The sequence below is a fragment of the Rattus norvegicus genome, chromosome 1 (genome assembly GCF_036323735.1).
Source record: "Rattus norvegicus strain BN/NHsdMcwi chromosome 1, GRCr8, whole genome shotgun sequence".
In the NCBI taxonomy this organism is placed as follows: domain Eukaryota; kingdom Metazoa; phylum Chordata; class Mammalia; order Rodentia; family Muridae; genus Rattus; species Rattus norvegicus.
Window position 1 is genome coordinate 101,951,951 of NC_086019.1, and position 144,179 is coordinate 102,096,129.

The following is a 144,179-nucleotide window of genomic DNA, read 5'->3' on the forward strand; positions in this document are numbered from 1 at the left end:
ATGAAGTGGCCATATTCTGTAGCCAAACACGACTCCCAGTGGAGGGATAAGGACACCAATTCACCCACAAATTGACCCAAGTTTGTCTTGCCTACAAAAAGTGCAGGGACACAGATGTATGAGAAGACACTGAGAGAAAGGTTTAACAATGACTGGCTCAACATGAGCTTCATCCCATGGGTAGGACCACTCATGGATACGAGTAATGATACTCCATTGTGCTTACAGACAGGAGTCTAGCATAACTGTCTTCTGAGAGACTCCACCCAGCAGCTGACTGAACAGATGGAGAGACACGCAGCCCAACATTAGTTGGCGCTTAGGAAGTGTTGTGGAAGAGTTAGAGGAAGAACTGAGGAACCTACGGGAGATAGGGATTCCACAAAAAGAACAAAAGAGTCAATCTGGACCCTTGGTTTCCCAGAGACTGAACCACCAACAAAAGAACATACAATATTTGGACCCACCCTGCTCCCAACCCACACATATGCAGCAGACATGTAGTTTGGTCGTAATGTGCGTTTTCCAACAACTAGACTGGGGGCTTACCTTCACACTGTTGCCTGCCTATGGATCCTGTCCTCCAAACTGGGCTGCTCTGGCTGGCCTCAGTTGGAAAGGATGTACTTAGTCCTGCAGTGACTTGAAGTGCCAGAGTGGTTTGATACCAGGAGGGACCCTCACCATTCTCAAAGATGTAGAAGAGGAAAGGCTGGGGGGAATGGCCGTGTGGGGGGATACTTTGAGGAAGGGGGATGCAATCAGTATATAAAGTGAATAAACAAAAAATGATAAAGAAAGAATTCAAGAGATGGAAGAGGCAAAAAGGAGAGATTCCAGAAAAATCTAATTATTACATAAGAATTGCATACAAGCCGGAGTTTAGAACTAAATCATAAGGGCTCTAATCCACTTTGCTTATTTTTTTACTACATAACTCACCTTTCCTAATTTATTTGCATCAGTATAAAATGTAGGGACTCCAAAATTAGTGTCCTTTCACTACATGGGGGAGAATTCAATGAGTTCTTTTTGCAAATTTAAGTCTCTTGCTTTGGGGATATTTGTTGTTCATCTCTCCGCACAAATTACTGCAAGTTCTTTGATAATGTTCATTTCTGCCCATGATGAGGCAATGTCAGTATTAGCAAAAGTGACCACAATTCCTTCTGGGTCTATTCCTGCTAACTGACAAAGTCTCATTTTTTTTCTTTCAGAATCAATTCTGAAACTTTTCTATGTACATCTGTAATTTTTTACTCTGATTGTGTGCTAAAATATCCACTCTTAGATATTATCTTATTTCTGTGAATTCCTCTGTGAGAATGAGTACAGGGGAATTAGCCAAAATACAATCCAGCTTCAGATCCAAATAGTTCATATGTGCATCCTGTAATTTCTTTTCTACCAGAGCAATTCTCTCTCAACCTTAGCTAATAATGTTCTTGGAGTAAATAAGTTATCACCACCTTGTAATGTTTGAAATAAATTACTTAGGCCTTAAATAGTTAACCCAATTGTGGGCATAACCAACTAATATCTTCCAGCAAGTTTTAAAAATCTTTAAATATTTGTAATAAATCTCTCCTAATTTGTACTTTCTGTGGTCCAATTTTCTCTAAACATATCTTACATCACAGACAACTGGTAGAATCTCTTCATCCTACTCGTTGAGGAACAATCGGTAATCCCCAGAAGCAGCAAACTCTCTTGACTTTATCAAACACTGTCCTAGAGTATCTTCATCTGAATGAGACAGTAAGATGTCATCTATATAATGATAGATTTTAGATTGAGGAAACTGCTTACAAATTATTTCTAATAGCTGCTTTACAAAATATTGACACAGTGTGGAACTATTTAGGATTCCTGGTGGAAGAACTTTCCAGGGATATATTTTTAACAGGCTGTGCATTATTAAAAGTAGTCAAGACGAAAGCAAATTTTTCTTTATCCCTTACTTGTAAAAGCATAGTAAAAAGCAGTCTTTTAAACCAATCACTCTAATATACCATCCCTTAGGTAATAAGGAAGGCAAGGGAATTCTGTAAGAAGTCTATTGGATGACTCACCTTATTGATGGCTCTTAAATCTGCTAACAATTCCCATTTTCCAAATTTATTTTTAATGAAAAATAAAGGAAAATTCCAAAAACTGGTTAGTGCTTTAATATGTTGAGCATTTAGCTGATTCTGTACCAGCTATCCTACTACCTGTAATTCTTCTGATGTCAAAGACCATTGTTCCTCCCACACAGGTTTGTCAGTTAACTATTTTAAAAAAAGGGTGGTTGGTAACTTTGAAAAAACCAACAGCTGTTGTGTACTACAAATATACAACCTGAATGGTCTGTGACTGCTCCTGATAATACCTTTTAATCCTTTTCTCAGAAGCATTCTTTATTTTCTAGTTTGTTTCGAAGATTGGCAGAATGTTGATAAGTGTTTTCTGTTACTGAAACAAAGCATTCCCTTATATATTCATGGCTATAGTAGCCATATATGACTTTCTCTGATGATGATAGGGAATGATTTAATCAAATTTTATATTGGGGCCTGTGGGAGAAACACACAGAGCATTTCACAAGGACAAAGGATCTGTCCTTTGTTGATCTGTGTTCCTTCATTCAATGCCAGCCTTTGCCACACCTGCTGCATAATTCAGGAGTCTGGGACATTCTTCTTGGATTGTTTCTAAAATAAAACAGCTTCTAGAAATGACTTGCCTATAATTCCATTTCAAACAACATTGCTTACCAAAATTAAAACATTTGACATTTTTAGTTTCTTAGAACTTTAAAAATTACTTTTCCTATTGGAGTAGCATCATCATAAGTGTAAGATCCTATATCAGATATATTCCTAATCAATTCATCTACTGGTGCTGACCTTGCCTTTAGAGGTCTAATCATAAAAGAAAATTTCCATAACCTATAAAATATGTCAATAAACTTACAAGTAGCATTCAGAACACCAAATAGAGTAGACCAAAGAAAGAAAGAGAGAAAGAAAGAAAGAAAGAAGAAAGAAAGAAAGAAAGAAAGAAAGAAAGAAAGGAAGGAAGGAAGGAAGGAAGGAAGAAAGGAAGGAAGGAAGGAAGAAAGGAAATCCTGTCACCACATAATAGTCAAAACACTACATGTGGAGAACAATGAGAGAATATTAAAAGCCACAATGGATAAAGGCCAAGTAACATAAAGGCAAATCTATTAGTATTAGTATTATGCCAGATTACTCAACAGAGACTTTAAAAGCCAGAAGGGCATGGCGGATATTTTACACTCTCTAAGAGATCACAAATGACAGCTCAGATTACTTACCAAGCAAAACTTTTAGTCACCTTAAATTGAGAAAACAAGATATTCTGTAAGAAAAGCAAATGTAAACAATATTTTAACACTATTCCAGCCCTAAAGAGGATATTAGAAGGAAACTGGGACCCCAGGAGGGTAACTACATCCAAGATAAGACAAGAAATAGATAATGCCACACCAGCAAAACCGAAAGAGAAATGTACACACACACACACACACACACACACACACACACACACACACACACACACAGTGAGAGAGACAGAGAGATGAGGGGTACTGTCACCACCAACAAAATAATGGGAACTAACACTCAGTGGTCATTAATAACACTAAACACCAGTCATCTCACTTCCCCAATAAAAAGACACAGGCTAACAGAGTGGATGCATAAACAGGATTAATCATATCGTTGTGTGTAAGAAACACACCTCAGCAATAAAGATAGACATTACCTCAGAATAAAGGGCTAGAAGAAGATATTACAGGAAAATGGGATCGATAAAACAAGTTGGAGTAGCATTCTATATCTAATAAAGTAGATTTTGAACCAAAACTAATCAAAAGAGATGCAGAAGGAGATTCCATACTCATCAAATAAAACATCCACCACAATGACTTCTTAATTCTCAACATATATGTGTCACTATGCTCTGGGCTCTGAACTGTTGAGTCTTAAGAGGCAAACAAATGTGGGAAAGACTAAGAGAGGATTGGATACTGAGAAAGCAGTTACTGTAGTGAAAGAATTAGGCCGCTAGATGAAAGACAGACCCATGGGAACTGGGAGAGGTAAAATCCAATGTATATAGATGAGGGGCTAGAAAAGTAAAAAATAAAAGAAGTCAAAACTGTCAAGGGCCATCCAGAGCCTGCCCCACCTAGAGATCCAGCCCATATATATACAGCCACCAAGGCCAAACAATATTGCTGATGCCAAGAAGTGCATGCAGACAGGAGCCTGATATAGCTGTTTCCTGAGAGGCTATGCCAGAACATGACAAATACAGAGGCAGATGCTAGAAGTCAATCATTGAACTGAGAATGGGGTCCCCAGTGGAGGAGTTAGAGAAAGGACTGAAAGAGCTGAAAGGGTTTACAACCCCATAAGAACAAAAATACCAACCAACCAGAGCTCCCAGGGACTAAACCACCATCCACAGAGTACACATGGACAGACCCATGGCTCCAGCTGCATATGTAGCAGAGAATGGCCTTGTTGGGCACCAATGGGAGAAACCCTTGGTCATGCCAAGGCTCGATGCCCCAGTGTAGGGGAATGTCAGGGCAGGGAGGCAGGAAGGGGTGTGTGGATGGGTGGGGAACCCCCTCATAGAAGAAGGGGGAGGGCATGGGATAGGGAGTTTATGGACAGGAAACAAGGAAAGGGGATAACATTTGAAATGCAAATAAATGACTGTAAAAAATTCAATATAAACAACAACAAAAAAAACTGTCAAGATGATCCTACAGGAATGCACAGGTAGCTTGAGACTGAAACTTGAAGAGAACCACCAATTTCCAATTTAACGGCTCAGGGCATTGTCATTTCCCAAGCCCTGTTTAAGCAATTTCACTCTTGAGATTAGTCTTGATGCAAGTTTCCTGTCATATATACAGGACACCATCCAAATGTGGTCCCTGGCTCCTGGGATCTACCTGCCCTTCTTGGGGAGAGCTCCCTGATTCTTCTATGCATTGGTTGTGGATATTATCAGCTGGAGCAACAACCGCCACAGCCAATGGTTCTCTGTACAGCACTAACTGACACAGGCTGAAGAATCCGTACAAGGCTTCTCCTCTTCAGGAGTTACTGACAATTAACAGAAAAAGAGGAAGAATCTGTCTGATTCAGTGATCAAAGGTCTAAGAGGTTTGCAAACCAAATTTTGCATTTACAAGCCACATGCAAGCACCATGAAAATTTCTAGCAGATAGTATTTATAAAATCACATACATATAGTATTTAAGAGTTATACTAAAATGATTAAGAGACTATGGAATACAGAAGGAGTGAGAGGGGCCTAGGAGGAATCTGAAGGGGAGAGAAGTAATTTGGTAAATAGAGTATTCATATACAAAAATCCCACATGCATAATTATTTAAAAGAAGCATGTAATATAGACAAACCTTTGTGGTGCTAGGACTTTGTATGATACAAGTATTCCAGAGGCAGAGGCAGAGGCAGGCTGAGCTTTCTGATTTCAAGGCCAGCCTGATCTAGTAGAGACCATGAGTCTTTACATAGAGTAAGATCTGCACAAGACTGGGCAAAGTCTTAGGCATGAGAAGCTATCTAAGGCTCTCCTACCTGTAAACATTGCTCCTGTAGAACACATTATAAAAGCAAAACAAAGCAGGAAGAAGAAGAGCTGTGCCCAGATTGGAGCAACAGTTGAATCACATCAACTAGGAATTCAACGCCAACAGTAAAAGAACAGACAGCTCATCAAACGAATGTCATACTATTTTGTACCAAGAATCATTCTGAAACCTTACAATTGGGATATGAGAGAGAGAGGGAGAGAGGGAGAAAGGGAGAGGCGGAGAGAGGGAGAGAGGGAGAGAGCGAGAGAAAGACAGACAGACAGAGACAGACAGACACAGAGAGAGAGAGAATGAATATCAGTATTAAAAAAAACTAGCCAGTACAAACTGGAGATAACACTGATCCTCACAGGAACCTAGAAAGCATCAACGTCACCATTTTCCTACTGTCCTCTTCCACCCTATAGAGAACTTCCAAAGCACGCCTTTCTTTGGAATAGAAAGTGTATGCAGCTCTCCAGGCCTGTGTTGAGAAACTCCATGCACACAGCAAGAAGGGTGTGAAACTTCACCAGGGTCTCCATCCCAGTTGAGAGGTCATCATGGCTCCTGCCATCAGTCACAAGTTCTCCTCTCCTGATGCTCACTGAGTGCCCACCTTATTCCACATGCTAGAACAGCCATGCAGCCAACAATGCTGACTGACTAGGGATAGAACTCCATCTCAGCACTCTCCTATCCAGGTACTCTCAAGTGGGATCTCACAAGCAGCACAGACAGGAGAAAACACACTTCTGGAATTCAATGTAACTATCATTAACAAGGACTCTGAATTTCCCTCCCTGCCTGTGACATCCCTGTGTAATGAAATATTAGATTATTCTACCATAGCCCCTTTCTATGAAACACTGTCATCCAGTTTCACACCACCACGGGTGCCAAATCAAGGGCACTTACCAAGAGGGTACCAGATTTATTACTATGCGCACAACAGCCTGGGCCCTCTAATACCTGGAGAACTCAGATAGTGCCAGTGCCTGCAGGTCTTTAGCTCTGTCCCCTACCCTGTGAGTCAGGCCTCTGCTCCCTAACCAGAGATGGCGATGGTGATTCAGCCAAAGAATGTCCAAATGTCACTCTCCACATCTGACTTCTCCTATTCCACATCTGCTCAAGCTATGCCAGACACCAGTCTTCCCAGTGAGTATAGAGAGCCTGGAAGGAAGGATTGGGATCAGCACTCTAAGGAGACTGAAGTCTAACTTTCGGTAATGGACACAGGGGTAGAATGAGTCTTGACGGGTTAGGTCCAGGTCTGGCTTTCCATCGCTACATTCTGTCTCTACCATGAGAAAGACTGAAAGGTCACTGTGAGAGGTATCCATCCTGAATTAAATTATATCCGTGGAGCACAGAACAGAAATATATGTAACTAATTACCCAAGATAATCAGTTCTATGCACGAACACACTGGAATCCAGTCCTTCCTCATCTATTGATCTCAGTATAGAAGTTTTAGTTAACATTGAATTTTCCAAGAGTTGAAGTCTTTCTCCAAAGCAAGGTAGTAACTTCAAATCTCTCCTGGAAGAAGTACTCCCAGATTCCCAGCACCTGTCCCGACATTTTCTTACACTTAAAATTTTACAAGGAGATCTGGTGCAGTCCAAGTACCATTGCTAAGTTGGCTAAAGCTGCTCATCTTTTTGTTTCATTTGCTCTTCAAGAGGTACTTCAGAGGTAGGCAAGGGCCTGAGATCATATAGACATGTTTTCTACTACTGAGTCATACCCAAGCCCAAATATTTCAATTTCTTAAATCAGTGTTCATATCACTTATAAAAAAATCTATGAAACGTGAGGCTGGAGAAAAGCCTCAGTTGTTGAAAAGCTTGCCTTCAGGAGCTACCTGTGTTTGGATGCTTAAAATCACATAAAAAGTCAGAGCTGCAGACTTTCTGAGTAATGCTTAAACTGATAGAAGTTGGCAGTGGCAGGTAAGTTCTTGGAAATTGTGGTTCAGACAACCTGCTTAGTAGTAAACTTTCTAGGAAATGAGAGGGACTATTTCAAATACAAAGGGGAAGGCAAGTGAAAAGCAGATATCGAGAAAATTCTGTAACCTAACCATGAAGGCTATGCTCCCCACACTACACAAACACAAAAGAACACAAAAGTATCTGAGAAAACATTGCATGGCGTGGCCACCAAAAACAGAGCAGCCACCACCTGTCTGCCAACAGAGGTGCTACTGTGCTGCTCAAGCACAGCTCATGGGAATGCCCTCCCAATGCTATAGGGGCTGACTGTTGTGGTGCTATAAGAAGTGGGGCAGGGAAGCATCTCACTGACCAGGCACTGACTTCTTCATTGACTTTTTCTGAGATGTGAAAATGGAGGCATCCCAGTAATTGCCACCTTCAGGCCAGATACTCCTGTCTGCTGCAGAGTTCAGAACTCGCCAACATCTCCTCCCAGGTGTACCAGATGAAGACACAACCTGTCAATGGGCACATACTATTAACAGTCCCCATCCACAGGCCTTCAGAAGTCCTGGCCTTGCCTCCAGCTCCAGAACTGGAATAAAGAGAATGGAAACATGCATGAGGTGAAATCTGGGCTGCCAATGCCTTGGGATGCTTATGAAGGCACTAAAGAAAACCAAGTCCCATCATTTCTCCCCTCAGCACACTGTCACATGCTGCAGGTTCTTCGCCTCACTGATACTGGGAGTCTAAGGTAGAAGTCCGTGTCTGGGAGAGGTAGGGGACATAAAGAACAAGATGGGATCTTACGACTCTTCAACATGCGCTCAGAAATAGACCATGCCCAAGCCCATGAAAACTGAAGAGTCCTCAGTTGCCCCTCTGGCCAGGTGAGGAAGAATGAATGACCTTAAAGCCACCAAGCTGCTTGATGGAGGTCTTCAGGCTAGAATCCAGCACCAGGTCCCGGTCGGTGGAGAGGGAGCTGTAGGAGGTGCTGGAGCAAGTGAGCCAGCTACTGCCAACATCACAATGTACCTGGAGGGTAAAGCTCTCAAAGAAACCTCCAGAAGGCACAGCAGAGCTAGAGTACAGGGGCAAGAAAGACCAAGTGGGCCACAGAACAACTCCAAGAGAGCAGAAGAGTGCAAGCAGTCAAGGAACAGAGTCAAAACAGAAGAGAACTCCACCATTCCTATGACCAAGAGGAAAAGGGATCCACCTAAGCTCAGCCACAACAGCTTCAAGAAGCCCCGAGACCACCTTGGCATGCACATGCTGAAGTCTGTGCAGGTCTTTTACCCAGTGGGGAAGAAGAGTGAGAAGAAAACTGGCATTTCCTCTTTCAGGGGTCTATGAACCTTCACTAGTCACAAAGATTCTGGGCCAGGTCCAGCACCTGGTCCAGCACTGCTGGATATGCCACATGAGGGTCAGGGCCCTGACAAAACCCCAAGTAAGGCTTAAACAGCAGAGAGCAGTGCTCAAAAGTAGTGAATATCTTTGTCCTAGCATGACCTGCTCCAACCTGGGAAGGTCAGTTTAGTACCTTTGCATTTCCCAACCCTCGAAAAGCCTTGAGCAAGACCTGTTTCTAGAAAGCCCTCTCCCTGGCTTCATGCCAGTCCACTGAACCTTAATCTGTAAGGCCTCATTCTCATTCAGCTCACCCTAGCACACTAAGGCCAGCCCAATCATTTCCTGTTAGCACATCTTTGATATCTCTGCCAATCCAGCTCTGACAACTTTCTCTAGTACCACAGGACCCCATCCAGTCTAGTGTTGTGCTGTGGTCAGCTGCTCTGGGAGAGGCATCCTATATAGCATTAACCCACACTTCATTCCAGAGAGCTTGTTTCTGCTGCCAGGAACAAGATACTATCGCCTCCCAAACCTCAAACTTAATAATCTGCTGCAAGACCTCAGCCACTAACCCATTCTATGGGGGAAAGTTGACATTTTGGGACCAGTCGTCTCACAGCCCATCACAAAAGAGCAGGGGCCAGAGGGATGCCATGAAGAGGGCAGCTCAACAGGAACAAGCGAATGCTGCCAAGTACACCTCTTCTGGGAAATTGCAACTTTTAAGAGCTGGCCAGGTCTTTGTAAGAAAATGCTGTCAATATGGACAAGGAAAACATAGTCACTGATGTATACAAATGTATACAAACACAAAACTATATATATATTATATATATGTACAAGTGTAGGAATATAGAAGAGTATTTATAGAATGATAGACAAAATATATCCACATATAATTGAATAGTTAGTAAATTGCCTAAAAAGTATTAAGTTGGTCATTTATTGGTGGCTAATAAAATTATATTCTGATGTTTCTATTAACATTGGTAATTTAATTTTTATCCTATTGTATACGAAATAGAACTTAGGAAATATACTTAATGTTAAATCAATTGAGAATATGCTACAGTTGTATTAAAATGATTCTCCTTAAGTTTTTCATTCTTTGGACATGGTATATCTTAAAGTGCATACTGAATATTGAGCACACTTTCCCTTCATTTTCATAGATCTTAATATTTCTCACCTCTGACCATTATTCATCATTTTTCTGCTACAAAGATTTCTGTTCCAGTTCACAAAGTACATACATTCAGGATTTCACTTTGCAGGTTTAATCTAGGACCCACTTAATAAGGAAAATATAGTTAACTGAACCAGGCTAATTCATATGATAATTTACACTGAATTGTTTCCTGTAAACAACATAATTTTATTTTTAGGAAAAAAAGAATTTCCCATTGTACACATCTCATTTTTCTTATCCCCTTCTCATTGTTGACACCCAGGCTACTTCCTTAATGTAGCTGCCATGAACTGTTACAATGGCCATTTTTGGTGTCAACAAGGTTATATCTGGAATTAAGTAAAACCTAATTTATTGGATACACCTGTAAGGTGTTTTTTTAATTAAAATGTATTAAAACATTTGAAGTAGAAATAGACAACGAAGGTCTGCCTTTATTTTGGGCTAAATCATCTGGGGGCAGCCTATATAACGAGTGTGCACTTTGCTTGCTTTCGCTTGATCTCGCTGGCAAGTGCATTCCTTCACTGGCATTAGAGACCATTTCCTTGGGACTGGAAACAGAGTATACTGGAGACCAGCTGAGACAGACTCATGGACTGAACAACTTCTACACTCTGGAATGTCTGCTGGTAGACAGCCTTTGTTGAATGACCTAAGCCACAGCCTGTAATCCAGTTTAATCATCCTCCTTTCAATAGATAGATAGATAGATAGATAGATAGATAGATAGATAGATAGATAGATAGATAGATAGATAGATAGACAGATAGACAGATGGATAGATTGATAGATAAATTCATTCTGTCAATCTCTTACTCTAGAGAACCCTGAATAGATTCTGTTTATGCAATGTGAGAGCCAAGTACAAGTGTGCTACGATCAACATTAACAGGCAAATATGTCTCTAATATAGTGAATTGAAATTCTTTTTGTAAATACCCAGGAGTGTATTACATAATATAATATGGTGGATTCCTTTTTAATTGTTTGACGAACCTTCATTGTGATTCTACTGTGTGGTAATTCTAGGAAGAAAAACACATTGACTTTTTTTTTCAGTTTTTTTTCTTTTTTTTTTTTATTAACTTGAGTATTTCTTATATACATTTCGAGTGTTATTCCCTTTCCCGGTTTCCGGGCAAACATCCCCCCTCCCCCCTCCCCTTCCTTATGGGTGTTCCCCTCCCAACCCTCCGCCCATTGCCGCCCTCCCCCCCACAGTCTAGTTCACTGGGGGTTCAGTCTTAGCAGGACCCAGGGCTTCCCCTTCCACTGGTGCTCTTACTAGGATATTCATTGCTACCTATGAGGTCAGAGTCCAGGGTCAGTCCATGTATAGTCTTTAGGTAGTGGCTTAGTCCCTGGAAGCTCTGGTTGCTTGGCATTGTTGTACATATGGGGTCTCGAGCCCCTTCAAGCTCTTCCAGTTCTTTCTCTGATTCCTTTAACGGGGGTCCTATTCTCAGTTCAGTGGTTTGCTGCTGGCATTCGCCTCTGTATTTGCTGTATTCTGGCTGTGTCTCTCAGGAGCGATCTACATCCGGCTCCTGTCAGTCTGCACTTCTTTGCTTCATCCATCTTGTCTAATTGGGTGGCTGTATATGTATGGGCCACATGTGGGGCAGGCTCTGAACGGGTGTTCCTTCAGTCTCTGTTTTAATCTTTGCCTCTCCCTTCCCTGCCAAGGGTATTCTTTTTCCCCTTTTAGAGAAGGAGTGAAGCATTCACATTTTGATCATCCGTCTTGAGTTTCTTTTGTTCTAGACATCTAGGGTAATTCAAGCATTTGGGCTAATAGCCACTTATCAATGAGTGCATACCATGTGTGTTTTTCTGTCATTGGGTTACCTCACTCAGGATGATATTTTCCAGTTCCAACCATTTGCCTACCAATTTCATAAAGTCATTGTTTTTAATAGCTGGGTAATATTCCATTGTGTAGATGTACCACATTTTCTGTATCCATTCCTCTGTTGAAGGGTATCTGGGTTCTTTCCAGCTTCTGGCTATTATAAATAAGGCTGCAATGAACATAGTGGAGCACGTGTCTTTTTTATATGTTGGGGCACGTTGTGGGTATATGCCCAAGAGAGGTATAGCTGGATCCTGAGGCAGTTCAATGTCCAATTTTCTGAGGAACCTCCAGACTGATTTCCAGAATGGTTGTACCAGTCTGCAATCCCACCAACAATGGAGGAGTGTTCCTCTTTCTCCGCATCCTCGCCAGCATCTGCTGTCCCCTGAGTTTTTGATCTTAGCCATTCTCACTGGTGTGAGGTGAAATCTCAGGGTTGTTTTGATTTGCATTTCCCTTATGACTAAAGATGTTGAACATTTCTTTAGGTGTTTGTCAGCCATTCGGCATTCCTCAGCTGTGAATTCTTTGTTTAGCTCTGAACCCCATTTTTTAATATGGTTATTTGTTTCCCTGCGGTCTAACTTCTTGAGTTCTTTGTATATTTTGGATATAAGGCCTCTATCTGTTGTAGGATTGGTAAAGATCTTTTCCCAATCTGTTGGTTGCCGTTTTGTCCTAACCACAGTGTCCTTTGTCTTACAGAAGCTTTGCAGTTTTATGAGATCCCATTTGTCGATTCTTGATCTTAGAGCGTAAGCCATTGGTGTTTTGTTCAGGAAATTTTTTCCAGTGCCCATGTGTTCCAGATGCTTCCCTAGTTTTTCTTCTATTAGTTTGAGTGTGTCTGGTTTGATGTGGAGGTCCTTGATCCACTTGGACTTAAGCTTTGTACAGGGTGATAAGCATGGATTGATCTGCATTCTTCTACATGTTGACCTCCATTTGAAACAGCACCATTTGCTGAAAATGCTATCCTTTTTCCATTGGATGGTTTTGGCTCCTTTGTCAAAAATCAAGTGACCATAGGTGTGTGGGTTCATTTCTGGGTCTTCAATTCTGTTCCATTGGTCTGTCTGTCTCTGTACCAATACCATGCAGTTTTTATCACTATTGCTCTGTAATACTGCTTGAGTTCAGGGATAGTGATTCCCCCTGAAGTCCTTTTATTGTTGAGGATAGCTTTAGCTATCCTGGGTTTTTTGTTATTCCAGATGAATTTGCAAATTGTTCTGTCTAACTCTTTGAAGAATTGGATTGGTATTTTGATGGGGATTGCATTGAATCTGTAGATTGCTTTTGGTAAAATGGCCATTTTTACTATATTAATCCTGCCAATCCATGAGCATGGGAGATCTTTCCATCTTCTGAGTTCTTCTTCAATTTCTTTCCTCAGTGTCTTGAAGTTCTTATTGTACAGATCTTTTACTTGTGTAAACTATATACTACTGACCAGCCACTGCATGAGGAACTTGTGCAAATCATGCAGCCCTGAGTCTCACTGTTTTTGGACTTTTAAATACAAAGCTATATCCTGGGTTGAGACACTTAACAGTCAGCCGAAACAGTTATCAGGAAGCAGAGCTATAGAAGCCAAAAGGCAGGGCTGGAATATTCAGGTACTTTCCTGGCTCCTGGAACTGGGGACTGGATGTTTGATGGATTAGGTCTCTGTTAACATTTGCAGGTGTCGGGGTCTAGATGCTGGGTTCTAGATCAACATGGGGCCCAGCATGGCACCCGGTGTGTGAATGTCTGGGGATCTGTTTGAACTACTATGCACCCTGTAAAAGCTTATATCCTCAGCAGTGATGCAGGTTTTTCTTCAGTCTGTTTTCTTGACAGGTTTGTCATGTCTTGACTTAAGTAGTACCATTCTGAATTGGGTAAAATTAATCTCCATTTAGCCTTTATTTGTATTTCTTTGATGAGCAGTGAGGTTGAACATGCTTTTCATTTTATTTTGGCCAGGTGAATATCATCTTTCTTAAACAAGCTTTTAATTTGTGAGCCCAGTTACTAATTAGGTTATTGTTTGTTAATTTTTCAGTTCCTTCCACTCTAGATATTTAATCCTTTCTGTCAGATGTAATGGCATATAGACTTTCTTCCATTCTGTGGCCAGCCATTTCACTGGCTGTTTCTCATTCCACGTCAGGTGACTGTGCACTTTGGGTTTATGGCTGGTGTTTTGAGTGGCAGAGACAGAAATCACTACTCACCTCATAAGCCCTTACTCCCCAGTAGTGCCCTCCCAACCAAGTCTTTAAGACATGGGCCTTAGAGGGCCATTTAAGACCACATCATTGAACCTGGTCATTCAGCCTTCCCATCCACTTCCAAAACAGCTGTCAAAACATTCTACATATCCCTTCAGCTCATAAGTATTTCTCATGAAAGTGAGTGACAGTTCCCCAAGTCTCTCTTAGACCAATACACACATACACACACACACACACACACACACACACACACACAGAGAGAGAGAGAGAGAGAGAGAGAGAGAGAGAGAGAGAGAAGAGCGCCACAATTGGTCAGCACTTATACCAGAACCCTGTTGCTGCAACTTTTGGTGTTAAACTATTTCTGACTTTGCATACTTGATATTTCAATTCATTTGTCATCTCTCAACTTAAAGTTTTCTCACAATGATGACAAAATGTAGGGCTTGAGAAAGAAAGGGCACATTGGGTGTTGGGAGGAGGTGGTTTCCATCTGAAACAGAAGGGACAGAGGCTGCTGTCAGCTCTGCTCTGTCATTTCCTTGTCACTGAAGCCCAGAGAGCATAAATAGGCATTCTTGTGTCAGTGGAGAATGTCAGGTGGGCCATGGCTGCAAATGTGAGTGCATTTCAGTTTCAGCTGCTGGAGCACCGTCAACCTGAATAATACATCTCTGGTGAGTATATGATGGCGTTGCTCTTTCTTGGATACTTCTCTGTTTTGCCTTTTCCTGTACCATATTTGACCTCAAATAAAACTCTTGTAGAATTTTCTGGGAAAGGGATTGAGGGTATTACTAGAGAAGGAAATGGCTCTGGTGTTAATTAAGAACAAACTGATTTGGTCCTGGCCATTCAAGTAGTCAACTCAGGTATATTGGGAAAAGGGGTTCTGGATGTGGAGGATGACTACATTAACTGTTCTCTGTGAAACCTTAGCCAACTCATGATGATTACGTTACTTTATGAATGCACTGTGCTTTCTGGTGACATAGTTACATGTCTTTTTTTTTCAGGAAAAATTATGAGTTTGAGGAAAATAATTAAAAGTGTGTGTTATTTTATAACAAGGAAGTGTGTAATCAATATTAGACTGAGGTGAACTCAGTTTCAGTGAGAGCTGTCTCCAAGCACAGCTGTCAATTTCATCTGCATCCTTGCCTGAGACACTGATGCTGCACTGATCCAACCATCCTATGCTTGATACCCCCAAAATGACTGAGGCTGGTCCTCGGCAGGGCAGTGATTTTACACATCGGTATTTTTAGGAATGAGCTACCAGGGATCAGTGCCCATCTCAGTATCTGCCAACTAAATAGGTCAAAAAAATTTCCTGGACACCTATTAAAGAAGTGTCTGTCTTAGATCCACTGTGATCCACAACACAGCTTTACCTTTTCCTAATTGTGCCCAGAGCAGAACTCATGAACTAACAATTAACATCACTCATTGCCATCCAAGAATATGGTCAACAGGCATAACTTTTTCTACTCAGTGGTACTCACCAACTAATTAAAGAGAAGAATGGCCTCTCTGACCATCAAAATGAATTTTTGTGCAGCTCTCATATCCCTTGTTGCTCTCTGCTTGACATTCAGCAATAACAGTAAACCACCTTGCAAGAACAGTGAGAGATTCTCCTGTGCTCTATGACTCTAGAGGAACTCTCTTCCCATTAGCAGGAAAGGGAGGGAAACACTCTAAAAAGTACAGTGTTTGGGACAGAGAACTCAATGAAGAACAGACAGAACTCAGGAGACTTGCCTCACCCTGGCAAATGAAAGAAGCCATTTCTGTAAAGTTGTAAGCAGGGGTGAGCTCCCTGCACTGTGACCCCTCACAAACTGCTTTCCTGCAGCCCTTTATGGACACTCTTGGTTGGAAGGGTCCAGTCCATTTGCACCATTGCCAATACGAAAGGAAATGAACCACTTGTCCCTACCTACACCCAAGTAAAGCTTCCAGGCGCTCTTTACTAGTCAGAGGGAATTGTAACTCATGTATAGTTAGGAGGGGGAAAATAGAACCAGTGTATGAAGTTAGTATGATATTCAACCTATTCAACCAATTTTTGATCTTTACAGAATCCCTTGTTCCCCTTCAGATTCCGAATATTTCAGTGACATGGGCTACAGATTTGCCTTGTGACATGGCAGGATTAAGTTACCCTCTCCAGGTACTTTGCTTTTCAGAATATGACCCTGGAGAAAGCCTGGTAACTCTTTCTGATGGAAGGATTCTCTTCTATGATGTCAGCATGTTGTGTCCTACAACTCCTTGGAACATTAGTTTGCTTTTCACTACATTGAGAATGACAGGGAATCTGGTATTGTGTGATGCTCCCTGGAAGTGCACTGCTTAGGAAGCTACCTGAGCATGAGCCAGTTCCTGTCATTGCTGTATGAACAAAACCCCCGCATCAGCACTGTGGGGCCTGACATCCCCCCTGCCTTAATCCTCTGTCATATAAACTTGTCTCCCATGGTGATGAGGGCAAATTCTAATCCCAGCCTAGATGGCACCAAGAAATGTCATCGTACAGATATTAAGTGCCAAAATAGATTATTCATCTCAATTTGTAACAATCTCCCTAAGTGACTTCAGCTCCCACTGTCTGATCTCTCTGTCTATTACAGGAAAATGACACTTGTGTTTTAAATTCATGAACTCATGGTCACACGTAGAGCTCAGTGGTGAACATACATACTGTTCAATGCAGAAACACTCTGCAGACATGAGTGTCTCTCCATGGCAATAGCAAAGTCACTGAATAGAAAATTCTTTCATAGAAAGGGAGAAATGTTACCTTCAAAAAATAAAAACAAACAAGCAAATAAACAAAATCTCCCAAAAAACAATAAACAGAACAAGATAAAGTCAGAGTGACAAGTCAACCCCCTTGCATTCGTTGGAGTAGTCCTATTTTGGATTCACTGCTAATTTCCTTTGAATCTTGTCCTCTAGGCTGGATGGACTCTTGCCCTTCCACTCCTCTGAGCATCCATCAACACATTAATGTCATCTGCAACCAAGCCTCTTCTCCTGTCTCCTTTAATCTGTCTCCTTGAAGCTACCTATCTCTGTTGAGGCATTAAACCACAATCCAGCTACAATGTTAACAGAAAAATTAACGCTGATCCTGAATGTCCCCAGATCCTACTCGCAAGGACCAGCTGTGATCCTTAAAAGTACTGGGTAAACCTCATTTTTAAACAGGCATGGGGGGGAATCACTGCCTGACTCAGGAAGGTACCAGCCCTGTTTTATTCATGACGCTCCACTGCCATCTAGTGGTCAACTGAAGTATCATTCTGAAGTGCCCTGCTGCGGTGATTGTAGTATTTTTCCAAGTTGGCAACTTTCCATGTCCAAGATCTCCAGGGAAAGATCTCAGAGCAGGCAGAAGATAATTGTTGATGTGCCTGGTTGTGCAAACCTGTTATCTCACATCCTTGAGAAACTGAGGTAGGGAGATCACAACTTCAAGGCTATCTTGGGCAAACTACCCTAGGCTCAAAATAAAACACAAAAAGAAGGGTAGGAATTCAGCACAGTTGCAGAACACTTGATGAACACACGTAAGCTGCTAGTGTGTGATCTTGAGGGTGGATTTATGCTTGCTAATTATTGTGTTAACTTTACACACTCAGCCACCATAACTGAGAACAATAAACAGTCTTCAGCATTTTGTGTATCACTTATTCGTTTACTGAGTCCATCTTTTCCTCTAAGCTATTTTATGTGTTTGCCATAGTATCTAATCGCTTTCTTCCAGTTTAGGCACCTGGGACATCCACAGCTCTGCCCTCTCCTGGTCTCACATGCAGTGTCCGTGTCTAATGGGTCTGCTCTCTCTTCGTCTCACCTGAAGTTTCTTGCTTCTGCATATTTTCCCTCTATTGCTTTTGCATTTGTTCTTCTATACTGTTTTTATAAGCTGCATGTTGCATATGAAAGGACATATGAGGCAGGAGAATCTAAAGGTAGTTCCACCCCTCAGAAAGCACATGCCTTTTAAACTATTGTGAGCAGCTGTGCTGAAGGGCTCTCCTCTTTACAGAACTAGGCTTACGTAGCTCCACGTCCATGGTGGCTTAAATGGGAGGTAGGAGTCTTCCATCTGGCCATGGGTTAGGACACAAGAAAAACAGCCAAACTTTACTCTTTGCTTTCACTCCTTTCTCTCTCACTTCCCAATATTATAAACCAGCTTGGAAGCTGCACAGGGAAATCTGAGGCCCTCAGCCAGCAGCAACTTGTCTGATACCGAATTTGTCAGACTGAGGAGTGCAAGTGTGAACTGAGTGTGTGCCTGTGCAACCTACAGGGAGGGCCCTGGAAACCCCTCCGGTGTCTAGGGAATACCTCCTGATCTAAACACAATCAAATTCATGTGAAACACATGAATACACATACATACACATATAAAATGACTATGCTTTACTCAATGGGGTCAGCTCATACCAAGACACTTCAGCTAACTTAAAGAACCTACTGAAAACCTGGTATAGTGGTTCACATCTTTAATCATAGCACTTAAGAGAAGGCATGTGGATCTCTTGAGTATGAGGCAAGTCTTATCTACATAATTACTTTCAGAACAGTCGGAGCTAGAGTGAGACCTTGCTCTGGAAAAGAAAATGCCCTGAAGCTCTATTATATACAACATGGGGTCAAGATAGCCTTCAAGAGTGACTTTCATGGGTTGAAAGACTAGGGAACTGCACTTGAAAAGTCGACGTTGGGCTATGTGTCACATGGGTCATAGCCTCTATGGATACTCCAAATATTACAGTGCCACCTCTCGAGCAGGGGGATGAATTTAATCAGACCTGTAATTTCTATTGCCTATGTGTCTACTTATTCAATATGGGAAAGGGTTTGCCCAGCAGAAATGACCAACATTGAACTTTGGAAGAACTTAAGAGTAGAGCTGTTGCCTCACAAGTGGTAAACCTCGGTTCTAACCTCAGCATTGTGTGACATAATCAAATATATAGAGATAAGTAAGGTCTGGTGTTAGTCTCCTGATTTTCTTGTGGCTTCGGGAAACACTATTAAAGTAGAAGAATGGGGCCATCAAACTGGATCAGTGAGTCAAGGAGCTGGCTACCAGGCCTGATGACTTGTGTTCAATATTCTAAACTCACATAATAGAAGGAACAAAGTAACTACTGTAAGCTGTCCTCTGTCCTCCACATACAGGGTAAGGTGAACACACACATGCATACACGCAAACACAATAAATAGCCAACTAACCCAGAGAATGCTGGTACCACAGTGTCCATGTTCTCCTTTCTCCAAAACCTCCAGCTCCACTTGCCAGTCCACTCTACTCAGGCCAGTATTGCATGACGTGTAGAGCAGGTCCAGAAAGTCCCGAATCTTGCGCCTCGTACTGTTGTAGGCATCGATATAGCTGGCTCTCATCTGTCAAGCAGTACTGCCTTCTAGAATATTCCAAGTCAGCCTATGAAGCAAGCACAGGAGAATCCCTAATCTAGGATCCAGAACATCTCAGAATCTAAAGTGTCTTGAAGAACCTTCAGATTTCAGCTTATTTCCCACCTTCAACTTTTCAGATAAAGATTGTCCTGTGAGCAAAACCCATGCCAATAATACCCAAGTACAGGAAATGCCAAATTGTGAGACACTTCTGGTCCTAATTATTTTGGATTAAAAAAAAATTCACGCCCTAGAGAGACGGCTCAATGGTTAGAGCGCTGACCGCTCTTCCAGAGGTCCTGAGTTCAAATCCCAGAAACTACATGGTGACTCACAACCATCTGTGACGGGCTCTGATGCCCTCTTCCGGTGTGTCTGAAGACAGCAGCAGTGTACCCACATACATACATACAAATAAATAAATAAATAAATAAATAAATAAATACATACATACATACATAAATACATAAATACATAAATAAATAAATCTATCTTTTAAAAAAAATCACCCACTATTGTTCTCAAGCTGTTACACACAAGGCTTTCTTGTGTAAAAGCACAAAAAGGCCTGTCTCTCTCACATACATACAACCATTTAAAAGAAACAGAATGGGCTATGATGGTGATGACCTGTAATCTCACTGGGAGGGCTGAAGCACATGATTGCACATGTATGTCCATGTTTCATACAGTGGATGAAATAATAGAGTGATGAAACTTAGTAGATTCCGATTCTGATAAGTAACAAGGCATCCTGGTTATTACTGCATTCTTGGAGATAATGTCTTTCAAACCCCCAATTTTTTCTTTTTTTGCAGTGACAAGGAATCCAGTAGAATTTTTTTTCTTACACAAAAGTGAAGGAAGAGGGCTACAGAAAGTAATTCCCACTGTCACCAGGGGACATCGGATGAATGGATTTTAGTCACGACTGCAACTCATGGTTTGAATCGACAGTGTTCCTTAGAGGCTCGTGTACAAAGCACTTGTTCTCTAGTTGGTGGTGCTATTTGGGAAGGCTGTGTAAACTTTTCGAAGACTAGCTTTCCTGATAGAAGTCAATAATGAGGAGTGGTCTTTACGGCTTCAGATCTGGTTCTGGCTATTCTGTCTTTTCTGGTCAGTCATGACACGAGCAGTCACTTTCACATACCACACTGCCACCACCTGAGCTATGCCACTATGCCTGCTCCGCTGTGCTGCACTGCAGATCTCTGACCTGAGCCAAAATAAACCTCTTCTCCATATTTTTTTTCTGTCAGGTGTTGTGTCACAGGACCAGGAAAAAAGCTAAGGACCTGGCATGATGTTTCAATGGGCTATCTGGCTAGTTTTGTGTCACTTGAAACAAGCTAAAGTCTTCTGAGGTCAGGAAGTCTCAAGTGAGAGAATGCCTCCAGGAGATCAGGATGAAGGCAAACCTGCAGGCTATTTTCTTTTTCTTTTTTTCCTCCATCTTTATTAATTTGAGTATTTCTTATATACATTTCGATTGTTATTCCCTTTCCTGGTTTCCGGGCCAACATCCCCCTAACCTTTCCCCCTCCCCTTCTCTATAGGTGTTCCCCTCCCCATCCTCCCCCCATTACTGCCCTCCCCCCAACAATCACCTTCACTGGGAGTTCAGTCTTGGCAGGAACAAGGGCTTCCCCTTCCATTGTTGCTCTTACTAGGCTATTCATTGCTACCTATGCGGTTGGAGCCCAGGGACTAAGCCACTACCCAAAGGCTATTTTCTTAATTATTGATTGATGAGGAGGGCCTAATACATTATAGGAGGTGCCAGCCCTAGGCTGGTGGTCTTGGGTTCTATAAGAAAACAGGCTGAGGGTGGCTGGAGAGATGGCTCAGTGGTTAAGAGCACAGACTGTTCTTCCAGAGGTCCTGAGTTCAGATCCCAGTAACCCCATGGTGACTTACAACCATCTGTAATGGGATCTGAGTCCTTCTTCTGGGTTAAGGAAAGAGCACTCATACACATAAAATATATAAATAAAATTTTAAAAAGAAAAGAGGAGGAAAAAGCAATGGGCTCTGTATTTGCTACTACCTCCAAATTCTTTCCCAGTTTGAGTCCCTGCCTTGGCTTCCCTCGATGGACTGTGACTCAAGATATTTAAGAATAATACTGTTCTCCTAGGTTGCTTTAGGTCATGGTGCTTCATCACAGCATAGACACCCTAACTAAAACAGCATGTAAACATGCTTGCTGCCAGGCCTGATGACAAAAGCTCAAAGTCAGGGGCACACATACTCAAGAGAGAATCGACTTCAACAGCTGTCCTTAGTCCTTCACACATGTGCTGTGACACACAGGTGCCTACAGTCTCACATAATCACTATAAAATTGAGAAAAGAAAGTAACTAGTCCAAGTCATGTCTTCATTTTTAGATACTCGTGTGTTTAATAACTGAAGATTTTTCTTCAGTTTCTGTGTGAAAATGTTCTTCAGTCTTAGCTATGACAGTCTGAAGGTCTGAAGGCAGCAAAAGGAACCTGCACAAATGTATCAACATGTCAGCTCAAGAAGCATACTGGTACTGACTGGAGTAGGTATGTGTGCGTGAATGCTGGCACATCCATGGCACAGCACGAGTGGAGAGGTCAGGTATCAACATTCTGAAGTTAGTTCTTTGTCACAGTGGAATTTGCTGATGGAATTCAGGAGGTCAAATTTTGGTGGCACACACCTTGACCTGCTGTACCATCTCACCAGTCCTACTTCAAATGGTCCATAGTTAAATTGGTAAAGGTAGGTGGAGTCACCACTGTGTCATTGAACTTCAAATTCTCACAGAACTTTTACAGATTCACTCACGGAAAAGTGCATGCATTTCCATGATGTGCAGTTTACTATGGATTGCTATAAGGAGGAAAAAAATTTTAAATAAGCAAAACAAAATTACTTCCCTACCCATTTGTAAAAGCTTTCAATATATCTGCATTATATTCTCTGCTTAGATTTGGTTTCATTTACTAACATTTCTATTACCACCCTAAAAATTCTAACTAACCTATAAGGGGACCCCACTATATATACTATATATGAACACCTCACCTGAGAATATTCATTAATAATACAGATTTGGATTAGTTCTGAACCCCATTGGATTATTTGGTTTGATGGCATCTAATTTCTTGACATCTTATATACCTGACACTATTAATGATACTCTGCTATGGTTCCACACAGGAGATTAACATAACTGTCTCCTGGGAGGTTTCATCCAGCTGCAGATGCAGTGGAAGAGGATGCATTTAGTCATGCTTGGACCTGATTTTAAAGAGCAGGCTGATACCCAAGGGTGGCTTTGCCTTATTTAAGGAGAAGAGGAGGTTATGAGGGGAGGAATTTGTGAGGGTGGGACTGGGAGGAGAGGAGAAAGGGGGGCTGTGACCAGGATGTAAAGTGAGAATAAATAAATAAATTAATCAATCAACTACTTAATTAAAATAGAGATTCTGGGGGCTCAGGAGATGGTTCAGGTATCAAGTGCACTTGTGGCTTTTCCAGAGGGTTCCAGCATCTGCATTGGGTGGTACCAAACCACCAGAGTTCCCTTCTGATCTCTATGGATACACACACATGTGCACTCACACACATTTCTCTCTCTCTCTCTCTCTCTCTCTCTCTCTCTCTCACACACACACACACACACACACACACACACACACACACACACGCTGAATGACATTGAGTTTAAGAATGCAAGAATGCTGGTTACTCTTCCAGATGACCCAGGATCTATTTCCCAGAACCCACGTGGCATTTCACACTTGTGTAACACCAGTTCAAAGGCTTCCAAATGTGAGCTATTTATCTTATCTTAATAACTGAATTGTGGTTTTTATATAACAGATGACGGATAGGGTCCAACTGGCTCACCATTTAATTGATTATAGACTTGAGTGTATTTCTGGAAATAAAAAATATACATGCAGCCAAAACACCAAAGAACGTAACATAAAAATAAATTTAAAAAATATATAAATTCTGAGGACCCCTTTGCTAGGTGACTCTCCTAAGATATGCCTAGGAATCAGAAATTTGAAACCTTTCATTTGTCTGCTTTTTCAGACAGGGTCTTGATGTATATGCTAAGAGGACCTCAAATTGTCATCCTGTCCCAGCCTCAGGAGTCTTGGATTGTAGGTGTGCACACTATCATCCTCATGATAAATTTAATTTATCAAATAGATCAGTGCATACTTCATTTGGTCAGTGTATAGCTGTCAAATATTGTTCCAAATACTTAGCTCATAAACAAGAATCACAAAAATTCTAATAGGTATCTCTCTCTTCATACACTGTTTTCTGGGGATGACAAAGTAAGCCTGCCTCCTTGTTAAAAAGCAATGATTTTAGCAAGCAGGCAACTCAGGTGTCACTATTGCTCTAAGGAACCCACTATCCTACTGTAATCTGAGAATCACAGGGACCACTGGCAGATATTCAAAGCTAAGCTAGATATTTTAAAAGTGTTCATTAAGAGACTCTAACAACTGGGTTAGAGCAAAGGACTGGCTGGACCTTTGTATCCCAGATCAATAGTCATAGGATCACTTTTTGTCTTTTATCATGACAGAACTAATGCTCCCAGTCTCAAGAATGCTTTCTGGGTTGGATGCAGTAAGAAAGGCTGCAAATTCTAATCCTCCAGAAGCTCAGGCGGAATATTACGTTTTCAAGCTCAGCTTAACTACATAGCAGGTGTTGGGGGTGACACAGGGAGAGCTTGTTTTCAGAGTGAAAAAAATAGATTTAAATGAGCTGGGACCATCAATGCCACCTGTAATTAGCATTGGAAAAAATGCCTTTTAGACATTTGAAAACAGTTTAGTCAAGGAATCCCACTACACACAATTGTGACTGAAACCAGAACCCAGTGACATCACTCACTCAAGATAACCAGACCTAGTCCTAGAACCCCTGACACTCACTGGACAGTATATAAGCAGAGACCAAGATGTGCTCTGCTCTACATGTCCTGAGAAATGCCACTTTGATCTGCTGGAAAACTGCAGTCTCCCTCAGGATCCTGACCCTTGAATCAAAAGACCTCTACAAGAGTCTGGACCTGACCTTCAGCTACAATAAATCACACAGGCTTGGGGAGATGGGCTTAGGACTGCAGTTAAGAATGTAGGGTGTGAACCTTGAGTAAAGACCCTCAGCATAAAAAAATAAACTTTTACTACTAACTATGCGTATCTACCTTCTTGCTCACAACACCATTTAAACCTATTTTACCCATTTAAAAGAAAACTTTAAAGGAGGTCATAAAAGCACTTAGTAGCAGAAATAAAACTAAAGACCCTGCTACCAGAACAAAGTGTGAATAGTAATTTCGGGAGTAAATTTGAGGCCACGCAGGATCACATTGTTAACCCCTTGCTCAAAAAAAAAAAAAAAAAAAAAAAAGAATTCTGAGAGTTCACTACAGCCGTTACTGCCAACATCCCAGGTCCACTTGTGACCTCCCTAGTCCCAAATCTCCCTCGCGTCCTCTCTATGCCAGCTCACCTCACTATACTTAATTATTCCTGACCTGCAGCCCCTGTGATCCCGCCAGAGACAGTTGCAAACTGACCACATAGAACAGACGCCCCTCGTCAAAGCGCGGGCCTCCATCAGCTCAGGAGGTAACCTCAAGGCGCATGTGCTGCCAGAAACAGACACATACCGATGGCGTCATGTCTATGGCGTCAGTGAGGCGCCATATCTGAAATCTGGTCGCAAATTCATTGATGCTGGCTGGAGCAAATCGATGTACTGTGAGTACCTTGTTTCTTGGGCATATTGGGTTTTTCCGGTGGAAATTCAAACAAGAAAGCCACTGAACAAAGCAAAGAAAGGGAAAAAAGATTAGTGAGGCCTGGAAAAGAAACTGTTAGAGCGCTCCAGAAGCTGGCCAATAATGAAGGGTAAATGAGATGAGAGACGTGAAACGGGGCCCGGGGTGAGAGTACAGAGGGCCAGGAATTGAAAGCTGATTTGTGAAATGAATCTGAGGCACCTGTCTCAACAGTCCCAAGGCAACTTCCAAGGAATTGACTTAGTACACAAAAGAAATAAAGAATCAGTGTGTGTAGGGAATGGCAACCTGTGCCCACCCGAAACCAGGCCTTGATGTTGCTTCTGTATCCTGATCACTACTCAGCCCATTTCGTAAGTGAATGTTACAATTTCCATTTGAATGTTTCAGCTATGCTTTGTCAGTTGGGAAGAACCTTCTCCTCATAAAGGCAACATATTCTTGAAATCTGAATGTTTTTCTTTTTTTTTTAATTGGATATTTTTTATTTACATTTCAAATGTTATCCCCTTTCCCGGTTAAACCGCATGACTCATCCCCACTCACCCTACTTCTATGAAGGTGCTCCCCAATCCACCCATCCACCTCCTCCCACTTCCCCACCTTGACATTCCCCTGCACTGGGGCATCGAGCTTTGGCAGTACCAAGGGCTTTTCCTCCCATTGATGCCCAACAAGGCCATCCTCTGCTACATATGCAGCTGGAGCCATGGGTCTGTCTACATGTAGTCTGGGTAGTGGTTTAGTTCTTGGGAGCTCTGGTTGGTTGGTATTGTTGTTCTTATGGGGTTGCACACTCATTCAGCTCCTTTAACTCCTCTAATGGGGTCCCCATTTTCAGTTCAATGGTTAGCTGCTAGCATTCACCTCTGTATTTGTCATGTTCTGGCAGAGCCTCTCAGGACACAGCTGTATCAGGCTCCTGTCAACATGCACGTCTCGGCATCAGCAATATTGTCTGGTTTTTGTAGCTGTATGTTTATGCCTGGGGAGGTGGGGCAGTCTCTGGATGGCCTTTTCTCCAGTCTCTGATCCAAACTTTGTCTCCATTTCCTCCTATGAATATTTTTGTTCCTCCTTCTAAGAAGGACTGAAACATCCTCACTTTTGTTATTCTTCTTCTTGAGCTTCTTGTGGTCTGTGGATTGTATCTTGGAAAAGGCCAGTTCACCTTTAACTTTACTTCCCCATGAATTAGAGATGACAAAGGTATTTAAAAGAACCAAATTGTCCCGTTATCAGTGATGGGTTGTTCAGCCATCTGTGCCTTAAACTACCTCAAAGATTGCATTCTGGATTTGGACTTCCTTACTTTAGCACTGAGAAGGAAGTTATCAGTCACTATTGATACATTACCCCAAAGCTGGCAGTTAACCTCAGACTTATTCTTATTGTCTGGATAGTGTGAAAAGAACCCAGAAAATGGCCCAGAGAAGAGATCAGACCTCAGGAAAGAGGGTTGCATCAAATGAAGGCCAATTGAGGTACCAGTGCTCAGTGAGGAATAAAATGTGCTATTCCAACTCCAGAGGGAGTGAAACTGTAGTGTTTTCAGGACTGGATGTAACTGTGAAGTATTTTCATCCAGTCTTACATTGTTGTGTCTGTTGCTGAGAGTGAGGAGCTCCCAAGATACACTTCATACTTTTTGCCTACAAGTGGGGTTGGGGCAGACCTCTCCAAGAGTAGTCACAGAGAGTCCACAGGGCTGAAAATCAAGGAAAGAGGACGATGTTGCTCATTGTCATAATTCGTTTTCAAAAGGCACGACTTTCCTGGAAATCCTAGGCACTTTTCTCTAGTGCTGGAGTGGCTCATTTCCCTAGCAACCCCAACTCTCTTCCCCTTTAAGCTGGTCATGACTGATTAGATAACTTCTATCATGCATGCCTTGGGCTTCCTTTCCACAAGGATTAGAGAAGTACTGAATTACAATAGCTTTGGATCCTCAGTAGAGGAACCTCAAAGAAGCAGGACATGAAGTCAGTGTTTGACCTGGCTGCGGTGTGGGACACTGTCACAAGTACCATATGTTTCTTTTACATCTTGGCAGTTGTGTGTAGCAAACACTTGGCAGAAGAGATTTGTGAACCTCGTTATATAGGGAGATGAATCATCAGAGATAGTGACTCTGGAACAGGGTATGAGGGCTCTGGTGTCTTTGAGCAGAACTGGGGACCATATCATCCTGTCTCTGAGCAGGAGCTGGGAAGCTAGCAGGGTGGGGCCTTTATGTGGGCTTTCCTGAAGCAGCATACTGGACTGGAGCCAACAAGACTGTGAGAGTCATGTGCAGTACAAGGCTGTGGTCTCAGAATTTTTTACTTGTCAAAAGCCAATGCAGAAGAAAAAAAATCCAAAGGCCTCTGCCAAACAGAGGAGAAACATGCAACTCTTTGACATTAAACCAGAGCAATGGAGGTATGCCCATCTTTCCTAAAAGTCTTGCCTTCCACCATTGCCTAGTCTTCCTGATCAGGCAGGGAGTGACTGGACATCCCTGCCCACTTAGTTTCAGGGGCATCTCTGCCTCCTGCCACAAAGAGGTAGCCTTGCCCTACCAATGTCTTTGTGCCTGGCCTTAGCCTCTAAAAACCAGGCATTGGTGGGGCTAAGGACTTTAATCACCTAACATCTGTCCTAGCCTTTAAAATTAGTGAATCTGTTACCCAAGGCAACATCCCCCCTTTTTTATCCTGGAACTACATAGCTTTATATCATTTTATTTATTAACATTCCAAATGTTGACCCACTTCCCAGTCCCCCCTCCAACTGTTCTGCACTCCATTTCCCTCTCCTTTACCTATGAGGAGGTACTCCCCAACCACACACCTACTCACCCACCAACTCCCACCTAATCCACATCCACATCCCTCTTCCCTGGGACATCAAGTCTCTACCAGATTGGGTTCATCCTCTCCCACTTAGGCCAGACAAAGCAGTCCTTTGCTACATATGTGTCTAGAGACATGGAGCAGCCCATGTATGCTGTTTGGTTGGTGGTTTAGCTTCTGGAGGCTCTCAGGGATCCAGGTTAGTTGATACTGTTGGTCTTCCATGGGATTGCCATCCCCTTCAGCTTCTTAAATCCTTCCCCTAACTCTTCCATAGCGGTCCCTGATCTCTGTCTAATGGTTGGCTGTTAGTATCGGTCTCAGTCATCTGCTGGTAGAACCTCTTAGAGGGCAGCCATGCTAGGTTCCTGTCTGCAAGTACAACATGGCATCAGTAATAGTGTCAGGTTTGGTGACAGCCAGTGGGATGGATCCCAAGTTGGGCCAGTCTTTGGATGTCCTTTCTTTCAATCTCTGCTCCTTTTTTATCCCTGCATTTCTTTTAGACAGGAACAATTCTGGGGTTAAAATTTGAAGGTAGTTTGGTGACACATCTCTCCACTCGGGGCACTGTCTATTGACTGGAGGTGGTCCCTTCAGGTTCCATCACCCTACTGTTGGGCATTTTGGATAAAGTCATCCTCACTGAGTCCTGGGAGCCTCTCACATTCCAAGAATCTGGGACATTCTAGAGGACTGCCCCCTCTCCACCTTGCAGCTGCATATTTCCATTCATTCTCCTGGCCGTCTGGGATTCCTGCCTCCCCTTTCTTCTTCCCCTCACTTCTCTCAGCCAGGTCCCTCCCTTCTTCTGCCTCCCATAAATATTTTGTTTCCCTTGCTAAGTCAATTGAAGCATTCTCACTTGGGCCTTCATTCTCGTTCAACTTCTTATAGTCTGTGAATTTGATCATGAATATTCTGTACTTTTTTGGCTTATATCCACTATCAAGGAGTACATACCATGCATGTCCTTTTAAGACTGGGTTACCTCGCTCAGGATGATATTTCTAGTTCTGTCCATTTGCCTGCAAAATTCGTAACATCCACCTTTTTAATAGCTGGATGGTATTTCATTATGTAAATAAACCACAATTTCTTATCCATTCTTTGGTTGAGGGACATCTAAGTCATTTCACGCTTTTGGCTATTATGAATTAGACTGCTATGAACATAGTGGAGCATGTGTCCTTATGGTTTGGTGGAGCATCTTTTGAGTATATGCCCAGAAGCTGTATAGCTGGTTCTTCAGGAAGAATTATTGCCAATTTTCTGATGAGGTACCCAATTGATTTCTAGAGTGGTTGTACTGGTTTGCAACCCCACTACCAATGGAGGAGTGTTCCTCTTTCTCCACATCCTCGACAGTGTGTGCTGTCACTTCAGTTTTTTTATCTTAGGCATTTTGATTGGTTTAAGGTGGGCTCTCGGGGTCATTTTGATTTGCATTTCACTGATGGCTAAGGATGCTGACAAGTCTTCAAGTGCTTCTCAGCCATGTCATGAGGTCCTATTTGTCAATTGTTGATCTTAGAGAATGAGCTAATGCTGTTCTGTTCAGGAAAATTTCCCCTATGCCAATGCATTTTGAGGATATTTCCCACTTTCTTTCTATTAGATTCAGTTTATTTGGTTTTATGTTGAGTTCCTTGATCCACCTGAGCTTTGGATAAGGTGACGAACTTGGATCAATTTGAATTCTTCTATAAGCAAACCATCAGATAGAACAGCAACATTTGTTGAAGATACTGTCTCCCCCCCCCCCGTATGGTTTTGGCTTCTTTTTCAAAGACAAAGTGTCAATACGTGTGTGGGTTTATTTCTAGGGCTTCAATTATATTCCATTGATTGATTAATCTAATTCTGCACAAATATCATGTGTTTTTTATCACTATTTCTCTGTAGTACTGCTTGAGGTCAGGAAGGGGGTTTCCCCAAATGTTCTTTTACTGTTGAGAATACTTTTCCCTATCCTGGGTTTTTTGTTTTTCCATATGAAGTTGAGGGTTGATCTTTCTATGTCTGTGAAGAATTGTCTTGAATTTTTGATAGAGATTGCATTAAAGAGGTAAGATGGCCGTTTTTGCTATGTTAATCCTGCCAATTCATAAGCATGGAATATTCTTCCATCTTTTGAGGTCTTCTTCAATTGATTTCTTAATGAAGTTTCCAGGAGGTTCTGTCTGAGAAGAAGATATTCTTTTTTGTTGGAGTGAAATATTCTGTACATATCTGGTATATCCATTTGGATCATAACCTCTTTTAGTTTCACTGTGTCCATGTTTAGTTCTGTTTCAGTGACCTGTGCTTTGGTGAGAGTGGGGTATTGAAGCTCCCCACTATTATCACGTGAGGTTCAATGCTTGTTCCTGTAGATCCTGATTTCTTTCCAAGGTTTTCCATCTCCAGAGTTGCCTCTATTTGTGATTTATTTATTGTTTCTATATCTTTTTTTTTTTAGGTTTTGAACCATTTTGTTCAAGTCCTTCACCTGTTTGGTTGTATTTTCTTGTATTTCTTTAAGGAATTCATTTGTTTCCTCCTTAAGGAATTCTGTTTGCCTGTGTTTTCCTGTATTTCTTTAAGTGAGTTCTTTATATCTTCCTTAAACACATCTATCATCTCCATGACATGGGATTTTATGTCAGTATCTTGCTCTTCGGGTGTGTTAGAGTAGCCAGGGTTTGCTGTGGTAGAAGAACCAGTATGTGATGGTGCCAAAGTACAGTGGCTCCTGTTGCTTCTGTTCTTGCCTTTTTACATGCGGTTATCGCCAGTGTGTGTTTTGGATTTTCCTGACACTGTTTGTATTCTGATGTTAATTCTGCTTCCCAAAGATGGCTTTCCCCACTAAAAGCAGTCAATAATATATTCAGGGGATCTCATGTGAATCTTCTCCCCATTTTAACTGGTTTGTAAAGGCTAGAGCCTGTGATTGGGCTGTAGAAGGCAAAAGTGGGAGTGGAAGAGAAAAGTGGGGGAGAGAAGAGGATGAGAGGGAAGCAGAGAGGATGATAGACAAGGAAGAAGGGGGTCTTGTGGCTGGGAAATGTTAGTGTAGTGTTAGATCTACCCAATCTAGGCACATAACTTACAATTATAATAATAATTGAATTGGGTATTTTTTATATGAGGTTATTGGGTTAGGAAACTATATTTGGTGCCCATTGTGGGGCTTAGAACTGAACTAATCAGGACTAAAAGTCCATCAACCCTAGGCTGTGCTCAAAAGCTGCAGCAGGGTAAAATTAAACATAGGCAGCACCAATGTGGCAACACAGTTGGGGTTCCCTGAGCCCGCAGAAGGACTCAAGACCCTGGTGCATGACTACCTCTCAAGCAGCCTCTAAAGTTGAAGATCAAGAGCTGAAGAAACAGAGGAAACTTTCCAAAGTGGCCTCAAAGGCACAGTGTGCTGATCTGGGCGTCTCTGCCCAAGCCATGCCTCCCAGGCTTGCTTTCCTTTATCCCCCATGTCTAAACAGGACACAGGACAGTGTCTCGTTCCCCCAACTACTTGCACTGCAGGCTGCCTGAGATTGATACATATGCTGGCAGCTGCAACCCAAACAAAACAGAAGGCTCAAAAGCACAGAAACCAGACCCTCCCTGCAAATATAATTGGAGAGGACTAGAGTGTGCTGAATAGAACACCAGAGGATTAAAAAAGGTACAAGAAGCTAACACACACACACACACACACACACACACACACACACACACACTTTAGATTCGTAATGATGAGAAACACAAAAGATACCTTTTGGGATTCAACTGTTTGGAAGGGATAGATTTAAAGGAAATTGACACCTTGACAGTTATCACTATTGCAATGTTAAGTGTATTGTTACTATGTCTTCTCAAAATACAGGACCCTAGATAAAAAAATTTATGAGCCTTAGAAAAGGGATTAAAAGATTTTATAGAACAAAAAATACAGGAAAATGAAGTTTGGAGACAGGAGCTGGAAAAGATGCTAAGAACAAAATGTACAGAATTTCATAGATCAGACTAAACAACAAAGAGATCTATAAAATTTGGAAGCAGATCCTGGAGGACTATTTACTAAAGTTAGTAATTCAAAATGAGGTCAATACTACAATATCAGAATTGCTACATAAAGGAAAACTAAAATTATGATAACAGGACCTAGAAGAAAAGCTACAGGAATTTATAAAGCAGAAGGAACAACATTTAAGACATGACAACATGTCCTAGAAGAAACACGAGTACTAAAGGTACAGTAATTCATAGGTCGAGATGAACAACAAAGAAGGAAATGAAGGTAGGAAACAGGAGCTGGAGAAGGTTCTAGACCAAAAGATGAGATTTCCCAGATCAGACTGAATAACAGAGAGAAAAGAATGAGGATTAGAAGCTAGGCTGGGAAGATAATCTTTTAAAGTTAATCAATCAAAATAAAATAGACATCAGAACGTCAGAATTACAATATAAAGAAAAAAATTAAAATGTAGAAACAGAACCTTAAGCAGAGGATATAGGGAACAGGATGCGCAACAGAAGGAGAGATATGAGACACTGACCTTAAGGGAGGAACTTGAAATGTTAATTATGGAAAATACTCAGATAGGGATAGGAGACAAAATTAAGAGAATGCCAACCAAAGGTTGTTTTTTAAAAACTTTATTTTATCCAGTTAGTATACAACAAAGAGCAACAAGCATATAATGATCATTCACAGAATTATCAAGAATTCAAATGGTGGATGTGTTAGAACTGAGAAAATTTAAGGAAAGTGTCACCAATTATTGGAATGCGCTCACCATTTGTAAAACAAATCCTGACTTCCTGGGCAATTAAAAATAGAATTATACCTCAAGACTGGAAAATATGAAAAAAGCAATATTAGATAGAACCTAGGTCACATTTATAGTGGTTCTCATAGTGGAGAGAAGAGGTGAAGGAGATAGCACAACAAAATAAAGTCAGAAGTATAAACATTTCTAAAGATCGGCTGCATGGTAAGGTTTGTTTTGCTGAGATAAAGGTAAATGTTGAATATGATAAAGAAACCTTGACATTATGTTGCCTTGAAAGCCTGGGACAAGGTTGCAGAATCAGGAAAAAGACTTGAACAATTTTCTCATGTCAAGCAAGGTCCAAAAGAAACATTCCCTGACATTTTGCAAACATTGACTTCCAGCATAGAAAGGAGGAATAAAGGAAAAGCTGACATTGATCCATAAATTGGTCTGAAAATAGACTCATACAGAAAAAAGGGAATTTAATTAAAGTTAAGTATTTATGAAAGGATATTAATCCAAGTTACATAAAGAGAAAGGGGGTATAATTATATATCCATGGATACTAATCTCCAGAGAAGGGAGAAATAAATGAAAATTATATTGTTTTGAAGAGAAAATGGAAAAATAGTGGTGATTGTTTGAGTGTTTTTAAGTATACATGGAATAATAAAGATATCCAAGCTTTAGATCACAAATGTAGGAAACAAAGACATGGAAATAGAAAGAAACCCTATCTCAACCAATACTATTAATTGTTTTAAAATTTTTTAAGGAGATACTAATCTTCATAGAAGGGAGAAATAAAGTAAAATTACATCATTTTAAGGATAGAAGGGAGAAAAAGTGTTAAGTGTTTAAGTGTTTCTAAATATACATGGAAGAGTAAAGATATCCAGGCCTTTGGTTTCTAATGTAGGAAACAAAGGCATGGAGATAAAGAAAAACGCTATCTCAACAAAAACTAATAATTGTTTAAAACTGTTTTAAGTGTTTTGAGTTGTTTTAATTATGAAAATGTAGGTGGTTATAACTTTGGTGGTATTAATAACATTACTAATCCTCTGGGAGAAAGGTCAGAGAAGAGCAGGAACTAAGAAAAACAAGGCTGCTAAATTGCATCAGTAGATGTCAGGTTGCCAGACCAAGGACATGCTATTTTGGGAGAGAGGATTTGTATTTGTGTTAACAGAAAAGGAGAAAAGGCTTTGGAGCCCTTGTACACTAATATGGATCAGATATGACAGGGGAACACATCCTGAAGATCTTAGCAACAGACAGGAAAGACAACCTCGAAAAGGCCAAACAGGACAGGTCGCATAAATTTCTGATCCCTGCACGTGGGAACAGCCCTGAAACTGGCTTAGACATAAAAATGTCTCTAGCCAAAACTTCAGATAAAATTACCCAATAAAACTCTTTTTGCAACAGAACCCTTAAAATTCATCATTCCCTCCGTCATATGACATGAATGGATATTTATTATAATCAGTTATTGACCAAACTAATTCATAAAAAAGACCCTGTACAAAGCTCAAGTCCAAGTGGATGAAGGACCTCCACATAAAACCAAATGCACCCAAACTAATAGAATAAAAAGTGAGGAAGAGCCTCAGACACATATGCACTAGGGAAATTTCCTGAACAGAACACAAATGGCTTATGTTCTCAGGTCAAGAATTGACAAATGGGACCTCATAAAATTGCAAAGCTTTTGTGAGGCAAAGGACACTGTCATTAGGACAAAACGACAACCAACAGATTGGGAAAAGATCTTTTTAGTCCTACATTCAATACAGTGCTAATATCCAATATATACAAAGACCCAAGAACATAGACTCCTGACAACCAAATAACCCTATTATAAAATGGTGTACAGAGCAAAACAAAGAATTCTCAGCTGAGGAATATTAAATGGCTGAGAAGTACCTAAACAAGTGTTCAACATCCTTAGTCATCAGGGAAATGCAAATCAAAACAACCCTGAGATTGTCTCATGCCAGTCAGAATGGCTAAGATAAAAACTCAGGTAACAACAGATGCTGGCAAGGATGTGGAGAAAGAGAAAAACTTCTCCATTGTTGGTGGGATTGCAAACTGGTACAACGACTCTGGAAATCAGTCTGAAGGTTTCTCAGAAAATTGGACATAGTACTACCTGAGGACCCAGCTATAACACTTCTGAGTATATACCCAAAAGATGCTCCCACATATAACAAGGACACATGCTACACTATGTTCATAGCAGCCTTATTTATAATATCCAGAAGCTGGAAAGAACTCAGATATCCTTCAACAGAGGAATGGATACAGAAAATGTGGTATATCTGCACAATGGAATACTACTCAGCTATTAAAAACAATGATTTCATCGCTTCTCGGCCTTTTTGCTAAGATCAAGTGTAAAAACAATGATTTCATGAAACTCATAGCCAAACGGATGGAGTAGAAAATATCATGCTGAGTGTGGTAACCCAATCACAAAACAAAACAAAACAAACAAACAAACAAAAAAAAACCCCTCATATATCACTCACTGATATTAGCCCAAAAGCTCAAATTACTCAAGATACAATACACAGGCCACATAAAGCTCAAGAAGAAGGATGACCAAAATGCAGATGGTTGAGTTCTTATTAAAAGGGGCAAAAAATATTCATAGAAGGAGATATGGAGACAAAGTTTGGAGCAGAGATGGAAGGGATGGCCATTCATAGCCTGCCCCACCTGGGGATCCAGCCCACATACATACAGCCACCAAACCCAGGCAATATTGCTGATGCCAAGAAGTGCATGCTGACAGGAGCCTGATATAGCTGTCTCCTGAGAGGCTCTGCCAGAGCATGACAAATATGTAGGCGAATTCTCCAAGACAGCCATTGAACTGAGAATAGGGTCCCCACTGGAGGAGTTAGAGAAAGGATTGAAGGAGCTGACCGGGCTTGCAGCCCCATAAGAACAACAATACCAACAGACCAGAGCTTTCAGGGACTAAACCACCATCCAAAGAGCACACATGGACAGACCCATGGCTCCAGCTGCATATGTAGCAGAGGATGGCCTTGTTGGGCACCAATGGGAGGAGAAGCCGTTGGTCCTGCCAAGGCTGGACGGCCCAGTGTAGGGGAATGTCAGTGCAGGGAGGCAAGAACTAGTGGGTGGTTGGATGGGGGAACCCCCTCATAGAAGAAGGGGGAGGGGTATGGTTTCTATGCACCTTGCACAATCCATATATTTATAGAACTAAAAACTTGGTTGTAAGATTAATATATTACAGAATGAAACACCGAGATGCAGCTCTGACAGGTCTCACCCTTGGTTATGCTGTTCCGGCTCCCTGCCAGATTCTGCTTCACCTGATGCTGTTTTGAGAGACTTGCTTCCAGAAGAACTTCAAGAATGGCTGCTGGTTTTCATTGACTTCAATTTATCCAGCCTTTCAGAAGGCTCCAGTGAAGACTTCAGTTAAGCCCTGAACTTTCTAAGCATACAGAGACTGGATTTCTTTAAGTCTAACCTATTTTTCTAATTTTCCTACCCCTTGCCACCCTTTTAAAAAAATTCCTGACCACAATTCAGCAGGAAGAAGTTGTGGAGAGTCTTCACCTTGATCCCTTTGGGTTTGGGTGCCTGGTTATTATTTTATAAAGTATAGATATTTTGTCATTTTAAGGAATAATTTGGAAATGGTCATAATGTTGGACAGGAAGGAAACTAAATAGAGAGCTTAGTCTTAGTTAGAAATTTCTTTTTTTCTTTTTCTCTATCTTTTCTTGGGTAAAGTTTGAAATGTGGAAAAGAAAAAAGAATATCATAATACTAAAGAATTTACACAAATAGGGGTGGGTTATTAAATTTACTCTTAAAGAAAAGATTTCAGTGTAGAGGAATGGCGGGGGGGAGGCGGGAAGGGGAGGTAGTTGGGGAGGGGGAACACCCTTATAGAAGAAGGGGAAGGGGATGGGGTAGGGGCTTATGGCTAAGAAACTGAGAAAGGGAATAACATTTGAAATGTAAATAAAAGTATCCAATAATAGTCATAGTAAAGAGAGAATTTCTTTCATGGAGAAGCTCTTGCATAGTTACACTGCATAATTATAAAGTCAAAGCAATGAAAAACTCCGAGGAAATACTGAAGATTCTAGACATTTTGCCTTAGCAAATGTTCAACTAAGATTCGGTCCTTCATTTAAAGCCAAGGACATCCATCTTACCAGCATGTGCATTTGCTTTGTCTTCAATAAATAGCAAAAATATATGTGTATAAGTCATTATAAAATAAATTTCTTCATGAATTAGGAAAAAAGCAAACATTTTATAGCTACAATCTTACATTGGTAGAAATCTTAATAACTGATACAGAATTGAAGTTATTTTTCTTATATTCATATAAAATGTATATATTGATACAGGTTTTCATTGGTATAAACCTTTTTATATTGATACAAAATTTTAAATATTGTTACTCTTAAATAGGCATTGCGTCAATGTGAATCATTTAAGAATACAATGCTTAGGCCACCATCCTTTTAATAGCTGGCATTACAAACTGCTTAGGATGATTAAGTACTGCAAGTTAATATATGTATCTAGGATAGATAGATAGTCTTCAAAACCACAGAATATGGTGTCTCATGTTGTTTCATTATTAAAAGATCTTCTGACTATGAGACGTGTATTCCTGAGTGTAACCCCATTCCACTTCAAGGAATATATTAAGCAGTATTACCTCCAGGCAGAGATGCTACGATTGTGGCAAGCTAGCCAGTGGGCAAGAAACATCCCAATTTCATCTACAGATAAAATACTGTCCAACAAAGAACAAATGGATGCAATATAGTCAACTGCTAAGCTCTGTCAATACAGGGTAAGCTAGTCCTTCATAATTCCTGCTTCATTTAAGGACTGCCAGATGTTTCTGGACCAGAAGGCTGAAGACAGATGCTCCACCATTATAAGAAATACTGGGAACTGTCCAGGAGGTCAGCTCTCTCTGCCAATTGGATGAGTTATGGAAGCTGTCTTTGTGCTTCTTGCACATTGAAATAATATGTAATTTCTTCTCAAATCTCTGACAGGCTGGAAGACTAGTTATAGTCTCACGATTGAACTTACATTGTTTAATAGTAAAGAAGATGTTCCAGATGTGAAAGGCTGGTTTTCAGATGGTAATACAAGTTACAATCAAACATGATTGAAGTACAGAACTAGAAACTCTTTTAGTTACAATAGGTGATAAAAGACTTGCTAAGCAGGTTGGACTGGATGCTATAAGTGTATATCATAACTTACAATTTATATAACTTATAATTATGTTCCATGTTTATCTGAGAGAAAAGAGCCTTTTTAGTCGGACAATAACGGGGAACTTTTGTGGGTTGTCCTAATGCTGTTTGTGTTCTGATGCTAATTCTATTTCCTCAAGAGGGATTGCCCCCAACAAACAGTCGATTATGTTCTCAGAAGATCTCAGGTGAAACGTCTTCCCATTTTAACTGGCCAATAAAGGCTAGAGGCCATGATTTGGCAGTGGTGAGGATAGGTAGGACTGGAGGAGAGAGGTGGGAGTGAGAACACCATGAGAGAGGAAGGAGATTGTGCAGAAGACAAAGAGGAAGCTGCAACAGACCTGAACTACATAGCCAGGAGAAAATGCAAGTAGCAAGGGGTCTTATAACTGGGGAATAGGTTAGTGTAGTTCTAGATCTGCCCAGTCTATACATATATCTTGCAATTATAATAATTGCATTGTGTGTATTTTATATGGGCTTATTGGTGTTGAAAACAACAATAGGTGTCAACTGGTCTGGGTGTCTTAGATTGGAGCAATCCTCCTTTGAGGCAGGTAGAGCTGTGTGACGTGGGTTAGATCAGGTCTCTTGGGAGTCACGTAGTGATGACTCTGGTTAGGGCAGGCCTCCTGTGTCCCTGGTAAGAGCAAGCCTCCTGTGTCCCTGAGAACCTGCTTAGGCCAGACTCCTAGGAGACAGACTGACTTTGGGGTTGGGGGCAGCCACTCAGATCTGCCACAGGTTCAGATAGGGGTGCAGACCAGAATGACAATGGGCCTCATGCATATCAGGATAGATCCCACACTTGATGAGTTCTATGGGGGTCCCAGCTGCTGTAGGTCTCACATGTCTTTTGGCTTATGGAGACAGCTAGGCTGTGAGGTCTGAGTTTCAGGGGGTGGGGTTGGGGCAGTCACTTATATCTGCCACAGGTTCAGGTATCGGCGAGGACCAGAAGGATAATAGGTCTCATGCAGAGTGGATTACATGGGTGGGGGAAGGGAAGTTCACATGTATGGTTTAGGAATCTCATGTCTGATGGAGGTGGGGGAGGGGCAGTGGGAGAATGGAAATCACACTGGGATGGCAGGCTGCTCTGTGTAACTTGGCTTTGCCCATAGGGCTCAGGCAGCTGGCGAAGTGATATTCCTTAATGAGTACTTTCCTATAGGTTTGAATTTTACTAGACAGAATCACCCACTGGGAGGTTACTACCAAGGAAATGTCCCACATATGCATCTCAGAAGTTTCTGAAAGGAATACATCACTGTTTGTGGGAGGATGTCTGAGTTTGTGTGTGCAGCCACTCTTACAGGCATGAGAGTGTCACTTTGCCATGGGGTTGCCTACTTTGGTTCCTTTCAGGAAGTACTAGCTTAAGATTTGAATCATTTGTTCTTCGTTGTCTAACCCTGGCTTCATGTGAATGATCACCAAGACAAATGATAGCAACCCCAGAGAAAAACTTTTTGTTCTCTACCCTCTCCTTGCAGGCTGTTACCACCTTACACAAGAACGTTCTTGACCAGGGCAGCTGGAGCTCGGGTGGCTGCGGCCGTGCGCACGCGACACGGAGCTCATGGACCTGATGGGTAGCCCCATGGCGGAGGGGCCCAGCAGTCCTGATGGGGAGGAGGCACGGGCCGCGCCCCTGCGGCGGAGCCTCAGCTTTAGGCACTGGAGCGAGCCCGAGGCGCTGCTGAGCCCTGCGCTGAGCGGCGGTAGGCGCCGCAGCAGCTCCGGAAGTCTGGCATGGATGCCCGACGACGAGGTCGAGGCGGACGTCGTCCGGGCACCGGTGGCTGGAGCGCAGCCGGCGGCTGAGAAGCGCAACACCTTGGACGTGGGCGAGGTGGTCAGCAAGAACGATGCCCTCTCACACCTGGAGCGCTGGGAGCGCAGGGAGCGCAGCAAGAGCAAGAACCGCATGCTGGACAACAGCGACCTGCAGCGGCTGGAGCGCGCGCGGGCCGCGGCTGCCGGCCTTGGGACCGCCTCGGAGCACCGGCTGCTGCGTTTCTTCAGTGGCATCTTCGCGCGCTGGGACGGCGGGCCCTCACCCCGCAGCAGCGCCCTGAGCTCCCGCGGTTACTTCAGTCTGCGGCGGGCCCCGGCCGACACTCACTGGTCCAGTGCCAAGAGCATCGAGGGGTCCCCGCGCAGAGGTGGGCAGTCCAGCCTGGGACTCCTGGGCTGGATGAAGAGTGGTGGGGGCTGGGTCTGCGCTCCAGCAGACTGCGGTGTGAGCACTTTGGGGCCGGGGTACAGCGGGGGCAGTGCTTTTCCTGGTGTCCAGCGAGGGTGCAAACTAACCTGCTGCACAGTGCAGCAGCCTGGGTGCTACTGAATGCTGTCACTCCGGGCTTTATGTGCGTTAACAGTTCCGGGCCTCCCACCTGGCCTTAGTGAGTTGACTAGGGTAGGATTACCTGGTCAAATGTTTGCCCCTTGCTGGTGCTGGTTCAGCCTTCTTCATCAAGAAATATGGAGCGACAGGAGCCGGATGTAGATCGCTCCTGAGAGACACAGCCAGAATACAGCAAATACAGAGGCGAATGCCAGCAGCAAACCACTGAACTGAGAATAGGACCCCCGTTGAAGGAATCAGAGAAAGAACTGGAAGAGCTTGAAGGGGCTCGAGACCCCATATGTACAACAATGCCAAGCAACCAGAGCTTCCAGGGACTAAGCCACTACCTAAAGACTATACATGGACTGACCCTGGACTCTGACCTCATAGGTAGCAATGAATATCCTAGTAAGAGCACCAGTGGAAGGGGAAGCCCTGGGTCCTGCTAAGACTGAACCCCCAGTGAACTAGACTGTTGGGGGGAGGGCGGCAATGGGGGGAGGGTTGGGAGGGGAACACGCATAAGGAAGGGGAGGGGGGAGGGGGATGTTTGCCCGGAAACCAAAGAATTATTATTAAGTATTAAATAAATTAAAAAAAAAAAGAAATATGGAGCAAGAGCATGCCTCTGCCTAGACCTAGGGTAGGGCATGGGGTGGGCATAGCAGCCGGTCCTGGACAGTACTATGCAGGTGCAGCTCCTGACTGACCACGAGGAGCCTGGATCCCTTTTGCGGAGATCCTTGCCTCCTTTCCTCGACGCGGGGCAGGCTGTTGTTTCCACCATCCTTAAGTGCAGTAATGGCTGATGTAGAAGTTCCTACCAATGGAGCCTTTGATAGAGTCAGCTCATTATCGGTGAGAATGAATGACAGGTATCCAGGCTCCTCTTTCTCCCCACATGTCATTGGGAAAGCACCCCGGACTGGTCATAAATGCTGGAGAGTGAGGTGACAGTCCTGCAGCCCACCCTGAAATCTCAGGGTGTCTTTCTCACATGCCTACTGGGGCCTTTTGGAGAAGTTTCTGGGGTTAGATTCTGAAAACAATAAATTAGACAGCAGATAGATCACATTTGGGGGGCAGGCAGAGCCGGCTGTAACCACGAAGCATGGATCTGGTTTCTGTATATCACCTGGAGGGAAAACACTGAGCAGGGAGGGAGTAATTGTTACACATACTGTGGGGGAAGGGGAGTGGGCATTTCCCTAGGACGACTCCTTAATCATGCTTCTAATTACAAAAGGCTGCTGCTGTTGGCCATGGAGGTAGAAGAAGCACTGGGGTGTAGTCATTCCTGAGCCAATCTCAGCTGGCTCCAGCCATCCCGGAGTTTCTCTCAACAGGGAGGGTAGCTGACTGCCTCAGGTCCAGGTTCACACTAAAGCCAACCTTGGCAAAGGACAAGACTCAGAAGACAAACTCTTTCCATATTGCTGTCTTGGCCCTAGGCATGCGCTAGGGAGGAGAAGGGCTGGAGCCAAACCCTACCACGGCCTGCCTGCCTGCTTGTTGTCTTTGTTTTGATGGAAGTTCCCTGTCACCGGGCTGGGTGGGTTGAGTTACCTTACCTGTCTAGTGTTTACATGCCTTTTGCACTCTGACAGACTCCACGATCCATTCCAGTCGTAATCCCTCGTACTTTCCCTCTCCCTCCCAACATGCTTCTAAAATGTTAGGAAATGATTAAGAGTTATTTTGGGGGCCAGCGGGATTGACTCAGTCAGGTAAAGGCACTTGCCACCAAGTTGATGATGGAGTTTGATCCCTAAGGCCCTCATGGTGGAAGAAGAACTAATTCCCCCAGGTTGCCCTCTGACCTCTGCACATGAACCACGATGCCAGTGGGTGGGCTCACCTATGAACGTAAATGAAGAGGGAAAGAGTTGGTTGGCGTGAAGTGGCTGTTGCCATTACCTGCCCAGAGGAAGTGGGATCTCAAAGGCTCTTGTTTACCAGTGGGATTGCATCTGTTTTTGTGGACTTGGTAGAAAATAGTAATTAGTTGGCCTGTGTTCCATATAAGTACTGGTCTTACAGGGGGGTGGGAGTGGGGGATGGGAGTGGGAGATGGGAAGGAGGACAGACGTGATTGGCATGAGCGTGCTTCAGCTGCACCTGGGCACAAGTTGAAAGCATTTGAGGCTTGATGTTTCCTTTGGGACAAATGCTTGAAAGTAGATTTGTAATATTAAAGGTGTTAAATGTGTTGGAAGTTTGCCCCCAAGGGGTGCAAGTTTTTAATAGTAATGGCTGTAGTAATGATCGCATTGTTTGTCTCTGTGGATTGACCAGCACCACAGACTTCATGGGTCCTGTAGAAAACCCACAAGTTGTGTTTCTAATCCGAGTGCTTGGGAAGTAAGAGTTAGGAGGCTCACCCTCTGATACATATATCAGGTTTGAAGCCTGGGCTACATCAGACCTGTCTCAGAAAAATAAAACACAGGCTGAAAATAGCTTTCTTTTTTTTTTAAAGTATACTGGTTCATAGTGAACACATATACACAGAACTCTGGAGTCTCACTTTATTGTAAAGTCGGGTGTGTGTGTGTGTGTGTGTGTGTGTGTGTGTGTGTGTGTGTAAAGCTATAGCTATACACCTTTCACCAGTATGAAGTCTTTGCCATTGGTGAAAGTGTCAGAAGTGTCAGGTCAGTCCTCAAGACATGGGGGCAGCCAGTCCCAAGGTGTTTAGGGCCAGTGTTGTAGCATCCCAGCATTCAGGTCCTCCCACTTGGTTAGGATCCCGTGCTTTTATGCATTTGTTTTGTAGAATGTCACTTGTTGGGAGAGAGGCAGAAAGAGGTGGCATGGTGAGTAAGAGTGTGTAAATTTCTTGCAGAGGAACCAGTTCCTAGCACCCACATCCGGCAGTTCACAGTGGCCTGGAACACCAGTTCCAGAGGAGTCATATGCCTCTGGTCTCCATGGACACTTGCACTTAGGCACATACCCATGCAAGACTCAAATATATGTACTTAAATAAAATATCTCTTAAAGAATAAACAAAACAAACAAACAAAAAAAGAACATGCTTGACAACCTGCACCGCCTAAAGATTGTTTCAACTTGTTGTAAGAGTGGACTAAACAAGACTGATGCTCATTTGTCTGTTTTTCTTGGTATACGAGGTCTGGATGAATAGCATCTGTGTCATTATGGTTGATGCTACATTGCCAACTTCAGATAACCAGGGCCTATATTCTCATGCTTACATCTGGCCAGCATGGAGAACCTCATAATGACCAATACCTTGCTTGCTGAGAACAGAAATTTAGCCTTGAAAATGTTCTAACAGGAAATAAATTAAGGTTGGGGGGGTGTGTGAAGGGAGATATTTGGTTTCAGTCACATTGTCCTCAGGGAACCTAGGCCTTACACACAGTCTCATGTGCTTCTTCCTCATGCTCATTCTCATCCTTGAGGCCAGCTCTGTTCTGCTGAACACTTGGAAATTCTAAGCTCATATATCTGATTTTCAATCTGTGTCTGACATTATGACACAATTTGATGCAAATTTGTGTGGATAATGCTCTACATAAACATGAATGCACTGTTCATGTTGTTCCTCATCCATTTTCTTTCCTCTTTTTCCCCTTCAGTTATCCCTAAGCTAATTTGTGTGTTCACCATAGAAATTGATGGCTTTATTTCCTACAGCCATGGAAGCAAATTCCAGCTTCAGTCAAGAGAGCACTCTGGCAGGAATTTCAAAGCAAAGGGAACAATTGACCTGTGAACTTTTTGCCACTGGAGACAGATGTCCCTGGAAGTTGAGAACTAGAAACACCCTAAATATCCACTTTTCCTTGAAGTGTCTGTGGCTATATTCTGCCTCTAGTCCAAAGAAAGCATAATGGCTGAAGACAGAACACAGGAGGGAGTCATGGAGAAATAGTTGCATTTCTAAGTGACCGTAAGTTAACTTTAGTACCACAGGGAGAAAGACTAGCAGAACATACACCAGGATTAATTTACCTTAATTAATCTGAAGAAAGGGGCCATTAGGCTCTGGATTTTCTATTTTTCTATGTATCTGGATCATTCCACATAAATCAGTTATTCAAATGATGATAATATCTACCACACGCATAAATGTTTTCAAATGAAAGAACCATTTCTATACTAGGTTGAAAGGAAAGGGTGTGTGTGTGTGTGTGTGTGTGTGTGTGTGTGTGTGTGTGTGTGTGTGTGTGTGTTTCCCACACCCTATGGCCACATCACATCTTCAATTGCTCTCACAGTATGGAGCTGATTGGAAGTTATCATTGCTCCAAATTCTGAGATGCCTGCAATTTGCTTTGCTATTCTCACTCAGAGGCATGATGAGTTGTTAGATGGCTCATGTTTCACTCTAGAACTCAGAATGTGTCAAAGGGCCATATGCTAGTACCTGTTGACCACTGTTTGGTACAGGTAGGCAAACCTACCACTAGCTTCTTGATCTGTGCCTCTCCCTCTGTGGCTCCAGGGGTAGGCTAACAGCATCTCTGCTCTAACCTAGTAAGGTCAAATTCTCCAGCAATAAGACATTGGGATATCTTAGTTCCATGCTGCTACTGAAATTTTAACTTTTTACTGTGTGTAAGGCCAGATAAGGTCTGTCTACATAGGAACTGCAGGTGAGGGCCAGCATAAGAAATGAATAGAATCCAGCACTCCTTGCTGGTATTTGAAAAGCCTTGTAGCTGCAACCTTGTTCAGAAGTACACCTTGTGCCTCGTTTATAAATTCAAGTATCTGCTGGGCACCTCATAATTTCTGCTGGCAATAATAAATGTCAACACGCGGTATATGTCAGGGAGACAGTGCTGCTGGTGGCTTCACTTTCTTGATGGCTCCCACTCGGATACACTGGTTGGAAGAGGAATAAGTGAGCCTGACAGTCTTTGTGGCCTTGTGAGAGGAAGTGTGTCCTCCTAGATCTGCGCTTTGAGAATACACCACACACACACACACACACACACACACACACACACACACACACATACACAAATATATATATATGCCTGAATGCTACCATGCTTCCCATCAGGATGATAATGGACTAAAACTCTGAAACTAAACCACCGTCAATTAAATGTTTTCCTTTGTAAAAGTTGACATGGTCACAGTGTCTCTTCACAGCAGTGAAAATACTAAGAAGTTGGTACCAGGGGGTGGGATATTATTACATTAGACCTGACCAGGATTTTCCTTGGAGGAATGTAGATTTGGAACTTTGGATTAGGAAGAAAGAGGGGTGTTTTAAATGGGTCTTAAAGGTATGAACATGGAATGTTGGAAGCGGTGCCCTTGACGCCCTCCATTGTTGATGTTATTATTATGGTTAGAATTAAGTATGACTGGGTTCATGGAAAATCCCCAGCCAGCTGCAGAAGACTAATACAAATCTGGTGGTCAAGAAAAATAATAATATGATAAAGTTGTCCTGCTGACTAATAATATGACAAACCTGTGACCTTTCTGACAACCTGTCAACATCAGCCTACTCCCTGACCACACGAATATTGTGTCCTTGGCCTGCGTAAGTGTTTCTTACTTCCCCCCTCCCTCTGTTACCCATGTTATGGTATAAATTCAGCCTTGGGGAAAAATAAAATTGTCGCCTTGATCAGACTCTTGTCTTGGCGTCCTTCGTGTCCCTTGTCCCCCATTCTCTTCCAGGTACACCCCAGACCCCTTTGCTTACAAATGGCGCCCAGTATGCAGCTGTTTGGAGGTCTCCTGGAGGAGAACGTCATCCATTGTGAATAGGCAGGCCCATCTTCCTTGTTCGTTGGAGCTTTTGCTCCCCCTCGGAGCCTTTGCTCCCCCACTTCTGGCAATCATGGACTGCCCGACCTTGGTTCAGAGGCTTGGTGTGTGTTTCTTCCTGGAGGATGCAGATCTCAGTGGTGAGTGATGGGACAAGCATTCTACAGGTACTTTTTATGACAGGACTCAGGGAGTCACTCAGGACACGAAGAAGAGGGTTGAATTTTTTTTAATTAAAAAAAATTCTCAGACTTTGTAGGAAATATTTGTCCATAGTTCCCTCAAGAGGGAACAGTTGACACAAAAGACAGTGCAGAGTTAGTGATTGTTTTATGAGCCAGCTAACCTTGTTGCTGAAGTCTGCCTTCTGCAATGAATAAAAATTGTGTGCTTTTTGGGTTTGAGGTTGCCTCTCCCTGCATGGATGAGCAACCCCATGTACGTGGATTAAAAACCTCATACCCTCATGCTATTGCAGTGGTCACTTTGTCAATCTGTGCTCTGTGGGCGGTGCTACTGAGGTAAGGCCATTATGGGGTCTTACAACATTTTGGGGCACCTGCCAGGAACTGCGCTCCCCACAGCCCACAGTTGGTGAGGAGATCAGAGGTAAGCTCGAGCAAATCTGTGTTTTGTGTTCTGTGTTACTTTCTGTTTTGTCTCTGTGTCATGTTGTCTCACCTTTGTTTCATGCTGTCTTGTGTTGTCTGTGTCTGCTGTCTGAGGGGTTCGAGTCCTCCTCGGTGGTTGCTGTGGGTCCCGTGAGGGGCTTACAGCTGTGACAGGCAGACATGCCAGTTGTCACAGGCCAGGGGCCCTAAAGGATGCTCTAGGAGGAGAAAGTAATCTAGAGGACACTCTGTTATCTTGTTGGGAGGTGGAATCAGATGGTCCGTCTCATCCCAGAAGCAGCTAAGGTTAAGCTGCAGTTTGGGCCACGTACTGAAGGTATCAGGCATCTGTGGAAATCGCTTATAGGACGCCTTGTCTTGGTCTTGTTTGTCTAGTTTGTTTTCTGTGGTATTGTCGAGTATCTTTTTGGCTTTTGTTTCATTTTTGGACTTGGACTGACAATTGTGTTTGAAATCATGGAACTGTTTGTTTTGTTTGTCAAGGAGTTTTACTTGGTCCTCTTGGTGCTTAACTTGGAAATAATTTGCTTGAGAGAAATTGTTTTCTGCCAGGGAGCCTGCCTCATCTGCTGGCCCTATTCCAAGAGAGGAGTTGATCTCCAGCATTAAGTCACCTTCCCCATTAGTCATCATTGACATAGAGAGTGCCTCTGATCCTATCCCCGAAGCAGTCAGTTCCTGCCCCTGTGGTCAAAATGCCCCAGGTTGGGGGACGGGGAGCCCCTAAAGTAGTTTCAGAAAGAGTCTGCAGCAGACTGCGAGGAACTTTGTTTTGCCAGACAGAACAGGATTTACAATAGGATGATAAGAGGAGAAAGTCTTGGCACCAGCTCTTCAGCTACTCCAACTGGAGGCTGTGGCCAAGGTCAGGGTCAGTGTTTTCTTTCCATAGTCCTCTAACTCAGTGAGACAGCTTAGGGAAGGGCTACTACTGAAGTCCTGGAATTCAGAGGCACTGGGAAGGCTATATTCTATTAAAGATCAGAATTCCAGTTTTAGCAATCTCTTTATTGGATGTAAGAGGCAGGAAGCCCCGCTCAACTGTGACTCCCGCCTCAGCAATGGCAGCAGAAAGAGTCCTTGTAGCCAGTTATCTCTCACTATAGCTTACTCTCTGATACCCAAGGCTTCAATCAGACAACACCCCCCTGGGCGAGCCTCCTTCAATACTCAAATGCTATTTTCTCCTGGTCTCTGGACTCAAGGTCACCAGGTGTGTCTGACAGCCTGGAAGAAACTTCCCCCCTAAAGTGGACAAGCCATACAATTCCTTTGTCAGCTGCTTGGCATCTAGCACCCAGGTCCTAACCATCTTTCCATCCTTTTGTTATTAATTCATACTAGAAGCCTAGTGTCCTTCAGAGGCTGGGTCTCTTGAGAGGCAGAGCCACCGAGCTGACACTGAAGGGAGGTACTCCTTAAGGGAGTATCTAAGTTCAGAGAGATAGCAGGTAACAGACACCAGCTGCCCCTCCGCTCGCCTTTCTGTTTTACAGGCACAAAGCTTGCTCTTGTTTTTGCAATGGCCTTTTTGTCCCAAGAAAGCTTCCTCATTTAGTTGTGTGACTGAATGCTATTTGTCTCTTTGAATGCTATCTGGTTGTTCCACCAGCTCCCACTGGGCCACACCCTAGCTTTCTTGCCTGGCCCCTTTCGTCTGTTCTTAAGAATTTTATTACCTAACACACTGTGTTGTTTTGACTTATAATACCTCCCATCCTAGTATGCATGTCCCAGATTCCCGTTGTGAAGGTTCTAATTCTAAAACAAGGAGATGGTACATCCCCCTAAATATTAAATTTACCTCTGCAGTTTAAAACTAGGATTGGACACGTTGATATACTTGGGATCTTAGAATGTCTCAATCAGGTGCCAATACAGGGATTATATTTACCATAAAATTGTTAAAAGAGCCTGGACATTCCTACTTCCCCGCTTTTGGGCACTCATCCAAAGAAGGAGCCCAGGGAAGCACTGAACACGGCGCAAGGTACACACGACTTCATCTACAGTCTGCACTCCACCGAGAGGAGCTGCTCGCTCAAAGAACTGCACCACTTCAAGTCCATTGCTGTCGTACAAGAAGAACTGGAAGCTCTACCACCCACTCCAGGACAGCTGAGATATATATTCTTCCACAATGCGATGCCTTTCGTAGGATTTGATTTTTTTGAATAACGCAATTATGATTGTTACATGAAACCAAATTGAATTGTCTATTGGAATTATTTTGTGAATGTCAACAATGGCAGTCAACATGTCATTTTTCCTTCTATGTATCAACATATTATTTAATTTTTCAGTTTTTGATACTATACTGTACTGAGTTGGGGTTTGCTTTTTTCTGACATAACATGCATCGGATAACTATGTATGTCTTTTTTTTCTGATGGTTATAATTCAATGCTGAGGTTTCTCCAAATTATTTAAGATGTTTAATATCAGTTAAAATTGTAATTCCCTGCCTGGTGCCATCCCTTCTGTGACATTACATGGTAAACATTTACAATTCATGGTAAACATTTGGAGCAGTGTTTTAAGTATATCTGACTATTTTAATTTTGAACCACACTGTCTTTAAGAGTCAGAGGCTAATCAGAAAGAACAATTGTCTGCCCCCCCCTTTTACGTAAGCTGTATATGCTAACAAGTGTACTTATTTCCGATTGGCTTTTTACCTTTAATTTCTCAACTTTGAATAATCACAGTGAATTCTGGTTTGTGAGAGAAGGCAGCGCTCGGACACTTCCTGTGTCTTAGAATAGGGTTAAAGAGAACATGAAATAGGTCAGAGATGGCTTGGGAAAGAGAAAAGGAGAAAGAGAAAAAGCTGAGAACTGGTATCAAAATTGGTTCTCCACACCCCCTTGGTTGTCCATCCTGCTTCCTTCCTTCCTGTTGGACCCCCTAGTAGGCCTTCTTTTGCTTATATCTTATGGTACTTGGACATTTAACCGTTTAACCAGCTTTATTAAACAACAGGTAGATAATATAGCAGCAAAACCTATTTTGGTATATTATCATAGGCTAGCTATGGAGTATGCTTTGATGATGGCCAAGCTCACCTACACATCTCCTCCCAGCCCACGCAAGGACATTTTTGTCCTTTCAGCCAGATAAGGCCAACATTCTTTTCTGCCTGCTGTCCTGATGTCTTTGCTGAAAAATCAATGAATCGTCACCCCTGCATGCTGAACTGGACAGTCAATGACGGGTAAGAGAGTGATATATTCACAATAAAGGGCCTAAGACAGGAGGGCCGCCATTAGCTGCTGCCTTATCCCATGACGGACCCTGGCCACAAGATTCTCCTGGCCATGTGACAAATGTGCACCAACCTAAGACAGAAGCAGTTCCCGAGGGGCTCATCTGAGGACAGCACAGCCATTTGCTCACCTTTTCATTTGACTATAAGGAAAAGTGAGATGTTGGGAGCGATGCCCTTGAAACCCTCCATTGTTGATGTTATTATTATGGTTAGAATTAAGTATGACTGGGTTCATGGAAAATCCCCAGCCAGCTGCAGAAGACTAATACAAATCTGGTGGTCAAGAAAAATAATAATATGATAAAGTTGTCCTGCTGACTAATAATATGACAAACCTGTGACCTTTCTGACAACCTGTCAACATCAGCCTACTCCCTGACCACACGAATACTGTGTCCTTGGCCTGCGTAAGTGTTTCTTACTTCCCCCCTCCCTCTGTTACCCATGTTATGGTATACATTCAGCCTTGGGGAAAAATAAAATTGTCGCCTTGATCAGACTCTTGTCTTGGTGTCCTTCTTATGTCCCTTGTCCCCCATTCTCTTCCGGGTACACCCCAGACCCCTTCGCTTACAATGGAAGATAGTGCTAAAGCTGATCTGTGGGATCTTGGTGTAAGAGGTTTCAGAGCAGAAGAATTTTAGTATATTTTGGTGAAGAATGTGGCTGCTTTTGGCCCTTGATCGGAGTGTATCTGAGGCTAAGGTGAAGATATTTAGAATAATTGCCTTGGCAAAGGAAATCTCAAAGCACCCTAGTTTAGATTATGCTCAATGGTTCACTTTTATTAAGAGCATCTTCATCAACTACAGCAAGCTAAGAAAGGAAAAATACACCATGTATGGCTCAAGGATTAAAGGAGCACCAAGAAGTGGAATGGAAGTGGGTATGATGTTCAAGAAGATCAGCAAATTAAAGATATTAAATGGAATTAAGGTAGTGGTAACATTTGGGCAAGATATCACCCAGCTAATCTTCTGTCTCATGAATTATGTTCAACAGAGAACATTACCACCTATTCTTAACTTAAAATGCACTTGTGGTTGGATGATGGATACTTATGATAGTTGTTGTCCTGACCTGGCTATTGTTTTCAATCGGACATAAAGAGATATGATTGTCAAGTTGTCAAGGATTACTATTCTTGGTTGCCAACTTGACTATATCTGGAATGATCTACAATCCAGAAATGGAGCACACACCTGTGATCTGGGTCTTGAGATAGGAAGACAGCAACTTTTGATCCAGATGATATATACTTTTGATTGAGATTGACACATCTTTAACCAATATCTTGAGGTATAGTGGCCATGCATATAAAAATGTATAATGAAAAGGAATTAAAGAAATGCTTAGGTTCAGGCATTAATCCTGAACTCAGGAAACAGACATGCAGATCTCTGAATTCAAGGTCACCCTGGTCTCCAGTGCAAGTTCTATAACAGCCAAGGTAAGGCAATGAAGAAAACAATGGAGAACAGAAATATGGTGAAGATATAATTGAGAAAGTTGACTGTGTTCTAGTCCCAGCAAGCAGAAGAACGTGGCAGCTTCCATTATGTGGTTCTGGCTTTAGAATCAAGAATAGAATTTCCCTCTGTAACTAAGGAAACTTTCATAAGCCAAGTGGTGGCAGGGTTGTCTCAATAAAAAGGGTGTTTCTCTTTTATCAAACAGTACATAGTAGGAACTATTTTGAAGCAATTATGAAAACTATTAAGTATAAATTACACTGAAAACACCCAGTCCATTACACTTGGCAATCAGGAAAAAGTCTTTTATCACCTACCCTAACTAAAAGAGTTTACAATTCTGTAATTCAATTAGATTTGATTTCAATTTGTATTATCAACTGAAAACCACCCTTTCAAATTTGTAACATCTTTTTGATGTTAAACAACTTAAGTTCAATAGTGAAATTATAACTAGCATTCAACCCCATCAGAGACTTGAGAAGAAATTATATATTACCCAAGCATGCAAAAATATGCCCAATATAGACATATAGCTTGCAATTATAATAACTGGATATTATGGTTTTCATATGGGCTTATTGGGTTTGGAAATTTCAACAAAGAAAAGCACAAAGAAGCAGTTTCCAAAAACAAATGGCAAGGAGAGTTGACTGCCTAAACAGTCCCCAATATTTCTTATATTGTTGGAGCATATGTCTTCAGCCTTCTGGCCCAGAACCTTCTAATAGATCATAAGTGAAACAGGAATTATTAAGGACTAGCTTACCCTGTATTGACAGAGCTTACCAATCAACTATTTTACATCCATTTTTTTCCTTTCAGGATCTTATTCTGTCTGAAGGTGAAATTAGAGCATTTCTTGCCAAGTGGCTAGCTTGTCACAATTGGAACAATTCCGCCGAGAGGTATTAATGCTCTTCTCATTCCTTGAAGTGGAAGGCAGGTATCATCAGAAGCAGACATATCTCCTAAAGATCTTTTAGTACTGAAATGACATTACATGCCATAGTCTGGGTATTTTTGACACTGTTGAAGACAATCTAAGTATAACATAACTGAATTGTCAAACACTGATTATTATCAGGTATCCATTATTTGAATAATCATGAAAATGCTTTATTATAATTGACTAAATTAGAATCGAATATGACTAAAAGTTTCATAATCTGACAATTAACTTGCATTACTTAATGAATTAAACAGTCTGTATTAGCACCTATTTTTGGGGGGGGGGGAGGAAAGGGTTTATTCGGCTTATACTTCCACATCGCTGTTCATCCCCAAAGGAAGTCAGGGCTGAAACTCAAGCACATCAGGAAGCAGGAGCTGATGCACAGGCCATGGAGGGATGTTACTTACTGGCTTACTTCCCCTGGTTTGCTCGGCTTGCTTTCTTATAGAACCCAATACCGCCAGCCCAAGGATGGCACCAGCCACAAGGGCCCTTCCCCCTTGATTACTAATTGAGAAAGTGCTTTACAGCTGGATCTCACAGAGGCATTTCATCAACTGAGATCCCTGTTTCTGTGATAACTCCAGCTATGTCAAGTTGACACACAAAAACAGCCAGAACACTAGGTAAAGGTAGAAGTTAGGGTAAACAAAGTTTTTTTTACATGTAAAAAGGAAGTTTAATAGGATGGTAATAAAGAGTGTCAATTTGCTAAGAGATCACATGTTTATATATGCATATATATATATATATATATGATAATAGAGTACCTGACACAGTGGCTATTCTGAAAATGACAACTCCTAATGGGATCACTCCTGTCATCCTGCATTTAATTCAAACAACAGTTATGTAAAGGAAGTACTTACTATAGTTAGTTTTATATTTGGGTATATATACTTCCAACTATATTGAATTATGACTTACATAATTATACATAATTTTTACCTTTGTCCAGTTTTTCAGAAAATATTTGAAAAAGTAAAATGAATATAGCACAAACAGTTTTCATTTTCTTATCCTTATTCTGGTTTTAAAAACACCAACGTGTTGTTCGTCTGATAAATAATATCTGTTAATTTATGGTCCATTGAAGTAAACTCACAATGGACTTCAGTCCTGGGGTAGTTACTGAGAATCTCCTGTGTCATCACCACTGTGCTGTGTGCCTATGTATCTTTATGCTCCATTATGATAATGGGCTCTCATGGGCACAGAAGGAAGAAATGCATTTTGTTTTGTGGATATTATGTATTAGCACCTATTGAAAGGACTGGGTCAAAGCATTATATTCTTGAATGAGTTACATAGGTATAATCTCTAACTAACAGTAACAAACCTAATTTTAAATTTTGTATCAATATATAAAGATTTATACTAATGAAAGCCTTAAACCTGTATCAATAGATAAATTATATACCAAAGTAAGAAAATATAACTTCATTATGCGTCAAATATAAAGATTTCTATCAATGTAAGAATACGGCTATGAAATATTTTTTTTCATCTTTATTAACTTGGGTGTTTATATTTCCATTGTTATTCCCTTTCCCGGTTTCCAGGCCAACATCCCCCTAAACCCTGGCCTTCCCCTTCTCTATGAGTATACCCCTCCCCAACATCCCCCATTACCTCGCTCCCCCCAACAATCATGTTCACTGGGGGTTGAGTCTTAGCAGGACCAAGGGCTTCCCCTTCCCCTGGTGCACTTACTAGGCTATTCATTGCTACCTATGAGGTTGGAGCCCAGGGTCAGTCCATGTACAGTCTTTGGGTAGTGGCTTAGTCCCTGGAAGCTCTGGTTGCTTGGCATTGTTGTTCATATGGGGTCTCGAGCCCCTTCAAGCTCTTCCAGTCCTTTCTCTGATTCCTTCAACGGGGGACCTATTCTCAGTTCAGTGGTTTGCTGCGGGCATTCGCCTCTGTATTTGCTGTATTCTGGCTGTGTCTCTCAAGAGAGATCTACATCCAGTTCTTGTCGGCCTGCACTTCTTTGCTTCATCCATCTTGTCTAAATGGGTGGCTGTATATGCACGGGCCACATGTGGGGCAGGCTCTGAATGGATGTTCCTTCTGCCTCTGTTCCCTAAACTTTGCCTCCCTATTCCCTCCCAAGGGTATTCCTGTTGCCCTTATAAAGGAGTGAGGCATTCACATTTTGGTCATCCTTCTTAATTTCATGTAATCTGTGCATCTAGGGTAATTTGAGCATTTGGGCGAATAGCCACTTATCAATGAGTGCATGACTTGTGTGTTTTTCTGTGATTGGGTTACCTCACTCAGGTTGATATTTTCCAGTTCCATCCATTTGTCTATGAATTTCATAAAGTCATTGTTTTTGATAGCTGAGTAATATTCCATTGTGTAGATGTTCCACATTTTCTGGATCCATTCTTCTGTTGAAGGGCATCTGGGTTCTTATAAATAAGGCTGCTATGAACATAGTGGAGCATGTGTCTTTGTTATATGTTGGAGCATCTTTTGGGTACATTCCCAAGAGAGGTATAGCTGGGTCCTCAGGTAGTTCAATGTTCAATTTTCTGAGGAACCTCCAGACTGATTTCCAGAATGGTTGTACCAATCTGCAATCCCACCAACAATGGAGGAGTGTTCCTCTTTCTCCACATCCTCGCCAGCATTTGCTGTCACCTGAGTTTTTGATCTTAGCCATTCTCACTGGTGTGAGGTGAAATCTCAGGGTTGTTTTGATTTGCATTTCCCTTATGACTAAAGATGTTGAACATTTCTTTAGGTGTTTCTCAGCCATTCAGCATTCCTCAGCTGTGAATTCTTTGTTTAGCTCTGAACCCCATTTGTTAATAGGGTTATTTGTCTCCCTGTGGTCTAACTTCTTGAGTTCTTTGTATATTGAGGATATACGCCCTCTATCAGTTGTAGGATTGGTAAAGATCTTTTCCCAATCTGTTGGTTGCTGTTTTGTCCTAACCACAGTGTCCTTTGTCTTACAGAAGCTTTGCAGTTTTATGAGATCCCATTTGTCGATTCTTGATCTTAGAACATAAGCCATTTTTTTCCAGGAAATTTTCTCCAGTGCCTGTGTGTTTGAGATTCTTCCCCACTTCTTCTTCTATTAGTTTGAGTGTATCTGGTTTTATGTGGAAGTCCTTGATCCACTTGGAATTAACCTTTGTACAGGGTGATAAGCATGGATCGATCTGCATTCTTCTACATGCTGACCTCCAGTTGAACCAGCACCACTTGCTGAAAATGCTATCTTTTTTCTGTTAGATGGTTTGGGCTCCTTTGTCAAAAATCGAGTGCCCATAGGTATGTGGGTTCATTTCTGGGTCTTCAATGCTATTCCACTGGTCTATCTGTCTGTCTCTGTACCAATACCATGCAGCTTTTATCACTATTGCTCTGTAATACTGCTTGAGTTCAGGGAGAGTGATTTCCCGCCAAGTCCTTGTATTGTTGAGTATAGTTTTAGCTATCCTGGATTTTGTTATTCCAGATGATTTTGCAAATTGTTCTATCCAACTCTTTGAAGAATTGGATTGGTATTTTGATCGGGATTGCATTGAATCTGTAGATCACTTTTGGTAAAATGGCCATTTTTACTATATTAATCCTGCCAATCCATGAGCATGAGAGATCTTTCCGTCTTCTGAGATCTTCAATTTCTTTCTTCAGAGGCTTGAAGTTCTTATCATACAGATCTTTCACTTGCTTGGTTAAAGTCACACCAAGGTATGTTATATTATTTGGAACTATTATGAACGGTGTCATTTCCCTAATTTCATTCTTGGCTTGTTTCTCTGTTGTGTAGAGGAAGGCTACTGATTTATTTGACTTAATTTTATACCCAGCCACTTTGCTGAAGGTGTTTATCAGGTTTAGTAGTTCTCTAGTGGAACTTTTGGAATCACTTAAATATACTATCATATCATCTGCAAATAGTGATATTCTGACCTCTTCTTTTCCAATCTATATCCCTTTGATCCCCTTTTGTTGTCTGATTGCTCTGGCTAGAACTTCAAGAACTATATTGAATAAGCAGGGAGAGAGTGGGCAGCCTTGTCTAGTCCCTGATTTTAGTGGGATTGCTTCAAGTTTCTCTCCATTTAGTTTAATATTAGCTACTGGTATGCTGTATATGACTTTTACTATGTTTAGGTATGGGCCTTGAATTCCTATTCTTTCAAAGACTTTTATCATGAAGGGGTGTTGAATTTTTTCAAATGCTTTCTCAGCATCTAATGAAATGTTCATGTGGTTTTTATATTTAGTTTGTTTATATAGTGGATTACAGTGATGGTTTTCCATATATTAAACCATCCCTGCATGCCTGGAATGAAGCCTACTTGATCATGATGGATGATTGTTTTTGATGGGCTCTTGGATTCCATTTGCAAGAATTTTATTGAATTTTTTGCATCGATATTCATAAGGGAAATTGGTCTAAAGTTCTCTTTCCTTGTTGGGTCTTTGTGTGGTTTAGGTATAAGAGTAATTGTGGCTTCACCGAAGGAATTCGGTAGCGCTCCATCTGTTTCAATTTTGTGGAATAGTTTGGATAGTATTGGTATGAGGTCTTCTATGAAGGTCTGATAGAATTCTGCACTGAACCCATCTGGACCTGTGCTCTATTTGGTTGGGAGACCTTTAATGACTGCTTCTATTTCTGTAGGAGTTTTGTGTTTGTTTAAATTGTTTATTTGTTCCTGATTTAACTTTAGTACCTGGTATCTGTCTAGGAAATTGTCCATTTCCTGCAGATTTTCAAGTTTTGTTGAACATAGGCTTTTATAGTAAGATCTGATGATTTTTTGAATTTCCTCTGAATCTGTAGTTATGTCTCCCTTTTCATTTCTGGTTTTGTTAATTTGGACACACTCTCTGTGTCCTCTTGTTAGTCTGGCTAAGGGTCTATCTATCTTGTTCATTTTCTCAAAGAACCAGCTTTTGGTTCTGTTGATCTTTGTATAGTTCTTTTTGTTTCCACTTGGTTGATTTCAGCTCTAAGTTTGATTATATCGTTCCTTCTACTCCTCCTGGGTGTATTTGCTTTTTTTTTGTTCTAGAGCTTTTAGGTGTGCTGTCAAGGTGCTGATATATGTTCTCTCCTGATTCTTTCTGCAGGCACTCAGAGCTATTAGTTTTCCTCTTAGCACAGCTTTCATTGTGTCCCATAAGTTTGGGTATGTTGTACCTTCATTTTCATTAAATTCTAAGAAGTCTTTAATTTCTTTCTTTATTTCTACCTTGACCAGGTTAACATTGAGTAGACCATTGTATAACTTCCATGTATATGTTGGCATTCTTCCCTTATTGTTTTTGAAGAACAGCTTTAGCCTTTGGTGTTCTGATAGAATGCATGGGATTATTTCTATCTTTCTGTATCTGTTGAGACCTGTTTTATGACCAATTATATGGTCAATTTTGGAGAAAGTACCATGAGGTGGTGAGAAGAAGGTATATCCCTTTGTTATAGGATAGAATGTTCTATAAGTATCTGTTAAGTCCCTTTGGTTCATGACTTCTTTTAGTCTGTCTATGTCTCTGTTTAATTTCTGTTTCCATGATCTGTCCATTGATGAGATTTGGGTGTTGAAATCTCCTACTATTATTGTGTGAGGTGCAATGTGTGTTTTGAGCTTTAGTAAGGTTTCTTTTATGTATGTAGGTGCCCTTGTATTTGGAGCATAGATATTTAGGATTGAAAGTTCATCTTGTTGGATTTTTCCTTTGATGAATATGAAGTATCCTTCCTTATCTTTTTTAATTACTTTTGGTTGAAAATCAATTTTATTTGATATTAGAATGGCTACTGCAGTTTGCTTCTTCAGACCACTTGCTTGGAAAGTTGTTTTCCAGCCTTTCACTATGAGGTAGTGTCTGTCTTTGTTTCTGATGTGTGTTTCTTGTAGGCAGCAGATTGCACGGTCCTCATTGCATATCCAGTTTGTTAGTCTATGTCTTTTTATTGAGGAATTGAGTCCATTGATGTTGAGAGATATTCAGGAATAGTGATTGTTGCTTCTGGTTATATTCATATTTGGATGTGAGATTATGTTTGTGTGCTTTTCTTCTCTTTGTTTTGTTGCCAAGATGATTAGTTTCTTGCTTTTTCTAGGGTGTAGCTTGCCTCCTTATATTGGACTTTATGATTTATTATCCTTTGTAGCGCTGGGTTTGTAGAAAGATATTGTGTAAATTTGGTTTTGTCATTGGTTTCTCCATCTATGTTAATTGGGAGTTTTGCTGGATATGGTAACCCGGGCTGACATTTGTGTTCTCCTAGGGTCTGTATGACATCTGTCCAGGATTGCTGGTTTTCATAGTCTCTTGTGAGAATTCTGATGTGATTCTGATAGGTCTGCCTTTATATGTTACTTGACCTTTCTCCCTTACTGCTTTTAATATTCTTTCATTGTTTTGTGCATTTTGTGTTTTGACTATTATGTGATGGGAGGTGTTTCTTTTCTGATCCAATCTATTTGTAGTTCTGTAGGCTTCTTGAATGTTTACGGGCATCTCTTTCTTTAGGTTAGGGAAGTTTTCTTCTATGATTTTGTTGAAGATATTTACTGGTCCTTTGAGCTGGGAGTCTTCGCTCTCTTCTATACCTGTTAAACATAGGTTTGATCTTCTCATTGAGTCCTGGATTTCCTGTATGTCTTGAACCAGTAGCTTTTTCTGTTTTACATTGTCTATGACAGTTGTGTCGATGATTTCTATGGAATCTTCTGCTCCTGAGATTCCCTTTTCTATCTCTTGCATTCTGTTGGTGATGCTTGTATCTGCGGCTCCTTCTCTCTTCCTTTGGTTTTCTATATCCAGGGTCATCTCTCTTTGTGCTTTCTTAAGTGCTCCTAGTTACATTTTTAATTCCTTTACCTGTATGATTGTGTTTTCCTGTAATTCTTTCAGGGATTTTTGTGATTCCTCTCTATAGGCTTCTACTTGTTTTTTTTTTTTTTTTAATGTTTTCCTATGTTTCTCTAAGGGAGTTCTTTATGTCTTTCTTGAAGTCCTCAATCATCATGAACAAATGTGATTTAAAATCAAGATCTTCCTTTTCTGGTGTTTGGATATTCAGTGTTTGCTTTGGTGGGAGAATTGGTCCCCAATGATGCCATGTTATCTTGGTTTTTGTTGCTTGGGTTCTTGTGCTTGCCTCTTGCCATCAGGTTGTCTCTGGTGTTACCTTGTTCTGCTATTTCTGACAGTGGCTAGACTGTCCTATAGGCCTGTGTGTCAGGAGTTCTGTAGACCTGTTTTCCTGTTTTCTTTCAGCCAGTTATGGGAACAGAGTGTTCTGCTTTCAGGCGTGTAGTCTTTCCTGTCTACTGGTCTTCAGCTCTTCCCGTGGGTGTGTGTCCTGAGTCTACCAGGCAGGTTACTTGCACAAGAAAACTTGGTCTTACCTCTGGTCACGGGGCTGAAGTCATTCCTGGGGTGCTGCGTTTGAGCTCTCCATGAGGGCGGCAACCAGAAAGGCATGCCCCGCCTTATTCCAGGACCCCTCTGAACAAGGGTCTCAGATGGCGTTAGGTGTTTTCCTCTGGAGTCAGAAATGTGGCCAGAGTGTAGTCTCTTCTGGCTTCCCAGGCCTTTCTGCCCCTCTGAAGGCTTAGTTCTCCCTCCCACGGGATTTGTGTGCAGGGAGCTGTTGACCAGGTCCCTTCAGATCCAGGAGGTGTCTCTACTTTTTTAAAGTCAGTATTTCTTACATTTCAAATGTTATTCACTTTCTGGTTTCCTGTCCATAAGCCCCCTAAACTCCCATCCCCTTCGTTAAAGGTGTTCCCCTTCCCATCCACCTCCCCTTACTCACCCCTGACAATCTCCTACTTTGGGTGTCCAACGGCAGTCAAGGGTTTCTCCTTCCATTGGTGCCCAGCAAGGCCATCCTTTGCTACATATGCAATTGGAGCCATGGGACAGTCCATGTAAAGTCTTTGGGTAGTGGTTTAGTCCCTGGAAGATCTGGTTGGATGGCATTGTTGTTCTTATGGGGTTGCAAGCCCTTCAGCTCTTTCAATCCTTCCTCTAATTCCCCCACAAAGGGGTTCCATTCTCAGTTCAGTGGTTTGCTGCTAGTATTCACCTCTCTATTTGACATGTTTTGGCTGTGTCTCTCAGGAGAGATGTATAGCCGGTTCCTGTCAGCATGCACTTCTAAGTTTCATCAATCTTATCTAGTTTTGGTGGTTGTATATATATGGCCCACATGTGGGGCAGGCTCAGAATGGCTATTCTGTCAGTCTCTAAACTTTGCCTCCCTATACCCTCCTATAGATATTTTTTGTTCCCCTTTTTAAGGAGTGAATCATCTGCATTTTGGCCATCCTTCCTCTTGAGCTTCATGTGGTGCAAGGATTGCATCTTGTGTAATTTGATCTTTTGAGCTAATATCCACTTATCAGTGAGTGCATACCATGTGTGTTTTTCTGTGATTGGGTTACATAACTCAGGATGATATTTTCTTTTTTTTTAAATTTTTCATTAGACATATTTCTTTACTTACATTTAAAAGGTTATTCCCCTTCCCCGTTTCCAGTCCATAAGCCTACATTCACTCCCCTCCCCCTCCCGCATACGAGTATTCCCCCTATACATCCCTCTTATTGCCCAACCCATATTCCCTGCACTGGGGGTCCAACCTTTTCAGGTCCAAGGACTTCCCCTTCCCCTGGTGCCTCAACAAGGCTACTCTCTGCTACATATGCAGTTGGAGCCCTGGGTCACTCCATATATAGTTTTTTTGGTAGTGGTTTAGTCCCTGGAATCTCTAGTTGGTTGGCATTATTGTTTTTATGGGGTTGCAACCTCCTTCAACTCTTTCAAAACTTCCTCTAATTCCTCCCAATGTGGTCCTATTCTTAGTTTGGTGGATTGCTGCTAGCATTGACCTCTGTATTGGACATGCTTTGGATGTGTGTGTGTGTGTGTCTCAGGAGAGATCTATATCGGGTCCCTTTCATCATGCATTTTTCTAGCTTCATCAATCTTATCTAGTTTTGGTGGTTGTATATATATGGGCCACATGTGGGTCAGTTTCTGAATGGCCATTCCTTGAGTCGTTGCTCTAATCTTTGCTTCCATATCCCCTCCTATGGATATTTTCCCCCTTTTAAGAAGGATGGGGAGCATCATCCATATTTTGGCCATCCTTCTTCTTGAGCTGCCTGTGGTCTGTTGATTGCATCTTGGGTAATTCAAGTTTTTTGGCTAATATCCACTAATGAATAAGTACATACCAAATGTGTTTTTCTGTGATTGAGAAACCTCACTCAGGATCATATTCTCTAGTTCATTCCATTTACCTAGGACTTACATGAAGTCATTTTTTTTATAGCTGAGTAGTACTCCATTGCATAGTTCTACCATATTTTCAATATCTTTTCCTCTGTTGAAGGGCATCTGAGTCCTTTCCACCTTCTGGCTATTATATATAAGGTTTCTATGAAGATAGTACAGCATGTGTTTTTATTGTATGTTGGAGAATCTTTTGGGTCTATGCCCAGGAGAAGTATAGCTGGGTGCTCACGTAGTGCAATGTCCAAATTTTCTGAGGAACTTCCAGACTGATTTCCAGAATGGTTGTTCCAGTTTGCAACCACACCAACAATGGAGGAGTGTTCCACTTAATCCACATCCTTGCCAGTATCTGCTATCACCTGAGTTTTTCATCTTGGCCATTCAGACTGGTGTGAGGTGGAATCTCCGGGTTTTTTTGATTTGCATTTCCCCAGATGAGTAGGAATGTTGAACATTTCTTTGGGTGGTTCTCAGCCATTTGATATTCTTCAGCTGTGAGTTCTTTGTTTGGCTCTGTACCCCATTTTTAATAGGGTTATTTGGCTCTCTAGAGTTGAACTTCTTGAGTTCCTTGTATATTTTGGATATGAGCACTTTATCAGATGTGGGATTGGTAAAGATCTTTTCCCAATCTGATGGTTGCCATTTTGTACTAATGACAGTGTCCTTTGCCTTACAGAAGATTTGCAGTGTTATGAGGTGCCATTTGTCAATTCTTGATCTTAGAGCATAAGCCATTGGTGTTCTGTTCAGGAAATTATGACCAGTGCCCATGCATTCAAGACTCTTCCCACTTTTTCTACTATTAGGCTGAGTATATGTGGTTTGATGTGGAGGTTCTTTATCCACTTAGACTTAAGCTTTGTACAGGGCAATAAGAATGGATCTATTTGCATTCTTCTACATACTGACCTCCAGTTGAACCAGCACTATTTATTGAAAATGCTATCTTTCTTCCATTGGATGGTTTTAGCTCTTTTGTCAAAGTAACCATAGGTATGTGGGTCTTCAATTCTGTGCCACTGATCTATCTTCCTGTCTCTATACCAATACCATTCAGTTTTTATGACTATTGCTCTATAATACTGATTGAGATGTGGGGTGTTCATTGCCCCAGACGTTCTTTTATTGTTGAGTATAGGTTTTGCTATCCTGGGTTTTTTTTTGTTATTCCAGATGAATTTGCAAATTGCTCTTTCTATCTCTATGAAGAATTGAGTAGGAATTTTGATGAGGATTACATTGAATCTGTAGACTGCTTTTGATAAAATGTCCATTTGTACTATATTAATCCTGCCTATCCATGAGCATGAGAGATCTTTCCATCTTCTGAGATCTTTAATTTCTTTCTTCAGAGACTTGAAGTTCTTGTCATACAGATCTTTCACTTGCTTGGTAAAAGTCATACTGAGGTATTTTATATTATTTGGGACTATTATGAAGGGTGTTGTTTCCCTAATTTCTCTCTCAGCCTGTTTATCCTTTGAGTAGGGGAAAGCTACTGCTTTGCTTGAGTTAATTTTACCAAGCTACTCTGCAAAAGTTGTTTTTCAGGCTTAGTAGTTCTCTGGTAGAACTTTTTGGGGCACTTAAGTATATCATATCATTGGCAACTAGTGATATTTTGATTTCTTCCTTTCCAGTTTGTATACCTTTGACCTCTTTTTGTTGTCTGATTGCTCTGGCTAGGATTTCTAGAACTACATTGAATAAGTAGGGAGGGAGTATGAAGCCTTGTCTAGTCCCTGATCTTAGTGGGATTGTTTCAAGTTTCTCTCCACTTAGTTTAATGTTAGCTAGTGGTTTGCTGTATGTGGCTTTTACTATGTTTAGGTATGGGCCTTGAATTCCTACTCTTTCCAGGACTTTTATCATGAAGGGGTGTTAAATTTTGTCAAATGTTTTCTCAGCAACTAATTAAATGATCATGTGGTTTTTATAGTTGAGATTGTTTATATAGTTGATACATTGATGGGTGTCTATATTTTGAACCATTCCTGCATATCTGGGATGAAGTCTACTTGATCATGGTGGATGATCATTTTGATGTGTTCTTGGATTTAGTTTGCAAGAATTTTATTGAGTATTTTTGCGTCGATATTCATAAGGAAGATTGGTCTGAAGTTCTCTTTCTTTTATGGGTCTTTGTGTGGTTTTTGTGTAAAAGTAATTGTGGCTTCATAGAAGGAATTTGGTAGTGCTCTGTCTGTTTCTATTTTGTGAAATAGTTTGGACAGTATTGGTCAGAGGTCTTCTATGATGATCTGATAGAATTCTGCACTAAACCCATCTGGTTCTGAGCTCTTTTAGATTGGGAGAGTTTTAATGATTACTTCTATTTCTTTAGGAGTTATTGGGTTGTTAAGATGGTTAGTCTGTTCCTGATTTAACTTTGGTACCTGGTATTTGTCTAGAAAATTGTCCATTTCCTTCAGATTTTCAAGTATTGTTGAATATAGGCTTTTGTAGTACGAACTGATGATTCTTGAATTTTTTCAGATTCTGTTGTTATGTCTTCCTTTTCATTTCTGATTTTGTTAGTTTGGACACACTCTCTGTGCCCTCTGGTTTATCTAGCTAAGGGTTTATCTACCTTGTTGATTTTCTCAAAGAACCAGCTTTTGGTTCTGTTGACTCTTTGTATAGTCCTTTTTGTTTCTACTTGGTTAATTTCAGCTCTGAGTTTGATTATTTTCTCCCTTCTACTCCTCCTGGGTGTATTTGCTTCTTTTTGTTCTAGAGCTTTTAGGTGTGCTGTCAAACTGCTGATATATGCTCTCTCCTGTTTCTTTCTGCAGGCACTCAGAGCTACAAGTTTTCCTCTTAGTACAGCTTTCATTGTGTCCCATAAATTTGGGTATACTGTACCTTCATTTTCATTAAATTCTAAGAACTCTAATTTCTTTCTTTATTTCTTCCTTGACCAAGTTATCATTGAGTAGAGCATTGTTCAACTTCTATGTATATGTGGGTGTTCTCTCCTTATTGTTCTTATTGATGATCAGCCTTAGTCTGTGATGATCTGATAGGATGCATGGGATTATTTCTATCTTTCTGTATCTGTTGAGACCTGTTTTGTGACCAATTATATGGTCAATTTTGGAGAAAGTACCATGAGGTGGTAAGAAGAAGGAATATCCTTTTGTTTTAGGATGGAATGTTCTATACATATTAGGTAAGTCCATTTGGTTCACTTCTCCTCATGTCTCTATGTCTCTGTTTAATTTCTGATTTCATGATCTGCCCAATTATGAGAATGGGGTGTTGAAATCTCCTACTATTATTGTGTAAGGTGCAGTGTGTGCTTTGAGCTTTAGTAAGGTTTCTTTTTATAAATGTAGGTTCCCTTTTATTTGGAGCATAGATATTTAGAATTGAGAGTTCATCTTCATGGATTTTTTCCTTTGTTGAATATGAAGTGTCCTTCCTTAGCTTTTTTGATGACTTTTGGTTGAAAGTCAATTTTATTTGATATTAGAATGGCAACTCCACCTTGTTTCTTTGGGCCATTTGCTTGGAAAGTTGTTTTACAGCTATTTACTCTGAGGTAGTGTCTGTCTTTGTCTCTGAGATGTGTTTCCTGTATGCAACAATATGCTGGGTCCTCTTTACATATCCAGTCTGTTAGTCTATGTCATTTTATTGGGGAATTGAGCCCATTGATGTTGAGAGATATTAAGGAATAGTGATTGTTCCTTCCTGTTATTTTTTTTAGAGGTGGGACTATTTTTGTGTGCTTCTCTTCTTCTCGTTTTGTTGCAAAAAGATTACTTTCTTGCTTTTTCTAGGTTATAGCTTGCTTCTTTTTGTTGTGCTTTGCTATTTATTATCCTTTGTAGGGCTGGATTTGTAGAAAGATATTGTATACATTTGGTTTTGTCATGGAATATCTTTGTTTCTCTGCCAATGTTAATTGATAATTTTCTGGATATAGTAGCCTGGGCTGGCATTTGTGTTCCCTTAGGGTCTGTATGACATCTGTCCAGGATCTTCTGGCTTTCATAGTCTCTGTTGAGAAGTCTCGTGTAATTCTGATAGGTTTGCCTTTTATGTTACTTGACCTTTTCCCCTTACTGCTTTTATCATTCTTTCTTTGTTTTGTTCATTTGGTGTTTTGACCTTTTTGTGATGGGAGTAGTTTCTTTTCTGGTCCAATCTATTTGTAATTCTGTAGGCTTCTTGTATGTTTATGGGCATCTCTTTCTTTAGGTTAGGGAAGTTTTCTTCTATAGTTTTGTTGAATATATTCACTGGCCCTTTAAGGTATGAGTCTTCACTCTCTATCCTTAGGTTTGATCTTCTCATTGTGTCCTGGATTTCATGTATATTTTGGGCTAGAAGCATTTTCTGTTTTACATTATCTTTGATAGTTGTGTAATGTTTTCTAGGGTATCTTCTGTTCCTGTGATTCTCTCTTCTATCTCTTGTATTCTGTTAGTGATGCTCACATCTATGATTCCTGATCTCTTTCTCTAGGTTTTCTATCTCCATGACTGTCTCCCTTCTTGTTTTATTCATAGTTTCTAGTTCCATTTTTAACTGCTGGATAGTTTTCTTCATTTCTTTCTCCTGTTTGGTTGTGTTTTCCTGTAAGTCTTTAAGGGATTTTTGTGTTTCCCCTTTAAGGGCTACTTCTGGTTTACCTGTGTTGTCCTGTATTTCTTTAAGGGAGTTATTTATGGTCTTCTTAAAGTCCTCCATCATCATTATAAAATGTGATTTTTGAATCTTAATCTTGCTTTTCCAGTGCGTTTGGATATCCAGTGTTTGCCTTGGTGGGAAAACTGTGCTCTGGTGATGCAAAGTAGTCTTGGTTTCTGTTGACTGGGTCCCTGCACTTGCCTCTCACCATCAGGTTTTCTCTGGTGTTAGTTTGTCTTTTTGTTTCTGATGGTGGCTTGACCCTCCTGTAGGCCTGTGTGTCAGCACTCCTGTAGACCTGTTTTCCTGTTTTCTTTCAGTTATGGGAACAGAGTATTCTGCTCTTGGGCATGTATTCGCTCCTGGCAGCTGGCTTTTAGCTCTTGACGAGGGCAGTAACAGGAAGGGTCCTGCCCCTCCTGCTCCTAGGTCCCTGTGTGCAGGGGCACAGATGGCACTAGGCATTTTCCTCTTGAATCAGGAATGTGGCAGAGAGTAGTCTCCTCTGATTTCTCAGCAGTGTCCATTCTTCTGAGGGTCTAGGTCTACCCCCACACCACTGGCGTTTGGGTGCAGGGAGCTGTTTGTCCCTTTTGGTTCAGATCTGGGCACAGACACAGACAGCAGGGCTCCTGCAGCTGACTGCTCCTATATTCCTGTGTCCAGAGGCACTATGCAGTTTCCTCTTGGGCCAGGGATGTGGGCAAAGATGGGAAGAAGTTGCAGTCTGTCCTGCAGTCTCAGGATTGCCCATACTTCTGGGTGTTCAGCTCTCTCTCCCACAGGATTTGGCAGCAGGGAGCTGTGGGCCATGATAAGAAAAGATCCAGGCACCTTCAGTTTGCTTTTTAATCAGTTTGCTTAAAAATTTTTTCAGCTCTTTATTCTGAAGTAATGTTTTTATTTTTTCAATCTTTAATCATGTTTTACAGTCCAGACACTATCCTTGTCCCATTGTGCCCTCCAACAATTCCTCATCCATTTCTCCTCACGCTTCCAAAAGGATGTCCCCACACCTCCCACAAAAACACCCCACGCCCCACCAAGCCTTCCCATTCTCTGGGGACTCAAGTTTTTCAAGGGTTAGGTGCCTCTTCTCTCACTAAGGCCAGACCAGGCTTTCTATGTTGTGGGTCTCGGACCGATTAGTGTATGCTGGCTCAGTGCCTCAAAGATCTTGGGTGTTCAGGTTTGTTGATATAGCTGGTCTTCCTTTGGGGTTGCCCTTCTCCTCCATTTCTTCCAGCCTGTCCCTAATTCAACCACAGGGGTCCCTGACTTCAGGGTTGCATGCAAGCATCTGCCTCTGTCTCCTTCAGCTGTCTGTTGGGCCTCTTGGAGGGTGGCCATGCCAGGCTCATATTTGCAAGTACATCATAGCATCAGTAATAGTGTCAGACCTTAGAGACATTCAGTTTCTTCTCCACTTTTATCTCCGCAGCTTTTCAGAGATCAACAATTCTGGGTCAAAGTTTTTTACTGTGGGATGGCAACCTTACCCCTTTACTTGAAGCCCTGTCTCTCTGTTGGAGGTGAACTCTACAAGTTCCCTCTCAGAATTGTTGAGCAATTCATCTCATGTCCTGCCTTTTGAGTCTTGTGATTCTCTCACCTCCCAGGTCTCTGGTAAATTCTCATAGGTCTCCTCACCTCCCACTTCCTGAGGTTGTATATTCCCATTCATTCTGCTGACCCTCAGAGCTTCATTCCTTGTCCCCCCTCCAATACATAATCATGTCCCCTCTCCTTCGCCCCTCCCTCTCCACTCTCCCATCCAGTTCCCTACCTCCCTCTGTCCTCTGCTTACTTCTCCCTCCCAAGTGAGGATAAAGCATCCTCATTTGGGTCTGTTGGTTTGTTTACCTTCTTGAGTTCTGTGGATTGTAGTTTGGGTATTCTGTATTTATTTTGTCTAATATCCACTTCCTAGTAAGTACATAGCATGCATGTCCTTTTTCATCTGCACATCCTTACTCAGGATATTTTTTCGTTCTATCCATTTTTCCTGAAAAACTCAGGATGCCCTCATTCTTAATAGCTGAATAGTATTCCATTGTGTAAATGAACCTATATTTGATGTTGAGGTGAATTTCTTGTACGCAGCAAAATGATGGATCCTGATTTTATACTCTTTGTCATAGTTTGTTTCTTTATAGGCAAATTGAGTCCATTTATGTTGAGAGATATTAAAGCCTAGTACTTTTTGATTACTGTTATGTTGATGATGGCAGTGTGTGTGTGTGAGTGTTGGTGTGTGCTTTCCTTCGATTTTTGCTAATGTGAAATTATTTCCTGTTATTTCTCATGCAGTTGGCCTCATTAGTTTGTAGTTTTCCTTCTAGTATCTTCTGTAGGGTTGGATTTGTGTAAGACAGTGTTTAAAGTTGGCCTTTGTCATGGAATATCTCTTTTCTCCATCTAAGGTGATTGAAAATTTTGATGGTTTAGGGTGGAAATTGAGGTCTCTTAGAAACTGCAAGACATCTCTCCAGGCCCTTCTGGATTTGAGAGTCTCTGTTGAGAATTTGGGTGTTTGCTAGAACTGTCTTTATATGTTACATGGTCTTTTTCCCTCTACCTTTTAATATCCTGTGTTCAGTACATTTAACATTTTGATTATTATTGGTCAGAAGGATTTTCATTTTTGGTTCAATTTACTTGGTGTCCTGTAAGTTTCTTGTACATTTAGAGGCATCTGTTTCTTTACGTTAACAAAAAATTCTGTGATTTGGTTGACAATATCTTCATGGTTGCTGAGCTGGAAATCTTTCCCTTCTTTCTATTATTCTTAGATTTGCTTTTTTTTTCATAGTGTCCAAAATTTTCTAGATGTTTTGTGTCAGACACTTTTTAGATTTAACCTTTTATGTGACTGATATATCAATTTCTTCTATTATATCTTCTTACCTGAGAATCACTTTTCCAGACCTTATATTCTGTTGGTGAGGCTTACACCTGTAGCTTCTGTTTTCTTAACTTGTTTTTGCACCTAATGGAATTATCTAATTTTTTGTGTTTTCATTATTGCTTGTATTTCCATTAACAGGTCTTAAAGAGTTTTCTGCATTCCCTTCATCTGTTTGATTGCATTTTCTAGTATTTCTTGTCAGCATTTACTTATGTCCTCTTTAAAGGCATCTGTCATCTTCATAAGACTGGATATAAACTTATTTTCTTATGCTATGTTAGGATATCCAGGACATGCTGTAGTTGGACAGCTGATTTCTAGTGATGCCATATTGCTCTGGTCCTTGCTGTGTTCTTACCCTGGGCTTTAGCCATGTGGTTTTCCCTGGTGCCACCATACCTCTGGGAATGCAGGTAGAGTTGTTGGCAAGAAAATGGACACTAGGGCAGGCTACAGCTTACTCCTATTGGTGTGCTTTTGAGAGACTTGGTAGAAAGGATATTGAGACGAGCAAGGGCTTACCTAATTTTTCCTGGTATCATAGGCTAGCCCTTTTTACATAGTGAGTTCCAAGACAGCCAGGTCTATGAAGACCTTCCTTAAACAAACAAACAAGCAAACCAAAAACAAGTAAGAGGAAAACAAAAAACAAACACAAAAACAATTAAAAGAATCCACGAAGCAAGGTAGGAAGGAAAAAAGAAAGAATGACATAGAACAACATGAAGAAAGCAAGCATGAAAGAAAGGAGTCCATTTGTTAAAAGAAATCTTTCATTATACTTTTTTTAATTTAAAATTCCTAGATGCAAACAGGTCCAAGCTACCATCTATTTTATATGTTGCATTTTCTGATCTTACCCTCATGTTTAATGTGTTCACCAGTGTCTGGAAAGTTCCCCAACCTCTAACCCCACACTGTTGCATATTTCTATTCATTCTCCTGGCCCTCCGGGTTTCTCTCCTGTCTCCCCCGTCCCCATACCTGAGCCTGCCCTCCCTTTTTCCTGCCCCCTCCCTTCTCCCACCTAGTTCCCTCCCTCCCTCTGCCTCTCATGATTATTTTTGTTCCCCCTTCTAAGTGGGACTGAAGTATCCCCACTAGGGCCTTCCTTGTTGTTAAGTTTCATACAGTCTATGGGGTGTATCATGGGTATTCTAAACTTGTTGGTATGTCATGGAATATCATGGTTTCTTCATCTATGGTGATTTAGAGTTTTGCAGGATATAGTAAGTAGCCTGGGCTGGCATTTGTGTTTTCTTAGGGTCTGGATGACATCTGTCCACGATCACCTGGCTTTTAGAGTCTCTGTTGAGAAGTCTGGTGTAATTCTAATAAGACCGATTTATATGTTACTTAGCCTTTTTCCATTGTTGCTTTTAATATTGTCTCTTTATTTTGTACACTTTTTTTTTGTTGTTTTTACTGTGGGTGGATTTTCTTTTCTAGTCCCATGCATTTAGTGTTTTGTAACATTGCTTGGATGTTTTATGTTAGAAACTTGTTAGATTTGGCATTTTATTTGACTGATTTTATCAACAACTAGCCAAATTTTATGCTCCAGAGGCCTTATCTTGTTTCAATAAACTAACAATACTTCTATTACTAAAAAACATTTCTCTGTATTCCATTTCATTGCTCTGCCAGTTGGTCAATGGCTAGTGTCTTAGTTAAGGTTTTATTGCTGTGAAGAGACACCATGATAAAGGCTACTCTTATAAAGAGAAACACTTTATTTGGACTTGGAAGCTCAATCCTTAAGTGACACACCTTCTACAAGGCCACAATTATTCCAAGAAGGACACACCTCTTTCTAGTGTTACTCCCTATGGTACAAGCATTCAATCATAAGATCCTATAAGGACCAAACCTATTCAAACCATTATTGCTAGTCTGCAAGTAAGCATGAAATGTTCACAGTAGTGGTATGTATAGTAAAGTCTTTAGCTCTTTATTTATGTGAAATGTATATTAAAGCTTTTGTGTCTGGCTTTAAGTGAAATGAATCAAAAAAGCTTTTGCTATGCTTATGCCAATCAGCAGAGGCTGAGGAATTATTTTGAGTTTGTCTGAACCTTGAAGAAATGACATCTGTTTACAGAGAATCTGTACTCGGTGCTACATGAGAACTTGTAGCTACAGCAACCTTGACCCCAAGACACTCCTGTCAAACCTGGAGTTCTTGCTTTTGATTATGGCTAGTCATGATTAAAATGGACTGAGATTTGTGTGGGCCATCTGCTCTCATAGCCAACCAGGGCAAGATAACTTTGGTAGCTAGAACTTTTCCCAGCTCCAAATGACCTTGTATAATGTTTGAAGAAAGTGAGTGGAGTGAGTTAGCTGGGTGTCAGTCTTTTCTGAGGTTGATTCTCTCGACTCCTTCAGAAAATGAAGGCTTAGCATCTTGGTGAGATTCTCTATTGTGTCACCTATGACCAAAATCTTTAACAATTCTGTTAAATCATGTTCTACAAAAAAAGGACACTGTTTTCCCCCAAAGCCTGAGAGATCTTTATAAGTGTATATTTGTTACGACTAAATTTAACCTATCTCAGAATATATAATTAAAATTTAGTCTAAATTAGAAATACAACATCTTTCAGTCACTCTAAATGGTACCGCCAATGAGTTTTATCAAGGCAGTCAGAAACAGTTGCTCATGCCTGTAACTGCAGTCGCTTGGGAAGTTGAGTCTAGTATAGCACCTGTGAAGCAGCTCTTGAGTTTTAGACTGTATGCTGTAAACACATCTTACATCATTGTAACTTGACTCTCTTCCCTAATGCCACTGTCAGTGAAAGATATATCATCTTAGAAGAAACAGTGGGATAAAAAATGAAACAGATGGATTTCAGGATTTGAACTGCCAATTGATTCCAATTTTTTGCATAACACTTTGGATAAGATTTTATGAATACCTGCTTTATACTCCATTTTTTGGCCATGTGAATCAAGCTGCCATGAGTTATAACAAAAATCATATTCTCTTACTGTTATTTTTCCACTTCTAGCTGAAAGACAATTTAATCTCATCAATAACAATGTTCCTTTGGCTATGCATGTGGCTCATGTTATAAAATTCTGGTAGTTCAGAGGCTGAAAGAGGAGAATGTGAGCAAGTTCCACACCTCAGTAGGTTCGAGTCGTGAACAGAAGAGCCTCTACTCCTCTGTCATTCTTGCACTGCCTGCTCGTTCTATTTTAACCTGAGAACTTAGTCATTTTGAGATGTGGAGTGCAGTGATCCAGGGGAGAGAAATGAAAAGAGCTGAAAGTGATTAGAAGAGATAGGTGGAAGACCTTAGTGGCTGAAGCATACAGAGAACAGGTGAGCATATGTCTGTTCCTAGAGTCCTGAGCCAACAATGTCTTCACTCTGCCTGGCCCTCAGCCACAAAAAGGGACTTGGCAGAGTCTTAGTATCAATCCCAGGCAAGCAGGGCCTGCTCATCGTGTGAATTAGGGCTCCTCAATTCACTTGGACCTACTCCACCCTCCAATGTCACTATGACTCAGAGATCTACCTACCTTTGCCTTCTGAGTGCTGGGGTTAACAATGCATCACTATGTCCATCAGTGGTGACTTTCTAAGCCCCTCTTGCCATCTTCCTGCTTCTCTTCATTTATTTTTCAGCAGGAGGTCTATTGCTTATATTGGTACATCTAGGATATGGTTGGAAAAGAGACAGAATATCAACCACCCTAGACAATGGGCTGTTTCTTGGTTCTCTGTCTTTGCTCAACCCTATGCACATATCAAGAGGCATCCTCTATTCTGTACAAATGGGTTGGGCTTAGAATATAAGAGGAGTTGGACTCAAACTTCCCAGGGCTCCTAAACTAGATTCTTAGGTTGCAGGAAGATGAAACAGCCGAGGGGACAGAACCCATCCTAAGTCCCAGAGCTAAAACTTGATGGTACCATGCCCTGCCAAGTCATGGAGCTTCAGTAAAGAAGATAGGCATCATTCTGAGCCAATCACAATCTCTTGGTTCCTTGGGCATCACTCCATACCCCATAGAGTACTCTCTACTTGGATGACATTGAAATCCTGACATTTCTGCCTCCACTTTCTGAGCACTGTGATTACAAGGCTGTGCTTGTCTTTAATGGCTTCAACTTCACCTAATGCGTCATTAGAATTATGGGGTCAGTAAGATCAGCAGTTAAACTTAACTGCAGCTGAAAAAACAGTTACCTATGTGAGCTTGATTTTTACCAACTTTAGATTAAGGATAGAACTCTCCCCCAGGCCCTTAATGAATCTTAGGAGTTTATAACCATTATAATAACGATGAAGTAAAACAATATTGCTAATGGTTTGGAGATAGTAGAGTTCAAGGTTGAAGGACTGTATTTTATGGGAGACTTCTTCTGCACTTCAGAGTTTAGCTTGTGTTTTTCTGGCTATGCTAAGGAGCCAGGCTCAGTCACTTATCCCTAATAAGCCAACAAAGAGAGCCAGATTAACTGGCTTTGAAATGCCCAATTATAATACAGACCCTATACAGGCAAGATAGACAAATCTCTCTGATGTTCTAGAAGACCTGAATCTATATACTTACTTCTATGCCAGTCAGAAATTCATCATGAAACTATTCTTTAAAATAATAAAAATGAAAACAATAGAAAAGACATAAAAAAGCAAATTTATCATGAAAATTAGAAACATGATATTTATTAAGTGTGACTAAATTGGAACAATGCCACAGAAGCAAACTATTCAATCCTTGGGAGTGATAAGATATTTAGATGGAAGGAAAGAAATAGATGCAAAGGAAGTAACCAATCCAAGCAGTGTAAGAATTCTCCAGCCATACCTTAAACCCTACCCATTCTTAGCTCCTCTGTTTCCTGCAAATGTGCAAAAGTTTCTTCAGCAGAAGCCTTCTCTAGAGAACTCAGTCTTACCCAGAATGTGATTACCCAGGATATTTGAATTTCATGCACTCCACTGTTTCACTAATTGTTAGCCAAAGGGAGAGAGATATCTCTTTAGATCATCCTTACTCTTTCCAGGGATTAATGAATGGGTGAGAACTGCCAGGAAAGAAGCACAATGCTCTCACTGGAAGCTATATTGTAGTTGCCAAGAAAAAGGAAAGAGTGGAAGGCCTGGATGAGCTGAACCACCACAGCTAAGTGGATGTAGAGAACACAGTAGGAGCCAGTTTGTCCTGAGGTACAAACTAAGCATTGCCCTCTAGTCTTTTGATCCATTGGCTTTTATATCGAAAGCTCTCCCCCTCATAGATCATTCATACCTCTCACAGCGCTTTGCAAAGGCATGATTGCCCTAGTCTTAGAGTGACTTCTGTTTAAGTCTCAGGATCTCCTGATATCCTCTGAACAGAATTACATAGGCTTCAGAGAAACAGAATACCATCCTAGTCTGACAAGTCAGTCTTCATGCCTGCAAATTCCTTTTCTCTCCTTATAGGAGATATAAACTCCAGCAGGCATACAATATACATATTTCCTTGTGGGCTCCCATTGCTACCTTTTCACCATATTTGAGATAAACTTCTTGTGGCATTGGTCAAGTAGTCAGCCACATTTTAAGACTTGTCAGTTTCTCTCCTTATCTTTCTTTTCACTCTTCATCATTTTGTAGAGATTCAGACTCTGAAATTTCTTTAAAGCACCAAGGCCTCAAATACTTCTGATGTAATCAATCTCTTATTTCTTCCAGGTCATCAGGGCATAATAAAGAGGAACATAATAATGCTTCAATATGCTGTTGACACTTGTCAGATTTATTCCCCCTGCATTAATAATCTTCTGTAACTTAATGTAAATGTATGGGCTAAATATCTTACCAAATCCTTTATAGTCATAGAGTATCTTCAGTATAAGTTTTTTCAGCACTCAAAACTACTGTCATGTGCAAAGGCTTTAACAGATAAATAACACCAAACATTTTACTCTAGCATTATGATGCCATTAAGTGCAAAATATTACCACACTGACTAAATTTATAGGGTTACTCTGCGGTATGAATTTGGTCTTGATTTCGAAGACTACATATAAAGGCTTTACCACATTGCTTATTCATAGGGTTTCTCTCTAGTATGTATTCTTTTATGTATCCGGAGATAACTGTGTTGTGAAAAAGCTTTACCACATTCATTACATTTGTAGGGTTTCTCAGCAGTATGTGTGCTTTTATGTATTTGAAGACTACCATACTGTGCAAAAGCTTTATCACATTGATTACACCTGTAAGGTTTCTCTCCCGTATGAATTCTTTCATGAATTTGAAGTTGACTATGACGTGCAAAAGCTTTATGACACTGATTACATTCATAAGGTTTCTCTCCAGTATGTGTTCTTTTATGTATTCTGAGATGACCTTGTTGTGAAAAGGCTTTATCACATTGATCACATTTGTACGGTTTCTCTCCAGTATGTGTTCTTTTATGTATTTGGAGACTATTGTGCCTTGTAAAGGCTTTACCACATTGATTACATCCATAGGGTTTCTCTGCAGTATGTGTTCTTTTATGTATTCGGAGAGTACTGTGACTTGCAAAGGCTTTACCACATTGATTACATTCATAGGGCTTTTCTCCAGTATGTGTTCTTTTATGTATTCGGAGGCTACTGTGACATATATAGGCTTTTCCACATTGATTACACTCATAGGGCTTCTCTCTAGTATGTGTTCTTTTATGTATTTGTAGGGAACTGCCTTGTGAAAAGGCTTTATCACACTGATTACATTTGTAGGGCTTCTCTCCAGTATGCGTTCTTTTATGTATTTGGAGATGACTGTGTGATGCAAAGGCTTGACCACATTGATTACAGTCATAGGGTTTCTCTCCAGTATGTGTTCTTTCATGTAAACGGAGATTACCTTGAAATGCAAAGGCTTGACCACACTGGTTACATTCATAGGGTTTCTCCCCAGTATGTGTTCTTTTATGTATTCGGAGATTACTATGACATGCAAAGGCTTTACCACATTGATTACATTCATGGGGTTTCTCTCCACTATGAATTCTTTTATGCTTTCGTAGGTAACTACAATGTGCAAAGGCTTTACCACACTGATTGCATTCATAAAGTTTCTCTCCAGTATGTGTTCTTTCACGCCTTTGAAAATGACTGTGATGTGCAAAGGCTTTATCATGTTGAATACCTTCACAGGGTTTCTCTCCAGTATGAATTCTGTCATGTTTTTGAGAATGACTGTGATATGCAAACACGTTACCACATTGAGTATATACAGAAGGTTTTTCTCCAGTATGACTTCTTTCATGCCTGCAAAGATAATAGAAATATGTGAAAGCTTTACCACATTCATTGCATTGATGAATCATTTTACTGCTATGAACGAGTTTTATAATTTGTTCTAATGCTAAAGAAGAATCAGATCTTAAGGATTTAACATTTAGTTCACATTCATGGTGTTCGCTCTCATTATGGGTTGGTTTTGTCTTTGACGATACCTGCGATGGTAAGAGAATTCATTACATGGCGCACATTTATAACATCCTTTTTCTATATGAGATTTTTTTTTCATATTTGAAGAGGACTGAAAGAATTCAAAGCTTTACCACATCATTTGCATTCATAAATTTTCCTATAGTGTGAGTTATTCTGCATATGCAAAGTGAACCAGGAGAAACAGAAGAATTTCCATACTCCTAGCACACATAGGTATTTTCTGCAGTGTGAGTTTATGGTTGTACTTCCAATGAAGTTGAAAACAAATTAATTGTAAAGTTTTACCACATTCAGAAAGTCTATTTAAAGTGTGGACTACTATATATCTCTATATATTCTAAATCTACTGAAAAAGAGGTACACTGCTTCTTTTAATATCCCTATGCTTACATGGTTTGGATCCATTGTGACATATGCCTATTGAAATTAGAATAACAAATGAAAGGTTTCCATATTGCATTCACATAATTTGACAGTTTGTTCTTCCCAGACGTGTGGTACGGAGATTAAGGTTTCTTCATAGCAACCTTCTTGACTCTCATAAACTGTCCACTCAACTTAACAATACTAAAAGTACATAAATAACATCAGCTTTATTATGAAATACTTGCTTATTGGAGGCATTGGACATATACTTAGCACCTATTCAATGTGTATATCTTTCACAACACCTAAATTGTATGAGATTAAATAGATTGGCAGTTCTACAACATAACACTAAGGGGCTGATTCAAATGGTGATATCTGTTAAGGCACTGTTTCCCTGTCTTCTTTCTTAGAGGAATGACTTGCAAAGACAAATCAAATACTTGTCATTGTGGTACATAGTTTTTTGAAAATTTAATAATCATTGATTCACTCAAAATCAGTTTGTTTTTTTACACTCTTGCTTTTCTTGGGCTGGAGAGATGGCTCAGTGGTTAAGAACACTTACTGGTCTTCCAGAGATCCTGAGTTCAATTCCCACCAATCACATGGTGGCTCACAACCATCTGTAAAGAAATCTGATGCACTCTTCTGGTGTGTCTGAAGACAGCAACAGTGTACTCACATACTTAAATAAATAAATTTAAAAATTTTTTTTCTTAAGAAGCATATTCCTCTCAGCCTCCACCTGAAAATTACCTTCCATGTCTTCTAGAACGTTGAAAATGTTCTTCAGTATTACCATCTTCCCAACTGTAACCTAAAATAAAGTACCAGAAAATGTATGATATATTATTGGAAATTAGGCAAAATTGAAGTTGCTATCTTCAGTGAACCTTAGAACCATGCTCGGTTTATTCACCTTATTCCTGCTCACTATCAATTGAAATTACAAAAGAGTTGTCCCCTTATTTTAAAATGCCAAAGAAAATTCACTCTTACCTATAGCAGTGAGATTCCTGTAGGTTTCCAGCATCACATCCTTGTACAGCCTTTTCTGAGAAAGATCCAGCAAAGCCCATTCTTCTCCAGTGAAATTTACATGCACATCATCATAGGTCATTCCATTCTAAAATATCCCATGCATGTGTAAAATAAAGAGCATGATATCGACAACACTGTAACTGTACATTTCATTGGCAATATATTCATACAACTCTCATGCTTCCCTGACTGATTTCCTGATGCAGAAGTTCTAAAGTAATCACTAAGCCATTTTAAAAGAAAACTAAGTGATAAGGTTTACCTCTGTCATTTCTGAGCTCTTTGAATAGGATATTGCCTTGCAAGAGAAATGTCAATTAAAAAAACATAGAGACAAGCAGACAGATGGAAACTACTGACCATACATCAGAGAAATTGTATGAATAATTACTAAGTACAAAAAAATGATGGTCAAGCTAGATGTATTAGCTTTAATCCCAGCACACAGAAAGCAGAGGTAAGGATATTTCATTGAGTTAGATGCTAAGCTGGTCTATACAACAAGTTCTAGGACAGAAAGAGGTTGCCCGTACAAAGTCAATCAAATTAAAGAGATAAAAAGAACTCAGAAGTTTTTTTTTTTTTTTACTGAAGTTCCTCCAAGAATTTGTACCTTCACTCCAGTTCTGTATTCATCTTCCAGAAACCCAAGGTGCCCCAGTTTGAACTGTAACATAAATAAAAGCTTACTACAAGGAAATGGACAGACGATAATATAAGCAATGTAAATGCTTATCATAAATAAGAAACATAGGGCAGAATAGATTGCTCCCCAGTGAAGAGCTCTTGCTGGTCACACTAATAATTAGGCTCAATTGCCAGTACTTACATTTGGACTCCCAACTATCCATTATTCACAGTTCAGGTTTTCTGAGGCTAGTTTCTGACTACTCTGAGGACCTGGCACACATGACAGCATATTTGTGCACACAGGCAAAATACTCATACTCAATAAAAAAAAAAAGGTATAAAGACTATTACAAAATTACAATCTAATGATTCAATAGACTTAGGTAATATTAATGTCACAAATACATGTTATCCTGAGAAAGAGAACATACTCAGCCAAATTTCAACATTCAAGATGTGGATGAAGATCAGTAGAACATTCTTGATGCATACAAAAACATACACTCTAGGTTCATCAACCAATAATAGAAAAACAAAAACTGCCAAGCGTCTCTATAGCTACTTTAAGGACAGCCAGGGCTGCACAGAGAGACTTTATCTTCAAAAATAAAAACAACAAAAGTAAAAGCATGAAAACACCAGTCTAGCAAAATAGCTTAGCACTGAACAGCAATAGCCTCTACTGTACGTTAGGGACAGAGTCTATAATGGTGAAGGCCAGGCTGCAAGAGGCAGAACCTGACTGATCAGGTTCAACAGCAACACAGCAGACACAAAGAACAGGAAATGGGTTGAGTATATGGACAATCAAATTACAAACCCAATAGAAATTGAGAAAGGTTCCTTCTACAAAAGCTTCCATAAGGTACCCAAAAGAAACCCCCAAAGGAGAGACAAGTTTTCAAAGACATCATGCTATTTAGCGACTTTGTGATTCAATCAACTACATTCTGACTTTGGTCACTATAGGATTATACTCATCCCATAAAGAAAATGCATTTAGTCTAGTATCAATGATACCAATAGTCTGCAATACCTACACACTGTCCAACATCTTTGTTGACAATCAAAACAATCTCTGGATTGCCACATCTTGTAAAATCAGAAAACAAGATACATCTTTCCAACATAAAATGGCTCCAAAGAGCCCTTCTCAGTAAAATCCAGAGTAATGTGGAAATAGCAAGGGGAGATTGGACCAGGGCAAGAAAATAAACAAGGCAAACACCAAATCCTATGTCTTTGTCTCAGATAAATGGGCTTGGCTCACTCTGTCCCTGTGACTTCTCATACATCTTTCATTTCAATAACTTTCCCTCCCTATATTATTCTCTCCATGTTAGCTTTCTCATAGCTTAGGAATCTCAACATCTGTGGTCTCAAAATTCGACTCACGCTTCACCCTCACAGCTTCCTGCAATGAACTCTCAGTTTACTCACTGAGGCATGATTCTGCAAAATAGATGACTGGAACAGTGTTGAACTGAAAACACATAAGAAAAAAATCCACAACGATTAATCCTATATCTTTCTTGCTTGCAGAAACATGGGCGATACCGCCACATTTGACTTCTAACTTGAGATGGGCTATACCATGCTTGGACCATAGTTGCAGCAGGTCTTATAATATGAAGTTCCTTCTGGTGACTAGGAATCATTTTGCTTATTCTTTCCAGAATAGGTTTAGCAAGAGGGAATGTTACTCTTAGGGTACCTTCAAAGACTTCCAGTATGGAGTAAGGGCCTTAATGGTGATAATCATCATGAAAATTCCTGCCTCTGTTTCAGCATTTGCCTGCCATCTGAAAATACCTAGTGCTTTGTTTCTACAGAACAAACTTGCATTTATTACTGCCCCACTTACTGCTTTCTTCACTGCAGTCCAGAAAAAGTCACAAGTCATAACCATGGAACAGTGTCAGGGTGTCTTCTAAGAAATATCATCATCATCATCATCATCATCATCATCATCATCATCATCATCATCATCATCATATTTATCTTTAATCATTTCTTAACAGTCCAGTCGCTATCCCCTTCCTAGTCTACCCTCAGTTTTTTTTCCCATTCCTCAACCCTGTCTCAGAGAGGATGTTCCCACTCTTACCCCCTACATTACCCCCATACCCTCCCATCCCACCACACTAGGTGTTCCTATTCCTTGGATCACAATCTCTCCAGGATTAGGTGCATCTTCTCTCACTGAGGCCAGACCAGGCAGTCCTCTGCTGTATATGTGTCAGGGTCTTTTATCAACTACTGTATCCTTCCTGGTTGGTGGTTCAGTTCCTTTGAGATCTTGGGGATTCAGGCTTGTTGATACTGCTGGTCTTCCTATGGGGTCGCCCTCCTTTTGGCCTTTCCCTAATTCAACCACAGGGTTCCCTGACTTCAGTCCACTGATTGGGTGCATGCATCTGCTTCTGTCTCAGTCAGTTGCTTGTTTGGCCTCTTGAAAGACAGCCATGCTATGCTCTTCTCTGTAAACACACTATAGCATTAATAATAGTGTCAGGCCTAGGAGCCTCCCCTTGAGATGGGTCCTAATTTGGGCCAGTCACTGGACCTCCTTTCCCTCTGTCTCTTCTCCATTTTTATCTCTGCAGTACTTTCAGACAGGAACAATTCTAGACCAGAGCTTTTGACTGTGGGATAGCAACCCCATCCCTCCACTTGTCTTTCTACTGTCTTTCTATTGTCAGTGGACTCTAAAAGTGCCCTCTCCCTACTGTTGGGAATTTCATTTAGGGTCCCTTCATTTGACTCCCGAGATTCTCACCTCCAAGATCTCTGGTCCATTCTAGAGAGACCCCCACCTTCCACCTCCCAAGGTTGCATATTTTCCTTCATCCTGCTGACCCTCAGGGCTTCACTCCTACTCTTTCCTACCCCCTCAATACCTGATCATTCCCCCTGTACCCAGCATCCAGGTAGCTCCCTTCCTCTGTTCCTCAATGATTGCTTTTTTTCCCTCCCAAGGGGGACTGAGGCATCCTTCCTTGGGGCCTTTGACTTATTAATCTTCTGGAGTTCTGTGGCTTATATCCTGGGTATTGTGTAATTTTTTTTTTTTTGGCTACTATCTACTTATCAGTGAGTATATAACATGAATGTGCTGTTGGGTCTGAGTTCCTATGTATTTTATAGTTTCATCCATTTGCCTGCAAAGCTCATGATGCCCTCATTTTTTAATAGTTGAATAGTATTTTATTGTGTAACTGAACCACATTTTCTGTATCTAGTCTTTCATTGTGAAACATCTGGCTTGTTTCTAGCCTCTGACTATCACAAACAAGGCCATTATGAACATAGTGCAACATGTGGCTCTGTGACAAGATTGGGCATCTTTTGGGAATATGTCAAGAGTGGTACAGCTGGGTCTTCAGGTAGATCTATTTTCAATTGTCTGAGGAACCTACAGTTTGATTCCCAGACTGATTGTACCAGTTTGCAAAGCCACCAACAATGGAAGAGTGTTCCTCTTTCTCTACATCCTCACCAACAGATGCTGTCTACTGCTTTTTTTGATCTCAGCTATTCTGATTGGTGTGAGGTGGAACCTCAGGGTCATTTTGATTTGCATTTTCCTGATGACTAAGAACTTTGAACATTTCTTTAAATGCTTCTCGGCCATTTGAAACTCCTCTTTGTAAATTCTCTGTTTAGCTCTATATCCCATAGTTTGATTGGGTTGTTTGGTGTTTTGGAGGTTAGATTCTTGAAATTTTTTAATAGATTTTGGATATCAGCCCTCTGTAAGATGTAGAATTAATGAAGTTTTTTTCCCCCAATATGCAGGTTTCTGATTTGTCCTATTGAGTACGTCCTTTGCCTTACAGAAGTTTTCAGTCTCATTTATCAATTCTTGATCTTAGAGTCTGAGCCATTGGAGTTATGCTTATGAATACCCCACACGAAACCCCCGCATGTTCATGCTCCCTGCCAATGAGTATGAGGCTCTTTCCCACTTTATCTTATTTTAGATTTTGCATATCTGGTTTTATGTTGAGGTCCTTGATCCATTTGTACTTGAGCTTTGTGCAAGGTGACAAATATGGATCTATTTTCATTTTTTGACATACCTACTGCCTGTTGGACCAGCACCATTTATTGAAGATGCTTTCCCTTTTTCCATTATCTATTTTTGGCTTTTTTATCAAAGATCAAGAGTCTATAAGTGTGTGGTTTTATTTCTGGTTCTTCACTTCTATTTCACAAATCAACCTGTCTTTCTCTGTACCAATACTGTGTGTGCAGTTTTTATCACTATTGCTCTGTAGTATAACATGAGGTCAGAAATGGTGATTCCATCAGAAGTTCTTTTATTGTTAATGGTTTTTGTTCCTCTTCCTCTCCTCCAGGCCTCTCGACCTCACAGTGTTGCCAAAATGTTGCTTTCTAACATGCTGACTTTGGACAAGCTGAACGTGAAGGGGAAGCAGGTAGGGATGAGGGTGGACTTCAATGTTCCTATGAAGAACAACCAGATAACAAATAACCTAAGGATCAAGGACGCTGTCCCAAGCATCAAATTCTGCTTGGATAATGGAGCCAAGTCGGTTGTGCTTATGAGCCACCTGGGACGTCCTGATGGTATGCCCATGCCCAACAAGTACTCCTTAGAGCCAGTTCCTGCAGAACTCAAATCTCTGCTGGGCAAGGATGTTCTGTTCTTGAAGGATTGTGTGGGCTCAGAAGTAGAGAATGCCTGTGCCAACCCAGCGGCTGGGACTGTCATCCTCCTGGAGAACCTCCACTTTCATGTAGAGGAAGAAGGGAAGGGAAAAGATGTTTCTGGGAACAAGGTTAAAGCTGGGACAGCTAAAATTGATGCTTTCCGAGCCTCCTTGTCCAAACTCGGAGATGTCTATGTCAAGACACGTTTGGGGCTGCACACATGGTGGATGTGAATCTGCCACAGAAGGCTGGTGGATTTTTGATGAAGAAGGAGCTGAACTACTTTGCCAAGGCTTTGGAGAGTCCAGAGCGACCCTTCCTGGCTATCTTGGGAGGAGCTAAAGTTGCAGACAAGATCCAGCTGATCAATAATATGCTAGACAAAGTCAATGAGATGATCATTGGTGGAGGAATGGCTTTACCTTCCTTAAGGTGCTCAACAACATGGAGATTGGCACATCTCCGTATGATGAAGAAGGAGCCAAGATTGTCAAAAAAAACAGCATGTCCAAAGCTAGAAAAATGGTGTGAAGATTACCTTGTCTGTTGACTGTCACTGCTGACAAATTTGATGAGAATGCCAAGACTGGCCAAGCTACTGTGGCCTCTGGTATACCTGCTGGCTGGATGGGCTTGGACTGTGGTACTGAGAGCAGTAAGAAATATGCTGAGGCTGTGGCTCGAGCTAAGCAGATTGTTTGGAATTGTCCTGTTGGGGTATTTGAATGGGAAGCCTTTGCCAGGGGAACCAAGTCCCTCATGGACAAGGTGGTGAAAGCCACTTCTAGGGGCTGCCTCACTATCATAGGTGGTGGAGACACTGCCACTTGTTGTGCCAAATGGAACACAGAGGATAAAGTCAGCCATATGAGCACTGGGGGCAGTGCCAGTCTAGAGCTGCTGGAAGGTAAAGTCCTTCCTGGGGTGGATGCTCTCAGCAATGTTTAGTATTTTCCTGCCTTTGGTTCCTTTGCATAGCCCCTAAGTCAACCTAGTGTTTTCTGCATCTCCATTTGGTGTTAATGCAGCTAGTGGTCAAGATGCAGCACCAGGAACCCTAAGCAGCTGCACAGTATGTCAGCTCGTCTTTACTGCATCGGGATTTTTCTACGTTCAAGATCCCATTTAAATTCCTTAGTGAGTAAAACCATTGTGCATTGTAGAGGGCATCTATTTATATTCTGCCTATGAAAGGAAGTGAGCTGTAAAAGCTTAATTCTCTTCAACGTATGTAGCCTCTGGTTAGCTTTGTCACTGTTCATGACAGCATGGAAATACGGTGAGATTCCAGCTGTAGGTTTGGAGAAGTTGATATCTATTAAACAATAAAGATGCCCACTGAAACTGAGAAAAAAAGAATGGTTTTTACCATTCTGAGTCTTTTGGTTTGACATATGAGTTGAGAATTGGTCTTTACATGTCTTTGAAGAACTGTGTTGGAATTTTGGTGAGAATTGCATTGAATCTGTAGATTGGTTTTGGGAGGATGTCCATTTTTGCTATGCTTATCCTACCCATCTATGAGCATGGAAGTTCTCTCCATTTTCTGAGGTCTTCTCCCATTTCTTTCTTGAGAGAGTTGCAGTTCTTATGATACAGATCTTTCACTTGTTTATTTAGAGTTACCCCAAGATATTTTATATTATTTGTGACCATTGTAATGGGTATTATTTTCCTATTTTCTTTCTTAGCCTGTTTATCTTACGTATAAAGGAAGGCTATGGATTTGTTTCAGTTAATTTTATATCCCACCATTTGCTGGAGTTGGTTATCAACTATAGAAGTTCTTAGGTAGAATCCCTTATGTATACTATCATATCATCTGCAAATAGGGATACCTTGACTACTTCTTTGCCAATTTGTAACCCCTTTATCTTCTTTTGTACTCTTATTTCTCTAACTAGAATTTCCTTTGCTTTACTGAATAGATATGGGGAGAATAAGCAGCCTTGTCTTGTCCCTGATTTTAGTGGGATTGCTTTAAGTATCTCTCCATTTAATTTGATACTGTCTGTCAGTTTGTTGTATGCTGCTCTTATTATGGTCCTTGAATTCTTCATTTCTCCATTACTTTTATCACGAAGGGGTGTTGTAGTACGTGCAATGCTTTTTAAGCATCTAATGAGATGATATTTGTTTATATAGTGGATTGGGTTAATGGATTTTCATACATTGACCTAACCTTGCATCCCTGGGATGAAGCCAACTTCATTATGATGAATGATCATTTCGATGTGTTCTTGGATTTGGTTTGTAAGAATTGTACTGAATATTTTTGCATCCATACTCATAAGCTAAATTGGTCTGACATTCTCTTTCTTTGTTGGGTCTTTGTGTTGTTTACGTATCAGAGTAATTGTGGCTTCATAGAATGAATAGGTTATGTCCCTTCTGTTTCTATTTTTATGGAATCTTTTGAGGAGTGTTGGTATTAGCTCTTCTTTAAAGGTATGATAGAATTGTGCACTAAAACCATCAGGCCCTGGGCTGTTTTTAGTTGGGAGGTTTTTAATGAATTCTTCTATTTCTTTAGGGCATATAGGCCTGTTTAGATAGAGTACCTGCTCTTGATTTAAGTTTGGTATGTTGTATTTGTGTAGAAAATTATCCACTTCGTCTGAATTTTCAAGTTTTGTTGAGTATAGGCTTTTGTAATAGGATCTGATTTTTTTTTTAATACTGCAGTCTCCCTTTTCATTTCTGAATTTGTTAATTTGGAAACTGTCTCTGTGCCTTTTAGTTAGTTCACCTAGGGGATTATCTATCTTGTTGATTTTTTCAAGCAACCAGCTTTCAGTTTGTTGAATCTTTGTATTGTTCTCTTTGGTTGACTTAGGTTGAATTTGACTATTTCCTGCTGTCTATTCCTTTTGGGTATTTGCTTCTTTTTGTTCAAGAGCTTTCAGGTATGCTGTTAAGTTGCTAGTGTATAATCTCCCCAAATTCTTTATAGAGGCACTCAGAGCAATGAATTTTCCTCTTAACAGAACATTCATTGTATCCCTTAAGTTTGGGTAGGCTGTGTCATTATTTTCATTGAGTTCCAGGAAACATTTAATGTCTTTTTTATTTCTTCCCTGACCAAGTTATCACTGAGTAGAAGTTGTTAAGTTTTCATGGGTATGTGAATTTTCTGTTGTTTTTGTTGTTATTGAAGTCTAGTCATAGTCCATGGTGATCTGATAGGATGCATGGGATTATTTCACTCTACTTGTATCTGGTAAAGCTTGATTTTTCATCAATTATATGTTCAGTTTTGCAAAAGGTAGCATGAGTGCTAAGAAGAAGAAGGTCTATTCTTTTGTTTTAGGGTGAAATGTTTTCTATATCTGTTTAATCCATTTGGTTCATAACTCTATTAGTTTCACTGTATGTCTGTTTAGTTTCTGTTTCAATGACCTTAAACATTGGTAAAAATGTGCTGTTGAAGTCTCCCCCTATTAATGTGTGAGGCTCAATGTATGTTTTAAGCTGTAGAAATGTTTTCTTTATGAATGTGGGTGCCCTTGCATCTGTGCCATAGATGTTCAAAATTTAGACTTTCTCTTGGTAAATTTTTCTTTTGATGAATATAGTGTCCTTTCACATCTCACTTGATAACTTTTGGTTGAAAGTCTATTTTGTTGAATATTAGATGGCAACTCTCACTTTTTTCTTGGGACTGTTTGCTTGGAAGACTTTTGTTCCAGCCTTTTATTCGGAGGTAATGTCTGTCTTTGTTATTTGCTACTGTGACTAAATCCTCTAACCAAAACCATCTGAAGTAATAAATGGTTTTTCTGGATGGTGCAGTCAGATCATAGTCCATCAGTTTTAGAGCTTAGGTTAACCATTCAAGCTAGAAAAGGAAGGTAAAAACCATAAAAGAACATTATTTATCTGTTTGTTCCCTTGCTTGGCTGATACGTTATAATCAGTTATCTTCCTTATCCAGGCCAGGCCTACTTGCTTAGGGATATTGCCACTCTCAGGGGAAGAGCCTTCCCACATCAATAATCAATTAACACAATCTCTCAGAGACATAATCAACAACCATTCTGGTGGGAGTGCAACCTCAGTTGAGGCTCCCTCAGATGACTAAGGTTCTGAAATGTGGAGACTTAAAGCTAATAATAACACAATAAAATATGAGAAAGTTTTAAAAATCCCAAATGTGTTAATTATGTCAATCATGTAAGTAGCAAAAACCCAAACATTGAAGATTGTAGCAACTGGAAAATACAGATTTACCAATAAATGATGAGAGGTGAAGACTTTAGTTTCAAGAAGAGAAACTTAAATTGTTTGTCCCAGAAAGTCCCCAAACTAACAACAACTGAAAGAACTCATAACATAATATAGTACGTTTTTAGAAGAAAAAAATGTGAAACTAATTTCTCAGAAAAACAACAATATATCATTATACTATAATTAATGAAATCACACAAATAGATGGCATCACTGAAAAAAAGGAGACACAAAGACACACCTATAAATATAACATAGTCCTTAAAGAAGTGCAAGAGTATAGACAAAATCATAAATCAAAGAAATCACTGGCCAGAACTCACACTGTGCACTCTGATATTTCCTTTACCCATAACAGAAAATGGACTGGGAGTGGACGGCTATTCCAGTTGGAGAAATTCAACTCCAACATAAAATGATTCAATATCAGAAAAATAATTTGACTACTATAAGTATGTCCTCTTATGATAAATAAAATGATCATTAGGAAACCATTTTGCTCCCTATGATTGATAATTAATTATAATTGATTTCTGCCCCTGTGTGAGGAAACGCAAATGTTTAAAAATTAAATTCAACAAGCAGATGTTAAGAGAAACGATGTATTTGTGTTATATATCTAAATAGTTTGTTTTTCACCATTTTGTAAGTCATACATGTGCACCTGTGAAAGCAAGTCTATCCTAGTTTCGATTCTTATATTTGTGTGTATGAGAATGTCTTCCATTGTGTGTATAGGGGACATACCAGGAAAGAAAGGGTCAGATCTCCTCAAGCAGGAGTAGCAGGTGTTTATAAGCTTCCCAACTTTGACTGGGTGTTGTTTAATGAACTCAGGTCAACCCTAAGAAGAATATTTGCTGAATGACCTGCCCAGCCCATATAGTACATTTTATCCAATAAATCCCTCACAGATTAACAACAAAATTCTAAATATATACAGAGTAAATAAATGAGCCCTGGGAAATTGATGCCTCAGTATTAAGACACTGGGAATATGACCAAGTAGGATGCCTACAGATCTTGGCCACTCCATGTTACCTGAGATCAAATACTTGGGGTTTCTCCTAGTGATCAGCCTCCTCACCCACTACCCATGCCTCCTGTGGATACCACAGAATATAACCATCTGCACTTTTCTTACTACCTCATCTTGGTATCTGAATTCATAACTATTGGTCAGAGACCCCTTGCTTAACCAAATGCCATACCTGACAGAAGACTAGGTAGTCTGTCCAGAGAACTATCCCACCATCTGTTGTCTTAGACCCAATTCTCACTGTTGCTTACAGCACTGAAACAGACAACAGAGGAAGCTTCCTCTACTCCGTTCCATGCCTCCTGTAGATACCACAGACCACCTCTCCCTGCCCTGTCTTTCCTGACTCATTTCTGTATCCCACCCACACTTGAGTAGAGACACCCTATGCTCAAGCACACCACACTACCAGAAGACCAGCTAGGCTGTCCCAGATCTGTTACCCCAGACCCAAAATTCACAGTTGTTCCTAGCACTGGACTAGAGAACAACAGAATCAGCTTCACTTCTTGTCTATGCCTCCTGTGGCTTGCTAATATTATCTCCCTGGACTCCCCTTCCACAGGTTCCAATGCCAGCAAACACAGCAGCCAAGTAGATCTGTAAAAGAGGCAACATTCAGCCAACACAGTCTCTGAAAATTCCTACAGCAAACATAAACTCAGGAATAAAACTCATCCAAACAAGCCAAAGCCAGAACTTAGCACCTACACCTATAATCACCTCGGATGTGTAAACAACAGCATAGGGAAATATGCTACCAACAGAGCCAAGCTATCCTATCAAAGCAGGTCCTAAGTATTCAAAAATAGCTGAAAGCATAAGACAGAGATCTTAAAACTAACTATATGAAAATGATAGAGGATCTTACAGAGAACATGAATAAATCCCATAAAGAAATCAAGGAAAACACAATCAAACAATTGCAGGAAAACAATAAATCACTAAAATAAAGCCATGGAAAACAAATAGCTGAATGACACACAAAAAACTGTTGAAGACCTAAAAATGGAAATAGAATGTGATAAAGCAGAAACTGAATGAATCCTAAAGGCAGGTTAACCAACAGAATAGAGATGCAAACAAGAATTTTAGGCCTTGAAGATAAAATTAAAAAAAGATAAATAATTCAAAGAAAATGGTAAATTTACTGGCAAAAAAAAATCCAGAAACTCTGAGACATTATGAGATGACCAAAAAACATGAATAATAGGAATAGAGGAAGTGAAGGATCCTAGGGGCTTTCACGAGCCTTACACCCACCCACTTCCAGTCAAAGCTAGGCCAAGTTCCATTCTCCATCCACCGTTCTAGGAAGGAGCAGGAACATTCTTGAAAAAAACCACAGAGTGTACTCATAGTCACCTGACCCTCTGTGAAGTCCAGATAGAGTTCAAATGCATGTCATAATCTGCCCATGCTTGCTAGCCAACAGATTTAAAGGTCAATATGCTTAGTCAATAAGTTTAAACTGTAGGCTTACTGATGTAACCTGTAACCCTAAAAGGTATAAAAACTGCTTGTAATAGCAATTCAGGATCGCCGTCTAGTCACTCACCTTGAGATACTAATTGAAGGTTGATCCCAATGGTCTGGAAAATAAACCTCTTGCTTTTGCATTGATCTGAGTCTCAGTGTCTTACTCAGGGGTATCTCAAATTAAGTACCATTGACCAAGGGTAGGGAAGGGGGCATCTTACAGAAGAAGAATACCAGTTCAAAGGTCCCAAAAACATTTTCAACAATATCATAAAAGAAAATATTCTTAACCTAAGGAAGAAAATGTCTATCAAGATAAAAGAAGCATACAAAATATCAAATAGATTCGACCATAAAAGTAAGTCCCCTTACCACATAATAATCAAAACAGTAAACATACAGAAAAAAGAATATGAAAATCTGTAACAGAAACAAAACAAACAACAAAAACAAAACTAATAATAACAAATTGAGCCCTATAAAAGGTGTAGAATGAAAAACCCAACCAAAGGAAATTAACTACATACATAAAAGTACAGAAAATAAACAATCTTACATTATCAGAAAAACTGTATGCACACACTGCCATCACCAATATCAACAACCTCAAGTCATCAATAAAATGACACACTAAAAGAAAGAATGCTGAGACAGAATTCCTTTCTTTATTGCATACAAGAAACACAACTGAATTTCAAGGATAGACATTACCTCAAGGTAAAGACTTAGGAAAGGCTATTCCAAGTAAATGGACCTAAGACTCAAGCTGGTGTAGCTATTTTAATATCTATCGAAAAGTAATGTACATCAAAAAATTAATATAGGAAAGGACACAACACATTCATCAAAAGAAAGTCTAATAAGGTAACAATTCAAAGCATCTATGTTTGAAATGTAAGCATTCACCATTGTAAAATCTTTTGTAGCTTAAATCACTGATAGTGGTAGGCTTCAATACAAAACTTAACAGAGAAAGCTCCAAAGAACTGATATTAAAAAACAATGAACCCAACTGATATTTACACAACATTTGACCCAAACAGAAAAAAAAAATTGGAATTTTCTCGAAAACTGATTGACCTACTTGAACACAGTGCAAGCCTGAACACATACAAAAAAATTGAAATACCCCCTTGCATCCTATCAGACTTCCATGAACTACAGCTGCACATCATCAACAGAAAGCTTAAAAACTTATGGAAACTGAACAATTATCTACTGAATGAAAATAGTTCAAGACAGAAGTAAAGAAACAAAAGATTTTAAATATTCATAGAAAAATAAATATACAACATATTCAGACTTATGGGAAACAATGAAAGTGGTGATGAGAAGATAACTCAAAATAATTCCACTAAAATCAGGAACAAGACAAGGCTTTCCACTGTTCACATCTATTCACTATACTATTTGAGGTTCTAGCTAGAGCAGTATGACGACTGGAAGAGATCATGAAGATATAATTTGAAAAGAACTCAAGGGGCTGGAGAGATGGCTCAGTGGTTAAGAGCACTGACTGCTCTTCCAGAGGTCCTGAGTTCAATTCCCAGGAACCACATGGTGGCTCAGAACCATCTGTAATGAGACCCGATACCCTCTTCTGGTGTGTCTGAAGTCAGCTACAGTGTGCTTATATATAATAAATGAATAAATCTTAAAAAAATAAATAAATAAAAAGAAGAACTCAAAGTAGCCTAAAGCCAAGGCTAGCATGGCCCTCCTGGGGACAGAGTGACATGATTCATGTCCCTGGAAAAGGACCCTAGTGTGATCTTCCAGGAGATGCCCAGCCAGGTATGGCCCTGGTAGGAAGAGAATGAAGTGGTTCCTGCCTCTGGGATAGGGCCCTAGTGTGAGTCTCCAATGTGTCAATGGTTGCTGTGTGCATAAGACTTGTTTGTGTAATAATGGGTATATTTTCACATTTCTCCAAGGAATGTCCTCCTGGTTAAGGTCAATGTCTCCATGAGAATTAGGAATAGCAGAAGTCTAGAAGTCGAGGGTATGGCTATGTCTTTGCAAAAAGGTAAATGGTGGTATCTTCACAACAGCCCTTAAGGTTATGAGAAAGAGCTCTAAATTCATGAATTCAAAATATATATAATTTCTCTACTATGCAACATATAAGGATGCAATATGAATTACAAGGGGCTTCACAAACCTGAAGGAACAAAAGCAGTTACACTAAGAGCCAACTGTCAGAAAGATACAAAGGCAGGCAGATCCCTGAATTCAAGGTCAGCCTAGAATAGAGAGAGGTTAGGTCCAGGTGAGGTAATTTCATAGAAGGGTCCCACGCAACTAGCAAAGGCAGGCAGAACTCCAAATTCTCTTGCAATGTTAGAAAAAAAAAATGTATGCCTGAAGTCTCCTGAGAAATACAGAGTCAGATGCTCTTAACCAACTATTGGACTAAAAATGGGGTCCACAATGGAGGAGTTACAAAAAGGACTGAAGGAGCTGAAGGGGTTTTCAACCCCATAAGAACAAAAATATCAACCAACCAGACCCTCCAAAGCTCCCAGAGACTAAACCACCAACCCTGAGTACACACAGAGGGACCCATGTACTCCAGCCACATATGTAGCAGAGGAGGGCCTTATTGGGCATCAATGAGAGAAGAGGCCCTTCACCCTGGGAAGGCTCAATGACCCAGTGTAGGGGAATGCCAGGGCAAGAGAAGGGAGGGTGTGGGTGGGTGTGGGAAAGCTCTCATAGAGGCAGGGGGAGGGAGAAAGGGATGGGGAATTCTACAGGGAAAACCAAGAAAGGGAATAACGTTTGAAATGTAAGTAAAAAAAATTTTCAAAAAAAAAAAGACAAAAAGCATCAATGGGCTGTATTCACGGGATGCTGATTCATATGATAATCAAAAGGAAACCTTGAATAAATGACTGGGATGATAAGTAAAAGACTGGACCTACATTCTGCAGGAAATGCGCTATCTAGAGGGATTTTAGCATACAAAGATAGAACCGTGTAGCTGTATTTGAATGCTAATTGTTTCCCCCAAACTGTCTGCACAAGAAGGTCTAGATAGACCTTCTGGAAAACTGCCCCCATTTAATTATGATTGATAAATAAAGATGCCAGCAGTTAATAATTGGCGAGAAAAGAAAAAAGTGGGATTTAGGTTTTCTGTGCATGAGACCACAAAAAGTAAAGAGGAGAGCTACCATGAAAGGGGACCAAGAGGACATGGCCCAGAGGACTGCTCAACTGGGTATAGAAGAGAATAGCCAAATTGGAACGTAGATATTAGTAAGTAGGAATTCAGAATTATCAGTGGGAAGTATATTCTAGCATCATTGAGGCTAGCAGATGCCCAACTATTTCAATGATTAAGGTATATTAAAATATAAAAGCTGTGTGTGTGTCTTTCATTCTGGAATATAAACCATTGAAGCAGGAAACACCATTGAACCATCTCTGCATCCCTGCGATGAATGATAGTTTTGATGTGCCTTTGGATTTGGTTTCAGAGAATTTTATTGAGTATTTTCGCATTGTTATTCAAAGTGAAATTGAACTGAAGTTCTCTTTCTTTGTTGGATCTTTTTGTCGTATAGGTATAAGAGGAACTGTGACTCCATAGAATGAATTACATAGTGTTCCTTCTCTTTGTATTTCATGGAATAGTTTGAAAAGTATTGGTATTAGCTCTTCTTTGAAGGTCTGGTAGAATTCTGCACTAAAACCATCTGAACCCGGGCTTTTCCTTGGCTGGGAGGTTTTTGATGACTATTTCTATTTTTGAGGGGGGAGTGTTATGGGATTCCTTAGAGAGTTTACTTGGTCTTGGTTTAACTTTGGTACATGGTTTCTGTCTAGAAAATCATCCATGTCATCTAGATTTTTCCAGTTTTGTAGCCTATAGAACCATCTTATGGCAGTGGAACACCAAGCCCTGACACTATTACTATGATGTGCTTATAGATGGGGGCATAGCATGGCTGTTCTCTGAGAGGCCCTACTGAGGCAGAAGCAGATCCTTACACCCAGCAATTGAACTAAAGTCAGGGGCCCCTAAGATTGAAATAGAGGAAGGATTAAAGAAGCTGAAGGGGAGAGCTACCACATAGTAAGACCAGAGGTCTCAACTAACCCAGACCCCAGGGAGCTCCCAGGAACTGAGCCACCAACCAGGAGCATAGATGGGCTAAACTGAGACCCCTCCCACAAATATGGCAAAGGCCAGGCTATTCATGTCTCAGTGGGAGATGTGCTTCATCCTTGAGAAACTGGAGGCCCCAGGGAAGAAGGAGGCCTGGTAGGTAGAGGGGGAAACAGTCTCTCAGAGGTAAGGGGGAGGAACAATAGGATGAGCAACTGTGGGAGGGGGGACTGAAGGGAACCACAACTGGAATGTAAATAAATAAGAAATAAAATAAATTAACAAATGGAATAAGAAAGAAATCAGGTAAACAACACACTTCATAATACCTTCAAATAATATAAAATATGTTGAAGTAACTCTTAAAAAGCAAATGTAAGAGTTGTCTGATCAAAAACTATGAGTCTTTCAAGAAATAAATTGAAGAATTATTAGACGATGTAAAACTCTCTCATGTTCACGGGTCAGTAGGATTAACAGAGTAATAATGGCCACCCTATCCAAAACAATCCAGTTTAGGAGTCTTAGTGAGGACTCCTAGTAATAAAGATTTTGGAGTCTGATCCGGCCGTCCTTTGTAGCAAGGTTGGGCTTCATTGGTGGGACAGGGCTAAGTTGGTTAAGTTAGTGGCCAAGGAGATCCCAGGAAGATCCCTAAAGAACCCTCGCTGCTGCTAGGACAGAGGTTGCAGGGCCATATTGCTGAGGACAACTTCCAAACAGTTTACTAAATATAGAGGTTGAGCAGGTGTAGGCTTGTTCACCCCTATATTCTAACCTCTCTGGGGTGACATGATACCCTAAAGGCTACAAATATAGAGACCTGTATACCAACCCAGCTTAAAAACCCTCTACCTAATATCTGTCCTGCATGTAAGACATGTAGGGGCATGGTGGCACCAAAAGTATTTGAGTGTCAAGCCAATCGTTGATTTAACTTGAGATCCACTCTATGAGAAAGAATCCATGCCTTATTCTATCTTGATGGCCAGCACTCTCTCACAGACCTAAATGGCAAGCATGGGCTGTGTATGGGTCTGTATCAGGTCATTTGTTGCTGGGTTACAGCTGTTAGCTTGGTGTTTTTCTGGGACTTCAAACAGTGCGAATAGATACAGCTCTGACTGCCTCAGTTGCTCCTGAGACTCTTTTCCTCCTATTTGGTTGCCTTGTTCAGTATCAATATGAGGTCTACTGCCTTGACTTTTTGTATCTTGTTTATTCTTGTTTGCTTGTGCTCTCTTGGAAGCCTGCCTTATTCTGAAAAAGAAACAGAGTTGGAAGAATAGATCTGATGAAGAGGAAGACAGGAGAGGTGAGTGATGGCTGCAGAGAGTGAAGGGAGGGGAACACTGGTCAGTATATTTTGTATGAGAAAAGAATCTATGTTAATTAAAAAATTCATTCCATATGCATAGATTAAAATAAAAAGAAGGGAAACAATAATGAAGAACGAAAAGCAACAGAGCCAAGGCAGAGAAAGCAAGATTTTGCTAGATATGATTCCCATTCTATTTGTGTAAAGAGTGAGCATCACACAGGAATTCATAACAAGGTCATTTGCGAACCCTGTCCAGATCTGTGAAACCAGAAGGTATGCTCTCAGCAATGTGAAATATATATCAGGCAAGAAAGAAGTCCAGTCATTTTTTTCATTGTTTTCCACTAATTTGGATTGTGGAATTACAGAGGTTCCTGTGCATTTAATCCTTCCTATTCTTTAAGGAAAGCTAATGTTTAAATAACTATTCAAATAATACAAACATATATATATATAAAATGTTACACAAGAGAGCTATATTAACTATATACTACATCATATTTTATATAGACAAAGTGATACATACAAATGTTTAAACGTGTTCTTCCCAGCCTTTTACTCTGAGGTAGTGTTTGTCAATGAGGTGCATTTCCTGTATGCAGCAAAATGCTGGGTCCTGTTTACATATCCAGTCTATGTCTTTTTATTGAGAAATTGCGTCCATTGACGTTAAGAAATATTAAGGAATAGTGATAGCTGCTTCCTGTTATTTTTGTTGTTAGAGGTGGAATTACGTTTTTGTGGCTATTCTACTTTGGATTTGTTGAAAGAAGATTACATTCTTGCTTTTTCTAGGCTGTAGGTGAGAGCAGATGCTGGGGAGGATATGGAGAAAGAAGAACACTCCTCCATTGTTGGTGGGATTGCAAGTTGATACAACCACTCTGGAAATCAATCTGGTGGTTCCTCAGAAAATTGGACATTGCATTACCTGAGGACCCAGCTATACCACTCTTGGGCATATGCCCAAAAGATGCTCCAACATACAGCAGAGACACATGCTCCACTATGTTCATAGCAGCCTTATTTATAATAGTCAGAAGCTGGAAAGAACTCAAATGTCCTTCAATAGAGGAATGGATACAGAAAATCCAGTACATTTACACAATAGAGTGCTATTCAGCTATTAAAAACGACTTCATGAAATTCTTAGGCAAATGGATGGAACTAGAAAATATTATCCTGAGTGAGGTAACCCAGACACAAAAGAACACACATGGTACACACTCACTGATAAGTGAGTATTAGCCCAAAAGCTCAGAACACCCAAGATACAATTCACAGACCATATGAAGCTCAAAAAGGAAGACCAAACTGTAGATGCTTCAGTTCTTCTTAAAAGGGGAGAACAATATAATCACAGAAGGAAATATAGGGACAAAGAGTAGACCAAACACTGAAAGGCAATCCAGAGACTGTCCCACCTGGGGATCCATACCATACACACCCACCAAACCCTGTCACTATTGCTGATGCCAAGAAGTGCTTGCTGACACCAGCCTGATGTGGATGTCTCCCAAGAAGTTCTGCCTGATCCTTTCCGATACAGATGAGTATGCTTGCAGCTAACCATCAGACTGAGTATGGTTACCCCAATGGTGGAGTCAGAGAAAGGACTGAAGGAACTGAAGGGGTTTGCAACCCCATAGAAGAACAACAATACCAGTAAGCCAGACACCCCCCCACCCACCCCCAAAGCTCCTGGGGACTAAACCACAAATCAAAGCGTATACATAGAGGAACCCATGGCTCCAGCTGCATATGTAGCAGAAAATGGCATTCTCTGGCATCAATAGGAGAAGTCCTTGGTCCTGTGAAGGCTCATTTCGCCAGTGTAGGGGAATGATAGGGTGTTGAAATGGGAGTGGGAGGGTGGGTGGGGGGAGGAACATCCTCATAGAAGAAGGGGGAGGGGGGAAGGGGGACTGAGGAACCAGGAAAGTTGATAACGTTTGAAATGTAAATACATAAAATATTCAATAAAAATATTTAATATTTAAATGTGTCCTCCAAAGCAAAAGTGTTACCATTAAATTTTGTAGTTTCTTCATAGAAAAGAGCTGTATCATTTGTCTAAGAGTGTAACATTTTTGATAAACTAGAATTTATTGTCAGTATTAAAATTCAAACAAAAGACTTAATCTGTTTCTTAACCTCATTTTTACTTTTTCCTGCAGTATGATTTGTTGGGTTTCAGATCCTGGACAAGTGGCAGAGATCCTATTCAACATACCAAAATAGACCCGGCCTCCAGGTTCTCTCAGCATCCTTCACTCTCTACCTGTTATAGGGCATGGCTGCCATATCCCATCCTCTATGATGAACTCCTCCCATAAACTCTTCTTTCTCTGCCCCCTCAACATTCTCTCCATTCTTGTGTGTGCACAGACTTCTCCCTTTCTCTTCCCTGTCCCCTCTGTCTCCCTTTCCATGATGACCTCACTGATCTCCTATAAGGTTAGTGAACCCACCCAAGAGCTTTTCCCAGGGTAGAAATAACCCTGAGCAATGTGAGAATAGGGAGGAGTCAGAAGATGCAGCTAATCTAGAATTAATATGCCTTCCCAGGGAGAAATAATATAAATTATTTAATACAGATTTCGTATTTCCTATAAGTTGTTAACCTTAATTCTCTTAGATGTAGACTCCAAATTATATTATGTTTTGAACAATTTAAATATGGACAATAGACTGCAAGTCTGGCCACTCCCATCGCAGGTGGGAGATTCATACAGCAAAGATATTCCCATAATTTTTTTTTAATTTCAATTGTTCTATTTTACCAAGGACGACCCAGCAGCCAGATCTGCGTTGAAAGACTGCTAATCAGAGAGGCAGAGAAAAGTACCCAGCTGACCTTTCTCCTTAGCAGATGCCCCCCTCTCTCATACCACACCCCAAAAAACAACTAAAACAAAAACAACAACAACAACAACAAAACTAATGTGACATACTTCTAATTCCTGTGCATCTCTATCCATCTCCCTTACTCCTTACTCTTATTATGGTTTGTTCTCCTTAATCCTATTTGCACTTCTGTCAACTGGTTACTTGCTCTGACTCTTCACCCATGGTTGACTTTATTAAATCCTGTTTACGAAATTCAAGGAGAAAGCTATTGGATTAACATGTGTGCTACAGCAGTCGTGAAACTGAATAATTAAGACCTTGTTATCTCTTAGGAAAAGAAGAGCCCTGGTCCTACATGTCCTCAGGGAGATTTGATGGTTTTTAATATCTTTTCCCTCAATGCTGCAAATTATCGGTATTTACAAAGTAACTGATTTTGCACCACTTTGTGTGACTGTGACCGCAGCAGAACAATGTCTCCTAGGTTGTATCTGCAGAAAGTTACTAAAATGGTGTGTCTTACTGTCACACAGATCACAACTAACAACATAACATCAGAGTTTGCCTGATCCAATTCAGCATGACTGTAGCTGACTAAAGAAATTCAAACAATTATTCTTTGCTGGACTCCCTTACAAACTGCATTATTCAGTGACCAGTGAAGGGAGCCTACTAGCTAATGCTTTGATGGGTCTTAAGGTTCCTCCAAGGAACACAAGTCAGAAAAAGCACTCCAGAAAATACAGGTCTGTTCTAGTTCATCTAAATGGCAGTCTACAAGGGTTACCAAGGCTCTCTTGTGCATGTGTGCGTGTATCATAATTCATGTTTTCCTAGTAGAGATAGAGAAAGCATTCAATCTCCTAGAGAAGGAAATCCTCAGCTGGGTAGGAGGCAGATTCAGCCTAGCTAAGTGACCCAGTCCTTGCCCCCCTGTGCTGAGTCAGGATTTGGTAACAGTGGCCACCTAATGGAAGGAGTGTCTTCTCCTTGCCTAGATAACCCTTAGAACTTGAGACGACAAAAGAACTTCCACTTGGGCAAACAAAAAATAGTGCTAGACCTGCTGTGGAAGATGAGTACAGTGTGCCAGAGAGCTGGCTTACAAACCAGAGCACTGGAAGCTGAAGGCAGAGGCAGCTTTCTGAATTGTTTTTAAACAGAACAAATTGAAAACATTCAAGGTTGAAAAGTTGCAGCATTTAAAGTGTGGTCATTTCCTGGGTTCCCATTAGCAGAACAATTATCCTGGGTGTGGTCTCTTTGATGTTATAAAGGGTTCATTTTACTTAAGGCAGTTACTCAATATGACTTTTCTTTAACCCTTAAAAAAAGTGGGAGATATACACAATTGTTAATGATGTGGAAATGTTTCCTTTCTCCTGAGGAAAAGTGAACTTCTCATCAGAATATCTGGCTGGCCCTGTAATTTAAATTAAATTCAACTGTGCTAACGTTGAGTACAATTACAAATAGTTTTGTCCAGTAAATAACACAATCTCAGGGTTCCCAGTGAGAACAAATATCCTGCAACACAGAATTGTCTCTTAAGTAAACCAGTGTCATCAATCAGTCAGTGACAGGGTTCGAAGTGGAAGGTCCCAGAGGATGAGAAAGATACGAAAAGTAGAAAGTAGAAAAGATCAAAGCTGGGGTAGGGAAGTCTTGTGCAAGCTATGTCTCATGACATAGCTTCTTAAGCATAGCATCTTGTATACTACTTACCAAGGAAAACTGGAAAGAAATCGGAAACGTCTATGAAATCAGCAGAAACTACCATACAATGAGACAAACAAGGGGGAGCTCTAATAAAATAATACTATACAGGGGGACACAGGGTATTTCATGGGCATCACTTAAAGCCTACATACATCTTGGGTCTGAAAACCACAGGCCCACATGGTGAGAAGAGTTGGAGTCTCAGGATCTGAAGTAACTAACCATTCCCCGGAAGCTTTGGCCTCGGATCATTACCACCTCTCCCATGCATCTTCCCTGCTTTAGAAAAGGGGCTCTTCCTATGCGGTTGCAATCCCCTCCAGCTCCTTCAGTCCTAATCCTAACTCTTCCATTGGGGTCTGCCAGCTCGGTCCAATAGAAAGAACAACAATATCAACTAACTGGACCCATCAGTGCTCCCAGGGAATAAACCCCCAACCAAACAGTACACACGAGGGTCTATGGCTCCTGCTACACAAATGTAGCAGAGGATGGCCTTATCTGGCATCAACTGGAGGGTAGGGGCTTGGTCTTATGGATGGTCTTGGTCTTATCGCCCCACTGAAGGGGGTGATAGAGGGGTGAAATGGGAGTGGGTGGGTGGGGGAGCAGTGCTTAGAAGCAAAGGGAAGGGGAGTGGAGTGAAGGGATTGTGGAGAGGAAACTGTAAAGGGGACAACACTTGAAATGTAAATAAGTAAAATAATGAATTATAATAAAGGAAAAAAAGGAAAGAAAAGGGAGCTCTAATTTACTCTCAATGCATCAGGGCCTATTTGGCACTGCCATGCATGTTCCTGAGTTTTAGAAAGAGCTATGTCATTCTCCATACATGAGGGCCTCATGGAAAGCCTTGTTTGATCAAGCCAGTCCTGGACCCAATAGTGTTTTTCCTTTTCAAAGACTTGTCACCCGGTATTCTCTTGCTCATATGCCTAAACTATGCTTTTTCTCAAGAAGAAAACTAGCACTTTATGGTAAAACAGGCTTTAATCTTGATTTGACCCGATAATGCTCCCTTGAGCAGCGGGTTAGAGGCTGGTTCTTTGATATGAGGATGGCCTTAGTGGCTGGTTATAAAGTAGGCTAGCCTCTTTTGTTATGTTCTGAATAAGAATTTCTGGACAATCCTAGTAAATTAATATATGTATCCTATTCTCTAACACGTCTGGTAAGCTTACTAATTATCTGTGAGTGTTTCAGAGTCATTTCTCCCTCAGCTAAACCCTACTTGGTGTCACTATTTCCTAAGCATTGGTAAATCCTTTAACATCAAACATCATCAATTCTACTCTTCTACACCACGGTTTAATATTGGAGTGCTACCCAACGTGTGATGCCTTTTACAACCTCTACAAAATTAACTCCAAAGGGGCCTTAGACCTAAATGTTAAAAGATACGGGAGTTAACTTTGAGAAGTAAAGAGAAACCAGGCCTGATTTGTCATCCTGTTAAGCATGTTTCTACACTCAAGTCTTTGTGCCAGAAGCTTTGAGCAGATGCTGCCCTCACAGTGAAGTTATTCAGAACCCACCGCTGGGTTCAGGGAATGACTAGGACAAAAAGGGAAGTAACAGGTGGCCAGATTTGGCCACAGTTTACCACCCAGACCCAGGGACAATCCCCTGGGTTGCACCTCCCCCTCCACAACTGCCTGCTCCGTCTCTGTGTGGGCAGTGACCCTGCACTCACCATGTCGCGAATTAGGAGCTTGCAAGAGCTTCTCTCACAGAACCCAGCAGCAGCGTTCACAGAAAAACGGAACTTTTCAAGCCTGCTCAGCTACGGTGCTGAAGCTGCGGCAACGCACCCGGAAGATCCCGCCTCCTCTCCTGACTGGCGGGTCTACCTCACTGCCCTGATTGGCCATTGAGTCTTGAATTACAAGAGCACCTCCCTTACTGTTTGAGATTGCTAATGGGACACAGCAAAGTGGTCGCTGACCCAGTCTTCCAGTACAGTACCAGACCTTTCCCAGATACACAGAGATTTGCATTTCAGTAGCACTTGTGCCTGTCTTCCAATAGCCTGCCCTTCTGTCTTCCCATCCAGCACTGGAGAGAACTCACGGCTTCAGCTCCGGCTGCTCAGCCGCCTGCTCCTCCCCTTTATGAACAGTGACCCTGAGATCACTAAGTCGGGAAATCTGGAGCTTGTGTGAACCCCCTTTACTACACTTATTAGGAACTTCCCCTTCTGCCGCCGAAAATGAAGATGAATGTGTAATGTAAATCAAGCTTGTATACATAATTCCCAAAATTAACTTGCAAACGCCACCTGCTCAGGAACCAGACAACCTCCACGGATGCTGGGAATTGTAGTTCTTTGTAAATAACAATCTCTCGCGGGAAACTACTGTGGCCAAATTGATTAAATGTATAAACCCCTGCAACACTTGGCCGCTGGACATTCCAGCTCTGAAATTCTGCGTTTATTTCTGATCCAGGTCCATCTCTTGGTCAGTACTTAATATTTAATAAACGGTTGCTTTACAGTTGGACCGAAATGGTTGAATAGTTTTTTTGTTTGGGTTTTTTTTTTTTTTCCGGTAAAACTCAAGAATAACGTATGGCGGCACTTAAGGAGATAACTGGCCCAAATTCGCTTTTCATTCCGGATAATCGAGATCTGGGCTGGCCCACCTGATCCAGGGTCTCTGGGATATGCATTCCTTGGAGAAAAACAGTGAGATTCCCGTCATTCTTGGATTCTGGTTAAGCAATACCCTGCCTGATGAACAGAAAGAATTTGATGGGGTTCGTACACTCCATTCGGGCAATTGGGAGACGTTTATCAGTTATTTTTTGTTGTTGTCGCTTTTGTTGTTGTTTGGGTGTTGTTGTTGTTGTTGTTTAACTTCAGCATAGTTGGGAGTGTATCCAGAGCCATTAGTTAATTGCCATGGAGCCCTGGAAACGCCCTCTAGTGATGCTGGGAAGCAGAAACTTCTGTGACACAGCCACAGGAACTTAAGCTGTGTTCCTAGGCCTAGGCTGTTAACAAAGAGAGATTTCCAGAGGATACCAGGCAGGGGACTTGGGGGTGAACTATTCACAAATAACATTTGGGGCTCAATGGATAGCTTTGTAATGCCCAGAGCCCCACATAGAAGCCAAGGGCTGCTGGGCTGCCCCTGTCCCCAACTGCTTTGATCCAGACCCAGTTCCTCTTGAAAATATGGATGAGCCTTTGTTTACTACACTTGTAAGTTTTATTGTTTATGTGTAAGAATGGATGTAGCCATCCCATGCTGGTTTCTGACTGGCTTTCAAAGCATGAAGAATGTTGTTTCTCATTACTGTAGCTAGTTTACTCGATTCTAGTTTACTTTGGATTTTCTACACTGGACTTAATGTAGTAGGAATTCAAATATTGTTTAAATATGGATGATACTAAAATTGCTTTAAAATGTTTTACTTTATTGTTGGCTGAGAAAATGAGTTTTGTTCCACCCTTTTTCAAGTTACCTGTTCTATTTGATTTTCTCAAATTTTTCTTTATTGTAGCCAAGATTCTCAAGGGGTCTTCCCCTGCCATATCTGATCCATATCATTGTGGAAGGGATCCAAAGCCTTTTCTCCTTTCCTGTCAACACAAATGCATTGCCTCTCTCTCAAAACAACATGTCCTTGGTCCAGGAACTAGAAACTATTAAAGGTATAGCTTGACCTCTCTCCAAGAGGAATTTCAATATAACCAAACTCATAACCACATGCATTTTGATAATTAAAGCAATTCCAACAATCTAAACAAATATTAACTGTTGAACCAGTGCTTCCTCACTATCGTCTACTTTTCAACCTATAATTTAGGATCAGCAGCATCAACATTTTCTACATTTATGTATACTTAAATCCTCTCTACTAAGGAGAGTAAGATCTCTGTGGGTACATTTCTTAGTGTGCCCCCTTCTCTTTATGTAATTCTCAAGGCCTAAGTTTCTACTGTCTGCGGTATGGTAGGCTCTCTAAACCCTGCTTTTCTTTTTTTTTTTTTTTTTTTTTTTTTTTTTTTTTTTATTAACTTGAGTATTTCTTATATACATTTCGAGTGTTATTCCCTTTCCCGGTTTCCGGGCAAACATCCCCCTCCCCCCTCCCCTTCCTTATGGGTGTTCCCCTCCCAACCCTCCCACCATTGCCGCCCTCCCCCCATAGACTAGTTCACTGGGGGTTCAGTCTTAGCAGGACCCAGGGCTTCCCCTTCCACTGGTGCTCTTACTAGTATATTCATTGCTACCTATGGGGTCAGAGCCCAGGGTCAGTCCATGTATAGTCTTTAGGTAGTGGCTTAGTCCCTGGAGGCTCTGGTTGCTTGGCATTGTTGTACTTTTGGGGTCTCGAGCCCCTTCAAGCTCTTCCAGTTCTTTCTCTGATTCCTTCAATAGGGGACCTATTCTCAGTTCAGTGGTTTGCTGCTGGCATTCGCCTCTGTATTTGCTGTATTCTGGCTGTGTCTCTCAGGAGCGATCTACATCCGGCTCCTGTCGGTCTGCACTTCTTTGCTTCATCCATCTAGTCCAATTGGGTGGCTGTATATGTATGGGCCAAATGTGGGACAGGCTCTGAATGGGTGTTCCTTCAGTCTCTGTTTTAATCTTTGCCTCTCCCTTCCCTGCCAAGGGTATTCTTTTTCCTCATTTAAAGAAGGAGTGAAGCATTCACATTTTGATCATCCGTCTTGAGTTTCGTTTGTTCTAGCGATCTAGGGTAATTCAAGCATTTGGGCTAATAGCCACTTATCAATGAGTGCATACCATGTATGTCTTTCTGTGATTGGGTTAGTTCACTCAGGATGATATTTTCCAGTTCCAACCATTTGCCTACGAATTTCATAAACTCGTTGTTTTTGATAGCTGAGTAATATTCCATTGTGTAGATGTACCACATTTTCTGTATCCATTCCTCTGTTGAAGGGCATCTGGGTTCTTTCCATTTTCTGGCTATTATAAATAAGGCTGCAATGAACATAGTGGAGCACGTGTCTCTTTTATATGTTGAGGCATCTTTTGGGTATATGCCCAAGAGAGGTATAGCTGGATCCTCAGGCAGTTCAATGTCCAATTTTCTGAGGAACCTCCAGACTGATTTCCAGAATGGTTTTACCAGTCTGCAATCCCACCAACAATGGAGGAGTGTTCCTCTTTCTCCACATCCTCGCCAGCATCTGCTGTCACCTGAGTTTTTGATCTTAGCCAATCGCACTGGTGTGAGGTGAAATCTCAGGGTTGTTTTGATTTGCATTTCCCTTATGACTAAAGATGTTGAACATTTCTTTAGGTGTTTCTCAGCCATTCGGCATTCCTCAGCTGTGAATTCTTTGTTTAGCTCTGAACCCCATTTTTTAATAGGGTTATTTGTTTCCCTGCGGTCTAACTTCTTGAGTTCTTTGTATATTTTGGATATAAGGCCTCTATCTGTTGTAGGGTTGGTAAAGATCTTTTCCCAATCTGTTGGTTGCCGTTTTGTCCTAACCACAGTGTCCTTTGCCTTACAGAAGCTTTGCAGTTTTATGAGATCCCATTTGTCAATTCTTGATCTTAGAGCATAAGCCATTGGTGTTTTGTTCAGGAAATTTTTTCCAGTGCCCATGTGTTCCAGATGCTTCCCTAGTTTTTCTTCTATTAGTTTGAGTGTGTCTGGTTTGATGTGGAGGTCCTTGATCCACTTGGACTTAAGCTTTGTACAGGGTGATAAGCATGGATCGATCTGCATTCTTCTACATGTTGCCCTCCAGTTGAACCAGCACCATTTGCTGAAAATGCTATCTTTTTTCCAATGGATGGTTTTGGCTCCTTTGTCAAAAATCAAGTGACCATAGGTGTGTGGGTTCATTTCTGGGTCTTCAATTCTATTCCATTGGTCTATCTGTCTGTCTCTGTACCAATACCATGCAGTTTTTATCACTATTGCTCTGTAATACTGCTTGAGTTCAGGGATAGTGATTCCCCCTGAAGTCCTTTTATTGTTGAGGATAGTTTTAGCTATCCTGGGTTTTTTGTTATTCCAGATGAATTTGCAAATTGTTCTGTCTAACTCTTTGAAGAATTGGATTGGTATTTTGATGGGGATTGCATTGAATCTGTAGATCGCTATTGGTAAAATGGCCATTTTTACTATATTAATCCTGCCAATCCATGAGCATGGGAGATCTTTCCATCTTCTGAGGTCTTCTTCAATTTCTTTCTTCAGTGTCTTGAAGTTCTTATTGTACAGATCTTTTACTTGCTTGGTTAAAGTCACACCGAGGTACTTCATATTATTTGGGTCTATTATGAAGGGTGTCGTTTCCCTAATTTCTTTCTCGGCTTGTTTGTCTATTGTGTAGAGGAAGGCTACTGATTTATTTGAGTTAATTTTATACCCAGCCACTTTGCTGAAGTTGTTTATCAGCTTTAGTAGTTCTCTGGTGGAACTTTTGGGATCACTTAAATATACTATCATATCATCTGCAAATAGTGATATTTTGACCTCTTCTTTTCCGATCTGTATCCCTTTGATCTCCTTTTGTTGTCTGATTGCTCTGGCTAGAACTTCAAGAACTATATTGAATAAGTAGGGAGAGAGTGGGCAGCCTTGTCTAGTCCCTGATTTTAGTGGGATTGCTTCAAGTTTCTCTCCATTTAGTTTAATGTTAGCAACTGGTTTGCTGTATATGGCTTTTACTATGTTTAGGTATGGGCCTTGAATTCCTATTCTTTCCAGGACTTTTATCATGAAGGGGTGCTGAATTTTGTCAAATGCTTTCTCAGCATCTAATGAAATGATCATGTGGTTCTGTTCTTTCAGTTTGTTTATATAATGGATCGCGTTGATGGTTTTCCGTATATTAAACCATCCCTGCATGCCTGGGATGAAGCCTACTTGATCATGGTGGATGATTGTTTTGATGTGCTCTTGAATTCGGTTTGCCAGAATTTTATTGAGTATTTTTGCGTCGATATTCATAAGGGAAATTGGTCTGAAGTTCTCTTTCTTTGTTGTGTCTTTGTGTGGTTTAGGTATAAGAGTAATTGTAGCTTCGTAGAAGGAATTTGGTAGGGCTCCATCTGTTTCAATTTTGTGGAATAGTTTGGATAATATTGGTATGAGGTCTTCTATGAAGGTTTGATAGAATTCTGCACTAAACCCATCTGGACCTGGGCTCTTTTTGGTTGGGAGACCTTTAATGACTGCTTCTATTTCCTTAGGAGTTATGGGGTTGTTTAACTGGTTTATCTGTTCCTGATTTAACTTTGATACCTGGTATCTGTCTAGGAAATTGTCCATTTCCTGAAGATTTTCAAATTTTGTTGAATATAGGTTTTTATAGTAAGATCTGATGATTTTTTGAATTTCCTCTGAATCTGTAGTTATGTCTCCCTTTTCATTTCTGATTTTGTTAATTTGGACGCACTCTCTGTGTCCTCTCGTTAGTCTGGCTAAGGGTTTATCTATCTTGTTGATTTTCTCAAAGAACCAACTTTTAGTCCTGTTGACTCTTTCTATGGCCCTTTTTGTTTCTACTTGGTTGATTTCAGCTCTGAGTTTGATTATTTCCTGCCTTCTACTCCTCCTGGGTGTATTTGTTTCTTTTTGTTCTAGAGCTTTTAGGTGTGCTGTCAAGCTGGTGACATATGCTCTTTCCTGTTTCTTTCTGCAGGCACTCAGCGCTATGAGTTTTCCTCTTAGCACAGCTTTCATTGTGTCCCATAAGTTTGAGTATGTTGTATCCTCATTTTCATTAAATTCTAAAAAGTTTTTAATTTCTTTCTTTATTTCTTCCTTGACCAGGTTATCATTGAGTAGAGCATTGTTCAATTTCCACGTATATGTGGGCATTCTTCCCTTATTGTTATTGAAGACCAGTTTTAGGCCGTGGTGTTCTGATAGCACGCATGGGATTATTTCTATCTTTTTGTACCTGTTGAGGCCTGTTTTTTGACCAATTATATGGTCAATTTTGGAGAAAGTACCATGAGGAGCTGAGAAGAAGGTATATCCTTTTGCTTTAGGATAGAATGTTCTATAAATATCCGTTAAGTCCATTTGGCTCATGACTTCTCTTAGTCTGTCGACATCACTGTTTAATTTCTGTTTCCATGATCTGTCCATTGATGAGAGTGGGGTGTTAAAATCTCCCACTATTATTGTGTGAGGTGCAATGTGTGTTTTGAGCTTTAGTAAGGTTTCTTTTACGTATGTAGGTGCCCTTGTATTTGGGGCATAGATATTTAGGATTGAGAGTTCATCTTGGTGGATTTTTCCTTTGATGAATATGAAGTGTCCTTCCTTATCTTTTTTGATGACTTTTAGTTGGAAATTGATTTTATTTGATATTAGAATGGCTACTCCAGCTTGCTTCTTCTGACCATTTGCTTGGAAAGTTGTTTTCCAGCCTTTCACTCTGAGGTAGTGTCTGTCTTTGTCTCTGAGGTGTGTTTCCTGTAGGCAGCAGAATGCAGGGTCCTCGTTGCGTATCCAGTTTGTTAATCTATGTCTTTTTATTGGGGAGTTGAGGCCATTGATATTGAGAGATATTAAGGAATAGTGATTATTGCTTCCCGTTATATTCATATTTGGATGTAAGGTTATGTTTGTGTGCTTTCATTCTCTTTGTTTTGTTGCCAAGACGATTAGTTTCTTGCTTCTTCTAGGGTATAGCTTGCCTCCTTATGTTGGGCTTTACCATTTATTATCCTTTGTAGTGCTGGATTTGTAGAAACATATTGTGTAAATTTGGTTTTGTCATGGAATATCTTGGTTTCTCCATCAATGTTAATTGAGAGTTTTGCTGGATACAGTAACCTGGGCTGGCATTTGTGTTCTCTTAGGGTCTGTATGACATCAGTCCAGGATCTTCTGGCCTTCATAGTTTCTGGCGAGAAGTCTGGTGTGATTCTGATAGGTCTCCCTTTATATGTTACTTGACCTTTTTCCCTTACTGCTTTTAATATTCTTTCTTTATTTTGTGCGTTTGGTGTTTTGACAATTATGTGACGGGAGGTGTTTCTTTTCTGGTCCAATCTATTTGGAGTTCTGTAGGCTTCTTGTATGCCTATGGGTATCTCTTTTTTTAGGTTAGGGAAGTTTTCTTCTATGATTTTGTTGAAGATATTTACTGGTCCTTTGAGCTGGGAGTCTTCACTCTCTTCTATACCTATTATCCTTAGGTTTGATCTTCTCATTGAGTCCTGGATTTCCTGTATGTTTTGGACCAGTAGCTTTTTCCGCTTTACATTATCTTTGACAGTTGAGTCAATGATTTCTATGGAATCTTCTGCTCCTGAGATTCTCTCTTCCATCTCTTGTATTCTGTTGGTGAAGCTTGTATCTACAGCTCCTTGTCTCTTCTTTTGGTTTTCTATATCCAGGGTTGTTTCCATGTGTTCTTTCTTGATTGCTTCTATTTCCATTTTTAATTCCTTCATCTGTTTGATTGTGTTTTCCTGGAATTCTTTCAGGGATTTTTGCCATTCCTCTTTGTAGGCTTCTACTTGTTTATTAATGATTTCCTGTGTTTCCCTAAGTGTGTTCATGTCTTTCTTGAAGTCCTCCAGCATCATGATCAAATATGATTTTGAAACTAGATCTTGCTTTTCTGGTGTGTTTGGATATTCCATGTTTGTTTTGGTGGGAGAATTGGGCTCCGATGATGGCATGCAGTCTTGGTTTCTGTTGCTTGGGTTCCTGCGCTTGCCTCTCGCCATCAGATTATCTCTAGTGTTACTTTGTTCTGCTATTTCTGACAGTGGGTAGACTGACCTATAAGCCTGTGTGTCAGGAGTGCTGTAGACCTGTTTTCCTCTCTTTCAGTCAGTTATGGGGACAGTGTGTTCTGCTTTCGGGCGTGTAGTTTTTCCTCTCTACAGGTCTTCAGCTGTTCCTGTGGGCCTGTGTCTTGAGTTCACCAGGCAGCTTTCTTGCAGCAGAAAATTTGGTCTTACCTGTGGTCCCGAGGCTCAGGTTCGCTCGTGGGGTGCTGCCCAGGGGCTCTCTGCAGCGGCAGCAACCAGGAAGACCTGTGCCGCCCCTTCCGGGAGCTTCAGTGCACCAGGGTTCCAGATGGTCTTTGGCTTTTTCCTCTGGCGTCCGAGATGTGTGTGCAGGGAGCAGTCTCTTCTGGTTTCCCAGGCTTGTCTGCCTCTCTGAAGGTTTAGCTCTCCCTCCCACGGGATTTGGGTGCAGAGAACTGTTTATCCGGTCTGTTTCTTTCAGGATCCGGCGGTGTCTCAGGCGCAGAAGTCCTGCCGCTCCTGGGCCCTCCCCCACGGGAGCCCAGAGGCCTTATACAGTTTCCTCTTGGGCCAGGGATGTGGGCAGGGGTGAGCAGTGTTGGTGGTCTCTTCTGCTCTGCAGCCTCAGGAGTGCCCACCTGACCAGGCGGTTGGGTCTCTCTCTCACCGGGTCTGGGAGCAGAGAGCTGCTGCGGGCCGGGATCCGCGGGTGTGGGACTTCCGGTAAACACAGACCGTGCGGGGTCCTAGAGAAATTCTGCTTCCGTGTGTCCCAAGCTCACCAGGCAGCTTTCTTGCAGCAGAAAATTTGGTCCTACCTGTGGTCCCGAGGCTCAGGTTCGCTCGTGGGGTGCTGCCCAGGGGCTCTCTGCAGCGGCAGCAACCAGGAAGACCTGTGCCGCCCCTTCCGGGAGCTTCAGTGCACCAGGGTTCCAGATGGTCTTTGGCTTTTTCCTCTGGCGTCCGAGATGTGTGTGCAGGGAGCAGTCTCTTCTGGTTTCCCAGGCTTGTCTGCCTCTCTGAAGGTTTAGCTCTCCCTCCCACGGGATTTGGGTGCAGAGAACTGTTTATCCGGTCTGTTTCTTTCAGGATCCGGCGGTGTCTCAGGCGCAGAAGTCCTGCCGCTCCTGGGCCCTCCCCCACGGGAGCCCAGAGGCCTTATACAGTTTCCTCTTGGGCCAGGGATGTGGGCAGGGGTGAGCAGTGTTGGTGGTCTCTTCTGCTCTGCAGCCTCAGGAGTGCCCACCTGACCAGGCGGTTGGGTCTCTCTCTCACCGGGTCTGGGAGCAGAGAGCTGCTGCGGGCCGGGATCCGCGGGTGTGGGACTTCCCTAAACCCTGCTTTTCAATCTACTTTTAGGAATGGGAAGCCTCAATATTTATTATCTATATCTACTTACTGTATAATTCTATTCCTAGGCCTCTATTATCCTTCATTCTAACTCTGCTGCTGCCCACTCTCTTCCTACCCCTCCTACTGCACACCACTGGAGATTATTTGCTAGGTAGACTTACAATGAGCACGACAAAGTAAGAGAAACCTAGGACTGTCCACTGCAAGAATGCTGGACCAGGATTGAGATTTCCCTATGACCCAAGACCATTTCCACAATGCTCAACACTGTCCTTAGCTTTTTTTTACCCAAACACAGGTGATGCCTCCAAAAGGCCTCTATGTCTCGAGGTTACAGTTATTGAAGTTACAGAATTGAACTACAAACCACAGTGCTACCATGCTTGCCAATCTTAAATTTCACTTTCACTTTTTTATCAATGATCCCTAGGATGAGTGGTAGAAGATAGGAGACATGGGTAATCTATACCATAATGGATATGCTAAATGGTAGACTCCCTTGTTCAGCAAGCCTTCCTCTCCTCAAACTGGGGGATCCAGGACCCCACACCCTCTGCCTGAGAAATGTCACATAGCTTCAGCTACAGTACAGGTTCAACTTCTTCTCTTAATTAGAACCCACTCAGCTAGCACCTGAGATTCCTGGAATGACTCCCTATTCTAAGGAGGTATTTTGATAGCTTACCTTTCAGCCAATGACCTTTACTCAACCTGAACATTCTTAGCCCCCTTCCCCTCAAACTATTTAACTCTTGATCCACCCCAAATAAAGTTGATCTTTCTCCTTGAAGCTGATCCAAGTATGTCATTTCTATTGGTACTCACAGAGTCTCTGAACCCCAAGTTTGTCACTCATTAACTATTTGCCCCGATGACCTGATATCCATCAATGATCCCCCATGAGTGAACAGAGGAGCAAGAAGGAGGGATTGAGTGTCCACAGGCCTTCGAAGATGGAGACCTGTGGCCTGAGGGCAACTACAAACTCAGTGCTGGGAAATGAGAAACTCTGCCTTAACTCATGAGTGGTTGTCCTTAGCTTACCTGGTGATTGCCTGGAAGCACTGAGAGGCCTTCTGCATTTGACTTAGGCTGCAGATTAGGGTCAATAGATCCTGAGGCGAGGTGTCCAATTAGGTTCCTAATACTTGAAGCAATACTTCCAACAGTGGAACATTCAGGCCCTCATGTATAGCTCTCTATTACCAAAAAGTCAGCAAAGCACGTAGAAGCTCCACAGAACAATTATTTTCAGACGTGAACCTTGTGTACTCTGTATAGCTTGCAAATGCCATTGTATCTTGGCAGCTACAGTTGTGTGAAAGGTATGATTGCATGTAATAAACTTGTCACGTCATCAGGCTTCCTGTGACCCCCTCCTATATGTACCTGATAGATGAGATTTCCTCCAAAAATAATCAGGCTTGGTAAGTAAGGGCTGATGCTTACATCTAGCCAAAGAACTTTAGATTTTATTAAGGATTCCTGAAATCCCCTGACTCACTTTGCAAGCTTCAGCTTCTTCTGATTTACTGGCCTAACATGAATTTAGTCACCCACTAAAATGTGCATCAGTGCAGTTATGACAAATCAACTTCCAAAAATATAATAGATACATATGAAGAAATGAGAGAGAGAGAGAGACTAACATATACACATGAATCAGCATTTAAATTTCCATGTCTCCAAAAATCCTTCCATAAACTCTATTTGTCCTCTTCACTTTTTCATTGGTGTCATCTTTCTCACTGGAGGGTATCTTTTTCCTGCTATTAGAAAGAAACAAATACTTCTGCTGGAGTACATTGATCCTTTTCAGACTTTTCTCTTTCTACATTGCCTAAGAAACGTAGCAGGGTAAATGGAGTTAAAAATGTCTACCCACCTATTAAAAGCACAACTCATTAATCTTATCATAATTATAAAAAAGCTTCAAAGAGCAAACCAAAAATGGACTACACATCAGCTAATATTTACTCATTAGTGGCCTCTATGTTTTTTCAAGAATAAGAGACACAGCCATGGGTTTTATTCAGGGACTTTGAATATCCAAATGTGGCTAATAGAATAATGTCCAAGTCTTTCCCTAAAGCCATTTAACACAATATTTTCACATTCATTGTGAATTATACAACAACTTTCCAAGCAAATGGTACAAAGAAACAGGCTGGAGTAACCTTTCTAATATCAAATAAAATGGACTTTCAACCAAAAATTATCATAAAAGATAAAGATGAACATTTCATATTCATCAAAGGAAAAATCCACAAAGATGAATTCTAATTATGAACATCTATGCTTCATTTGCAAGGACACTTGCATTCATAAAAGAAACCTTACTAAAGGTTATCAAAGCACACATTGAACCTCATACAATAAGAGGAGAAAACTTTGACACTGCACTCTCCTCAATGGACAGAACATAGGAACTACCAGAAGTTATGAAGCAAATGGATTTAACAGATATCTATAGAATATTTCATCCTAAACAAAAGAATATACCTTCTTCTCAGCACCTCATTGTACCTTTTCCAACACTGACCATATAATTGGTCACAAAAGAGGCCTCAAAGGTACAAGAAGACTGACAAAATCCGATACATCCTATCAAATCACCACGGACTAAGCCTGGCCTTCAACAGCAACAAAAATGAGAGAAAACCCACATATACATGAAATCTGAACAACAGTCTATCCAATGATAAATTGGTCAAGGAAGAAATAAAGAAAGAAATTGAAAATATTTAAGGATGTGGGGAAAATGAAAACTCAACATAGCCAAATTTATGGGATACCATGAAAGCAGTGCTAAGAGGAAAACTCACATCTCTTAGTGCCTCCAAAAATAAACTGAAGAGAGCATACAGTAGCAGCTTGGCACACCTAAAAGCTCTATAACAAAAAGAAGTAAATACATGAAAAAGGAGTAGAAGGCAGGAAATAATCAAACTCAGGGACGAAATCAACCAAGTAGAAGGAAGAAGAACTATACAAAGAATCAAGAAAACCAGGAGCTGGTTCTTTAAGAAAATCAACAAGATAGACAAACCCTCAGCCAGACTAACCAGAGGGCACAGAGAGTGTATTCAAATTAACAAAATCAGAAATGAAAAGGGAGACAAAACAGAAACCGAGGAAGTTAAAACAATCAGATCCTACTACAAAGGCCTACACTAAACAAAACTGGAAAATCTGGAGGAAATGGACAATTTTCTGGAGAGATACCAGGTACTAAAGGTAACAGGATCAGACAAACCATGCAAACAGTACCATAAATCCTGAAGATATAGAAGCGATCATTAAATGCTGACAAAGCATTTGATAAAATTTAACACCCCTTCTTGGTAAAAGTGTTGGAAAAATCAGGAATTCAAGGCCCATACCTAAACATAGTAAATGCAATATACAGCAAACTGGTAGCCAATATCAAACTAAATGCAAAGAAACTTGAAGCAGTATCACAAAAATCAGGGACTAGACAAGGCTGCCCACTCTCTCCCTACCTATTCAATATAGTACTTGAAGTCCTAGCCAGAGAAACTAGACAGCAAGAGTCAAAGCATTACAAATTGGAAAGGAACAAGTCAAAATGTCACTATTTGCAGATGATATGATAGTATACTTAACTGACCCCAAAAGTTCCACCAGAGAACTATTAAGCCTGATAAACAACTTTAGGAAAGTGGCTGGATAAAAAATTAACTCAAACAAATCAGTAGCCTTCCACTACTGAGAGGATAAACAAGCTGGGAAAAATTCAGGGAAATGACACCGTTAAAAATAGTTATGAATAACATAAAATACCTCGCTGTGACTCCAATCAAACAAGTGAAAGATTTGTATGACAATAATTTCAAGTCTCTGAAAAAGAAATTGAAGAAGATCTGAGAAGATGGAACGACTCCCCATGTTCATGGATTGACAAGATTAATATAATAAAAATGGCTATTTTTGCCAAAAGCAATCTCCAGATTCAATGCAATTCCCATCAAACTTCCAACTCAATTCCTCACAGAGATAGAAAGAGCAATTTGCAAATTCATTTGGAATAAGAAAAAAAACAGTGGAGGGAAAACTGTGCTCAACAACAGAACTTCTGGTGGGGAATCACCAACCCTGACTTCAAGCTGTATTACAGAGCAATAGAGATAAAAAACAGTATGGTATTAGTACACAGACAGGCAGGTAGATCAGTGGAGTAGATTGAAGACTCAGAAATGAACCCTTGAACAATTGATCTTTTACAAAGGAGCTAAAACCATGCAGTGGAAAAAGGATAGCATTTTCAACAAATGCTACTGGTTCAACAGGTAGTCAGTATGTACAAGAATGCAAACTGATCCATTCTTAACACATGTCAGGAGCCATAACAATACAAGCTAATAACTAGCAGGTGATCATCCTGAGATAGCCAGCCTTGGATTATTATATAATCTGTGACTGGTTTGCCCTTATTAAGCAAGGCTGTAAGGAATTCATTTTAGGAAAGATTCCTGCTATTAAAAGGCTTTTCCTGTTATTATTAAGCACATATAACAATCATTAAGTAAAAGCACACCGCTTTGGAGCATATCTCTGCAGATCTATGAAAATGTACTGTCTTTTTTTTTTTTTAATTTATTTTATGTATATGAATATACCGTAGCTGTCTTCAGACACACCAGAAGAGGGCATCAGATCCCATTACAAATGGTTGTGAGCCACCATGTGGTTGCTGGGATTTGAACTCAGGACCTCTGGAAGAGCAGTCGGGGCTCTTAACCACTGAGCCATCTCTCCAGCCCGAAAATGTACTGTCTTATAGTGATGTTGTACAGACAAATGGATGACTTCTTTAGTCTTCATGATGATCCTATAAGAATTCCTAAAATTACATCAGTCATTGTTAAGCTCTTTTATAGTGGGACCACTAGTAAGTCTTTCTCTGACAATTAAAACTGCAGTGAAAACTCTGCCAGTCTCCCAGCTGTCACCAGGCTTTCTCCTACTCAGAGTGAAAGGAAAATTATACAGATTTAAGGTTTAAAAATATAAAATTAAAAGAATAAGTTTCAAAATTCACAGACTCAGGGCTAAACACTGTGAAAAGCAAGTCCAGGCAGCCCCGCCCTGCCGCTAGGACTAACAGACCATAAAGATAAAGAAAAGGAATGCAGGAACCAGCCCAAGTTATAAGGACTGACCCAAACCATCTGGCAGAAGGGCACCTCCCCCAGCTTACTCAGAGTCACACCTTAACCAGATGTCCTTCAAACCCTGATACGTGCCTAGCTTCTAAATCCTGTATGCTCCAGTCAACACGTACTCTCCTGCTGTGCTGTAATCTCACTGCCATGTTTAAATGAGCCAATTACTTATAGCTGCGCCAGAAATTAGCCAATTGTGTGTAACCGCGCCAAACCCCCTAGCCTTCCCTATATAAACCCCTGACTTTTGAGCTTCAGGGTTGACTCCTCTGTCTCCTGCGTGAGATACGCATCGGCCCGGAGTTCCGTTATTATTAAACGGCCTCTTGCTTTTACATCAAGATTGGTCTCTCGTGTTAACTGGGGCGCGCCATCCCGAGACTTGAGCGAGGTTCTTTCAAGATCACATTCCAAGAGATTGTAAAACAGTTATCAAGAGTCATAAAAAGACGGGGTTGGGGATTTAGCTCAGTGGTAGAGCGCTTGCCTAGCAAGCGGAAGGCCCTGGGTTTGGTCCCCAGCTCCGAAAAAAAAAAAAAAAAAAAGAAAAAAGAAAAAGAAAAAAAATAGCCTAGTGACCTTTAAAGGGGCTGGGGATTTAGCTCAGTGGTAGAGCGCTTACCTAGGAAGCGCAAGGCCCTGGGTTCGGTCCCCAGCTCCGAAAAAAAGAACCAAAAAAAAAAAAAAAAAAGAGTCATAAAAAGAGAACAAACAATTTATTACAGGTGCACAGACAAAGGATAAAATGATGACTGGGTTTATCTAAACAAAACTAACAACTATGGTTTTTGGCCTTCAGTGAACCTGTAGAGCTGACACTGGTGATGAATGGTGAGCCAGATAAACTAGTCCTGATGGATATTCATGTAAACATTCTCTGGTGTAAACTTCTATTTCAATTTATGCTTTGATCTTTCATATGAACTTGTGATAAACTTTGTAACATGTGATTCTGTATTCGGAAAGATGGTTAAGTGCTGAGGACAAAGAGAATATATAGAGAAGGACTGAGCTGGAAGGACAGAACACAGAAGGACTGAGCTGAAGAGGGACTGAGCTGAAGAGTCAGGTTTGAGCTAAGGAGAACTGAGCTAAAATGATCTGGGCTGAGAAGAAAAGCAGAGAGGAATAACTGAGAGAATATAGGTAACATAAGAGTGCAATGTGGAGCTGGAGAGATGGCTCAGAGGTTAATAGCACTGACTGCTAATCCAGAGGTCCTGAGTTCAATTCCCAGCAACCACATGGTGGCTCACAACCATGTGTAATGGGATCTGATGCCCTCTTTTGGTGTGTTTGAAGACATCGACAGTGTACTCATATACATAAAATAAATAAATCTTTATTAAAAAAAAGTACAATGTGCAGAATGCAGAGAAAAGGAGGAAAAAAAGAAGCTGGAGAGAACAGGAGGAACAAGCAGGTTTTTCCTTACTGTGGGGCAGAACAGGTCATTTCTTAATAGCAAGGCAGGCTTAGTCTTATTAAAAGGAAGAGCTTTTTCTCTTACAAACTTGGGTTTAATTCACTTAGCATTAAACGGATAGAAGCTATTTCTTTCTCTATGTAATAAAGATTGGAGTTCATCTTTCATCCAGAATGAGTGAGTACTTTTTGCACTGATGCTTGGTCTTTTGCTCCATATGCATATGTAAGTATGGATGTTTGTGTAAGTATGTAATTGTAAGAATGTATGCATGTGGGGCTGGAGAGATGGCTCAGCAGTTAAGAGCACCAACTGTTCTTCCAGAGGTCCTCAGTTCAATTCCCAGCAACCACATGGTGGCTCACAACCATTTGTAAAGGGATCCGATGCCCTCTTCTGGTGGATCTGAAGACATCTACAGTGTACTTATATATTCATTTATTAATGAATAAGTCTTTAAAAAAAAAGTATGCATGTGTGTGTGTGTGTGTAAGAATGTAATTGTGAAAATGTATGTAACCTGGGCCCAACTGAAATGAGTGGAAATGTATAAATGCACATTTATTGAATCCGTGTGTGAATTATATATGTTTATGCATATTTGGCTATGTGAAAGCTTTTCCTTCTGCAAGCGTTCTTTACTTCTCCTTGTTCAATAGAAGTTTACTACTCCAAACTTCCCCCTGGCTTGACAAGCAAGAGGCATATGGACAAAAGGAAAAGGCTCTAGCAATGTATCCTCTGCTTTATATCCTGCTGTTTTAGAATGAAGTGCTAAATGCCAGAGACTGCAGTTTCTTGCCTCAGAGGAACACAGAAGGAGGGTCAGTTACAGTAGCAGAGCATAGTGACTCAGACATAGATAAGTAAATCAGCTACAGTAACATAATAACTTAGACTTAGATAAGTAAAATTATTATACAACAACCCTAAATTTCTCGTAAGACAAAGTCTTACCCCCATATCTAGTAAGACAAGTCTTACCCTCCACCGACGCGCTTCCCCCTCCACTGCCTCAAGAAGAACCAACAACAAAGAAGACTAATGTTGGGGCTGGCCCTCGGCAAGCAACTGTACAAAGATCAAGTCCAAGTGGATTAAAGACCTCCATTTCAAACCAGATACACTCAAACTAATAGAAGAAAAAGTGGGGAAAAGCCTTGAACACATAAGCACTGGGAAAATTTCCTGAACAGAAAAACCAATGTCTTATGCTCTATGGTGAAGAATCAATAAAAGGACCTCATAAAATTGCAAAGTTTCTGTAAAGCAAAGGACACTGTCATTATGACAAAATGCCAACCAACAGATTGGGAAAGGATCTTTACCAACCCTACATCCAATAGGGGGCTAATATCAAGAAGTTACATTCCAGAGACTCAAATAGCCCTATGAAAAAAAGGAGTACACAGCTAAACAAAAAATTCTCACACGAAGATTATCAAATGGCTAAGAAATACCTAATGTTCAAGATCCTAAGTCATCAGGGAAATGCAAATCAAACAATCCTGAGATGCCACCTCAGACCAGTCAGAATGGCTAAGTTCAAAAACACAAAGTGGAACATATGCTGGCAAGGATGTGGAGAAAGAGGAACACTCCTCCATTCTTAGTGGGATTGCAACATGGTACAACCACTCTGTAAATCAATCTAGAAGTTCCTCAGAAAACTGGACAAGATACTACCTGAGGACCCAGCTAGGGCACTCCTGGGCATATAGCCAAATGATGCTCCAACATATAGTAAAAACACATGCTCCACCATGTTCATAATAGCCTTATTTATAATAAACAGAAGCTGTAAAGAACCCAGATGCCCTTCAACAGAGGAATGGACACAGAAAATGTGGTATATCTACACAATAGAGTACTATTCAGCTATCAAAAACAATGACTTCATGATTCATAGGCAAATGAGTGGAACTAGAAAGTATCATCTTGAGTGAGATAACCCATTCACAAAAACACTCATTGTATGCACTCAGTGATAAGTGGATTTTAGCACACTTAGTGTATGGGAAATTGGAAAAGGAAATAACTTTTGAAATGTAAATAGAAATATCCAATAAAAGTGTATTTGATTCTTAATTGTAAATTTTACCTCCTTTTCATTCTTATACTCTGACATTTCTATTTGTGCATCTAACATTCTTATCCTCATTTTTTTATTTCACTTTCTTTTTTATTTAGGACTAGTCACATACATGATATATTGTGTATGTAGTGCATATTACACACCTATGAATAGGGTTCATTAAAATTACATAATCCATCAAGATCCACTCTAATAGATAGATACATTAGATATATATCTATTTATTTATTAACTGCTATGCATATACACATGCATTATTCTCTACTTCCCATGTATTATATTTTTCATTATCATTTGGGAGCCACCAGAGCCTTTTTTTACTTAACTACAATCACTCCACAAGTGTATCTCTGTGCCCCAGCCCACAGGGCAGTCAGTGGAGGTGGAGGACCACCTAGGAGAGAATAAGAGACAAGAGATGTGAAGGAGAATGCCAAGACAAGAGTCTGATCAAGGCGAAAAATTTAGTTTTTCCCAAGGCTGAATTTATACCATAGCAGGGGTAACAGAGGGAGGGGGAAGCTAGAAACATCTACGCAAGCCAAGGACACAGTGCTCATGTGGTCAGCTGATATTAATAGGATCTTAGTTATTCAGAGAGGTCACAAGTTTGTCATATCATTAGGACACCGGATGTTGGTTTCTCAGAATGGCTAATGTCGATACCACAAATGCTAGTTCCTGCTAGCAAGGGTGGGGTTCAAGGTAAAATTCCTTTATTACTTATGTGAATACAGCCTCTGTGGAAGTCAATATGGCATTTCCTAAGCAAATTGGAACTCTATCTAATTCAAGATCCAGCTATACCATTCTTGGGTTTATATTGAAAAGATACCCCATTCTACTACAAGGGCTCTTGCTCAAATATGTTCATTGTGGCTTTTTTCATAATAGCTAAGCACTGGAGAAAAAACTAGACATATATTAACAGAAGCATCGATTTTTAAATGTAGTACATTTGCACAATGCACTATTGATTAGCAGTTGAAAGATGACATCATGAAAATTATAGAGAAATAGATGCAAATAGAAAAATTCATCCTGAATGAAGTACTTGGTACATGAAACACATGCAAACTAATACATAAAAATGCTACGTGCTTCAAAAAATGAAAGTGTTACCATGTAAGGAGAGTAATTTGATAAAAAAAAAAACACAGAGCAATATGTCACTTTTCTAGAACTATTACATTTTTGCTAAAATATAATTGTCACTATTTAAATTCAAACTAAACAAGCCAGCCTGTTTCTTAACCTCAAGTTTATTTTATCATACAGTATGACTCACTGGCAGAAAACTCTCATGTCATCTAAATGGTAGTTCTCAGAACTAATTTCAAGTACATGGAAAGAATCCATAGCAATTCTGTCATTTTACGAGAACTCTGTGTATTATAGACACACAATTGCATGGATAGAACAAGAAGGTACAGAGAACATGGTTAATTGTGTTGTTTGTAGTTATTTGGGTACATGAATGTACATAATATGTCCAAATGTATAAAAGTACATACACTAAATATGTTCAGTTTTACATGACTGTAAAAATGTAACACAATTGTAACTAATTTTAGTTGGTATCTGTGGAAAATCCCAATCAACTGCTATGAGAGTTTATGGTGTGTGCTAACAGAAAATCCCATATCACATTCAGATTCATTGTTAAACTCTGAAGCATGCTTTGTATCTATTTATTTTCTCAAAATTGTACACAGTAGGATAGCTTTTATGTGACCATCCAATGTATTCTGTGTGAATAAACTATGTACTGAATTCTTCTTTCTATGGTTTTTTCATATCAGCTTTAGTTTCACACACTTTTTATACTTTACTAAATGGCTATATAGAATATCTTTTACTCTTTTGTACTACAGTAAACAGTACCATTAAAATGATTTACTTCCAGAAAAAAAGGAAAAGAAGAGCAACATTAGATATGATCAACATGCAGCATAAATTCAATATGATCCAAAGAAATTCATTTTTTTCAAGATTTATTTATTTACCATGTATACGGTATTCTGCATGTCAGAAAGCACCACCAGATCTCATTTACAGATATTTGTGAGTCAGCATGTGGTTGCTGGCATTTAAACTCAGGACCCCTGGAAGAGCAGTCAGTACTCTTATCTGCTGAGTCATTGCTCCAGTCCCCAAAGGAAATTCTTAACACAGGGTAGTTGACTCCAAAGTTATGTGCCTTATTCAAGAACTCAGAATGATCAGTAAGATTATGAAGAAAGAGTATGCAATTGGACACAATATCACTTCCATGCCACAAAGATACATCAGTCCATGATGTGCACAACACCTGTGAAAGAATGAGGTGTTGGAGAGAAAGAAAAACACAAAAATGGAGTCAAACATTTATTAAAAAAAAAAACCTGAGGAAATTCCATCAAGAAAAAAATGTGAATTTGACCAATGTTCACTATGATTGTATAAGAATTGAATAAATATAAGCTCCATAATTCACACAGAATTATTCACAGAAACCCCCAACCTGTTATATTTCTGATCCTCCAGCTGCTACTGATCTCCTTTGCAAACTGAGAGGTACCAGGTACTACAGCTCATTCTGAAAATGAAGGTGATCAGAAAAGAGGGCAATGTATGGCTCTTTAGGCACTGATACCCCTCTTTGGTTTCACACTAACCCAGCCCCACCGATGCCCACACACAAAATTATGTTGAAGACTAATTTAATGTCTGCTTCCTGCCACATGGTTTAAGACACAAGATGAGGAATCTGCTCATTGCACCTTCACAATACCATGAACAACTGAGAAACCACTTCATCTCAGAAAATGATTTTGTGCCCTAGAGTTGAATTTCAATTAATGAAACAATTGCAGCTGGTGGTCATGAAAAGTTAAAATGATTCCAATCTAACATTGCTGAAGGATAACCTCATTACTTCCTGTCAGTTTCTAAATTATTTGGAAAATTTGACACAGAAAACTGAATGTAAAATGCAACATTCAAAACTCAAAAAAAAAAAAAAATCCTTCAGTTTTCCAAACTGCCTTTCTTCACATTGCACACCAAAAGCAGTACCTGTGTGTGTCCACTAATTTTATGCACCATAGCTTTTCACTACAAGGGTTGCAGACTCTCATCCTCCTCTTAGAATCTACTACATTCAGGATGAATGGGGGTCTAAGGGTGATACCCAGATCATGACAATTAACAGCAGAACTATAGTAGAGCTCACACTCCATTACAATTCTAGCAGATCAGACTCTGATACTTCAGCCAATCTACTCTTCCTGGTCTGGGGACAGTGGCCCCCAAACATTCACCATGGCCTGGCTTGTGAACTCCACAAATGAATTCTAGGAAGAACATGCAAGCTATCTCCCACTGGTCCTGATTCCTGGACTTTTCCAGAGTGCATCATTAGCTAGGCTCATCCAGCTTGGCCACAGGACAGTAGGAATTTCACTTTTTAAATTTTTTAAACTCTAGTTTTCTTGAGTGTTTTAGTATTTACATTTCCAATGTTACTCCCCTTTCCACACTCTCCCATACCCCTAGAGTGCTTCTAAAAGGATGCTCCCACTCCCACAAGCCCACTCCCACCTCAATGGTCTGGCATTCCCCTACATTGGGGAAACGAGCCTTCACCTCGGCTACATATGAGGCTGGAGTCATGAGTCCCTCTATGTGTATTCATTGGTTGGTGATTTAGTCCCTGGTAGCTCTATTGGGGTCAGGTTGGTTGATACTTTTGTTCTTCCTATGGGGTTGTAAATCCCTTCATCTCCTTCAGTCCATTCTCTTACTCCTCCACTGGGGTCTCTATGCTCAGACCAATGGTTAATAGCAAGCATCCTCATCTGTATCAGTAAGGTTCAACTGGGTTCTGCCAACTGGTGGACTGTGGGGTGCCTTCACTGACAGCGGCTTACTTATAGTTGTGAAGAATGGGAGACCTGGAGGAGGGCTGACCCAAAGCAGCTGAGTGAATATGGAAAATACAACAGGAGCTAGCTTGTCTTCTGCCACTCCACAGGCACTGCTTCCTGGCCTTTTGATCCTCTCCTTTTCAAACTTAAAGCTCCCTCCCTAACAATTCATCCACACTGCAGAGCTCTCTCTAAATACCTGACTTCCCCAGCCTTACAGTGACTTCTCTTTCAGTCTTGGGTTCCCCGACAACAACCTCCATGTCATCAGGAGTCAAACAACTCAGGGCTCCTGAATGAATATTTTGCAAGGAAGCAGAATGCGATCCCATCCAAACAAGTAGATTTTCATGCCTGGAGGTTTCCTTTCTCTCATTACAGGTATAATAGACTCCAGCAAGGGTAATGATAACATGTGTCCTTCTAAATTCCAAAGCTGCTCATTCCCCACACTTGCCATGAACTGACTCTTGTGGCTTTGATCAAGTGATGAGTCACTTTCTAAAGACGTGTATTTTCAGTTTTTCTCCTTATCATTCCTTGCACCCTTTCCTCATTTTGTGAATACTTGTGCTGGGAAACATTTAAGCATCAAGTCTAAGTTTCTGATGCTAGTAAGCTTACTTCTATTGAATCAATAAGGCTGAAGTAAAGAAGAACTTAGGATTCACACCTTACTCCTATGGCATGTTCATGGGACTAAATGCCCTAAGATAACTGGCTGTCTATCTACGGGGCCTTACTTTGATTTCCAGCACCTACAAAACAGCTTGATAACTATTTGTAGTTTGCATCATGGAGGACTAGATGCCACATTCTGGTCTCCACTAGTACCTGCCATGCATTTGGTATATGGTGGCAATCTTTAAATACTGAAACTAAATTATTTTAATTAAAAAAATACCATATAAAGAAAACTTTTTTTACTATAAGTAACCATACACACCCGCGCGCGCGCGCGCACACACACACACACACACACACACACCACTACCACCACCACTACCACCACCACCACCGTTTACCTTTCTGGTGCCCTAGAAGCCAGAAGATTGCATCAGATGTCCTGTACCAGGAAATACAAGGACCTCTGAGCTACCTAATGTACGTGCTAGAACCAATCTTTGGTACCCAAGAGGTGAAGTACTAGTGATCAAGATTTCATGGTTTTCATTTTCATGGTTAATACAATTCTTTAGATGTAAGGTTTTGTTTGGCTGTGGGTGTTTACATCTGTCTGAGTAAGGGGTGGGTGGAGCCTCTTGGAGGAGAGCCATGCTAGTTTCCTGTCTGCAAGCATTATAGGGTATCATCGATAGTGTCAGGGATCAGTGCTTACCCACGGGAGGATGGTTCTCAAGGCGGGCACTGATTGGTTGGCCATCCTCTCAGTCCTTGCTTCATCCTCAATCTCTGCATTTTTTTGTACACAGGATAAGATTTGAGTCGAAAGATTTATGGGTGGATCTGTATCCCTATCGCTTCACCAGGGTTCCTGCCTGGCCACAAGAAGCAGCCTCCAAGGATCCATATCCCCAATGTGATTCACAACTAAGAACACATCCCTACCCCCTTCCAACCCACCCCTGCACATTGCTCCTTTGGTGCCTCTGCTATATCAATAGGAATCCCAAGAGAAACAACTAACGTGGACCCTTGGGGCTCTCAGAAGCTTAACCAGCATTTATACCTTCCCTTGCATATGTTACAGATATGCTGCTTCGTCTTTATGTGGTTGCCAAATATTTGGTGTGAGGAGAGGAGGGCAGGTATCCAAAAAGCTATTTCCTGACTGTATTTGGAATATGTTCATTTAGCTGGGTTGCCTTGTCTGGCCTTGCTGAGAGAGGAAGCACCTAGCCTTGTAGAGACTTGATGTGTTAGATTAGGGGGATATCCAGAGGTGGTGAAAGGATGGTGAGAGGGGGTAACTGGAGAGGGACAATGAGTAAAATGTAAAATTAATAATAAACAAACTAAAGAAAAGGATTCATTAAAATCAGTCAGAGTCCAGTCAGATTCTATCAGGAAATTTCCCATAATTTGAGATATACTCTAATTTTTGAGAAAGGATAGCCTACATAGCCATGGCAGTCCTGGAACTCCCTATGTGGCCCCTGTTGGCCTCAAATACACACAGATTGTCATGCCCCTATCTCCCAAATTCTGGGATTACAGGAAAGCACTTGTAATCCTGGCTGAGATGTGCTTTCCAAATGACTTATTTTGAATAAAGTAATGAATAAAAAGATAAAATAACACTTAAACAATCAGTTTTGATGAATAGTAATATTTCCTGATATTCAATAATAAATTAAATTGGCAAATAACTTCATACATTCTTTATAATTTGGGTATTTTCTTTCCTCTCTTACCAATTTGAAATGATGGAACTCTGTGTGTGCATACTCCCACTCCATGGTGTAGGTAGCAGTAGGAGGACAACTTACACTTATCTTTTATCTAGTTCCATTATAATGTTCTGATTATAAAACCAGTGGAGTTGTTTAGCTACAAGTGAAGTCATTGGACCCTATTTGGGTTTTAAATTATTTATGCATGTATTAGATGTGTGGGTTTATATGCCGGAGCCCAAATTTGGAAATAAGACGAAATCCTGGCAGGATTAATATGGGTCTCTCAGGGATTAAACTGAGCTTATCAGGCTGAGTAGCAACCAATTTTACACACTGAGACAGTTCTCTGGCATGCAGATCATTCATTTTCATTTTAAAAGTGTTATGAACAAATGATTATTCAGAATAAACTAATACAATCTAAAACAAAGCATTATATGATTTTCATTTGTAAATACAATTTATAATTTAAGTTGGCCTGATTTTCTCCCTCTTTAGATTCCAATGTGTTTATGATCTAAAGACAATAATTTACTGATATAATATTTCAACTTATATGAGCATCAGTGAGGTGGCTAAGCAGGAAACATCCATGGAGTGCAAAACTGACAGCCTGATTGTGATTATCATATAATGATGAACAAAAGTAGACATCACAAAGCTGTCTTCCAGTCTATGCAAACACAAACACACACACACACACACACAGAGAGAACAAATTTTTAAAGACATATTGTTCCTGTTACAGAGTCTAGCACTTCTAAGTAATTCTCTTAAAATGCAGTAGTTCATGATGGAGTGTTCAATGATAACTAATGGGGACATGAAGAAGCATGGAAGGCCAAATGATATATGCTTATCTATAGCATATCAAGCTATGATGTGAGATACACATTGGATTGTGGATTATTCTAGTTTATTACAACTCTACTAGATAAGTGAAAATACTACTTTGGATACACACATTATGACATTATGTATTTCTCTTATTCTCTAACACTAAGTATTTTAACTTTAAACTGTTAGTAAGGTTGGTAAGGCTAGTAAGGCTAGTTAGCAGGCTAGTAAGAAAAAGAGGCATAGCAGTAATTTTTCTGGTAATTGAATGTGATGTCACAATCTTTACCAAATTCTTTGCAGGAATGGGATTTTTCTCATGAATGAATGTTTTTCTTATTACCTCATGTAAATATGATAGATAAATGCTTTCAAATATTTAAAGGACTAGAGGCATGACCAAACATTTAAGTTTATGTCTAGGACCTCGGGTCACATTGTCATTCTGTAATTCCTACTCCAAAACTACCCAAGGGCTTCTTCAGAGCCAGCATGTGTGTACAGAAAGCCATATAAAAATACAATGACAGCACATACTTAAAAATAAACAAATTATTAAACAAATAAATTTGTACTCATGTTTTTCTTGTATAAGCATTCACTCCTATAACAACTGTGTTGAGGCATCTACAGGCTTCCTTATTGTGGTTTGATTCATATAAGAGAAAACAAGAATGTGTGTTTGTAGTCAGAGAAATCCATCCTTCTAAGTTGATTGTATCATTTGGGAAGATTTAAGTAATGCTTTACATCCACGTGCCATTTCTAGTTCCCACTCCCTGCTCCATGCTGCAGGTTGAAGTTGTGAGCTCTGAGCATCCTCCTGTAGCTGCCATGTCTCAGAACTAATGTAATAATAATTTGATGGTGTGGAACCATAAGCCAAATTAAAAGGTTTTACAGGTTGCCTTAGACATTATGTTTTATAACAGCAAACAGAAAAGACAGCAATACACACTCAAAAAGATATATACCTAGATGAGTTATTTGTGTAATTAAAGAGAAGAGTAAAATCTAAGAGGCTTATTTCCTTTTCATTTAAATCCAGTGGTTTTGTGCAGATGAGTTCGCAGGTGCATTTAAAATAAAAAGGAACATTGTGCTTGAATAAGCGTTTGACACTTATCTATTTTTCTCCAGAACATTCTTGTGTAGCTGAACATGGAAGTGATCTTACCAAATCCTTTATAGTTGATTCCCTTCATTAATAGTTCGTTCATATCCTCAAATACTGTGATATGCAAGAGTTTTAAGAGATTGGTCACGTTCCAAAGGCTGTACTCTTGTGAAGATGACAGTGAAATGTAAAAGTTTAACATATGTAACTACATTTATATATTCTGAGACACATATATTTTATGTTTATATATTTGACACACACACAAATTACATTTTATTACATTGATTACATTCAGGGGTTCTATCAAGAATGTGTTCTTTTTAGGGGTTGGGGATTTAGCTCAGTGGTAGGGCGCTTGCCTAGCAAGCGCAAGGCCCTGGGTTCGGTCCCCACCCCGAAAAAAAGAAAAAAAAAAAAGAATGTGTTCTTTTATGTAGAGTACTGTGATGAGTAAAGTCTTTAGTACTGTGAGTCCATTCATAAGGTTTCTCTACAGTATGTGTACTTATGTGCATTCGGTGATAAAAGGATTTGCCATTTGCTTGCATTCCCTAGGCTTCTGTCTAGTATGAATACTGTCATGATAATTATGGAAATGTGCAAATTCTTCACAATATTAGGTATATTCCTAAGGTTTCTCCCCAGAATGATTTTTTCATGCCTTTGAAGATGACTGTGATGTGAAATGGCTTTATCACATTGCTTACAGTAATATGGATTCTCTCCAGTATGTGTTCTTGTACACACTTGGGGATGACTCTGATAGGCAAAAGCTTTACCATATTGAGTCCATTTACAAGGTTTCTTTCCAATATGTTTTCTGCATTTGGTGGTAACTGTGATGTTCAAAGTGTTTACCATATTGCTTGCATTCACGGGGCTTCTCTCCAGTATGAATACTGTCATGATGATGATTACAGAAATGTCCAAAGGCTTTACAATATTAAATACATTTTAAGTTTTCTCTCTAGGATGATTCTTTGATTCTTTGTATGTTTTTGAAGATGACTGAGATTTAAAAAAAAAACCAACCATAGTACAATCTGTGTGATAAGTTCCATAGACTAAAGTGAAATCTTCAAAAGAAGGAGGCCTCCTGGAACTCGTTGTGTACTCTTGTACAGAACAACATATTGAGCCGAGGTTCTCTTGGCAATTTGTCTGTTGTATCGTCTTCTTTTTTTTTTTTTTTTCTTATTTAAAAGATGTTCCTGATAGCCGAGACTGGGACTTTATAACCTTACCTCCGGGGAAGTAGGTGCTTTACTTCACAAATCATTTACAAAATAACATAATAGTGGTAAGACAGACAAAAACCCTTTTCAACAATAAATGATAATATAGCCATGCGTGTGTCATCAGAAGTGGGTCCTGGCATATTGTTAAAGAAAACATTACATTAAGAGAAGAACTGAGGGGTTGGGGATTTAGCTCAGTGGTAGAGCGCTTGCCTAGGAAGCGCAAGGCCCTGGGTTCGGTCCCCAGCTCCGAAAAAAAAGAACCAAAAAAAAAAAAAAAAGAAGAGAGAGAAATAGTTATAAATTATACTTTGCAGATTTATAAAAAGATAGGAACTCAACGTTTGATAATGATTGCCCATAAATATTGATTAACTTATATAGGAATTAGATATTACTAATACGTGCCCATAAAAAATTTATGAACCTGGTCTAGGAAGGATGCTCTTACCTTTTAATGATTTTCGTGCTTTTTTGTGTCAAATGATGATGATGTTACCTTTTCCATCCATGATTGCTTCACTGAACACACTTCATAGAAGATAAAAAACATGTATGATTTTGTATTTTCTTGTGCCAAATGAGTATGATGACATTTGTTCTATTTGACTGCTCAACTGACAGATCTTTTCAGAGTTATAGTAATTGTTTCTTTGTGCATAAAAACCCGTGCCTCACACTGCCTCTTTGTTTTTTCTGTTTGACATCACTGAATACTTACCATGCTGGCTGGGGTGGTCTGTGACAAGCCTTTATCACACTGATTGCAGTTGGACAGGTTTGCACCAGTATATATTCTTTTACATATTTGACATTAACTTTAACATGAAAAGTCTTCACCATGTTGCTTACACTCACAGGGTTTCTCTTTCATACATGTTGATTTGTTTTAAGATAACAGTATTGTGAACATGGTTTATCATACCAATCATATTTCTAGGGTTTGTCTCCAGCAATATTTTTTTTTCTATCTGGAGACTACAGTGACATGCAAAGACTTCACCATGCTGAATCACTTCATAGTGTTTCTCTCCAGTATGAATGGTTTCAAGTCTTTACCACCCGGCTGACATTCATAGTTTCTTTCTAGGATGTGTTCTTTTATTCCAAGAAGACCATACTACTCGATGGGTTTACCACATTGATTACATTCTCAGCAATATATTTTCTTTAATGTATTCAGAGAAAACTGTGTTGTAAAAAGGCTTTGTCACTTCTATTATACTTGTGGCATTTCTCTTATATCTGTTCTTTTCTACGTTAAGAGATAACTGTGCATTGCAAAAAGCACATTTCTTGTGTTTATATGGTTTCTCTTTAGTATAAATTCTTTCATGATGGTGAAGACTACACACATGTCCAAAGACGTGACTATGTCAAATACCTTTATGAGTTTGTCTCCCTATAATGATGATTCTGCTTATGTTTTTAGAAACTATTGTATGTTTTTAAAGACTTCAACCACAGTGAATACATTCATACGGTTTCTTCAGTATGATTCCTTTTATGGTATCGGAGAGCACTGCTATATGCAAAAACTTTACCACATTGTGTACATTCATAGGGTTTCTCTCCAGTGTGTGTTCTTAGATGAATTTGGAGAGTACTACTTTGTGAAAAACCTTTATCACATTGATTGCATTTGTAGGGTCTCTCTCCAGTATGTACTCTTTTATGCGCTTGGAGACTAGGGTGTTGTGAAAAGGTTTTATCACATTGATTACACTTGTAAGGTTTCTCTCCAGTATGTGTTCTTTCATGAGTCTGAAGATGACTGAGACATACAAATGATTTACTGCACTGATTGCATTTATAAGGTTTCTCTCCAGTATGTGTTCTTTCATGTATTCGGAGATGACTTTGTTGTGTAAAGGCTTTATCACACTGATTACATTTGTAGGGCTTCTCTCCAGTATGTACTACTCTATGTGTTCGGAGATGACTTCTTTGTGCAAAGGCTTTACCACATTGATTACATTCATAAGGTTTCTCTCCAGCATGTGTTCTTTTATGCACCACCAAAGTAAGCTGATGTGCAAAGCTTTTGCCACATTGATTACATTCATAAGGTTTCTCTCCAGTATGTGTTCTTTTATGCAACACCAAAGTATTCTGATGTGCAAAGGTTCTGCCACATTGATTACATTCATAAGGCTTCTCTCCAGTATGTGTTCTTCTATGCAAAATCAAAGTATTCTTATGTGCAAAGGCTTTATCACACTGATTACATTCATAGGGTTTCTCTCCAGTATGTGTTCTTTCATGTATTCGAACACAGCTCTGTCGTGAAAAGGCTTTTTCACATTGATTACATTTGTAGAGTCTGTCAACAGTATCTGTTCTTTTACGTTTTTGTAGACTACTACGTGCTTCAGAGGATTTCTCTCCAGTTTGAATTCGTTTGCGCTTTTGAAGATGACTGTGACATGTGAAGGCTTTATCACATTGTGTATATTCATATGATTTCTCTCCAGCATGACTTCTTACATGCCTACAAAAATTGGAACATGTAAAACTTTTATGAAATTCATTACACTGACAAATCTTTTTTATCTATCTAAATTTTACAATCTGGTCTAATTACAAGGTATTATCACATCTTAAGGTTTTATCCCACTGTTTCCAGTTTTCTCTGTGGGTTGTTTTGCAACACTAGAGACCCCCGTGATGATCAGGGCATTTATTATATGACACACACTTATCCCAGACTTTTTCTACATGAAGATTTTCCAATATTTGAAGAAAACTGCAGGAACTCAGAGCTTTGCTACTCTGATTGCATCCATAAGTTTTCTTACACTGTGAGTCATCCTGTATTTGAAAACTGAAGGACAAACAGAATTTCCACATTTCTAATGCTCATTTTCTGGAGTATAAGTTTGTGGAGATATTCAAAATGAAAACAAAGGGATTACAAACTTGTATCACATTCAGGAAGTCTCCTCACAGTGGAGAGTACCACAGGTCATCTAATTGTCCAAGAAAAGAGAGATGCTCTGCTTCTTTCATTATCCATATGCTCTTATGGCCTGTATGAAGTGTGACATATGATATACCTATTTAAAAAAACAAAGAGTTTTCACCTTGCCTTCACACAGCTTGACTTTTGTGCCTTGCAGACATGAAGTGTAGGGATTAGGCTTCCTCCACAACAATATTCTTAACTCTCATAAACTTCCCCTCGCACTAAACTTAGCAAATTTAAGTCAAGTGTCAAAGTCAAGCTTTGCTTTGGACTATTTGCTTGTGGGAAGGTTGTGGACATTTACCTATCACCTCTTCAATGCATATAAACTTTGCAATCTCAGAGTGGTATGAAAGTAAACAACATGACAGTTCTACATTTTACCTCTCTCTACACTTAGCAAATTTTCTTCAAAAGAACATTAGAATCAGCTTTTATACACAAAAAAATTACCTTCCATGTCTTCTGTCACTTTGAAAATGTTCTTCAATATTATGGTCTTCCCAATTGTATCCTAAAATACAGTACAAGAAAATGTATGATACATTAGTGTAAATGAGTCAATAAGCCATTATCTTCAGTGCACCTGAGAACCATGTCTCCTTTATTCACCTCATTCTTCCTCATTCTCATTCAGGATTACAAAAGAGCATCAGTAACCAAGAAACAGTTGTCTCCCGACCCCCTTATTTTAAAACTTAAAGGAAAACTCAGTTTTACCTATAGCGGTGAGGTTCCTGTAGGTCTCCACCATCACATCTTTGTAAAGTCTCTTCTGAGATGAATCCAGCAAGGACCACTCTTCCCAAGTGAAGTTTATGTGTAAATCATCACAGGTCAGTGCATCCTAAAATATCCCATACGTGTGTACACAAAGAAAGATAGTGATAACACTGCAGTGAATATTTCATTGACAATATATTCATGTAATTCTGATGATTCCCACAGTTAACCCATGACAGAGAATGCATGCTATAATCATGAAATCATTTGAGAAGCCAACCTAATTATCAGGTTTACCTGCCATCACTGTGCCCTCTGAGCAGTCTATAGCCTAGCAAAATGCCAATTAACATACATACATACACACAGACACACACACACAGACACACACACACAGAGAGAGAAAGAGAGAGACAAAGAGAGACAGAGACAGAGATACAGAGAGAGAGAGAGATACAGATTAATACCACTGAGAAATTGTATAAACAAGTATGAACTACCAAAAACTACGAACAAGCTGGGTTTATTTGCTCATGCCTTTAATACAACACTCCCCAAGTAGAGGCAGCTGTTTCTCATTGACTTGGATGCCAGCCTGGTCTATTAAGTATAAGTTCCAGGAAAGCCAGTGGTACCTAATACAACCCTGTCTCTGATGCCAAAAAAAAAAAAAAAAAAAAAAAAAGAAACAAGAGAGGATTCTATTGAACTTCCTACAAAGAATTAAATATTCACTACAGTTCCGGATTCTTATTCCAGGAACCAGAGATTCTCCAGTTTTAATTGTTACATTATAAGGTATTTTAAGGTCTTATTTAAAGGCAATAGGTGTTTAAAGTTATAATGAACAATTGAAAATATTAACAATGTAAATGTCGATCATGAATAAACATAGTGCAGCAAACATGGCTCAGTGCTTAACAGCTTCTGCTGATCTTAGACATGGGACTCAATTACCAGGACTTAAGAGTGGAAGCTCAGAACTATTCATTACTTCAATTACAGGAGTTCTGTTTGAGGCTGTCTTTTGACTATTGTAAGGACTAGTCACACAGAGGTGCTCATTCATTCATAACAATTCAAAAGTTTCAAAACAAACAAAACATGTAGGAAGAATACCTCACTTTAAAAATCAAATTAATCTCCTGAGAGACACACCCAGAATACAGCAAATACATAGGCAAATGCCAGCAGCAATCCACTGAACTGAGAACAGGACCCCCCATTGAAGGAATCAGAGAAAGGACTGGAAGAGCTTGAAGGGGCTTGAGACCCCGATGAACAACAATGCCAACCAACCACAGCTTCCAGGGACTAAGCCACTACCTAAAGACTATACATGGACTGACCCTGGACTCTGACCTCATAGGTAGCAATGAATAGCCTAGTAAGAGCATCAGTGGAAGGGGAAGCCCTTGGTCTTGCCAAGTCTGAACCTCCAGTGAATGTGATTGTTGGGGGGAGGGTGGTAATGGGGGGAGGATGGGAAGGGGAACACCCATAGAGAAGGGGAGGGGGAGGGGCTAGGGGGATGTTGGCCCGGAAACCGGGAAAGGGAATAACAATCGAAATGTAAACAAGAAATACTCAAGTTAATAAAGAAAAACAGTACTCAAGTTAATACAGATGGAAAAATAATCAAATTAATCAGAAGGATCAGGCAGCATTAATGTCCTGAGTACATGCCATCCTGGGAATTAGATTAATACTCTCTGGCAAATTTCATTAATCAAGATGTGAGTGAAGTGGAAAACAGCAACACATGCTTGTCATGTGTGTCACATACATTCCAGGCCCATAAAACAACAAAGCCAGGCACGTTTATCCATATACACTCCCAGGCCAAAAGAGACAGACAGGTAGAACTCAACATCAGGATCCATTCTCCTCTACATACCTACTTATTGGACTGGCACAGTTTCAGAGAAACTCTTTCAACATAAATAAAAACAAAATTAAAACTATAAAAATATTAGGATAGCAAAAAAAATTGTGTAGAATTGAACAGGAATTGTTTCTACGATTTTGATTTGTGCTTGTATTTGATTAAGTGATGAAATTTCCAATGGTAAGAGCATGACAGCAAGAGAAAGAAGTTGACTAATCAATTTCAACCACAGAATGATAGACACAAAGAATAGAAAATGGATCTATGGACACTCCAATCCTATCCTCAATGAGGAATTTCATCTAGACAGGCTCCTTGTAATCAAGTCATTACAGACAGGTGAGGTTACAAAGACATCATCAAAGATAAGGAAGCATTTTTTTTTTCTTCAATTGACTACATTCTGATTCTGATCACTATGAGTTCATGGTCAGCCCATGATGAAAATGCTTGTAGTTTTAATTTCAGTGATTGCCATATTCTACAACTTGTACCTGTTTAAATGTCCAGTCTATTTTAACAATCAAGGCAGTTTCTTGATTGACACACCTTGCAAAATAAGAAAACAATTTACATCTTTCCAACATACGGTGGCCCAGAATACCCATTTCCATTCCAAAAGAGATGAATGGGTACGTAGTGAGTTAAGATTGAACCAAAGGAAGACAGAAAACCAGCAGGGCAAACACCAAATCCTATAGTTCTGTCTTAGATGGCCGTCTCATGAATCTTTCTCGTTGGTCACTTCCACTCCCTTCACACAGCTGTCCATGGCAGATGTCTCATCGAGTAGGGAGATCAACATCTTGTGGTCTCAAAAAGCAACTCAGGCTTCAACCTCAGAGTTTCATGCAGGGAACTCTTACAGTCTCCTCAGTGCAGCTCTGGTTCTGTCAAACATAGCTGGCTTGAATAAGTGAGCAACTAAAGCCAAAGACTAGGAATTCATGACATTTTTCATCTTTCTTGTTTCCAGAACCAGTAAAACGTAAGTGATCCCGCCAAGATAGGCTTCCAACTTGCGATGGACCCTGCCATGCTTGCACCACAGTTACGCCAGCTTTTGTATAAAGTTGTTTCCTGGGATTCTGAATCACTTTGCTTACTCATTACATTCATTGAAGTCTTAGCAGGAGAGTGTGTCCTCATGTGCACCTTCTTAGGCTTCCAATGGAAAGCAAAGGCCTTCTCTTTAATAGTTATAAGCTCCTTGAAAACTCCTGTCTCTGTGTTAACACTTGACTGCCAATGAAATTACCTAATGCTGTGTTTCTCCACTAACCACAGACTTTGTATTTCTTTCTGCCCCACTAGTTGCTTTTTTTCACTCTAGTTTGGAGTCACTCAGAATAACCACCCAATGGACTGAATATTCCATTTATGAAATCAGCACATTACTTTTAAATTCTGCCTTACTCAAGTTCTCAGGGCATGGGCAGAAAAAGAAAATTTGGGGCCAAATTATCACACAAAATACCTGTAGCTTAATTTTTCATGGAGTCTATTTTTCTGAAATCCTTTGACCATGAGTTCCTCCTTCTCCAGTACTATACATACTCCAAACATCCAGGTCATACAAAAAAAAATGCTCTGGGTACAACATGGGCTTTGGCCATCTAAATTCTGGTTATCGACAACATTCATCCAAAAGACAAATTTACAGGATAAAGACAAATTTACAGGTTAATGACAAATTTATGGATTCTATCCAGCAACAAATCACTTTTAAGCTGTCCTAACTTGCATTTCTGCTGCTGTGATTAAATCCTTTAATCAAAAACGTCTCATGTAATAAATGGATTTATTTGACTGATTCCATCAGATCATACAGTTCATCACTCTGGATGCTTAGAGCAGATGCTCATGCTACAAAATGAAAGAACAAAAGCCATGTTATCTGGATTTCTCTCTCTTGTTTGTTCACTGCCTCATACTCAGGTATCCATATAATCCAGACCAGAAGAGACAAATTACTTAGGGATCTTTCTACCCTTCCACATCCTCACCAATCAACACAAGCTCTCACAAACACCAACTAATCATTCTGATAAGGATGCACCTTCAATTGAGGCTTCCTCCAATGAAAAGTTGACAACTAGTTACTCTTTTTAAAAAAATTTTGGGGGCAGGAGTGATGGCTCAGAGGTTAAGAGCAGTGTCTGCTCTTCCAGAGGTCCTGAGTTCAAATCCCAGCAACTACATGGTGGCACACAACCATGTGTAATGGGATCTGATGCCCTCTTTCACTGTGTCTGAAACAGCTACAGGGTACATTAAATAAATAAATCTTTAAAAAAATTTTTTGGGGATCCCGGCTCACAGCTCACTGCTGCCAAACACCTTGGGAGAGAGAGCTCACCACCCGGACAGGTGGGCACTCCTGAGACTGCAGAGTGGGAGACACCACCAATACGGCCCAGCCCTGCCCACATCCCTGGTCCAAGAGGAAGTTGTACACGGCCTCTGGGAATCGGAAGATAGGGGCACTCGAATGGCTAATGTCCCACAGTCCAGACACCGCCTGGACCTGATGGGACCTGGTCAACAGTTCTCTACACCCAAATCGATGGGAGGGAGAGATAAACCTTCAGAGGGGCAGACAAGCTTGGGAAGCCGGAAGAGACTACACTCTGCCCACATTTCTGACTCCAGAGGAAAACACCTAATACCATCGGGGACACAGTGCACGGGGGCCCCGGGAATAGGCGGGGCAGGCCCTCCTGGTTTCCACCCTCACAGAGAGCTCAAAAGCAGCCCCCCACGAGCAACTTGAGCCATGGGACCACAGGTAAGACCAAATTTTCTGCTCCAAGTGACCTGCCTGGTGGACTCAGGACACAGGCCCACAGGAACAGCTGAAGACCTGTAGACAGGAAAGACTACACGGCTGATAGCAGAACACTCTGTTCCCATAACTGGCTGAAAGAAAACAGGAAAACAGGTCTACAGCACTCCTGACACACAGGCCTATAGGAAGGTCTAGCCACTGTCAGAAATAGCAGAACAAGGTAACACCAGAGACAACGTGATGGCAAGAGGCAAGCGCAGGAACCCAAGCAACAGAAACCAAGACTACATGGAATCATCAGAGCCCAATTCTCCACCAAAGCAAACACTGAATATTCAAACACACCAGAAAAGCAAGATCTAGATTTAAAATCACATTTGATCATGATGCTGGAGGACTTCAATAAAGACATGAAGAACTCCCTGAGAGAAATTGAGAAAACAAACATACATAAACAAGGAGAAGCCTATAGAGAGTAATCACAAAAATCCCTGAAAGAATTCCAGGAAACACAATCAAACAGGTGAAGGAATTAAAAATGGAAATAGAAGCAATAAAGAAAGGACACAGGGAAACAACCCTGGATACAGAAATCCAAAGGAAGAAACAAGGAGCCGTAGATACAAGCATCACCAAGAGAATACAAGACATAGAAGAGAGAATCCCAGGAGCAGAAGATTCCATAGAAATCATCGACACAACAGTCAAAGAAAATGCAAAATGGAAAAAGCTACTGGTCCAAAACATACAGGAAATCCAGGACTCAATGAGAAGATCAAACCTATGGATAATAGGTATAGAAGAGAATGAAGACTCTCAGCTCAAAGGACCAGTAAATATCTTCAACAAAATCATAGAAGAAAACTTCCCTAACCTAAAGAAAGAGATGCCCATAAACATACAAGACGCCTATAGAACTCCAAATAGATTGGACCAGAAAAGAAACTACTCCCGTCACGTGATAATCAAAACACCCAATGCACAAAACAAAGAAAGAATAATAAAAGCAGTAAGGGAAAAAGGTCAAGTAACATATAAAGGCAGCCCTATCAGAATCACACCAGAATTCTCACCAGAGACTGTGAAAACCAGAAGACCCTGGACAGATATCATACAGACCCTAAGAGAACACAAATGCCAGCCCAGGTTACTGTATCCTGCAAAACTCTCAATTAACATAGATGGAGAAACCAAGATATTCCATGACAATACCAAATTTACAGAATATCTTTCTACAAATCCAGCGCTACAAAGGATAATAAATGGTAAAGCCCAACATAAGGAGGGAAACTACACCCTAGAAAAAGCAAGAAACTAACTGTCTTGGCAACAAAACAAAGAGAAGAAAAGCATACAACCATAATATCACATCCAACTATGAACATAACAGGAAGCAATAATCACTATGACTTAATATCTCTCAACATCAATGGTCTCAACTCTTCAATAAAAAGATTTAGGTTAACAAACTGGAAACGCAATGAGGACACTGCATTCACCAGAGAGAAAGGCTATGATCAAAAACTCAGGTGACAACAAATGCTGGCGAGAATGTGGAGAAAGAGGAACACTCCTCCATTGTTGGTGGGATTGCAGACTGCTACAACCATTCTGGAAATCAGTCTGCAGGTTCCTCAGAAAATTGGGACATTGAACTACCTGACGACCCAGCTATACCTCTCTTGGGCATATACCCAAAAGATGCCCCAACATATAACAAAGACACATGCTCCACTATGTTCATAGCAGCCTTATTAATAATAGCCAGAAGCTGGAAAGATCCCAGATGCCCTTCAACAGAGGAATGGATACAGAAAATGTGGTACATCTACACAATAGAATATTACTCAGCTATCAAAAACAATGACTTTATGAAATTCATAGGCAAATGGATAGAACTGGAAAATATCATCCTGAGTGAGATAACCCAATCACAAAAAAACATACATGGTATGCACTCATTGATAAGTGGCTATTAGCCCAAATGCTTGAATTACCCTAGATGTACAGAACGCATGAAACTCAAGGATGACCAAAATGTGAATGCTTCACTCCTTCTTTAAAAAGGGAACAAGAATACCCTTGGCAGGGAATAGGAAGGCAAAAAAATTTTAGAAGAGAGGCAGAAGGAACACCCATTCAGAGCCTGCCCCACATGTGGCCCATACATATACAGCCACCAAACTGGTTAAGATGGATGGAGAAAAGAAGTGCAGGCTGACAGGAACCAGATGTAAATCTCCCCTGAGAGACACACGCAGAATACAGCAAATACAGAGGCGAATGCCAGCAGCAATCCACTGAACTGAGAATGGGACCCCCGTTGAAGGAATCAGAGAAAGGACTAGAAGAGCTTGAAGGGCTCGAGACCCCAATGAACAACAATGCCAACCAACCAGAGCTTCCAGGGACTAAGCCACTACCCAAAGACTATACATGGACTGACCATGGGCTCCAACCTCATAGGTAGCAATGAATAGCCTAGTAAGAGCACCAGTGGAAGGGGAAGCCCTTGGTCCTGCCAAGACTGAAACCCCAGTGAATGTGATTGTTGGGGGGAGGGCGATAATGGGGGGAGGATGGGGAGGGGAAGCCCATTATAGAAGGGGAGGTGTTAGTGGGAAGTTGGCCCGGAAACCAGGAAGGGGAATAACAATCGAAATGTAAATAAGAAATACTCAAGTTAATAAAGATAAAAAAAATTTTGGAAGGATTTATTTATTTTACATCAGTCTGTGTCCTGTCCCAAGGGAACATCAGCAGAGACCGCGGAGAGGAACGGGAATAGATGGGACACTAGGCACGAGAAATGGAGACAAGAGAGTATTCTGATCATGAAGCTAATTAGGACAAAGAGGCAATAATATGTTTAAAAGGCTTTTTTTTAAATAAATAAAACTACTGTGTTGACCATATCAATGATTTAAAAGACAAAAACAGAAATACTGAAGACTGTGGTAACTGAAAAATGTAGATGTGCAAAAAAAAAAAATAGAATAAAGCCTTTAGAATCAAGTAGAGTGAAGTAGAGATGGAGAGATGGCTCAGTGGTTAAGAGCACTGACTGCTCTTCCAGGGGTCCTGAGTTCAATTTCCAGCAACCATATGGTAGCTCACAACCATCTGTAATGGCCATCCGATGCCCTCTTCTGGTATGTAAGAAGGCAGAGACAGTGTACCCACCTGCCCTGGGGACCACCCAGCCTGCTTATTCCTTTCTTGCCTGAGCTAGGTGTTTTCCACTTCATGGGCCCTCGTTTCCAAGTAACTTACATGGGGGTTGCCACCAGCCGAGAATACTGGAGACTTCCTGGTAGATTGCTTCTGCACAAGAATGAGTCTCACTCTATTGTTAGTTAGAAACTTAAGGAAATTCAAACTTATTGTAGGTAAGAAGTTTTTGGGAAATCAAAACTTATGCCATTGGTTTCTGATATGACCTATGTTTATTGTTACCCTGATAATCAGTTTGTTTTGTGTGATTTTTTTCAGCTTATAATCAAGGGTTTTTGCTTGATTAAATGAGACTTGAACAGAATACTATCTTGTCTCCATTTCTCGTGCCTATTGTCCCATCTATTCCCACTCCACTCCACGGTCTCCATCGATATTCCCTTGGGACAGAACACACACCGATGTAAAATAAATAAATCTTTCCAAAAATTTTTTTAAAAAGAGTAAACTAAAACTTTCTCTACCGAATATCCAGAAACCAACAAAAACTTAAGGAACTAATAACATAGTATAGCAAAATACAGCAACAGTACAAAGGTCTATTGTTTATGAGAGAAACAAAATAATTAAATTATAGTTAGTAAAATAACATAATGAGATGAGGGTTTAAATAGCCCTAATATCACTGATAAAAGGTGATACTAAGATAGGCTTATAAATGATAGTCTTTTAACAACAACAAAACCCCCCCCACAGGATTACAGTCAAAATCAAAAATCAAGGTAATCACTGGCCAGCACTCACTCCCTGCCCTCTGCTTCTTTCCTTTTCTGATAATGTTCTGTGAGTAGAGGGTTATTCTGATTGGAGAGATGTCCTTAAAGCATTCTAATGTTTCAAAACTGCACAAAATAGTTTTGACTACTGAAAGTATCTCATGCTCTGATGATAAAGAAAAGGGTGTCTGTTAGGATCAACTGGAAACCATTTTTCTTCCTTTGACTGAAGATGTTGGATGAAAGTCTGCAGCAGAGTGAGGAAATGCAGACTTTCATAAACTAAATGCAAGACTACAGATTATCCAGCTAAAAAATATCATCCTGAATGAGGTAACCCAATCACAGAAAAACACACATGGTATGCACTCACTGATAAGTGGATATTAGCCCAAAGGGTCGAATTACCCAAGATACAATCCACAGACCACATGAAGCCCAAGAAGGAAGACCAAAATGTGGATGCTTTACTCATTCTCAAAAGGGGGAACAAAAATATTCACAGGAAGGGATATCAAGGCAAAGTTTAGAGCAGAGAATGAAGCAATGGCCATTTAGAGTTTGTCTCACATGTGGCTCATATATATACAGCCATCAGAACTAGAAAAGATTGATAAAGAAGTACATGCTGACAGGAGTCAGATCTAGCTTTCTCCTGAGAGGCACGGCCAGGCCATGTCTAATACAGTGGCGAATCGTAGCAGCAAACCATTGACCTGAGAAAAGGATCCCTATTACATGAATTGAGAAGGAATTGAAGGACCCAAAAGGGCTTGCAACCCCATAAAAACAACAGTGACAACCAACCAGAGCTCCCAGGGACTAAACCACTACCCAAAGACTATACATGGACTGACCTATGGCTCCAGCTGCATATGTACAGAGGATGGCCTTGTTGGGCAAAATGGAAGTAGAAGCCCTAGGACCTGCCAAGGCTGGAATCCCAACCCCCAGTGTACGGGAAGGTCATGGAGGCAATGGGGGTGTAGTTGGGGAGGTGAACACCATTATAGAAGAGGGGGAAGGGGATGGGATAGGGTGTTTATGTTCTGGTAACAGGAAAATGGAATAAAATTTGAAATGTAAATTTAAAGATTCTAATTAAAAACAGCTTATTTAGCTCTTTTCAAAACAAGATTGTCCTCAATTTTATGTATGTATTTGTGTGTATGAGAGAGAATGCTTTCCTTGTGCATACAGGTGACACACCATAAAAGATTTTGTCAGATCAACTCCAAAAAGAATATTTACTGAGTTACCTGTCCAGTCCACATAGTACTTTTTATCCCATAAACAAACAAATCTCTTACAGATCAACAACAAAAACCTAAATGATTAAAGATGTAAATTCCAGATCCCTAGGAACCTTATATCTCAGCATTAAAATGTTGGGTATGGGACAAGGCAAGATGCCTCCTGACCATCCCCACTCTATTATCTGAGACCTAACACTCACTGTTGGTCTTAGTGCTGCAGCTTCCTGTCCTATTGTCCATGCCCTAGGTAGATACCACAGATCTTCCCACCCAGTAATGGATATTCCTGGTCCTCAACTTAACTCTATCTGCAATGAACTACAATCCAGAACTAGAAGGCTCCCCTGTGATCCAGATCAGGAGTATAGAAGACACAAGTTTCGAACCTGGATGTTGGCATGGAGATCTTGAGGCATAGTGGCAATGAAAAACTTACACCTAGACAAGGTAGTACATGCCTTTAATCCCAGAACACTGAGGCAAGGAGATCTCTGAGTTCATGGTCAGCGTGGGACAAAACAAGTCCCAGATCCAGGCTTGGTGGTACACACCGTTATTCTGAAACACACCTTCAGCTGGAGATTGACATAAGGAAATTGGAGGAAGGAAGATTCACTCTTCTTTGCATGATTGCATTTACTTGCCAGCAAATCTTTTGGAAGCTATTTCTACAGAAGACTAGCTGAGACAACTAGCCTCCACAAGGCTAATGGAACTTAGTTCCACAAACTAAGCAACAGGTAGATTCTTGGATTTCCCAATCACAGCCTACAATTGTTCAGTTATTTGTACTACAAACTTTGTCCTCACAATGAAAAGAGAGACATTCCATA

General features: G+C 40.5%; 1 protein-coding gene, 1 long non-coding RNA gene and 4 pseudogenes across 2 annotated transcripts; 4 read left to right on the forward strand and 2 right to left on the reverse strand.

Moving 5' to 3' along the window:
* The first annotated feature begins 8,387 nt into the window (after nucleotides 1-8,387).
* On the forward strand, nucleotides 8,388-9,379 carry C1h2orf78-ps1 (similar to human chromosome 2 open reading frame 78, pseudogene 1; annotated as a pseudogene).
* A 15,727-nt stretch (nucleotides 9,380-25,106) lies between these two features.
* On the forward strand, nucleotides 25,107-41,169 carry Agap1l1 (ArfGAP with GTPase domain, ankyrin repeat and PH domain 1 like 1). The gene is made up of 2 exons (XM_006228935.5): nucleotides 25,107-25,418; nucleotides 39,841-41,169. The coding sequence occupies exon 2, from the start codon at nucleotides 39,927-39,929 to the stop codon at nucleotides 40,692-40,694; it is 768 nt and encodes a 255-aa protein (XP_006228997.1). The 5' UTR covers nucleotides 25,107-25,418; nucleotides 39,841-39,926; the 3' UTR covers nucleotides 40,695-41,169.
* Nucleotides 41,170-42,756: 1,587 nt separating this feature from the next.
* LOC134483102 (uncharacterized) lies at nucleotides 42,757-70,485 on the forward strand. Its single transcript, XR_010060003.1, has 2 exons — nucleotides 42,757-46,597; nucleotides 49,046-70,485. It is a non-coding gene; the product is annotated as an uncharacterized LOC134483102 (long non-coding RNA).
* A 4,800-nt stretch (nucleotides 70,486-75,285) lies between these two features.
* On the reverse strand, nucleotides 75,286-102,344 carry Znf431l-ps8 (zinc finger protein 431 like, pseudogene 8; annotated as a pseudogene).
* On the forward strand, nucleotides 82,041-93,354 carry LOC134483101 (phosphoglycerate kinase 1-like; annotated as a pseudogene).
* A 25,841-nt stretch (nucleotides 102,345-128,185) lies between the features above and the next one.
* Nucleotides 128,186-132,296, reverse strand: Zfp936 (zinc finger protein 936; annotated as a pseudogene).
* Nucleotides 132,297-144,179: the final 11,883 nt, after the last annotated feature.

What these genes read in the sequence shown, in the direction of transcription:
- Agap1l1 (XM_006228935.5), top strand. Translation starts at nt 39,927, where the DNA reads ATGGACCTGATGGGTAGCCCCATGGCGGAGGGGCCCAGCAGTCCTGAT.